Here is a 144,179-nt window from a genome sequence, read left to right on the forward strand (position 1 = left end):
AGGAAAGGGTGTGATGTGAGAAGGGGATTTCTCTGGAGGCTGCATGCGGAATCTGGCTCAGGGTGGGTAGAGAGACCCATGGATAGCTGCTGTACAGCATGGTGAGGGATGAGAGGAGGCTTTGGGAGTAGAAGGCTCCCAGCTCCTGTCCTGTCTTTGAACACGTGCAGCCCACTCATCCTAGAGAGGAACGAGGAGGCAGCTCTCAGGGAGAAAGGCCGTGAACTCCAGGTGACCATGCGTAATGTTCCCGAGAAGCATCCCCTCTCCTCACCCTGATCCCATACTAAGTTCGGGACATCCTTTTCTCAAAGGAGACTAATTGATAATCCAGGGTGATACAATGTTATCACTGTCATTCCATTGAAATGCAACAGCAATGCCCTATAAATGTTCTATAAATCACCCAGAGCTTAAAGAGGAGAGTGAAATGAGCATTGCATTATAAACCACAAAGCCCATTAATCACATGGCTACAAACCATAAATATGACAAGTACATCCATCAATCCTGCACCTTACTTTCTGGTCTGCAAATGCACGCATTAGCAACTTAATGGATTTAGAAGGCATTTTCTCCTATAGACTCGGAAACAGAGAGTATTTTATTATTAGCCTCCTGGGCTTAAAAGGAAGGAAAAAGAAGTCACCTTTCACCACAATACTCAGGGGCATTACAGGGGGGAGTCCAGGCGGTGGCTACAGCCACTGACTCTGCCTGAATTCTGGAGACATCAGAGACCTGGGAGCCTGGTCTTGGGCAGTAACAAGACTTTTTGGGGGCCATGACGTGCCCTGCTTCCTGGCTTCCACCTGCTCCTGGCTCCCACAGCTGCAGCTCCTTGACCTGAAGGTTCAGGCCTGCCCGGGGCTTCTGGGCCAATCTTTCCCTCAGATTAGAGGGATTGATGTAGCATGAGTTTATAAGAACAAAACTGCGTTTTCATTTCGTTTCTGCTACTAGAGTTACTCTGATTTTGTGTCTTAATGATAAGCTTCTTTCTTCTTTCTCAGACTGCATTTCTACCTGGCTCTGAGAAACCAACAGACACAGTCCTTGCCCTTTGGGGTTCACCATTGAAGGGGAGGTACACACCCCATGTGTGGAAATGCAGAGACAGAGAGGTCCAGAGATGGCAAGAGACCTGGTTCTCCTCCAGGTCATGGGAGTCCTTCCTTGTCACTCCCACTCTGACCTCAGGGCTGGGGCCTTGATGGATTTACAGATTTCAGCCCTTGGCTGGGCCATCCTGGCTGCAGACCTTGCTGAGGATGGCATGATGGATTCAGCTCACAGGTGTGGGAGCAGATGCCCTCTTTCCATTGCCTGATGAAGAGAGACGGTGACTCAGATGAATAGGACAAAAGTTTTGAAGTCAAACAGGTCTGAACTTGGATGCCAGCTGTGTGAACCTGGGCATGTCACCTGTGACTCTGAAGCTCGGTTTCCTTCCCCATGCATGCGACTAGTCTGTCTGTCAGAGTTTGTACTACTGGTAACTGACATGTATTAAGTCCTTCACAGTAGTTACCCAGTGCTGTGCTAAGTACATTACCAGATAAAGCTCATTCTATTCTCGAAACTGCTGTGAGCGGCTCATGGGAGCCTGGATGCGGCTGGGGCAGGGGCTGTAGTTGAGAAGCCCTAAACCTCCAGGACAGTGGTTCTCAGTTGGGGTGATTCTGCTGCCGATGGGGCATTTGCCAGTGTCTGAAGTAGTTTTTAGTTGTTTCAGTTGGGTTACCCAGTGTGTAGCGGCCAGGAATGCTGCAAACATCCTACAATGTACAGGACATCCCTCCTAGGCTGATGAAGAATTATTTGACCTAAAATGTCAGTAGAACTGCATTTAATGGTGCTCTAGGAGAAGCAGGCTGGCAGTAAAGCCAGGGGATCATAATTTCCATCTCAGCTGCGGTGCAGAATGCTAGTCTAACTGGGTTATGACCCAGACCTTTTCTGCAATAGGAAGTGTCTCTCTGAAAGCAGGCTGGTGATGCCTTGGTTCCATCCTCTGGGCTGGGTTTCCTGTCCTGCCGTTCCATCCCTTTCCCACTGCCCCACTCCCGCCCACTCCATCCCTCTCCAAACATTGGCTGAGCACCTGCTTCATCCAGAAGGATAAGACCCAGCCCCCAGCCAGGAGCAGACAGCACGCAGCCCAGGGAGGGAGAATGGCACAGAATCAGAGGTAATAAGGTAAAGAAGTCTTAACAGCCAGCATGGGGGCTCCCCTAAGGGAGGGAGGGTCTTCATTTGGGAAAGTGCCTTGGTAGGGCTCAAGCTTCAGTACTGAGATCATAGTGTTGAGCTCCCACATCCCAAAGTGGAGGTTCTGCCGGGGCTCTCGTGCTGGGCTTCACATTATAGTCATCTTATGAGATGGGCCCTGCCTCTCACCAATTAAATCAATTTCAGGGACAGCTGCTGTTTGAATGCTCCCCAGGGAATAGAATGGGCTGTCAGCTGAGAAGCACGTGGCTTCACCTGGCCGGTCTCTGAGAAAGACGCCAGGTGTGCACCACATCCCACAGGTGTCATTTAGTAGGTTCAGGAGTCTGGTCTGCTTAATGTCTGCTTCAGGTGGCTTTGATATTTTGCAGGTGCAGGATTTCAGAGGCGTAGCCACCTGGATGAGATACTGATTTTCCTGCTGAATAGGAGTTGAGATAGAATGGAGGATGGAGAGAGAGGAACCAGAAGCAGGGAAGCAAGCTGGAACCAGGTGAGGACAAGGGCCAGGGGTTTTCCCGTGGGAGGGGGCCTTGCTGCAGTGGGAACCCCTCTGATCCCCTGCCAATCTTCACAATGTGTTTCTCTGAGCAGCATTTTATGTAAGTGTGTATAAACTGAAGAGGGGGCAAAAATCTCACGTTCTGGTCGGTGGCAGGCAGAGCAAGGCACCTACAAAGAAGCAGGGAGCCCACAGGCATTGGGGATCAGAGAGCATCAGCTCGGGAACAACAGACGTCTTGGGCGAGGTGAGGGTCTTTGTTTTGAGATGGAGTTTCGCTCTTGTTGCCCAGGCTGGAGTGCAGTGGCACGCTCTCGGCTCACTGCAACCATCTGCCTCCCAGGTTCAAGCAATTCTCCTGCCTCAGCCTCCTGAGTAGCTGGAATTACAGGCACCCACCACCACCATGCCTGGCTAATTTTTTGTATTTTTAGTAGAGATGGGGTTTCACCGTGTTAGCCAGACTGGTCTTGAACTCCTGACCTCAGGTGATCCACCCACTTCAGCCTCCCAAAGTGCGAGGATTACAGATGTGAGCCACCGTGCCTGGCCAGTTGCTTAGCTTTCTCTTGCTATAAATTTGCCCAGATGCAAAGAATTAAGACAATAAACGCCAATTTCTTGTTTATGTGCGGACCTCTGTGGAGGCTCCTATTAGGCAGGTCTCTTCCCAGTGCTGACTCAGGGCTTTGGTTCCTTCCATCTGGAGCTCATACATAGCATCTGAGGAGGAGGGGGAAGAAGAAGAGCCTGGAGGAGCCCGTTTTGCCCTTGACTGCCCTGACCTGGAAGTGATCCCTCACTTTTGCTCAGATTCCATCCGTGAGAACGAGGCACAGGGTCCCACCGAGACACCAATGGGCTGTAAGCTGAAGAAGAGGTGAGTTTGTTAGCATGTGACCAGCCTCTGATGCAGACCCCCATTGTCCTCAGGTGAGCCATTCAGTAGGAGAAGTGTGCGGAGGCACAGTGGGGGCACATGGGGGAGAAGAGTTTGCTTAGTCCGGGCAAGTTTTGGAAGGCTTCCTGGAGGAGGTGCTGATGAACGTGGTCTGCAGAAAAAGCCAGAGGTAAGGGCCAAGAGGGCCAAGGAATGTGATTTCAGTCTGCGTCTTCATGCCTTTGCAGATGCATTAGTGTACGTTGCTGCTGTAACAAATCACCACAAGGTTAGCGGCTTGAAACAATACAAATGGTCTTACTTTTCTATAAGTTAGAAGTCTGGAGCATGTCTCACTGAGCTGAAAATCAAAGCGTTGGTGGGGCTGTTTTCCTTCTTGGAGGCTCTAGGGAAGAATCTGTTTCCTTATCATCACCAGCTCCAGGGGGCTGCCATGTGCCTCAGCCCTCCCTCTGTCTACAAGGCCAGCAATATCTCAGCTCTCTGGCATTCTCATGTAGCCACATCTCCCGCTGACCACAGCCAGGGGAGTCTCTGATTTTAAGGACCCACGTGATTAGATTGGGCCCACTTGGGTAATCCAGGCTAATTGCCTTAACCTTAATCACATCAGAGAAGCTCACTACCTTAAAGTGGCATATTCACAGGTTCTGGGGATTAAGACAGGAATGTTTTTGATGGGTTGGCAGGGGGCATTCTACCTACCACACACACGCAACTCCTTCTACCTGAAATTTCCTGTCTTCTCTTTATCTATCTGGCTAACCTCTATGCGTCTTTGAAGACCCATTCAAATAACTTTCCCCACTTCCCACCAAGAAACTTTCCCATCACTGGCTGGGGAGTTAGTCTCGCCATCAGCATGTTTCTTTTGTGCCATTTGTATTCTACCGTAATTACTAGTGTACTTCCCCCAACCCCCATTGCAAAGTCTTTGGGGTCAGGGTCTCTGACTTCGTTATCTTCATATCTTTAAAATCTACCATAATGTTGGACACAAATGTGCTCTGTGTTTGTGGAATAAATGGCTAATATATATATAATATGTAATATATATATATTTACAGTGTTCTATTCAGAGAGGGTGGAAGGCTTATATAATTTAGAAGGAAATATCATCTGAGCTTAATTGTTCCTGTAGGATCTCAACTTTCATCTGAAGGCTTTTTTTGTTTTTGTTTTTGTTTTTTTTTTGATATGGAGTCTTGCTGTGTTGCTCAGGCTGGTGTGCAGTGGCATGATCTTGGCTCACTGCAACCTCTGCCTCCCAGGTTCAAGTGATTCTCCTGCCTCAGCTTCCCAAGTAGCTGGAATTACAGGTGTGTGCCACCATGCCCGGGTAGTTTTTGTATTTTTAGTAGAGACGGGGTTTTGCCATATTGGCCAAGCTGCTCTCAAATTTCCTGACCTCAAGTGATCCTCCCGCCTTGGCCTCCCAAAGTGCTGGGATTACAGATGTGAGCCACCGTCCCTGGCCTGAAGGCCTTTTATATCTGAAAATTTTATTTCTTATTTATAACTCACTGTTAGTATTTAAAAATATTTATATAAAGATATATAAAATATAACATATTTTATATTTGTTTTAAATAACTGGAATATTTTAATTATTTAAATATATTTGACCAATATTTATATTAAAATATTTTTAATAAAAATTATTTTTTATAAAGTATAAATAAAAATAATATTTTTATGATTCCAGTTAAGACTGGAAGATACTTAAGGTTTACTTTTTAAGTTTGCTGAGCCAGTAACTATTATGTATCTGTACTACATTCATAGGATGCCACTGAAAAATTATTTTCATTTTTCTTGAACTCCAGATGATAAAAGGAAAAAAATGTCACATATCATCTTACCATGCAGAAATGTGTCCTAACACACACTCTGGTGTATTTAATCTCAGATTTTTTTTTGGTTTGTATGTTACATGTAAGTATACATTCTTAAAAATGAGATGATAATAAATGTATAGATTGCTTTTTAATTGCTCTAGTAACTTTATATTTTTCCATGCAAATGAGCAAAACTCTACTGATGACAGAAACTTAGACTGGGTACAAAGGCTTTATTTATTGATATTTATCAATTATCTACAAACATCAAGTTAGAAGCTAGAAGCACAAGACTCACGTGACACATGGAAAAAACATAACGTTCACAGCAAATGAGTAAAGACATATTAGGAAAATGCAAGGAAAGATAACACAATGGGACTCACAATATTAACTTCATGGAAAATGGCAGGAGTCCAGGCATAGGCAAAATTCATCATGATGGTCATGGGGATTAGAGAGCTTCCCATAAGGATACACAGACAATTCCTCAATTGTAGCTCCCTCTTCTCTCCTGATTCCTCTCATCTTCTCCATGAACATTCCCATATCATCTCCACCTCTATCCATCCCATCAGTGACCTGCCTGTTGGGTATGGCCCATTGAAAATTAGGGGCCAGTAAAAAAGAATGAGTTCATGTCCTTTGCAGGGACGTGGATGAAGGTCGGCGCCATCATTCTCAGCAAACTAACATGGGAAAAGAAAACCAAACACTGCGTGTTCTCACCCATAAGTGGGAGTTTGAACAACGAGAACACATGGACACAGCGAGTAGAACATCAAACACTGGGGACTGTTGGGGGAGTGAAGGGAAAGGGGAGGGATAGCATTAGGACAAATACCTAATGCACACAGAGCTTAAAACCTAGACGGGCCAGGAGCGGTGGCTTACACCTGTAATCCCAGCACTTTGGGAGGCCAAGATGGGCGGATCATGAGGTCAGGAGATCGAGACCATCCTGGCTAACACGATGAAACCCCCTCTCTACTAAAAATACAAAAACAAAATTAGCCAGGCGTGGTCATGGGTGCCCGCAGGCCCAGCTACTCGGGAGGCTGAGGTGGGAGAATGGTGTGAACCCGGGAGGTGGAGCTTTCAGTGAGCCGAGATGGCACCACTGCACTGCAGCCTGGGCAACAGAGCGAGACTCCGTCTCAAAAACAAAAACAAAAACAACACAACAAAAAAAACCCACCACCAACAAAAAAACCCTAAATGACAGGTTGAAAGGTGCAGCAAACCACCATGGCACAGGTATACCTATGTAACAAACCTGCACGTTCTGCGCATGTATCCCAGAAGTTAAAGAAAAAAAAGAAAATTAGGGGCAAGATGGCGAGCCTGTTTCTGTTTGTTCTTTCTTGTAGGCTGGTGGTCTTTTCCTCCTCCCAAGGGTGGTCTTCCTCTCCAATCTGAATAGGCTTCTCTGTTTCTTTGTTTTCCTGGTGGATGTTGGCCACTATGAGGTTCTTCTGCTCTGCTTTCCCCAGTCCTGATGACTGTTAGCATTTTGATGTATTTCCTTCCACCCGCCACCCCCGCTTTTTTTTTTTTTTGAGACAGGGTCTCGCTCTGTCGCCGGGCTGGAGTGCAGTGGCACGATCTCGGCTCACTGCAACCTCCGCCTCCCAGGTTCCAGTGATTCTCCTGCCTCAGCCTCCTGAGTAGCTGGGACTACAGGTGCCTGCCACCATGCCTGGCTAATTTTTTGTATTTTTAGTGGAGACGGAGTTTCACCGTGTTAGCCAGGATGGTCTCGATCTCCCGACCTCATGATCCACCCGCCTCGGCCTCCCAAAGTGCTGGGATTAAAGGCATGAGCCACCGCGCCTGGCCTCTTCCACCTTCTCTTCTATGCCCATGCTTATATATTCCAAAAGTACACATTTTTACCTATGGATATTACGACATACTCAGTTTTCTGGCTTATGAGCCAGAAAACTCAACATTAGGAGTGAAAACATTAGTTTTCACTCAACATTAGGAGAAATTCTTCATGCCATTGAAGTGGTTTTTGAAAACGTGCCTTCTAATGCCTTCATGTATTTCTTCATGTGAACGTACCTTACTTCACTTAGCCATTTCCTTGTTTGACAACCTGGTTGCTTCAATATTTCTCTACTGTAATTAATCTTGCGATGACTATTCCTATATAGGTACTGTGTTCATATCTTTAATTATTTTCTTGGGTTAAATTTCTAGGGATAGAATTACAGGGTCAAAGGATATGAACTTTTTATGACTGTTGTTACATATTTCAAAGCAGATTGGACACATTTACCCACTTATTAGCAAGTGAATCTGCTGTGGTCTGAATATTTGTGTCCTCCCAAAATTTATAGGTTGAAATCATAACCCTCAAGGTGATGGTATTAGGAGGTGGGGCCTCATGACCCCTAGGTCATGAGGGTGGGAATCTTGTACAAAGATTGGTGCCTCTACAAAAGAAACACGAGGGAGACCTCATGCCTTTTCCACTGTGTGAAGACACAGTAGTGAGAAGTCACCGTCTGTGGGGAAATGGGTCCTCAGCATCACTGCATCTTCTAGTACTCGATCTTGGACTTTCAGCCTCTAGAACCGTAACAAATAAATTTCTGTTATTTACAAACCACCCAGTTTATGGTATTTTGCTATAGCAGCCCAAGGAAACTAAGACAATATTATCTCAGCTTTTGACATGTTCTAATAATGAACATTCCTTAATAGAAAACAACTCTGTTTATGTTATGGGTAAAATTTTGTGTCTAATTGTCATTTTAATGTACATGTCTTTGTTAGTGAGGGTTTGCAGTATTTTGTTTATTAACAGAAAAGTGACTTATTTTTTCCTTTATGAACTGTCTACGTTCTTCACTCATTTATCTACTGGGGTTAATGGTTTTTTCTTCTTATCTATTTGTATGATATATTTGCATATAGTGGTATTAATCCTGGTTCTGTAATACTTGTGGCAAACCTGTTCTCTTTATTCAAAGCTTCTTTTCAAATAGGGGCAGGGAGCTAGTGTCATTCAGGTTAACCCCCAACCCTGCCAGTTTCCTTTGAGAAAGGCACTGGCCCACATCCTTCTCCGTAGAGTTAGCCCCCGACCTGCAACCCCTGGCTCGCTGAATCCTTCATTTTGTCTTCAAAAGGAGTTGAATTTTAAGCATCTTTGTTGATCCTCTGGGAGCAAAACCACTTTGCCAGCTTGAGATCATTCATTTCCCCATTTCTTTCCTGTCTTCCATTCCTCACCGATAATCCCTGGCAATTATTAAGCATTTTTGTGTTGCCTTAGACTTTTGAGTACTTAATGATCCTTTAGTGGTTCAGCAGAGAAAGGAGAATATTTCCTTCCTTCTCCCACCCCCTTTGAAAATTCTGAGCTGTAGGAATCTTTCTAATGGACTGACAGCTCTTGGAAACAGATCCTGGACATTGTCCATCACCCGCTCTAGATCTGGTAATTTCAATGTGGGGGAAAAAAGGCCAGAGTCACGTAAGATCTCACAGATGGTTGGTGATGCAGCCACGCTTCACTAAGTGAGGACTGAGGAAATAGAGAGTTCTACCCTGAAGAAGGCAGTAGACTAAGGAGATGTCACACATGGAAACAGCCCAGTAGAAGCATGTTCTTAGCAGGATGGCATGTTGTGGTTACAGCTCCACCAGAGCAGAAACGGAGACAGCACTGTCCTCCCCGGACCTGAAAGAGTCAGGAGATGAGCACAACGTGGGCACAGAATGGGACTGGAGATGGCCCAGGACGAGGGCTATGGGCAGTTGGGGGCAGAGGGGGCTGTAGAAACTTTATGATGCTCTTGTTTCAGGAAAGGCAGGGCCTAAACAACCCCACTCAGTCCTCCATCCATGGAGGCTTAGGAGAGAGAGTGGCCTGCTCTTTACCCCTGTGGGAGTGGAAGGTGTAGGGGGAGGAAAGGGCTCCGGGAGTCTTTGGAGCCCAGCTTCCCGAGGGTGCTGTACGTTGCATCTTAACCATGCAGCTCTCTGGCAATGCAGGCGGAGGAGCAGCAACTGTGCTTTACCTGCCCTGGCCGCAGGGTCGGGCCTGCTTACCCACCTTTCCACCCAGCCCACCCTTGCCCCACAGGACCCCGATCCAAGGCCCTCCTGCAGGCCCCTGCACAGCAAAGATCTCTCTTTGCATCACTTCCCCTGGAAGCTCCCCTTAACTCTCCCACTAACAGCTCCTTATCCAAAGGTGTAAGTTCTCTTTCTAGTTCTCCCTCCTCTCCCCTTGCTACTGCCTTGGGAGGCCCTAGTTCTCCCTCCTCTCCCCTTGCTACTGCCTTGGGATGCTACTGCCATGGGAATTCCCTTCTCCCTACCTTTCTCATGGGCAGGCAGTCCCAGATTTAAAAACATATTTAGGCCAGGTACGGTGGCTCATGCCTGTAATCCCAGCACTTTGGGAGGGCAAGGTGGGCGGATCACTTGAGGTCAGGAGTTTGAGACCAGCCTGGCCAACATGGTGAAACCCTATGTCTACTAAAAATACAAAAAATTAGTTGGTCATGGTGGCACGTGCCTGTAGTCCCAGCTACTCGGGAGGCTAAGGCAGGAGAATCGCTTAAACCTGGGAGGCGGAGGTTGTAGTGAGCTGAGATCGTGCCACTGCACTCCAGCCTGGGCAACAGAGTGAAACTCCATCTCAAAAACAAAAACAAAAAATTACCCTGGTGTGGTGGCACATGCCTGTAATCCCAGCTACTTGGGAGGATGAGGCATGAGAATCGCTTGAACCCGGGAGGTGGAGGTTGCAGTGAACAGAGATCGTGCTACTGCATTCCAGCCTGGGTGACAGAGCAAGACACTGTCTAAAACAACAGCAGCAGCAACAACATATTTAATATTTTCTCATATTCTTATCTTACTATTCTCTGCTAATGTCTCTATTGCTGATTCTTCATTCATTCAGAACATATTTATAAAGCACTGGGCGCGGTTTTTCACGCCTGTAATCCCAGCACTTTGGGAGGCTGAGGCAAGCGGATCACTTGAGGTCAGAAGTTCGAGACCAGCCTGGCCAACATGGTGAAACCCTGTCTCAATTAAAAATACGAAAAACAGCCAAGAGTGGTGGCACGTGCCTGTAATCCCAGCTACTCAGTAGGCTGAGGCAGGAGAATCGCCTGAACCTGGGAAGCGGAGGTTGCAGTGAGCCGAGATCGTGCCATTGCACTCCAGTCTGGGCGACAGAGTGAGACTCCATCTCAAAAAAAAAAAAAAAAAAAAAAAAAAAAAAAAAAAAGGCGCAAAACTTGCTGCTAGATGGGGATTAAAAAGACAAACCATGAAAGTAGAGAAGGGGGACTGCTTTGAGAAATACACAGGAAGTGAAGTCAATACTGAGGTGTGGGGAAGAATGGTGTTGGGACCTCTGCTAGCCCATCTTTGAGAAAATTAGAAACTTTGTTGCCATCTGCCAGGAAGTGGTTGTAATAAATAGAAAAATCTATGCTGTCATGAATGGCGGGCTGTCTCAAGCATGTCCTTCTCATGACAGCAAATGGAAGAGTGAGAACAAAATGAGCAGGTGCATTCTTATATGTCTGGACAAGGCCCCATCACTGAGCCCAGAGTCAAGGGTGTGGGGCAGTTACCTGGCAAAGGGTATGGATACTTGGAAGGAGGAAGAATTGTTCTGTTACAGAATCAGTTTGTCAGCCAGTCTGCTACAGAATATAGGTGTTATTTTATTTTATTTTATTTTGAGACAGAGTCTCTCCCTATCGCTCAGGCTGGAGTGCAGTGGTGCGATCTCAGCTCACTGCAACCTCCGCCTCCAGGGTGAAAGCAATTCTCCTGCTTCAGCCTCCCGAGTAGCTGGGACTACAGGTGTGCACCACCATGCCCAGCTAATTTTTTGTATCCTCACTAGAGACGGGGTTTCACCATATTGGCCAGGCTGATCTCAACCTCCTGACCTTGTGATCCGCCCACGTTGGCCTCCCAAAGTGCTGGGATTATAGGCATGAGCCACCGTGCCCGGCGGTGTTTTCTGTTTGTTTTTTTTAACTCTGCAAGAGTAGAGTATTTTGGATTTGGGGTCTTATGGGCATCCCACATATCCTAATCTAGGGGTGAGTGGAAGGTCATAGAGCACATTCTCAGGAGGCTTTCCATTCTTACAGAGATGAGCTGGACAGGACCCATTTGATAAGTTTGGAAAAGCTGCCTTCTAGTGAGCCATAACACAGCCCTGGACAGGGAGACAGTCACGTGAGCTGTAGAGAACATTAAGGACCAGAACTTAAATACAGCTCTGAATTTATTAGTATTACCAACTACCCCAAAAGCTCCAGCCCCAGGGACTGAGATACACAACATCACCTCAGAATCCTTACCAGAGGCTTCCAGGAGGAGCTCAGATCCCTCTGGAGGGCATAATAGAATTGTTGTTGCAGAGAGTGGAGCTGAGTCTACATTAGGCACCCTCATCTCAGCGCGGCTTCATGCAGGATCTCCACCCCTACCTTGCAGGCGCCCTGGGTCCAAGCCTAGAGGGATGTTGATTTTCCCGTGATGGCCCAACACCCCGTCCCCAGCTAGTAAGTGGCAGGGCCAGAGCTTCAACCTCTGCTCAAGCCACTGCCGGTGAAAAGTTCTGACAACTTCATACAGAGCCTGAGATATGTAAGAGCTCAGGAAATGGCGATTAATATTCTAATAATAATACTTTGTAGATAAATATGAATGAATAACTGTTGAGTATCTCCTAGGCTCCACGCACCGTATGAAGGACTTTCTTTGAGTGAGTTTAGCAGCCGGGATTGTCATTCTCATAGATGGGGAAACTGAAACCAGAGAGGTTAAGTGACTTGTCTAAATTCTCCTCTGGAGGTAAATTTAATTTTAGGAGATGGTTTTGCTAACTTTGGGAAAAATAAACCATGCATTGTCATTCAGTTTGCTCATGAGACTTTTAGGAAATGCATATTTAGAGGTGAGGGATAATTGGAAATTTTATGGAAAAAATACTAGGAATAAAATAAAATACCCTTGCCTCAAGTTTTTTACCTGTTTTTTTTTTTTTTTTTCCTGGAATGTTATATCTCTGACAAGGAGTTAGAGCTTTGGGGCCTGCCGCTGACAGGAAGGCTGGTGGAGCCAGACACGGGCCAGATGGAATGTACAAAGTGTTCTATCTGTCCCTTTAATAACTCCTTGGCCAGGATGACCTGTCACTATAAGCAAGGGGGAGGTAGAAAAATGAGCCAATTCATTTCTAAATGGCTCTGTAACTCCAGGGTGTTATCGAGCAGAGACAAAGGACATCCCATAATTCTTGGACAGGGAATCAGGATCTCTGGGAAGCAGGCACAGGCTCCATCCGGTCCGCTAAAGCCTCCTGCCAACAAGGGATCCACGCTCCATAAATACACAGAGAGATAGATCTCCTGGCCCCATTGATTTCCCCTTGCCATTATTGATTGCATTCTTAGATAAGTGGCGACTTTTCGACCAGAACTAAGCTCTGTGTATCTTTCTTGGAAGCCTTTGCAATGCCAAGGGTTCGGCCAAGGGAGGAAGTGGTGTCTGCCCTCTTCTCAGAATGCTACCCACCAGCTATGTCCTGGGTAAGAGATGATAAAGGGCTCTCCCTGGGCCCCTCAGTTTTCCAGAACAGGTCAAGTTGGGAGTTTTCCCAAGGGAAGGAGAAAGTGGCTTCAACTGACAGAGCCTCTATAGGTGTTCTGTGTAGATGACATCAACTTTGGTTATAATCCCTTGAATTATGAATGCAGAAGGGTAAGGTTGCCCTTTGCAGAATTTCTCAAACTTTAAAAGGCACAGAGGTCCCCTGGGCATCTTGTGTGAAAGCTGCCTCTGATTCAGTAAAGTCTGGGGTGGGTCCTGAACTGTGCGTTGCTGACAAGCTCCTGGGTGTGTGGGTGCGGGCTCTGGGTTCCCACTCAGGTCAACTCTGTACTCTCTCAGGCTGTGCATGTGAGCCTTTGCTGTCCTTCAGAGCTGCCTTTAATTTGTGTATTAATTCATTCATCAAGCATTTATTAGTTTCTACTATGTGCCAGGCCCTGTGCTGGGCTCTGGATAGAAGATGAAGGGAATATAGTGCTCACCCTCAAATTACTTACAGCTGGGCTGGAGACACTACTGTCCAACAAGCACTGCTAATGCAATGTGATTACATCCTGAGCAAGGACGGAAGGCCCTGCTACAGGACCCTTCTCAGGTGAGGGGCAATTAATTCTGCTGGGAGGCCTTGGGGAGGGGGATATTGAAGCTGGGTATTAAAGCATGAGGAGGAGCCTTTCAGATGAGAGAGTGGAGGCAGGGGAGATGAGTATGAAGGGCTGGAGGTTTGAAAGTTTGCCATGAACCAGGAAAACATGGATGCTGGTTGCAAATGCCTCCAACTCAGAGATGGCTGGCTGGATGTGCAGTGCTGATTTGGCTATCACCACCAGACTCGGAGTCCTTGAGGTCAAGAGCCTCATCTGGCTTATCTGTACTCCCCCAGCTCTGGCAAACAGTGCCCAGAAAATGATTAAACCAAAATGAAGTTGATTTGCTCATTTCTGGCAGAGGTGCTCATTCTTGAGTGTACATCAGAATGCCCTGGAGTGCTTGTTAAAAAGACTCATGGGACCCACCCTCAGTGCTTCTGACCCCGTAGATCTGGGCTGGAGCCTGGTGTTTGCATTTCTAACAAGTTTCCAAGTTTCCGGGCAATGCTGCTGCTGCAGAACCAGGAACCACCCTTTGTGGACCACCAATCAACATCCGACGTCATTGTTTTCAAGTGAGTAATTCCTCCTGAGGGAGTGGGTGGTTCACAGAAGGCAATGTGGATTAATGTAGAAAGTATGACCTTTAAAGCTGCCTACACTGGTTCAATGAAGTTCTGCCACCTGTGTAACCTTGTTTGGATCAGACATTCCATAATACGTATCTTCGGACTCTTTAGTCAAGTTTCAGGTGAGAGAAACCCAGCTCAATAAATAAAAAAGAAATGACTGGGCTGTATAACTCAGAAGTTTGGGTGTCTGGAGTCAGGTGTGCCTGGATCCAGGAAGTCAAATCATGCCCTCGGAACTCCGTCTCTTTCCACCCTTTGGCTAATCTTTCTTCTGTATTGATCCCATTCTCAGGCACGCACTCTTCCTGTAGCAGCTAGGATGATCAAGTAGCTCCATAATGATATTTTTTCATAGTTACTGATCCCAGAGAAAAGAGTATTTCCCTTCTCTAGGGTTTTTAGCAAAAGCCCCAGAGATTCCTTTGATTGGCCTGGGCTAGGTCATGTGCCCATTCCTGAACCAATCACTGAGCCAGGGGGATGGAGAGCTCTGATTGGCCAAACCTTGGTCACATGGCTATTCCTTGAGCGAGTGTGTGTGTGTGTGTGTGTGTGTGTGTGTGTGTGTGTGTGTGTGTGTGTGTATGTGTATGTGTTTAGGATTTAGGGTATTGCTGAGGCTGGCATGGATGGATGGGATTTTCCTGAAAATCTGCTCTGTTGTCAGGAAAATGGGGCAAGGAAAGTATGTATGCTGGACACTTTAGAACTACCTCGCTTTCAAAGTATTCCAAAAATCTAGAACCGTGACGTCACCATTTTAGAATTCCTCTCAGTCGGCATGGCTTAATGAGGTTTTCAAAGGACTGATAAGGACTTTAAGAACACCTCACCTTATAGCGTTGTGAATACTCATGGGTACTTAGGAGGACCAGGTCATGTTTTACATAGTTTACACATCAATTCACGTATTCTAAGAGACATGAAGTAGGGACTCTTCTTCTTTTTAACAGATCAGGAAACTGAGGCACAGAGCGGTTAAGTAACTTGGCCAAGGTCACAGAGCTAGCCAGTGGTAGAGACCAGCTGCAAACCCAGGCAGTCCAGCTGTCTGTGTGCCTAACCACTATGTCCACAGCCTGCCTCTTGAGAATTTTGAAATCTTATTACTGGAAAATGCCTTGGAGATGATCTCAGCCAGCACCCCAACCCCTCCTCCATGTTTATTTATTTATTTATTTATTTTTTTAACAATTGAGGACCAGAGAGGGGGATTCATTTACTTGAGGTCATGCAACCTAGTAATGGCACAACTAGGATGAGAATTTTTGTCTTTGAGTGCTATCTCCAGAGCTTTTTCTGCCCCACCATCCCTCTACTGCCTCCTACTGGCTTTTCTGGAAATAGTCGCTGTTCTTAAGCATATGCAGGAATCAACTTTCACAGTTCTCCACGACCACCAACCACCTGGAGCACCTTGTCCTTTGCATCCTGAGCACCTGGCCCTGTGTCTGGTAGCTTGTGCAGATACTGTTCCTGTGTGCAATGTTTTGGTGATACTGAAAGCTTTGCCTCATGTGTTCCTCAATCGGACTCTATTTCTTTGGGTCAGATCAAGGGGAAGCTGGGCACACTGGAACCCCTGACCACACAAAAGCAGCGTAGATGAGCCCTTGCAAGTTGGCAACTGGTCAGCACAGCTCAGAAATTCCATTTTCCTCACCCTTCAAAGTGGGGTCTGAGGATATACAGTAGCAGGATTTGCTGGGAGCTCCTCGGAAATGCAGCATCTCAGGCCCCATGCGCATCCGCTTTTTAGCAATATCCCCAGGTGATTTGTCTGCACGGTGAGAAGCCTCATTGTCAGCCTGACTCTTCACCAGTCCTGGAGAGAGAGGAGAAGGTAGCCACTAGGTGGGGGTGTTGCCTGGGCCGAGGACAAAATGGCTGGAGCAGTGGGATGCCTGCGAAGAAGAGCGAGGAGCGGCTCAGCCAGATGGCACAAATGTTTTGGATTTCAAGTAGCATCCCCTCCGCCTGCACCCATGTGTTCCCCTACTCCCAGCGGCTCTGGAATGTTTTTAAAAAAAATCAAAGTAACCTTCAGGATAAAGATGTCCCCCACAGAGAAGATTCAGAGAAGGTGCCTCAGGACCTGGAGACATCCTCAAAGCCAGGTTAACTCACCTTGTCACTGAGGAGACAGAGGGTCCAGGTGGGAGGTGACTGACTTGGAATCCTCTTTGAGGATCTTCGACTACAAAGCCCGTGTCCCTTCTGCCCCTGCACCTTGGCTCCAGAAATGTCCTGAGCATGGAGCACCTTGTTAGAGTCAGTGTTTAGTTTGTACTGGGGACTTCTGTAAAAAGTGTAGGCACAAAGGTCTGAGGCTGTAGAACTTCTCTCCTTTTGTTCAGAAAAACTCGCTACTGGGCAATGCAGGTCTAGACATCACACTCTCTCCCAAAGCTTTTTTTTTTTTTTTTAAGCCGTCTCTCTGATCAGGGACTGATACTCTTCCAGTCTCTGGCTCTGCCACTCACTGGCTGCATTTCTTGAGACAGGTCACTCAATCTCTCTGAGCCCTTGAGACGGGGATGACAGTATCTGTCTCTTGGGTTTATTATAAGCATCAAAATCAAATGTCATTATAAAGCAAAAGCACCTTCTAAGCTGCAGAGTGCCGTAAAAAATGAGGGGCGACTGGGGATTTGGCCATTACGAGGAGATAAAGGGTAATTTTTTTTTTTTTTTTTTGAGGCGGAGTCTCGCTCTGTCGCCCAGGCTGGAGTGCAGTGGCGCGATCTCGGCTCACTGCAAGCTCCGCCTCCCGGGTTCCCGCCATTCTCCTGCCTCAGCCTCCCGAGTAGCTGGGACTACAGGCGCCACCACCACGCCCGGCTAATTTTTTTTGTATTTTTAGTAGAGATGGGGTTTCATTGTGTTAGCCAGGATGGTCTCGATCTCCTGACCTCGTGATCCGCCCGTCTCGGCCTCCCAAAGTGCTGGGATTACAGGCTTGAGCCACCGCGCCCGGCCAAAGGGTAATTTTTTTTGCAGCAGGGTAGATAGCTGTTGACAACAACATTGTCTCAGCTGCAGCGGTCTCCTCTCTGTTTTCCCAGCTGCAGCTCCTGTCCCACTCTCGACACTGCAGCCAGAGTGATTTTTTTCTTTTTTTTTTTTTTTTGAGACAGAGTCTTGCTCTGTTGCCCAGGCTGGAGTACAGTGGCACGATCTCGGCTCACTGCAACCTCCGCCTCCTGGGTTCAGGCGATTCTCCTGCCTCAGCCTCCTGAGTAGCTGGGACTACAGGCATGTGCCACCATGTCCAGCTAATTTTTGTATTTTTAGTAGAGACGGGGTGTCATCATGTTGACCAGGATGGTCTCGATCTCTTGACCTCGTGATCTGCCCGCCTCGGACTCCCAAAGTGCGGGGATGACAGGTGTGAGCCACCACACCTGACCCAGAGTGATATTTTAAAGTAAAAAGTCAGTGGATGACCCCACCCACCCCTGAAATCTCTTCCGCAGTTTCCCTTTTCCCTTAAAATTAAACCTAATTCCTTATCTGAGCTGCAAGGCTCTCCTGCTGCCTGGTCCTATGCAGGGGGTCCTGCTCACCCCTCACTCATCCCATCCCCTCTTACTCTCTGTCCCTCATTCCCACCTTAGGATCTCTGCGTTTGCTGTCCCTGAGCTTGCTTTAGGAGCGCTGGCTCTTTCTTTCCATTCAGACCTCCATTTACCTGTCACCTCCCCGGTGAACCTGTGGTCTGAAGTGGCCATCTAGCCAGCCCCTCTTGGCCCAACACCTTATTGAAATTCTCTGCGCAGCACTTCTCATTGTCCAATATTCCACTTGTTTATTAGTCTAGACTTCATGACTAGAGTGTAATCAGGGTTTGAGGGGGGATTTTGTCTGCCTTGCCCACTTTGTCTCCCTAAGGCCTAGAACAAGCAATGCCTGGCATGTAGTAGTAGGCACTCCATGAATTTCTGCTGAGTGAATGAACGGCTGAATGAGCATATCTACTGCCCTGACTGCAGGGAATACTGCAAACCCAGTGGAACACCTAGACCATTCGCACAGACAGGATACCTGTAGCCACTGTGCTACACGTGCTGCTATCTTGGCCCTTTGCCTTCTGCCTTGAGAGACTGGAGGAATTAAGAGGGAAACACGTGCTTTGTTATGTGAAAGCATGCGTTTCCTCCAAAGCCCCTTCATTCCTGAGAGTCGGGAGAATAATTAAATCCCATTTAATGATTCAGCGTTATCTCACACTTTGGGTTCTGTTGTAATTATTAAGCAGGATCGAAAATAAAACGTCCAAATATCATAATTAACTTTCAGATCAGAACAAATGTCAACTTGGGGAGGACTCACACCTCTGGGGCAAGTCTCTTTTTCTTCTTCCTGCAGCCGCCTGCGTGTCCCTCACCTGTGTCTCCCCTCCCCCGTCAATTAGACTTGCATCCTAATGTGGTAGGAGTTATTAAGAAATTAGCCAGATAGAGAGGAAAAGGGGTCCTTGGAAGCTTTTCCTGTCTTTTAAAGCAGCTCCAGAAACATTTCTTGTCTAGCAGGAAAGCCCCAGCCCCCACATATCTCCATGTGTGTGAAGTTTGTGTTAAGCTTTGAAGTATAAGGAGGAGTTCTCTCTCTCCCTCTTGTTCTGCATAAAAGTCTATCACTAAGCAATGCTCAGTGAATATATGTTGACCACATGAGCAGAGAAATAGGATTAGAGACATGGCTCTGGCCCACTGGCAACCTTTGATATGCAAATGCAGGCCATTAGAAAGTGGGTCCAGGCCCGGCGCGGTGGCTCAAGCCTGTAATCCCGGCACTTTGGGAGGCCGAGACGGGCGGATCACGAGGTCAGGAGATCGAGACCATCCTGGCTAACACGGTGAAACCCCGTCTCTACTAAAAATACAAAAAACTAGCCGGGCGAGGTGGCAGGCGCCTGTAGTCCCAGCTACTCGGGAGGCTGAGGCAGGAGAATGGCGTGAACCCGGGAGGCGGAGCTTGCAGTGAGCTGAGATTCAGCTACTGCACTCCAGCGTGGGCAACAGAGCGAGACTCCATCTCAAAAAAAAAAAAAAGAAAGTGGGTCCACCCAACATGGTGATTCCCACTGTTGTCCTCTTGCCTTTGTCCCTACATGTGCCTGGCAACATGGCCGCCCCTACATATTCCTGTGTGTGTAGAACATCATGGCACCCTGTATTTGCATATTAAAAGCCAGGGTGGGAGGGCCAGTTTTTTCCCAGGGCTACATGAATGATGTGCCTGGTCAAACCAATCCCCTGAGGCCTATGCAAATCAGACACCATCTCCTCCAGCCTCCTCATATACCTGGCTGATTTCTGCGGCACTTGGGATCTTCCCTCTCGGCTTTGGAGCCCCCCTGCCATCTCTGTACAGGGGAGCTTCTTCCTTCTGTCTCCTCCTTCCTTTCTTGCCTATCAAACTCTCCGCTCCTTAAAACCACTCCATGTGTGTCCGTGTCGTTTTATCTAATTTGACTCTAGACGAAGAGCCTTGGTGTTCATCCACTCATCAGAGCCGTGTCACTAATCCTATTTCTCTGCTCATGTGGTCACCATATATTCACTGAGCATTGCTTAGTGATGGACTTTTATAGAGAACAAGAGAGAGAGAGAACTCCTCCTTACACCTCAAAGCTTAGCACAAACTTCACCTCTATTTACTGGCTTCCTGGGTTCTTTTTTCCCCACTCTGTGGGAGTTGGGTTCTGTCTTATTCCGTATGGGATTTGCACCCAGTGCTCAGTGGAAGACAGGCTGGACACCCCCCCAACCCCACCCATACCGACTGCACCTTGAGGATCATGCCTGCCTTGTGTGTCATCATAACCCAGTGCCTACAACACAGCCTGGTACTTAGTAGGTGCTCAGTAAATATTTACTGGTGAATAAAAGTTCTTACTCATTTCTCTCTCTCTAGGAACGAGTCCATCATCAGGCTCAGTAAATATCTGGAGAATAAATGAGCAAAGGGGGATCTTCAGATATGGAGAGAAAAAGAGAGTAGGGCAGGGGAGAGGGAGGGGAGAAGCAGGCCGGGAGGCCAGGAAGGAAAAGGACTAGGGGTGGACGAGTCGGCTGGAGCTGCCAAAGCAGAGTACCACACACTAGGCGGCTTAAATAATAGAAATTCACTCCTCACAGTTCTAGATCATCAGGGCAGCTTTCTTCTGAGACCTCTCGGCTGTAGAAGGCTGTCTTCTCCCCGGGTCCCCACATGGTCTCCATCCTGTGCGTGTCTGTGTTTTAATGTCTTCTAATAAGGATACCAGGCACATTGGTTAGGGTCCACTCTCATTACCTCACTCTATCTTAATTATCCCTTTGAAGGTGCTATCTTCAAATACAGTCACATTCCGAGGTACTGGGGTTTAGGGCTTCAACATACGAACTTTGACGAGGACAAAATTTAGCTGTAACTGGGCCCAAGGCTCCTTCTGTTACTATGATGGGGGTGGAAACTGGACGAAAAAACTCTGAGAGGAAAGGATGTTGACTTTTAGGCTGCATGGCTGGGGGCAGTGATGGTGGTATCTTCCTCCTCTGGTTCCTCCCTCCTCTGCTTCCTTCTGCAGTCTTTGACACTGGACAATCACGCTGAGCTCGTTTCTGATCTTGCCAGCAGGGGGAGCCAGAGCTCGTAGCACTGGCCCCAGTGCAGGAAGCCAGACCTGCTGGGGCAAGCCAGGGGCTTCCCACCCGGTCACTGGCACAAACCCAGGACCCCAGTTCAGAGGCAGCAGAGTGGCACAAGCAGCCCTGTCCTGAATGTCTAGAGTCCTGGGTTGGAGGGGACTCGGTGGGTGCAGCGGTGTCCTGGGGCTTGTCACTTGTCAGCTCTGGGCACTCCCCATCTGTGGAACGGAGATGCTCTGCCCCCTGCTCCCTAACTTCCTTCCAGTTAGCATTCTGCCAGGGGGCTGCCAAGCTACCACATCTGGACATAATCTCCAGCTGTCATAGAGGAATAAAAATAGCAGCATGACAGACGATGACAACTTGTTTGGATGCATCCCCTGTCTTTTTTGTGCATGCCAATTTCTTTTCTCCCAAGTTAGGGAAAGATTCCTTGATACAATCAGGATTATCTGATAGTGCTTAATGAAGGGCCTCCTAGCGCCTCGGCCACAGATTACTTTAAGCTCTTGCTAACCCGCTGAAAGGATGATAGAAATCGGCACAGGTACAAACCCACCCCCTCTTCGTGCAGGGCCGTCAGAGCAGGGGGTGTGAGGACTTGTTCCAGCAGCCAGCAGAGCCAGCAGGCCTGCTGCTATGGCCTGGTATGGTGAGGCAGATGTTCAAAAAGAGAAGGGAGCTGAGTTCCTGCTGCTCACTCACTCACCCAGTGAGACAGGCACTGTCAGAAAGAGTACTGGGTGTCCCATTCCAGCTCTGGGTCCCATCCCAGTTCAGTCCCATTCCAGAACTGACCGTGTGCTGGGGAATAAGCCACTCCTCTAAGCAGAGCCTCCTCTGGAAAATGAGGGAGTAGGTTTTCTCCTGCAGGTCAGTGTTGTTTGACTGGCTGCCTGAAGGTCACGCTGAGAAGGGTTTGGAGGCTACATGGGACTCTTCAAAGAATGGCTGTGCTCAATTGGGGATGTCTGCCATGGCCAAGACTGGGAGGGTGGCCATGAACATGCCACTCGACCTCTCTGGACTGTATGAACTCTAAGGCTCATGCCAACACTGATATCTTATTAAATCTTACGGATATTCATCCTATGATCAAAACAGCCATAATATTCTCCTTACTGTGGCTTCTTGCCAAGTCCTTCAAATCATCTTTTCTACATGATTGAAAAGATGTATGTATGTAGTGGACACTCTTGCGTGCTACCCAGCTCTCCCCTTTAGGATTGGGGTTCTCTCTTCTTTCCCCCAGCTGCCAGGATTGCGGGCTGCTGATGGCTTATGATCCCTTTCCTGGAATTGCACTGGGTTGAAGGGAGTGGCTTTGTCTTAGGTCCTGCTTGCCCCCGTCCGCAAGGGGATATCTGTATCCAGTGACTGGTCTATTTAGGAATACAATGTAGGAAAACTCTCCCAAGTTTGGACAGTTAAGTCTGTCCCAGCTCTATAGCAACTAGAAACTCCACACTGCACAATTTCACAGCACCAAGGACTAGGGCTGGAAGGGACTGCAGGAGGTTATGTCATCTGTCCCCTGACCTCTGATTCGATGGTGGGAAGGTGGTGACTTATGTAACAGGCGAGAAGGAACAGTGGCATGTATTGACCAGCTGCCATAGCTTCCCATAAGCAAAGTCTCTTCCCTTGGTAGAACCGAGTTTCTGTTTATTACATCATTAATTGCATCTCAGCTCATCTCTTCCCTTACCCTTTCCCCAATCCTGTATCTTTCACTCTCTTATAAATGGTATTTCTGAAAGGGTTCCCCAAGGAACTGCCTACATGCACTTCTCCACCTCAGGGTCAGTTTCTAGTGAGCCCAATCCGAGAAGCAAGCTGATTCTTGCGTGTCAATGACCTGGGTCACCTGGGTTTCCAGCCTTCTTGTTCACAGACCTATGAGAGAAGCTGATCAACTGGCTGCACAGCCAGCCAAGGGAAGAGACCTTGCTTAGGAAAAGCCACGACAGCTGGTCAGCAGACGCTGCAGCTCCTTTTCAGCAAAATTACCTAAGTTACAACCTTCCCACCATCTAATTAGAGGACAGGAGACAGATAACGTATCCTCCTGCAGTCCCTTCCAATCCTAGTCCTTGGCGCTGTGAAATTGTGCAGTATGGGGTTGTGCGCTGCAGTGCAAAGGCTGGAGACCCAGGTTCTGATTGCTGCTCTGTTACTAACTTGTATGACCAGCAGCAAGTCACTCCGTCTGTCTGAGAAAATGGAAAACCGAAGGGACCAGTTGGATATTTGGCTTGAAAACTCACCTGCACCCCCTCCACAATTGCTTCCCCCCAGTTCCCCATCGCTTGTTCTTACTTAATCTTACTTCATTTACTTCATTGCCCAGTGTGTAGAGGAGATTGTGGGGGAGCTGCTCTGCTCCACGAGGGATGGCTGGCACGGAATCTGACCTACTTGTCCCATGCACTCCTGCACTCCTGCCTGAAGATACCCCAAAAGGCCCTCTGAGGAGCAAGTTTTAAAGATTATTGACCAGGCCGGGTGTGGTGGCTCACGCCTGTAATCCCAGCACTTTGGGAGGCCAAGGTGGGTGGATCATCTGAGGTCAGGAGATCGAGACCAGCCTGGCCAACATGGCGAAACCCTGTCTCTACTAAAAATACAAAAATTAGCCGGGCGATTCTCCAGGCTGAGGCAGGAGAATCGCTTGAACCCGTGGGGTGCCGTGGGGAGGCTGCAGTGAGCCGAGATTGTACCACTTCAGCCTGTGTGAAAGAGTGAAACTCTGTCTCAAAAACAAACAAAAAGATTATTGATGAGAGGGTCTCCAAGTCCCTCCAGTATATCTTCCTGTATTAGCTTCCTATGACCCTCACAACTTGGTGGTTTAAAACAACAGAAATTTATTTTCTCATAGCTTTGCAGGCCAGAGTCTGAAATCAAGGTGCCAGCAGGGTTGCGCTCCCTCCAGAGGCTCTGGAGAGGCAGGATTCTGTGCCTCTCTTAGTTTCTGGTGGCTGCTGGCAGTCCTTGATGCTTCTGGGCTTGTGGCCGCAATATTTCAATCTCCGCCTCCATCTTCACATTGTCTTCTCTTCTGTGTGTCTGTCTGAAATCTTTATATTTAGGGCCCACCAGGATAATCCAGGTTAAGCTCCTCTTCTCAAGATCCTCTACTTAATAACATCTCCAAAACCCCCGTTTTCAAATAAGGTGCATCTACAAATTCCAGGGATTTGGTATCTTCTGGGGGCCATTTTTCAGCCTGCCACACCTAATAGGAATGGAGTGAGCCATTCTTGGGAGGCCAAGCTGCTGGCGGGAGACATGGTCTATCGTCAGGGCTTCCCAGGCCAATCCAGCATGACAGCCGGGGGCAGTCTGGGTGGAGGTCAGCTGTGTGGTCAGAGTGGGTCTTGTCTTCCTTCCCTGCCTTCATCCCTCTCCCTGCTTCTCCTGCACCCTCTGAAAAAGAGCTATGTTGTGCATCCCTCAATTTTCCTAAAATGGGATTCCAAAGACAAAATGGTCCAGAGACAGTTCTGGTAGGGAGAGGCCCAGTCTGGGTCACCATTCACCTGCCAGTCATGGTCACTTGCAAGTCTGTCCCCAAAGCTCAGCTCCCTTTTGGACACGTGTTATGAATTCAGCTCATTTCTGGATCATGGCCCTTCTGGGGAATTAATAGAACATAAAGAAACCTCTTTCTAAAGTTTCAACACTTTTCATAAATCAATAGTCTAGTCAAAAGTCAATGTTCTTTTTTAGCATTAACTTTTATATTGGTCAGAGTTTGGTCAGAAAAACAGGAACCTCTCTGCGTTCCAGGCATGAAGTTTGCAGGGGCTTATGGGACTGCCGGAAGCAGGAACTGACAGAATGGCTGGAAGATCTGCGGTGTCAGAGGTTAGAGGAGTTGCTGCCAAAATCCAGGGACACTGACGTGGCCAGGAATCTGAGCCGGAAGTATTGAAGCTGGTGGTTTTCACAAGCCTGCCACTTACATAAAACATGTCCAGGGCAGGGTGCAGTGGCTCACGCCTATAATCCCAGCACTTTGGGAGGCCAAGGCAGGCAGATCAGCTGAGGTCAGGAGTTCAAGACCAGCCTGGCCAACATGGTGAAACCCCATCTCTACAAAAATTAGCCGGGTTTGGTGGTGCACGCCTATAATCCCAGCTAGTCGGGAGGCTGAGGTGGGAGAATCGCTTGAACCCAGGAGACAGAGGTTGCAGTGAGCCAAGAACATGCCACTGCACTCTAGCCTGGGTGACACAGCAAGACTCCATCTCAAAAAAAGAAAAAAAAAAAGAAAAAGAAAAGAAAAAATATATTCAGTATTATGATCTGCATGCAAAATTGGTACAATTGATACTATTTATGTTAGGAACCCCCCAAAATTTAACATATGTGCTTAAAAGTAAATGCATGAGAAAAGACAGGATGATGTTGGCTAAATGGTCACAGTGGTTCCTGGGGGAGAGTTTGCGGGGAGGTCACAGTGATCAAAGTCACTTACAGACTTATCCATAATGTTTTACATTTTTTACTAGAAGGCTGTTGTATTATTGGTGTAATTTAATGCCACCTTAAAAACATTTAAAGTGTGAGATGAAGGGTGTCAGAATGTGGCACCCAGCAGGAGCCCGAGGTCAGTGCGTTCTTCCTCCTCCATCTTCCCTTCTGCCAGGTGGGTGCCTAGGAAGGGCAGGTGGAGCTGAGATGGATGTAGGGGTCTGCATGGCTCCCACCACTCATCTGCGTGTTTGAGCATCATGCTGGCTGGACATCATTTTCCTCAGGAAGTTCCAAGGAAGCAAAAGGCCTCCTCAAGCCCATTGAACTATCACAGCGGGCCAAGCCCTGAACAAACTGCCAGCAAAGAAGGCGTGCGCATACCCCAGGTGTCTCCAATTTTCCTGGTGACCTCTCACAGCTGAGTTATTTAACCTCCTCCGACCTGATGGCTCCATCTGCAAATCGGTGAGAAAACCATCTCCACCTTCTTGGAAGGGGAGGTCACCTCTGAGAAGAGCTGGAAAAGCTTTTGCCAGGCACTACCCAGGAGTAACCACCAGGCGAGTGCAGGTGGGAGAGTCTGCTGGGCCGAGAAGGTCGCATCACCTAGGATCGGGGCAGGAGGCATCTGGGGAGGACAGCAGACATAAACCTGTTCCGTGACTGTTTCTCCTGGTAACACCCCCCTCCACAGCGGGGGCATGAGATCCAGCCTGGACCTGTCAGAATGCTTCGTCCTCAGACAGGTATGTTAGGGGACCTGGAGCATGCTGGGGCCGCATGCTCGCCACACAGAGAAAGCTCATCTGCGGTAAGAGAAGATAAAGGTGATGGCAAAGAGACACAGACAAAGATGTATTTCAGCCCCTGAGTTGGCCTCTCTTGAGGGGATGCCCCTTCACCCCTTCCTCTATCATCATGATTCCGTTGGAAGAGCCATAAATCCCTCCACCTTTGTTTCTGCTTAGTTTCCTTCACCGTCAATGTCATTATTAGGTACTTAGATCAAACCCACCTCCTCATTTCACATAGGGGAAACTGAGGCCCAGAGAAGGGGGCTGACTGTCCCATGATTCACAGCCAGACCTGGGGCTAGACCCCAAGGACATCTGCTCATGGAATCAACCAGGCTGGCTGGCTCTGTGTGTGTCCATGGACAAGAGGAGCCCTTTCCTGGGGGGTGCTGGAACAGCCACTCGTCCATGTCCCAGCAGGGCGCACCACTCTGGAAGAAGCGACCAGCGCATTGCAGCTGGGGAGTCGTCAGACTGAGAAATTTTCTTTATTTTCTTCTGTTTCTCTTCCACCGATCGCCTCTGTGATCTCTCGGTGTCATCTGCTTGTCCTCCTCACAGCCCACAGCCCCGTGTGTGAACCTCCCATTTGGCTCTTGTCATCGTCCACCTTGGATTAGACTTATGCAGGAACACCGTTTGCCCTCTCCCTCACTTCTGAGCATCTCTCCCCCTCATATTTCTCATATCCACCCCATCCTACTATTGCCTTAACATTACCGTGTCTCACCTTGACTACTCCGACAGGTTCCATATTATATAAAATAACACTCATCAGCTGTGGTAACAATCGCCAACCTCAGTGGCTTAACACAGTAAAAGTTAATTTCTCACTCACGTAACAAGTTGATGAGGGTTGGGCAGCTCTCTTAGGCTTCCCTCCTCCAAGTGGTGACTGAGGGATCCAAGCCCCTTTCATCCATCACGAGACCATCTTGGAGTCCTTCTCTTCCAATTGTGTGCATGAGGGGAAGGCACACCAGGTACTTTACTGCCTTTCCTTGGAGGTGACTTACATACTTCCCACTCCATTGCATTGCCCTGAATCAATCACATGGCCAGCCAGCTACAAGGACGACTGGAAAATATTAGGAGTATTCCTGCATAAAATACGGAGGAGTGATAACAAATTCTACATGTCTTTCTAACTGGACTTCAGTCTCGCACAAACCTTTTAGATAGGATAGCCAGGGCTGGAGTTTCAGTACTGCAATTGACTAATTTAATGTCTTCCATCTGTGGTAGGCCCTGTAACGAAATAATAGCCAGATGGGAAATGTATAGAAGTTTTAATGCTAGGCAAATACCTGACAAATGAGCCCCAAACTTCCATCCTAAATGTAGGATTTTCTGGTAAGCCATGTGGGAGGAGAGGTTCAGGTCCCATTTCTCTCCTCTGCAGCTTGAGCAGGCTTCCATCCTGTCACCGAATCAGCCGTGTGTAGAAGGCCCTAGAGCCTGCTTTGGTGGTAGTGATGTTGAGAGATGGGAACTTTTCTAGAAGGCATAATGAGAAGGAGGAGATCCTCCTTTGCATGGGCCCAGGTAATGACAGAAGGCTGATTCTTGGGACCTACCTTTAAGGCACAGTTGCTCTGTCTGGTAGTGACTTAGGCCTGGGAAAGAGGGGTCCTGTGTTTTAAAAGGTCTTATTTGCTCTCCTCCAGCTGTGTCCCTTCTCTCAGGGAACATGGATAGCCAGAGCTGTGCTCTCTTCCCTTCTAGATCATGCTCTGGGTACTCAGAACCCTGGAATTTTCTGGCCAAAGGGCCTCAAGGCAACTTCCGGTACCTGGAGGCCTCTTTCCTGTCCTTATTCTTTACAAGGTGGACCCCACTGTTGGTGGGTACGCTCCCAGCTCCGAGGGTACCAGGGGGAAGTTGGTGGGGGGTGTGTGGAGCTTGGATGTGCAGGCAGAAGGTCCACACATGTGCAGGTAGGGACTGGGGAACACAGGATTCAGGACAGAGACACAAGGGGCTGCACGCTGGGGGCTCACACCTCAAACCCTCTCCCCACCATGTTCTAGCATGGAACACCAAGGAGTTGGAGTAGCCTAAATTTGGACCCAGGCTTCTAGGGTGCTATGAAGGTCTATTTGTCATGATAGGTGGATAGAATGCATTTTATGAACTTAGTTTGAGTGATAACTTTCAAATATTTTAATGTATTGTCAGGCTGCTTCTTGGGTGTGTAGGAGCTAGGACAAATTTTTCTAAGGTGTGTAGGAGCTGGGGCAATTTTTTTTTTTTCTTGAGACAGAGTGTCGCTCTGTCACCCAGGCTGGAATGCAGTGGGGCGATCTCGGCTCAATGCAACCTCTGCCTTCCAGGTTCAAGCAATTCTTCTGCCTCAGCCTCCAGAGTAGCTGGGATTACAGGCACCCACCACTATTCCCAGCTAATTTTTTGTATTTTTAGTAGAGACGGGGTTTGTCATGTTGGCCAGGCTGGTCTTGAACTCCTGACTTCAAGTGATCCACCTGCCTCGGCCTCCCAAAGTGCTGGGATTACAGGCATGAGCCACTGCACCTGGCCTGGGGCAAATATTTTAATGTCCCTGTTTATATAAACAATTTGTCACCCCGTATAAGTGTCAGCACCAGTCTACTGGCACAATCACAGGTCATCTCATGCAAGAAAAACCGGCCAGTGGGAGCCATCTGCTTGTTGGCTCCTTTCCGGAGCAGGAGTCTGGCCTTGGGCCAGAGGACGGAGGCTGGGGTAAGGGAGATGGTCGGAGAGTGCCCCACAGGGGAGAAATGGGGACTGCAGCCCACGTGGGACCCAGCCTGGGCCTGGATTGCACCCCTAGGTTTGCACTACTGGCCCTGGGTGGTCACAGGCCCTGGCGGAGGATGTGGAGTGTTTGCGGACGGCAGGGTACAGTGAGGGGCCCCTGGAACATGCAGTGGTCTAGGGGCAATACTGCGGATGCCATATGGGCTCTATTTAAACTCTCACTCTAGACCCCACAAATGTCAGGCATGGAGCTGATCCACCCCCTTGGGCCATGTGGCCCAAGACATCGCAGGCTTGAATTACTCAGGGGAGCAGCCGGCTCTCCCATGTGGGGGCGCTGTCTCCCCATAATCCCTCTCATTAGGAGTGAAATTTCCGTTCCCTGCAAGTCAGCCCTGAAACCCAAAGTCTCCTTTCCCAGTGAAGATCTTTTCTTCAAAGCCTCAGGTCAGAGCCAAGTCCTTAGCCTGGCATTCCCGGCCTTTCCTGAGCTGGCCCCTTGTGTCTTTCCAGACCTTCCTCCTGCTACTCTCTTCTGAGCAATTTACACGTTATTACTCATGATGATTCACAGATTCCAATTCAATTTGATTTTTTTTTGAGACAGAGTTTCGTTCTTATTGCCCAGGCTGGAGTGCGATGGTGCCATCTTGGCTCACTGCAACCTCCGCCTCCCGGGTTCAAGTGGTTCTCCTGCCTCAGCCTCCTGAGTAGCTGGGATTACAGGCATGTGCCACCACACCTGGCTAATTTTATATTTTTAGTAGAGACGGGGTTTCACTAATTTTGTCAGGCTGGTTTCGAACTCATGACCTTAGGTGATCCGCCCACCTCGGCCTCCCAAAGTGCTGGGGTTACAGGTGCGAGCCACCACGCCTGGCCTCAATTTGAATTTTAAAACACATATAATGAGCTACTGTCGAACACATGCCGAACACACTCCTCAAACAGCGGTTTCTAACCTTGGGCTCCTGTTATTTCCTCTTCTTGGAATGACCTTCCTGACAATGCTCCTTGCGCAGTTCAAATGTCATTTCCTATAGTTTTTTATTCTCGTTTGAATAACTTTGCTCCCCACTTAAAGACTTTTTATTTAAGTAGAGATGAGAGCTTGCTATGTTGCTCAGGCTGGTCTCGAACTCCTGGCCTCAAGCCATCCTCCTGTGATGGCCTCCCAAAGCACTAGGATTATAGGTGTGAGTCACTGTGCTTGGCTGGCTCCCCCCTTTTATTATGGCATCAACTCGGTTCAATCAAATTTATCACATAACAAAGCATGATACTCAGTGGATAAGACCCAGCCTTTGGGGTTTGAATTCTGACCCTGAAATATACTAGCTGTCTGACCTTGGGCAAGCCACATCCTCTCTGAGCCTCAGTCTTTTCATCTGTAGAATGGGGATAGCAATAGCACTATCTCAAATGGTTTTTGTGAGGATTCAATAAGCTAATGAGGATGATGATGATACTTACAGCCTATCCCTAAGCCTGATGTCTGGCACTAGTGCTCAGTTACTGTGAGTCATTACAGTCGTCATGACTGTTTTTCATATTAATTGTGTACCTTCTGGGTTCTATACACTGTGCTATTATAATGAAGCACAGCCCCTGCCCTCAAGGAGCTCACAGCTGAGTGCAGATGCAGACGGTTGACTCTAATACCCCCGAGTTCCGTAACAGAGGTCTTCTGGCAAACTCAGGAAAAGCTTTTGGGAGGAGGTGTCCCTTGGACTTGCCTTGAAGGGAGGGCAGGTGTTTGGCAGGTTGGGGTATGAGGCAGTTGGGCTGGGAGGTGCCCGAGGTCTAGTATAAAATATCTGGAGCCAACTGGATGATCCAGTTGGCCACTGGGCTGCTCAGGAAGGGGCCTGAGTTGGCTTGGTGGTCTGGCTGTCGCATGATATCATCGATGGTGAACCCCCTTGGCCCTCCTTATGGCAGGACTGAGGGGGGACTTATTTTCTCTCTCCTGGCCTCCCTCTCTTAGACCTGATCTGGGCCATCTCCTCTCCGTGGAATGCAGTTACCCTGGGTGGCACACTCCTATTCAACCTTCAACACTCAGCCCAGGTGTCACCTCTTCTACATCTTGGCACGCTTCCCCTGCACTCTCGTGATCCTGGCATTCCTGGTCTTCTGACACATATCGCTGTGGGCTGTGATGTTCCATTTACTTGCCTGTCTTCTTCCCCAGTAGACGAGGGCCTCATGGGACCTCTGGAGGCAAAATTTTGACTTACTTATTTATTTATTTTTGGCATTACCAGTGCCTGAAATGGAGAGTGTTTGTTGATGGTTGAGTGTTGATTACCCAGAATTCCTGGACTTTCAAGAGAGCCACATTCCTGTCTACAAATGCCCCTGTTTTAATTAGGCAGCACAGCCTGACTCCTAAGCAATCGCATTCTGGGTTTTCTGTGCATTCTGAATGTGGTGCATTCAACCTCGCCACCTGTTGGGAGATGGGAAGAGAATGAGACAAATGGCCTTACAAGGGCCAATTGCTGTGGCAGTGCACTCGTAGTCAGCTCCAGCATTGTTGATCACCACAGCTCATCAGATATGATTCGGGGGCCTGGACTAGGATGGGTTGATAACTGCAAGGTGCCCGGAGCAATGCCAGCCACCCCTTTCTGTCCCAGATTGTCTATACATGGAACCCTTCCCATAGCCTCTGAGTCAGTACAACCCCCATTTTACAGGTGAGCAAACTGAGGCTTGTAGCAGTGTGGTGGCTTGTCCGTGGTGATGCTGTCAGCAAAGACAGAGATGGAGTGGAATCCCCTAAGCTTTTCCTGCTAGAACAAATGTCCCAGCATCTCTCTGGTTCTGTAATTGGGAGAGGCCTGAGCAGTGAGCTGCCTATACCCTTGGCCAACCTTCATGTTTTAATAGGTGTTTTCTCAATATTTCCTTGGTGTTGGAGGGGGAGTCAACAGTGTGAGAGACCCTTCTTCCCCCCTCACATTCTCCTCTCCCCGTCTTCCATTCGTCCATTGCCAAGTCGTCAATATGCTGGCCCCTTCCAAACCTTTATTTTTCCCCACAGTTTTGTCTCCCAAGCCCCAGACTGCTGAATATTCCTGTTTGTGATCTGTTACTGTCTTTCTCAAAGACCCCCAGACCTATCCTGAGGAAGATGAATGAGATGTTTTTCTTGCCCTAATGGAGCTGAATTCTGGTAGATGAACAACAGATCAGAAAAAGAATATTCAGAGAGCTTAAGCGTCTCTCTCAAGTGTCACAGGGCAGAGAGCCAGCCAGGACTCACACTTGAGACTCCAGACCCCTTACCCAGTCTCCTGGTGCGCTTTTCACAGTGCCAGGCTGTAGCTGTGTTCTAGAAAGGTGGGGACTCAATAATTAAGAACTCTATAAAAGAAACACTGAAACAGAACAAAGAGAACTCAAACATGGACTCAGGAGTCCTGGATTCTAGTTCTGGCTCTGCCTCTGTCTTGCTGTGCAACCTGAGATAACTCATTTTTCCTCTCTGGGTCTCATACTCTGCCTATAAAATGACATTTGAATAAATACTTTCCACCGTCAAAGGCCCACAAGTCCCTACACACATGCCATTCCTCCATCCTCCCTGTCCACTGGCAGCAATTATTGTGGTTGCTGTCTTATTCATTCCTGACTTACTTATTGACCTTCTTTGTACCCATCGCTCTCAGTAGAACTTGGACTCCTTAAGAGGATAAACTGAGTGCCATTTGTTTCTATTTTTCCGTAATACAGAACAAAAGGCCAATTAAATGAACCGGGATTAATCCTGTAGGCAATAGAGAGCCACTGAAAGTTTGGAAGCAGGGCCCAGTGTACACAAAGCACTGTTTCAGATTTTTCTAGACGTATCCCTGTTCTTTAAATTCTAAGAGATGAAAGTCCTCTGGTGGTGAAGTCTTGAAGGCAAGACTTGATCAAGAACGAGTAACCCAGAACACAGCGGGAGAGTGTAACCAGGGACAGTACCGCTAAGTGCATCCCCATTGGCACCTTTCAGTGCCTCTCCAGCCCTAAAATTGGGTAATTACGCCCACTGAGAAAGCTGTTAGCAACTTGTGCTCAGCACAGTGGGAAACAGTCAGTGGGTGAGTTCAAGAGAGTGTGATAATTGGATAATGCCTGATGATGCTTTAAAGCATCCTTGGTGGATAGATGGAACCAGATGACCTCTCTGAGGCCTTCCAGCTTGAACATTCATGATCCATGCATAGTTTCTTTGTTTCTCAAGTGGGGAGAGGGGAGAGAAGATGCAGAAACCACTAGAGAGAGGGAGCTACCTGTTGAAAGCGCTTGGGTTCACATGCAAAAATGAAAATCCAATCCTACAATTATTGTGTGTGACACCTTCACCAGATTTCCTCCTGGTCTCGACTTTCTTGCCGTAGGGAGGCTTCATGTCTTACCCTGGTGAGCATTCTAAGATGGAAATGGAATGCTAAGGCAATAACATTGGGAGGTGAGGGCAGGTGGTAAGGGAGGTTGCCACCAGCAGATGGACTCTCAGGGAAGAATTTCCAGGCAAAGGAAGTCATTTCCAACACCAGAACACTGATGAACATTTTCCCAAGAGAAACCCAGGTAGGGAGGAGGTGGGAAGAAAACTCTTTCAACTGAGTACCTGTTATGGTTCAGGTTCTGTGCTTCATGCTGGAGATTTATTTTCTGGGCTCAGCCTCACATCATTTCTGCCAAGAAATGACAACAAGCCCAGTTTTTAATCACAACACTGAAGTTCAGGTTCTTTTGTTTTCTTTTTTTTTTTAAGACGGAATTTCACACTTTTTGCCCAGGCTGGAGTGCAATGGTGCAATCTTGGCTCACTGCAACCGTTGCCTCCTGGGTTCAAGTGATTCTCCTGCCTCAGCCTCCCTAGTAGCTGAGATTACAGGCGTCCACCACCACGCCCGACTAGTTTTGTGTTTTTAGTAGAGATGGGGTTTCACCATATTGGTCAGTCTGGTCTCGAATTCCTGACCTCAGGTGATCCACCCTCCTTGGCCTCCCAAAGTCCTGGGATTACAGGCGTGAGCCACTGCGCCCAACGAAGTTCAGATTCTTTAAATCGGCTGAGGTCATAGAGCTAGGAAGTCTCAAAACTTGGATTTAATGAGCTCCCTCTCCCTAGTGGTTTTTTCGTCTTCTCCTAAGGTCAGAGTTGCCACCAGCCTTTGTGGCACATTTGCACAGATTAGAAGAAGGTACATTTCCTCAGGTGGATGAAACCCCATACCAGCATGCACAGCTTGGTGAGCAGAGCCCAGGCTATATTGCAACCCCCCCGGTCCCCTCAGCTGAGCACTGTTGTGCAGTGTGGAACTTCAACAAACGTACATGACAGCCCTGTCCAGGTCTGTCTCCTCATCCTGTGCTCTTCAAGACACACTGGGCCATCTTGCAGCCAGATAGAATCACCTCCTCTTTTGCCTCCTTCACAGATATTCCTTCCATCCAGTGGATAAGTGGTTGGATGAGAATCATAGAATCAGAGAAGGAGGAGATAGAATTGGAATCAACAAATCCAAGCCTCTCAGTTTATAGATGAGAAAATTGACAACCATGGGGTGGAAGTTACAGCTGAGGACACATCTTGAGTCATGAAGAGAAACTGTCAGCTTACTGGCCTCCTGACCCTGTTTGCATCTCACCCTCAAAGGGTTTTGGTCCCAGTGCTTGCCCACCGGTCTCTCGAACCCTATCCAAATGGCAACAACATCTAGGCCACGACCAGGCCCTGATGTTTCATCTGGAATTCTTTTCCAGGTCAGGATGGCTGAGCGTTTGGGCTTTCACCCTTCACCTTCAGTTTGCCAGAGTCTCTTCTTAAGACACACAGAAGGAGATTTGGTAAATTACTTTCTCTTTCTTGTTACTCTCAAAGAGCAGCGCCACTTCCCTGCGGTTAGGAATAAATGAAAGAAAGCATTTGATGAAAGGCACAGTCACTCCCCAGGGGCAGGCGAAAGGGCTGTTCCTTCTTCTGTCCTCTCCCTGGCCTCCTGCTTTCAAATACAGATGGAGCCATTCTCCTCTAAGATCTTCACGCTCAGGAAATCAGGGTTGTTGGCAGGGGAGGCATTTAGAATATTTAACCACCAGCAGGACCCCGGCACTGTCCAAGCAGGGCTGATGTAGACTGTAGCTAGAGCAGAGTCCTAGAGACCCCCTGTGGCTCCTGAGGCTGAATGAAGCGGGGGATGGGGGGGGTGGGGTGGGGTGGGGAGGGGGTGGGCGGGGGAAGGTAGTGATGGTGTAGTTGGCCCTGGGGGAGGGGCAGGGTGGCAGAGGCTCAGACTTAGAACAGAAATGGTTCAATGACAAATGGTCTGCCTGTCCCTGTGCCTCCAGACTTACCCTGGCTGTTGGTGAGAAGTGGGTTAACCTCTGATGCCCACCTGCCAGGCATCTTCCCCAAATCTGGGACAAGCCCCATGGTGGAAGAAGGTACTCAGGCCGAGGGGCCTGCGGCCCTCCCCTATCAGGTCAGAATTCCAGCTGGAGGCTTTCCCTGGGACAGCACGAGGTGCCACGGCTCCTCCCTTTACCTTTTCACCCCGGTGCCCTGCTGGTGACCCGGGTTTATGGGGCAGCCTATCTTCTCCTACAGTTGCAGGGGAACCCTTATCTCGGTGCTGATTACACTCAACGAGGCAGAGACACCCGCCCTCCTCTGTTGGGAGAACAACATGGAGCTCTAATTGTTTTATGGCCTCTTCACACTCAGAAAAGAGAGGAGAAATGCCGGCCACCTCCATCTCATTTCTGAGGCTTCTATTCTACAGTTACCTCCTTGTCAACCACTCCTGAGTCCCAAAACCCAGGTGTGGTGGAGCCCACATAGGGAAGGCACCTGAGGGCTGTCTGAGAGTTTCAGGGTCGTTGCGAGAAAATATCCCAGAACTGGCTTTTCCATTTGGTGAAAGGAAGCAGTGAAAGGAATCTAGCTCCCCTAGATCCAGACAAAGCCCCCATCCTCATGGTCCTCTTGCCAGGCCCTGTAACAGGCACTGGGACTTCCCTGAGCCCAGTCAAATCAAGGGGCTGCGCAAAGCTCGCCAGGCTGAGTAGAAAAACTCACGTTTCTCAGGAACATAACGGCATTCCCCACATCAGTCAAACTCCAGAGACTGACATCTGTCATCTCCTGATGCCTAAGGCAGTCCAAGGAGTGGGTGGGACTGGGGAGGGTGGAAGGAGGGCAGGGAGAAGCAAAGATTATTATCCACACTTCATGGTTGAGGAAACTGAGACTAGGACCTTCCAGAGACAGTAGAGAGAAGAGCTGGAATTGGAACGCCAGTCTCTCATTTTCCCTCCCCTCTCCTTCAGGGCCCTCCTTTCCCCTTCTCTTTCCTTTCTTCCCCTCTCTGTCTCTCTTTCTCACCTGCACGCACACGCATGCATACACACATGCACACTCGCTCACCTCTTTCCTGGGTCTTCCTCAGGTCGCCTCTCTCCTTTCTTCTGCCCTTGTCTCCATCTCATCCTGCTCTCGCTCTCTGTTTTCTGGCCGCCCTGCTCCATCCCTCTCAGCCTCTCCCTTGCTCTCTTTCCTTACCTCTCTCCCTCTCATTTATCTTCCAGTCTCTGTCTGCCTTCTGCATCTCCCGCTGCTCTGTGGATATTATGCTTCCCCTTCTCTTCCTCCCTCCCTGCAAACTGCTTTTACATGAGGGCCCAGGTAGCCCCTGCTTCTCCCTGTTTCCTCTGCCAGTGAGCGGCACAGGGGCCCTGCTCCCAACTCAACTGCAGAAGCCCAAGCTGGCAGCGGACTCCATGGGAAGCGCATAACCTGTTCCCTGAGTGGACTGGGACCTAGCCTTGATGTCTCGGTGCCTTGGGGCCAGAGCCTCCCCTCAACTTCCTTAGCCAAACCATTAATTCCCTATACTTGTACTCAACAGTGGCCCAGTGTGTCTATGAAAACACTTTCAATTCTATTATTTTATTTGATCTTCAAAACTGTGTGGTAAGGCAGGTTGAGCAAGTTTGATGGTTCTCATATTACAGAAGGAGATATGGGAAACTAACATTTATCAAGGGCTTTCTCTGTGCCAATCACTAAACATACACCTGTGAGGCACACACCAGCACTCCTGCTGATACTGGGCATCTATGTATAAATTAGGAAAATATGCCTACTCTTTGGTACATTTTCTTGCTACCTACTTGAAGACCATAATAGTAAAATACAAATCCACGCTGCTGCTGCTATGAATGGTACCCTCTAGAGTCGTGCAGTGCACGACCTGCACACATGTACATGGTGGCTCTAAACAATAGCAAACCTGCAAAGGAGAGATTACTGCTTGAATTTTGCACACAAGGATACCGATTCTAATCCTACCATCTCAAGACAGCAGACTTCCCTTTCTCTCCAACAAGCCTCTTGGTCCCCTGGTTTGGTTTTCCTGGTTCTCAGATATCAGCTGGGTTGGGAGCCACTAGCAATCTCTGATGCTCAGACTTGATGTGTTCAGCTCAGGTGGTTCTATGATAAAACGCAAAAGGCACCAGGCTAGGGGTGAAGAGATTTGGCTCAAAGCTAAGCGCTACCACTTACTAGCTGTGAAATCCTGAATTAGTTACTTTAACTTCTTTAAGCCTCAACTTTCCCATCTATAAAATGGGAAGATTCATGTGGGTGAGGTTGTCTGAGGATTGAGTGAGATAGCGGATGTGAAAATAAATGGCATATGGTAGACATTAATACATGTTTGATGAATAAAATAATTCATGAATAAATATAGTAGAAAATATTGCTTCATAGGAGAAAGTGGACATAGGAGACTGTATGAAGAGCCAACGCTCCTGGGTGAATTCCTGGAGTCAAAAAAGGTTAACTGAAACTTTAGAGTAGGCAAGGTGCTCCTATCACACACAGACCCCCAGTCTCTCAGCACCCCAGGGACAACCATCTTGAACTTTCTGTTCTTGTCATGGCCTCCACACTTGTATCTCAAGGACCCAGAACATTCTGGAAGAGAGGAGTTAGTAGGCACTAGCTCTTTTAACACAGGGTAGCTTCTGACCCTTCAATATCTGGTCAGACCTCCTTCATGACAGATTACCTTGCTTTAAAAACCTTGGAAACATTCTTAGAATGTCAGGAGTAAATTAAAATTTTGCAAATCAAATTATATTTTCTTTTCTTTTTTTTTTTTTTTTGAGACGGAGTCTCGCTCTGTAGCCCAGGCTGGAGTGCAGTGGCCGGATCTCAGCTCACTGCAAGCTCCGCCTCACGGGTTCACGCCATTCTCCGGCCTCAGCCTCCCGAGTAGCTGGGACTACAGGCGCCCGCCACCTCGCCTGGCTAGTTTTTTGTATTTCTTAGTAGAGACGGGGTTTCACCGTGTTAGCCAGGATGGTCTCGATCTCCTGACCTCGTGATCCACCCGTCTCGGCCTCCCAAAGTGCTGGGATAACAGGCTTGAGCCACCGCGCCCGGCCTATCAAATTATATTTTCGTGGCTCTAACTCAAATCTTCTTGATGGTGTTGTTTTTAAATGGGCAAATGAATCCTCAATTATCTGGCCTTTGTCCGCTAGATGCATTGTTTGCTTTAATTGTTAGAAAGCTTAGAGTCAAATCTGTGACCACTTTGCAGCAAGTGGCTGGGACACTGAGCAAATCCCAGATCTAAGCCTCTCTTCCTTTAACTTCCCTTTCCTTATTTTACTATCTCCTTGTTTATGTTATTAGGTGCTTTATCTTGTGTCTCATGTATATCTTGGTACACTACCTCAAATCCTTTGGGGAACAAGGCAGGGCAGAGATAAATAAATTTAATTTAAATGTGTCAGGTTAGTAGAAGCAAAGTCCACCTATGAAACCGAGACAATTCCGCAGATGCAAGGCTATTGTCGGGCTTCCCTTTGCTGAGCCTCCCCAACAGCCTCAGAGGCTGCACTGAAAGCTGGAATGAACTCACAAATGAATATATGGAAATCTTGAACCAGCCCAGAGGTTTGCAAACTGTGATCCGTGCAGCTTAAGCTTTCTGTGGATCCGGGTGTTGCAGCGACCAGAGCTCAAGGCTCCTGGCTCCCAGCTTCCTCTAGAGCCATCTGTGTTTCCTGTTTTACTTATTGGGCCTCCACATGAGATTAAAGGAAGTGTTTCATAGCTAAAGACATCCTGAAAAGCCACAGAAGGAAGTGGCCTCTAGAATTCTTTCAAGTCTTAAAAGTTTGGTTATAACTTTCCTTGTCAAGCTTTTTTTTTTTTTTTGGAAAAGGGTAGCACTCTGAGAGTCACCCTTGTGCTCTGGAGCTGTCACCTCAAGGACTCCAAGATCTCAGTTCTGGGCTCTGGCCAGGGTGAAGCCAGTCAGGCTTCTAGAATGCGAAATTAAGGAGGCACATGCTCTCAGCGTTGGGCAAACGCTGGCCCTGCCTTTTAAGGAATGAGTGTCTCCTTAAGTTTTGCTACCACCCCAACCCCCTACTCGCCATGGACCTCCCTTGCCTTAGCTTAGCCTTGCTTTAGTTGCCTTTCCCCTCACCCTGCATTTTACTGTCTTGGATCTTTAAAATATGCTTAAATTCCACCTGTGTTTTGAAACAACCACCATCACAACAACCTTGGCCCCACACTCCCTTGTGGCTTCCTTCGCCTGTCTCCTCCCCTTGGCTGCCACACTTCTTCAAAGGTTGCCTGTACTCTTGATCACTGTTCCTTCTCCCCATCCTCTCCCTCCTCAACCCACCCCTATTTGGATTCTTCCCCATTGTCTCCAACAAACAGCTCTCATGGAGGGCATCATGGACATTCTCCACGTTGCCAAAGTCCTGGACACTTTCAGACCTATCTCCTTGAAACAGCTCCCTGGTGGCTTACTTGAGACAAAAATGTCCTGGCTCAACTCCTCGTTCTCTGGATGCTTGTCTTCTGTCTTCTTCATTATGGTTGAGCATCCTTTACCAGGCACTGAATGTTGATGTTCTTCAAAGCTCCATCCTGCCTCCTCTGCTCTTCCTCACTACATTCTCATCTGCTGCCATGCTTTCAGTTGCCACCTGCATCCCATGTCTTCAGCATTTATATCTGCTCCCTCTGCTGGGTTCCAGACCAACATATAAATTGTCCCTTGTCATCCCTACTTGGATGTCTCCAGTGATCACAAAATCCACATATTCAAAACTAAACCCATGATCTCCTTGTTCCCCATCTCCACACCATCCCTAAAGACCTGGTTCTGTTTAGTCTTTCTTCTAAATATTTTTGTAATCCTGAGCCAGCTGATGTGGGAGAATGTTGAGGCAATGTAGGTGGGAGGAGTCATGGAGGCTGCATGACCTTAAATCCCAAGGAGAGGGAAAAGTTATTTAGTTGTCAAAAATATGACAGGACTGTCAAAAATAAATTAGATGAGAAACAAGTTGTGAAACATGAGTCACCATTCTGTTCACTCTGAGATGCAATATTCATGGCGAACTTTTCATAAAAAAATGATAAGTGGCCGGGTGCGGTGGCTCACGCTTGTAATCCCAGCACTTTGGGAGGCCAAGGCAGGTGGATCACCTGAGGTCAGGAGTTCGAGACCAGCCTGGCCAACATGGCGAAAAATACAAAAATTCCTACTAAAATATACTACTAAAAATGTATTATAAAATATATACTATACTATATAAAAATATACTACTAAAAATACAAAAATTAGCTGGGTGTGGTGGCTCATGTCTGTAATCATAGCTACTTGGGAGGCTAAGGCATGAGAATTGCTTGAACCTGGGAGGTGGAGGTTGCAGTGAGCCAAGATTGCGCCACTGCACTCCAGCCTGGGTGACAGAGCGATACTCTGTCTTAAAAAAAAATATTATATGCACCATGGTGAAATCTACTGATGCTAGCACTTGATGGAATTGATGGAGTAAACTCCATCACCACATTTGAGAAACCACTGTGCCATCCCCTACCCTACTCCCAGCCCACCAGTGGGGAATTTCACTGAGCAGCAGGAAGGAGATCCCTAGAGGTTGCTAATGACAGCAAAGCTCTACTTTGCACAGGCTGTTCCCACTACCTGGGATTATTTTTCCTTCTCCTCTCCCTCCCCAGCTCCTCTCTATTCTTTTCCCTTGACCAAGTGTTACTCATCCTTTTTGTTGTTGTTGTTGTTGTTGCTGAGACAGAGTCTCGCTCTGTGGCCCAGGCTGGAGTGCAGTGGCGCAATCTCGGCTCACTGCAAGCTCCGCCTCCCAGGTTCACGCCATTCTCCTGCCTCAGCCTCCTGAGTAGCTGGGACTACAGGCGCCTGCCACCACGCCCAGCTAATTTTGTTTTGTAATTTTAGTAGAGATGGAGTTTCACCATGTTAGCGAGGGGTGGTCTCAATCTCCTGACCTCTCGATCCGCCTGCCTCGGCCTCCCCTCATCCTTTGGTTTTTAAGTTAAATGTTACTTCCTCTGAGAAGCCTTCCTAGAATGCCCTTCCTAAGATGGTTCTGGGGTAGAGTTGGCCAATGGAAGTGCCCATGGGAAGTAGGAGCCATGGAAGAGGAAGAAGGTTTTGCTCTCCAGAGGCATAGCAGCGAGGGAGGTGTACAGGCTTGAGCCTGGAAGCAGCTTCCAGGGGAGCTTCTTGAGAATCACCTACGTCCGGGTCGCAGGTGGAGGAGCTTCTTGGTGGCCTCTGGGCGAGCTCCTGAAAATCACTACCTTCAATGCTGCTGATAATAAATAATATCCATCTTCCCCCCCAAACCATAAGCTCCATGTAGTCAGGGTCACCATCTACATAATACATGACTGTATCCCCAGGTATTAGACTAAACTAAAATAGAGCCTATATAGTCCCATTTAACAGATGAGAAGACTGAGAGCCAGGGTAGGTCACAAGATAGTGGCAGAGCCACCATCAACCTACTTCTGAGTGCGGTCTTTCTTTGCCATGAGAACACTAGAAATGAAAGAGGGAAATGGCTTAAGTTTGAAATGGCTTTTGAGTCACGATTTCAGGTGCTAAGGCTCCAAATCGAGATGCTAGTCACACTGAAACTGAACCACGGGCTTCTCACTAATACCATTGAGTTATGATCACCACGTTCCAGTTGACAAAATTATTTATCTTTGTGTTTTACAGGTATAGCAATAAAAATTATTGTCAAGGGTATCATTACAATTTTTAACTACTAATGGAATTATAATGTTTGACGGAGTATTGGCAACGAAAATGTACTCCTCACAGCATGCAAGAACTTTTTATTTATCATTTCTGGGCTTTCCAGTTGCTATAGCAATAAAATTTGTACTCACCAGGATTATTACCATTTTCAACCACTAATGGAATTACTATTTCTGTTTGTTTGGGGTTTTAGGCCTTAGAGTAAAATGTAATTCCATCAACGGTATTGAAAATTTTAATGTCCTTAAACATTACCATGAAAGATCAACGTAATAACAGAATTCCTCTAATCCTCTGGTGATCACTGCTCTTTCAGCCGCAAGGTCTTCTCGTTTCTCTCACTATGAGATCCAAATTTGTTAAGAAAGCTTTTGGGGCATTCATTCATTATACAAGTTTTGAGTAAGCAGGCCCTGTGCTGGGGGTGGAGGCTGCGAAGACAAGTAAGAGGTCTGGCATGGTACTTAAGGATTCAGGCTTTGGGACCATCTGAACCTGAGTTCGAATCCTGGTTCTGGTGGGTGGCTCTGGGCAAGTTATCTAACTGCTTGAAGTTTCTATTTCCTTATTCCAAAAGAAACAAGGAAACAATTCCCACTGTTTGATGTTGGGGGAAGATGGAAAGGGACTATCTTTGCAATGTGCTTGGGAAGAAGCATGGTGCAGAATAGATGCTCAGTGAATAATGGTGGTTGCTGCGTTTGTGGTTGCTGATGCTGTAGTCATAGCCCAGCCCCTTCTCTCAAAGGATTTGTTTTTAAGCAGGGGACATTCCATAGTTGTGACATGCGCTACACAGGGTATCTCAGGATAGCTATCTCATCCAGCTGGGAAAGGTCAGGTGGCTTCCTGCTGGAGGTGACCTCTAAGCTGAGTCTTGAAGGATGGGTGGTATTGCTACTCAGGGAGAAAAGGAGAGGACTTTCCAGGTTAGTGCAAAGTCAAGAAAGCCAGTGAGAGCTTAGCACCGGTGGGTGGGAGAACAGTCATCAGATAGAGAGCAGTGGGCTTCTCCATGGGCTAAGCGACCCCCACCAGGCAACTCTGACTTTGAGATCTCCCCAAACTCCTTTCTTCTCAACATGTGAAAATCCATTAATCATAATACACCATGCTTGGAGAGCCTGCAGGCTGCCTTTGGATGAAAGGAAGCATTATCATATTAACTAATTACATGAATTAAAATAAATTAATTAAATAAGTGGCTTAATGAGACTAGTGCATTTATTGTTTAATTATCCATTACTACTATTGATAATAATAATGGATTCTGCCCTTACAACAGGTGACAAATCTGTCAGCAAGCAGTGGGATTTAAAACCACAAAGGGAGGTCACATATCCTCTGTCTCCTAGTGTAGACAGAGGATACTGCAACTCCCCTGGGCTTGTTCCTCGAATCCTGTGGCGATGATGGCCAGGATGTGGTCAGAGCGCTTCTTTTCATCCCTCCCTTAGGCAACCTCTCAGAGTTTCAGTTTCCTCACCTGTAAAAAGGACTGGGGCTATTTCAGCTTAGTGGGATTCAGCGATACTAAAATTAGATAATGTCCCCAGCCAGATAAATCTGGGTTTCCCCCAAAGGAAAGCCTGGGTCCAAGGATAATGAGTGAATCCCTTCATTGCCACTCAACCTTGCTATCTCAGTGAATTCATCCACTTGGCCTCTGAAGATGAGCAGCTGCCATTTGACTGGGATTCACCATGTCCACCAACACTGGACCTACCAGTTCCGCGGCAACATCTCCCACTCTATCGAAAGGATAAGAGGTCATTGTATTAGCTCCCCTTCTTTCCTGCCTTTATTCCCCCTGATCCTCATGCCTTCATTCTGGGATCACATTCCCAAATAAACTATCCACATTAACTTTTGGGGGAATCCAGGATAAACATCGGGAACTGAAAGTGTCCCTTGAAAGCAATCCTCCAGATGACATTTCATTTTGGAACTGACGCCTGCAGAGGTCAGTTCCTACACCCTTGCCTGCCTGCCTCCCTCCCGATAGCGTGTGGCTTATTGCCTCAGTGGAGGGTGGGTTTGCTCATCTCACATAATAAATCTAGCTAGCTGCCCTGCCTCCCTAAGCCTTCTGGTCCCTTTCTCAATATTGTGCCAGAGCAGTTCTAGCATCTTCACTTCATCTAATTATACTTTGGAAGGCTGAAGCAGGTGGATCATTTGAGGTTAGGAGTTCAAGACCAGCCTGGCCAACATGGTGAAACCCTGACTCCACTAAAAATACAAAAATCAGCCAGGTGGTAGTGGCATGCACCTGTAATCCCAGCTACTTGGGAGGCTGAGGCAGAATTGCTGGAGTCTGGGAGGCGGAGATTGAGGTGAGCCGAGATCACGACACTGCACTCCAGCCTGGGTGACAGAGTGAGACTCTATCTCAAACAACAAAACAAAACAAAACAAAACAAAAAACCCCAACAAATAAATCACTGTGTTCCAGCTACAAGGAGCTGTCCCAACAGAGTGTTAGGATGAGCCCCAGTATCCTTGTTAAAACAGGTCACAATCAAGTATTGTTGTGTCAATACATTCTTCCCTAACCCGTGAGTCTTTTTAGCTGGATCTTGCAACTCCTTCAGTGTGAAAACTAGCCCAACCCAGAGCCGCACTTGTATGTTATTGCTTGGGCTGTGCCTAGACTTTATTCTGTTTATCATCCTGAAGGTAATGAGGGGCTGTAGGAGTAGATCTTGAGGAGGACAAGCATCAATTTGTGAGATACCAGCCTCAGTCTCTGAAGGGTCTCTAGGCAAGGAAAAGAGCACTGCTCTGTAGAAGGGAAGAGGATGTTTCTTTCTTTTCTTTTCTTTTCCTTTTTTATTTTGAGACAGAGCCTTGCTTTGTTGCCCAGGCTGGAGTGCAATGGTGCAATCTCAGCTTACTGCAACCTCTGCCTCCTGGTTCAAGCGATTCTCCTTCCTCAGCCTACTGAGTAGCTGGGATTACAGCCATGTGCCATCATGCCCAGCTAATTTTTGTATTTTTAGTAGAGACAGGGTTTCACCGTGTTGGCCAAGCTGGTCTTGAACTCCTGACCTCAGGTGATCCACCCACCTCAGCCTCCCAAAGTGCTGGGATTACAGGTATGAGCCACCGTGCCCGGCCGGAAGAGGATGTTTCTATCGGCCTGATATGTTCACAGCATGTGGGGTCCAATATTCTCAGGCTAGTTTACCTAACTGTCCTCATTCTGGATTTCAGGGTCCCACTCATTTCCCCTGAGACCTCTGATGATCACAGGAGTCTTGTGGCTGTGCATTCAGGTTCCTCTGTAATTCTTCCACTCTTATAGTCAGATCCGGGCCTGATTCTCAGCATGGTTTGCCAGGCAGCTTCAGGAGATGAGGGTATCTTTAAATAGTGCCATAGATGCAGCACAGCTCTGCCTTGAATTGACAGTTGGCTTATCTGAGCCTGTCATTTGTTGTTTTTAATGTTTCTCAAGCAGTGAAGAAAAGCTGGCTCACTGCATAATCTTCATACTTACTCTTCCCCTTAGGCTGGTCAAGTGCCACAGTCACTACACAATTCAGAATTTCACTATCCAGCTGTACCTTATTCTGTTCAACCACAGATGGAGGCCTGAGTGGTTGTGATACTGTGGAATTTCAGGGGTTATTAATAGCTGCAGAATGTTAACTTTCAGGATTGCTTTCCAGGGCCACTCCCAGTACTCAGAGTCTTAGCCTGGGTTTCCCGGAAGGTTTATGTGAAGACAGTTTATTTGGAAATGTGATCCCAGGAAGGAGGAGTGAGGATAGGGGGGAATAAAAACAGGGAAGAAGTAAATCCAGTACAAAGACCTGCTGTCCTTCCAATGAGTTTGGCCAACCCTAAGGAAGACTACTTATTAAATTTCAGAGTTCCTTGTTTTTTTTTTTTTTGTTTTTTTTTGAGATGGAGTCTCACTCTGTCACCTAGGCTGGAGTGAAGTAGCAAAATCTCGGCTCACTGCAACCTCCACCTCCCAGGTTCAAGCGATTCTCCTGCCTCAGCCTCCAAAGTCCCTCAGCTGGGACTACAGGTATGTGCCACCACACCCAGCTAATTTTTGTATTTTAAGTAGAGATGGGATTTTACCATGTTGGCCAGGCTGGTCTCAAACTCCTGACCTCAGGTGATCTGCCCATTTTGGCCTCCCAAAGTGCTGGAATTACAGGTGTGAGCCACTGTGCCCAGCCCAGAGTTCCTTCTAAAAGCCTGGGTTAGGTTTCAGAACCATCTACTGGAGGAAAGAAAGGGGGTGTCTGTCCCCAACTGGTCAAGAGTTGTCTGAAGGGGGTCAGCTGCCTTCCACTTCCAGTTTGCATGTTAGTGAGTGCTGAGTGGATTTTTCCCAGGCACCTGGGGTCAGGAGGTAAGAAATGCATAGTAGGGGCCTGAGATAAGGCACAGGTCAGGTTTAACACTCATGAAATTGATCTAAGCCTGCACAATTCTGCTCTTCACAACAGTGGCTGGAATAAGAGACGAAGCTGATAAGATTTGATGTGATGTCCAAGGAGTGGCCAATATGTAAAGTGTTTTGCAAAGTTTCTGGTACAAAATAAGAGAACAATTTAAAAGGCAGTTATGATTTTGTATCCTTGGTTACATGCCTTCAATAAATAATGGATGAAGGAAAGAAAAGAGTAAGTGCCTGGCCTTTCCTAAGAGGGTCTCACATGTATATTTAAACGGCTTAGCTCACATGCTAATGAAATGTGAGCGTGGGACCTCTGAGAGGTGTCTGTCCACATTCTACAAAGATGTCTGTGCTGAACCAATAGGACTTTCCACTGTTATTCTTGAGAAGAGATTTTGGCCTGTGTCTCCAGAGGAGCACACCTGAAGAAACTCAGGTGGCCTGGCCAGGTCTGGGGCAGTATAGCCCAGGTTACAATCATGGGCTCTGCGGCTGCTCAGGGATGAATCCAGACTCAATCACTTATTAAAACGTGTGTGGGCGGCCGGGTGCGGTGGCTCATGCCTGTAATAATCCCAGCACTTTGGGAGGGCAAGGCGGGCGGATCACAAAGTCAGGAGATCGAGACCATCCTGGCTAACACAGTGAAACCCCGTCTCTACTAAAAATAGAAAAAATTAGCCAGGCGTAGGCGTGGTGGCGGGCACCTGTAGTCCCAGCTACTCAGGAGGCTGAGGCAGAAGAATGGCGTGAACCCGGAAGGTGGAGCTTGCAGTGAGCTGAGATGGCACCACTGCACTCCAGCCTGGGCGGCAGAGCGAGACTCTGTCTCAAAAAAATGAAATAAAATAAAATAAAATAGTGTGTGGGCAATGTCTGCTTCTGGGAAGGTAGGACAGACATACTTTTCCTTATTTCTCTTGCTACATGCCACTAAAAACCCTGGACATGAAATACAAAACAAACACAAGACTAAACGGTGGAGAAGAGGGCAGACTGGCTAGGGACTTTGGGATCTGAGGAAAAATCGAGTGATGAGTTCCTAGGAAATGTCAATCCAGATTCCTATATCCAGTGAAAATATCCTTCAGGAATGAAGGGGAAATCAAGTCATTCCCAGATCAAGGAAAATAAGAATTTGCCACCAACGGACCTATCCTAAAAGAATGGACGGAAGGGCCGGGCGCGGCGGCTTATACCTGTAATCCCAGCACTTTGGGAGCCTGGGGCGGGTGGATCACCTGAGGTCAGGAGTTCCAGACTGGCCTGGCTAACATGGTGAAACCCCATCTCCACTAAAAATACAAAAATTATCCAGACATGGTGGTAGGTGCCTGTAATCGCAGCTACTCGGGAGGCTGGGGCAGGAGAATCATTTGAACCTGGGAGACAGAGGTTGCAGTGAGCCTAGATTGTGCCATTGCACTCCATCCTGGGTGACAAAGCAAGGCTCCATCTCAAAAAAAAAAAAAAAAAAAGAATGGACAGGAGAAATTCTCTAAACAATGTTTAAGGTGCAGTAGGGATTAGAGGGAAGTGGATTGGTATAAAAGGGCAACATGCAACCACAGGGATCTTTGTGGTGTTGGAAATGTTCTGTATGTTGACTATATCAGTCAATATCCTGGCTGTGGTAGTTCTGTAAGATGTTACCACTGGGGGATTTCTCTATATTATTTCTTGTAGCTGCATATAAAGCTCCGATTATCTCAAAATAAAAAGTTTAGTTAAAAAATGCATGACTTCAGGCAAGTTACTCACCCTTAGATTTTACCATCTGTGAAATGGAGATGATACAAAGATTCGCAAATGTAAAATGGAAATGCCACAGAGTGTTGCTGTAAATAAATGAAATGAAACAAGACAGTTACTCAGAACAGCATCTGACACATGGTAACCATTTGTTATATGTTAGCAATAATACTACTAACAATAAAAAGAACTGTACTCCCAGCACTTTGGGAGGCCGAGGCAGGAGGATCACGAGGTCAGGAGATCGTGACCATCCTGGCTAACATGGTGAAACCCTGTCACTACAAAAATACAAAAAATTAGCTGGACGTGGTGGCGGGCGTCTGTAGTCCCAGCTACTTGGGAGACTGAGGCAGGAGAATTGCTTGAACCTGGGAGGCGGAGGTTGCAGTGAGCCAAGATGGCGCCACTGTACTCCAACGTGGGTGACACAGCAAGACTCCATCTCAAAAAAAAAAAAAAGAAAAAGTAGTACTTTGCATAACGGTTTACACATCAAACCCTTAACATAACTTCTCTCACTTAATCCTTATAATAGCCCTGGGAGGAAGATGCTACCAGAAAGGCCATTTTCAGATGAGAAAATGGGAGCTTCAGCAAGCTTTACAAGGTCACACAGCTAATAAGAGGCACCCGTGGGATTTGAACCCAGGCTTTCCTGCTCTCCCTGCCCAGGTTCAAAACCACTTTGTCACATTGCCCAGATATTGGTTCTTCTTCCAAGATGGATTTTGGTTGTTGTTTTTATTTGTGTCCTTTGTCTCTTTACCAGAACAATGATTACAAAGGTTTATGAAGCTGGTCTTTGACTTAGAAAGACCATGCCCCAATCCTCCCCTACCAGCCATAAAACCAAGAGATGGCATAGGAGGAGGCAGTGGGAAAGAGAGCAACACAAATAGGCAGGCTGGGGTCCTAGAGCCTACGACAAAGAGGTATAAAGAGTGGGAGAGGGCCAGGCGCTGGTGGCTCATGCGTTTAATCCCAACACTTTGGGAGGCCGAGGCAGGCAGATCTCTTGAGGTCAGGAGTTTGAGACCAGCCTGGTCAACATGGTGAAACCCCATCTCTACCCCAAAATGCTAAAATTAGCTGGGCGTGGTGGGGTGCACCTGTAGTCCCAGCTTCTCAGGAGTCTGACATGGGAGAATCGCTTGAACCCGGGAGGTGGAGGTTGTAGTGAGCCGAGATTGCGCCACTGCACTCCAGCCTGGGCAACAGAATGAGACCCTGTCTCAATAATAATAATAATGAAAAAAAGAGCGGGAGAAAGCCAAGGCCAGGAAAGGTCCCCCAGGGACCTACCCCAGTGGGAACTAGAACGACAGACAGAAGTTTAGCTCCACATTTCCCTACTTGCTGATGTAATGACCTTGAGCAAATGTCCTAACCTCTCTGAGCCCCAGTTACTTCACTGAGAAAACAGGGCTCATGTTAGCATTTCTGGATGCTCCGAAGACTAGATGAGGTCCCAGTAGTAAGCACATTGCACCATTGCAATGTGTGCCATTGGTACACAGTAAGCACTTAATAAATATTCCCTCCTCACTGGTAGCTGATTTAAGCGGGTGAGGTGATCCTCACCTTGGGGCTCACAGAGCTTAGGGGGCTCTGTTGCTACAGAAGTCAGAAATCAAAAGTCGTGGAGGTTTTTCTGTTATTTATGTATATGTTTTATTGTTATTGTTTTCTGTTATTGAAGGAAGCATCTTTTTATTAATATAATTTTGTGATAAGGGTATTGCATGTGGTAGGCATGGGACGGGGTGAGCTGAGCTGTCCGGAAATGGCCCTTTCTTCAGGTTTCAGGGAAGGAGCCTCAAGCCTAAGGTGATTTTTAAATAATAGTCCCAGCTGTGTGGCTCAGGAAATGAGGATTTCATAAGAACAACAATAATAAAAATAGCAACCACATGGCAGATACTTAGCATTAATAGCAGGCTAGTTTATCAGCAGAGCACTCAGCAGGTCTTAACTAATTAAAACTGCTTCAAGGTAAGCAGCTATTGATTTGTGAGGAAAGATTAAAATAACTCCACGTAGAGCTGCTTATGTCCAGTCAGGCTGAACAATGAGTGAGCGTAAGAGCTGAGAATGGCTTCATTCCCAGGTGCAAGGGGTAATGCCTGCGGGGGGCTTCTGGGAGGCTGGACCCCCACCAAAGGCCTTGGATCTTCTGGACCAAAAGCTTTTTTCAACCGCAGAGAGGAGACAGCCATGCTTGCCCTCCAGGGGCTGGGTCTGGGGGAAGAAGGTGCCATGGGATAAGCTACAGTGACAGTAACACTAGCTGCTGTGAATTGAGCACTTACTATGTGCCAGTGACCTAAGTGTTGACTCCCATTATCATATTTAATTTGACTAACAGCCCTGTGAAGTGAATACCATTATCCCTGTCTTACAGATTGAGAAACTGAGGTTGTGGGAGATGAAGTAATTTTCCTAAGGTCCCATAGCTAGTAAGAACGAGCCTTATCTCAGGATTTCTTGAAGGTTTTGCACAGACATGCTCTCAGTTGATCTTTAAAATGAACGCCTGGGGCTAGGGACATGTTCTCTTCTTACAGGTGGGGAAAATGAGGCCCACGAGAAGGACATCCCTTATCAGTGGTGGGACCAGGACACACAAGCCCAGGGCTGTCTGACTCCAAGATCACTTCTCTTTCTCCTCCTGGATTCTGAGACAGATGGAAAGAGGGACCCTCCAGGCTCTACCTTGAAGAGGAAGTTTCTGATGTCAAACCTGCTGCTGAGAGTTTGTGACCTTTGCTCAGCACACTGGTGGTGGGGATCAGAGCCACAGATTAGATTCTCCAGCCACTCTGGTCTCTTTCCAGCCTTGGTCTGTGCCTCTGCAAAAGTATTCCATATCTACAAAGTGCTTTCGTATCCCTTTTCTCAATGCTGCTCAGCAGGCAGGACTGGAAAATGAGTCAAATGCCCAGGTCCGGTCACGGGGCAGACTCACTACTGAGCTTAGGCCACCTGACACTGAAGGCCAGGGCTAGGGGGAGCCCCAAGTGCTTCCTGGACCAGAGGATCCTTGTCACCAACATAGCTGGCATCCTGGGACCACTGCTGCAGAAAAAGGAAACGGAAAGGAAACACGCACTGAAAACCTACGGTAGCTTCATATTGTGTTAGACACTTTCACTTACTCCTTAATGTAACCCTGCCAGAAAGCTAACACTATCATCAGTTTTGCTATAGCGCAGAGGAGAGAGCTGGCAGACCCAAGGACACACAGCTAGCCGGTGAGTGAGGCAGAGCTTGATTCCGGTATGACAACTCCAGAGTCCATCTGCTTAACGGTAATGCATGCCCACCTGCCCTGGAAATGGGGCATGCGCAGTGCATTCTTAATGAGAAAGCTCCCCTTTCTGAATGGGTGCTATATGCCATGCACTGGCCCCTTTAAAAATGTAATCGCTAGGACAGTCATAGGCAGAAGGTGTTATTGTGCTCATTTTATAGTTAAAACATTCAAAATCAGGAGGTGTGTAGCAAACTATTCCATGTCTACAAAGGGCTTTCATATCCCTTTTCTCAATGCTGCAAAGCAGGTAGGACTAAAAAATGAGTCAAGTACCTAGACCCAGTCACGGGGCAGATTCACTACTGAGCTTAGGCCACCTGACACTGAAGGCTCTTGGCCCTCTATAGGGATCTCTGTCCATGGATGGATTCAGGGAAGGGCGGGAGGCTGTGCCCCCTCAGCCAGTGCCCCCTCAGCCAGTGCCCTGGGTGGGCTGTCAGACTCTGGCCTTCAGATTTAAGTCCCATTCTCTATGCCAGGTGCTATCGGTAATGAAGGTGTAGCTTTCCTGGGTGGCCTTTCTTGGTGAGTAAGGAAGCAGGACTTGGTACTCAAGTCTGTCTGACTCCAAAACCCAGCTCTCACCTACTATGCTGATATTTATTTCATCTTTGTTTCTTACGCTTGGACATCTCCTGGTATCACCTCTTCATAGTCCTTCCAGCTTCTGTTCTTGGCTTTAAAGTCAACATATCCCAGTTTGAGGTTGGACATCATTATAGCACGGTAGTCAGAAGACCTGGGCATCGGTGTTGATGAAAGCTTCCCCACGAGGCTCTAGCGTGTGGCCTGGACTGAGAGTCACAGCTGAAGGAAAAGGTGCAGAATCCTAGCTCTAGAACAATCTCCTGAGATCTTCTCGTTCCGTGCCCTGTCTTCGCCCATTTCACAGGTGAGTCAAGAACCTGAGGCCCAGGAAGCTGAGGTGGCGCGTGAAGGGCGTGTTGAGCGTGGGTGGGGCCTAGAAGCGGATCTCCCGGCTCTGGTGTGGGGCTTTTTCTCGTACCACTCTGCTCTGCAGCCATGGCCTTGAATGTGAGCCTTGCCATCCCTTTCCTGGGCAGCTCTGGTTTCTCCCTGGGCCCCCCTCTTATGGCCTTGTCCTCCCACAGGCCACTTTCTTCTGGCCAGCCTTGATTATATCACAAGTCAGGGCCTCCAAACACCCCAGGACCAAGGAATTGTGAAAGTTATGGCAGAAGGAGTACTGAGAGGGACTGTCGTTATGGTGAGAGAGAGGGTCTTCGCTTCTGTTGGATCTGACCATCATCTAGACACACTAGCACTTTCCATCTTTCAGCTTCGGCCTGCATCTGGAAGTAAGATGATGGAGAAAGGCAGCCCAAATAGCACCTTCATTACCGATAGTGCCTAGCATGGCGAATGGGGCTTAAATCCGGAGGCCAGGGTTTCATAGCCCACCCGGGGTACTGGCTGGGTGGGCACAGTACCCCGCCCTTCCCTGAATCTATCTATGGACAGGGATCCCTATAGAGGACCAAGGGTTTAGGTCCTCTATCTGAGCATCTGGCTCCTAAGAGAGAGGGAAGAAAAAAGGGCATCGTTGCAGGGGACCCGCTTCTCTTCCCCATCAATCCACAGGTACGAGGGCAGCAGGGCCAGGAGTGGGGTGCTGAGGGCAGGCAGAGGATGCTTCGTAAACACCTGTGTAGTAAGAGGGTCTGCAAAGTGGGGAGGGTGATACTCATGCTCCCAGGATGGATGAGGATTCAATGAGGCTGAAGCAATTCTGTTGAGATGAGTTGTCTTGTAGACACTCGAGGGTTTATTCTGAGAGAGCAGGTGGTGAAGGAGCTCTGGGTCTGAGTTCTCATCCTGGCTGTGTGGTCCTGTACACGCCACCTCTCCCAGCCTCAGCCCCCTCACTTGTAGAGTGAAGGTAGCCATAGCACGTGGCCTGTTTCTCAGGGTTGCCTCGAGGATGCAGTGAACAAAGGCATGCTGCCATCCTTGGTAAGGGTGGGAACTGCTGCCCGGCTTCCAGGGCTCTGCAGCGTACCTGGCTCGGTGCCCTGGCAGAGTCTGGTCAGCCTGCCCTTCCTGGATGCCAGGAGTGAGCCCCAGGATGCACTGCCTTGGCCGGCTGAGCTGCACCCCTTCTCTGTGCTATGACAGCACCACTTTATAAACCAGGTGCTCTCCTTGAAAGCTATGCCTGGGGCACACGTTTTTATCCTGCAGCTGTAATGTGGGATCAGGAAAGAATTTACAATCAAGGCTATAAAGTAATAACAGGAAAGAGGCCATTTTGCTGGGTTCAGGTGGAGGTGAGAGAGGAGTTCAGAAGTTCAAGACCTCCAGGCATTTCCTGGGTGACTGATAATCCTCCTCGTGCTGAACCCGGCTGCGCCCCAGTCCTGGGGCTTCTCAGCGTCTGAATGAAGGGGGCCATTGTTGATGGTTCTCAACTTGGACTGATGAACACCTGTAGGCTTGAGTGGTGTTCCCAAGTCAGGGCACTGGGCCTGGGGTACACCTTTTTGGGCTCTCACTTCTATGCCACCTGGGGAGGAAGTTTCCCCGGGCTCCTGTCTCATTCTGGGCACATAAAGGGAGGGGTGGAGTGTGGCCAGGGAAGTCAGCTGAGCTTGGCCATATGGGGTTCCTTGGCCTGGGTTCATGTCCTGACTCACCACTTACTGGCTCTGTGGCCTTGGGCAAGGCCCTCTTCCTCTCTGGGCCTGTTTCCACACCTTTTCCTGGGGGAGGATAATACCTCCCATAACTGAGCTTCTATCCTGGCACACAGTTGGTGGATAGCAAAGGCGGCTCCCTGGTCTTCCTCTACCATCCCCATGCTCTCTCCTGCTGGACTTTGCACCTTCCCAGCACTCAGAGACATGGACCCGATGGGGCCTTGGAGTCATCCTAGCCTGAGAGGGGCAGAGGTAGGAGCTCTGGCCTCTGGAGCCCAAAGCACTAGGTTCTAGTTCCCTGACGAACACTTCTTAGCTCTGTGATCTCAGGCAAGTTGCTTAACCTCTCTGAGTCCCAATTTCTACCTCCATAGAAGGCGGATTTTGGTGCCAATGTTCTGGGACTGTTCTCTGGATACCCTGCTGTACCTGGCCACTGAGCCTGGTCCTAGGGGAGGCTTTCAATAAGTGCATTTACCGAGGGGAGAATGAGGCTTAGAGAGGTGGGAGGACTTTCCCAACGTCACCCAGCTGGGAGCTTGGTCTGAAGAAGGAAGGCGCTGTTGCATCTTCTAACTGGGATTTCTCAGAATCCAGTTGAGTGTCACTGGCAAGGCAGATTTTGTGGGGTGGTGAGAAAAATGGCCAGTCACAGCAACTTTGTATTCAAATCCTCTTTAACACCACCGGAGGCCAGCAATATTTTGGGATTACCAAGGGCCAATGATGGCCTGTGGGACAAATCCAATCCACAGACTGATTTTGTAAATAAAGTTTTATTAGAACACAGCCATGCCATTCACCGATGTGTTGTCTCTGGCTACGTTTGAGCTACAGCTCCAGAGTTAAGTAATTGCGACAGGGATCCTAAGGCCCATAAAGCCTAAACTATTTACTATCTGGCTGTTCGTAGAAAACATTTGCACCCTTCCCTAGCAGCTATGGGATCTGGGGCTGGGATCTGTGCTCGAATCCAGTGTCCACCTTCCTTTTCTTTCTTTCTTTCTTTTTTTTTTTTTTTTTGGGACAGAGTCTCGCTCTGTCGCCCAGGCTAGAGTGCAGTGGCACCATCTCGGCACACTGCAAGCTCTGCCTCCCAGGTTCACGCCATTCTCCTGCCTCAGCCTCCTGAGTAACTGGGGCTACAGGCACCTGCCACCATGCCCGGCTATTTTTTTTGTATTTTGTTTAGTAGAGAGGGGGTTTTACCATGCTGGCCAGGATGGTCTTGATCTCCTGACCTCGTGATACGCCCGCCTCAGCCTCCCAAAGTGCTGGGATTACAGGTGTGAGCCACTGTGCCCGGCCACCACCTTCCTTTTCTAGAAGCCGAGGGGCAGCTGCCTGCCCACTGCCTCATTGTGTGGCAGAGAGTGGCCTCTGCCACACCCGCAGGACACCCTGATAGCTTCTAGCATCAGGTTACAGTGTGGCTCATTTGTACTGTCCTCACCCAGGGTTGCACCAGAGAGGGGAGGTGGGAATGTTCCGTGGGTCCCCACAGCTCTCCCTCCCACGCATGAAATGCTCTGCAGTTGAAGCCTCTTCCAATCCCCTTCGTGTTTTCTCAGTTCTCACAGCAACCTTCCTAGGCACATATTTGTCAATGAACGCTGAATGGATAACACAGAAGGGAATCCCAGTTGTGTATTTTAGAGGAATTGTTGAAAGTCCCATGGCTTCTCCATCAGGCTCAGAGCCTTCCCTGTGGTGCTGCTGAGCACATCTTGGGTGGAGGAGGGCAGTGCTCTGGATCCTAGCCTGTCTCTGATTCCTCACGTGGGACTCTCTGCCTGTGATTCTTCCACGTGTTCTCTATGCCCAGCACACCACATTCACTTTCTCCACTCACTGGTCGCGCACTGAAAAGCAGAGTTTTAGAGAACTCTTTAAAGACACTTGAGTGAGCCCCTTGAGAGCGTGTGTCTTCCTGTTGTCAAAGATGTTGCGCAGTGAGAGCCGGCTGCCTGCATGTGGAGCTCCAGCTGGCGGATTCTTTCTCTCCTCCGTTCATGGTCGCCAAACCCAGGAAGTTCCTCTTCCTAAAGGTTCCTTGGAGACCTCTGGATACCTTTTCCAGAGAGCCTGGCTCAAGGTCAACAAAGGAGTCCAAGACACAGCTGGAGTGAGGATCCGTTTCTTTGGACTCCGAATGTGGACCAAGCATTGTAATATGGGGGTGGAAGAAAGAGTAAAAATGAGGGAGCCAGGAGGAGCTGGCTTTGAATCCTGAATTTGTCATAGCTTTGTGATGTTGAGCCTGTTCTAAGATCTTCTAAGATCTTCAGGACATCTCTTTCCTTATCTGTAAAATGAAGAAAGTGAGGACTGCCTGAGTTCATTCAACGAATGTGTCCTGGGGCTTCTTCCAGATGTCAGCAGCTGCCATATGAGTTAAATGAGATAATTCCCCCCAAAGAGTCTGGGCTCAGCAAGTCCCCACTGGAGAGATACTTTGACTCCTATCCATGTTCTTGTCCTCAGTCCTGGGTTCCTGACTTTTTTCCTCCCTGGGGCCATAGAAATGGCCTGGCTATTTGCACAGAATCCTGGGATGGGCCCACAGGACAGAGGCAAGGATAGAGAGGGGTTAGAGACCGTGGCTTATGAGGAAGCACAGAAGGACCAGGGAACATGGAGCTGGGAAAGATGAGGCTCACAGGGGACACAGTCCCTTCAGCCAGAGCATGGGTGGGCACACGGACAAGGCTGTAGACACAGTGAGGGGGCAGGCACAGTGGTGGCTAAATGGTGGGCTCTGGAGCCGGATGGCTTGGGCACCAAGGATCTGCCACCTGGGATTCAGGGCGGGTCATTGGTCAGCGTCTCCCCTGGGTACTGAGAATAATCACCGACCCCACCTCACAGGCTGCTGTAAGACTCAGATGTGTTAGTTCGTGAGAATGAAGTCTGGCATGTGGGGAGGGCCACAGATGTGGGTGTTTGCATTCTACAGGGCTCCAGAGGGAGGAACTTTGTGAGGAAGGGCAGGAGAGTGGAGTAGTTAGGTACATCCAAGTCCTTGGCCTTTGGGTCAGACTTGAGTCATCCATCTACTTCTTGTTAGCTGGGTGAGCTAGGAGAGTAATGGAACTTCTCCAAACCTCCGATTCCTCAGCTGTAGGAGAGGCACACTCTGACCTCATAGAGTACTTGAAGAGTTTCACTGAGATCATGCATGAAAAATACTCAGCACAGTATGTGGCCTATAAAAGATGTTAAATAAAGGGTAGTAGGATAAACATTACTGTTATTGATGATGAAAGAATCAGGGAGGTGAATTTCAGCTCAGCCCAAGGAAGGGCTCCAGATGGAATCTCACCTTCAACAGTGGGAGTGGGCTTCCTTGACAGGTCATGAGTGTCTTGTGGCTGGAGGCATTCAAGCAGGGGCCCAGGGATTGCTTCTCAGGAATGGAATGGAGGAAATCCATCACTGATGCAAAGCTGTATTATTTACATTCAGCGTACCTTCCAGTTTGAAAATAGGGGCCAGGTGCAGTGGCTCATGCCTGTAATCCCAGCACTTTGGGAGGGCGAGGTGTGTGGATCACTTGAGGTCAGGAGTTCGAGACCAGCCTGACCAACATGGCGAAACCCCGTCTCTACTAGAACTAGAAAAATTAGCCAGGCATGGTGGTGGATGCCTGTAATCCCAGCACTTGGGAGGCCCAGGTGGGTGAATCACCTGAGGTCAGGAGTTCGAGACCAGCCTGGCCAGAATGGTGAAACCCCATCTCTACTAAAAATACAAAAATTATTTCGGCATGGTGGCAGGTGACTGTAATTCCAAGTGCTTGGGAGGCTGAGGCAGGTGAATCGCTTGAACATGGGGGGCGGAGGTTGCAGTGAGCTGAGATCTTGCTACTGCACTCCAGGCTAGGTGACAGAGTGAGACTCCGTCTCAAAAAAAAAAAAAAAAAAAGGCCTCTTTTCAGGGCTCATTGGCTTGTCCAGCCAGGAGATTAACCCTAAGGGGGTGATTTTCTATTTGTGTAGGGAAAAATATTAATATGAATCCCTAGAAAAAAATGTTCTAGGTCAAATAAGATTGGAAAGTGTTGGTCCATCTCAGGAAGCCACAATGCATATCAGCACATTTAAGGCTCTGAGAAGTCCTGCAAAAAAAAAAAAAATCTGAAGAAATTTGTTTTGTTTTTAAATGCAACCCCTATCCAGGTGCAAGGCAGTTCTGTGTTCAACAGAACATACTCTAGAAACATCTATCTACAAAAGATCCCACCTCTTGGAACTTGCTTAACGTGATGACCCACCTCACCCTGAAACCTAGACCCTCTCAGAGACTTCTGGAACAGTGAGCTTTCCTCTCCAATATCCTGTCATTGCCAAGGGAGCCTGAATTTGTAAACTGTACAGTCATCCCAGTCCCTGCCTTTTGTCACTGGTTTCTCTGACAGATGATGGCCCACGGATATATGAAGACTGTCTTACAGGCTTCTCTTTGCCCCTTAAAAATGTTGGTGCGCCAGGCATTCGGCAACTTCGGATGTAAGTGGGTTCCTGGCTGTGACTTCTGCCCTGGTTTTGCCAGAGGCTTCACACCCCATCCTATTTCCCTGAGCCCCAGGACATATCAGTCACCTCATCACATACTAACTTTTGTGCGCACAGCACCATGACAGCTGAGGAATTAATAGAATCTTGTAGGAAGCTGCTTACTCTCCAACTCCCCTCCTCGGAAGCAAGCTTGGAGATCACAGCAGGTGTGTCTGTCATGTTTGCTGGTGAATTCTTAGCACCAGGGCAGTGCCTGGCACACAGTAGGTTCTCAGTGAATGCTGCCAAAAGGATCAACACTCAGTCCTGAGGGTCATTTGAAAGTAGAAACTGAACTTTGCTTTAGGGCCGTTAATGCGATTTCAGAGATCACAAGCTGGATAAGAAAACAACTTTGTCCTGAGCTTGATTGCATCATTATGAAAAACTCGAGGAAGGATCCCAGGATGGAGAATCAGGTTTCTCGGGCTCTTACACCCTGGTCCTCCCTGACTCTGTTCCAGTTAAGACCTATTGCTCCCTTCCCACCAGCCTTCTCTTCCTGTCTCTGGGGTTTTGCTCGTGCTTTTCCTGTACTGAAAAACCAGCCCTCCATTTCTCCCCTCCCCTCCCCTCCCCTCCCCTTCCCTTCCCTTCCCTTCCCCGAAGTCTCACTCTGTCACCAAGGTTGGACTGGAGTGCAGTGGCATGACCTTGGCTCACTGCAACCTCTGCCTCCCAGGTTCAAGCAGTTCTCCTGTCTCAGCCTCCTGAGTAGCTGGGATTACAGGCATACACCACCATGCCTGGCTAATTTATTTGTATTTTTAATAGAGACGGGGTTTCACCATGTTGACCAGGCCGGGCTCAAACTCCTGACCTTAAGTGATCTGCCCACTTTGGCCTCCCAAATTGCTGGGATTACAGGAGTGAGCCACTGCACCCAGCCTGTGTGTGGTTCTTTCTTCTTACTTTTTTAGGGGTTAGAAATCTACCACATTTTCATGACACTTTTTCAGACCCTTCAAAGCAATTACTTTTGCCACATCTTTGGGCTCTTCTCTTGAGGTTTCACCATTTTTAATTGCTCATTTCCCCAGCCAGATGCCACATTTTCTAAAGGCCATGTGCCACGTCTTCTAATCTCAGCATGTGGCGTAGGATTGGACATGCTGGAGCTTAGCACAGCGACTCTCAGTACCATTAATTGAACGTTTGCCATGTGCCAGTGCTATGATAAGTTGCTTAAAGGATGAACATCTCATTCTTTGGGCTGAGGTACACAGTGCTCTTGTCAATCCCATTTTACAGATGGAAACATTGGGGTTGATAGCTCAAGCTTGCATAGCTGGGCAGTGGTGGCAGAGTTGGAACACAAGCCCAGGACTTCCAGAGCCTGGACACTCAACTCATCACACTCAGTGGGCTCAAACCCTACAGGGACTGGTGAGATGAGGCACCCCCCTACCCACCGCCATTGGTTTATTCATTTCTTGAACTAAGGGCCTGTATAGGAATGTATATATTGGAAAGAGTGAGAGCCTTGGAGACAGATGGTCCTCGTTCTAGGCATGGCTTCAAAGTTTACTGTCCTTTGACCTTGAGTGCAATTGACAGTAGCAACCCTCTAGGGCCATTGAGAGGACTGGGGGGGATGTTATATGTGAGGCGGTGCCCGCAGTCCCTGGCTGCCCAAGAATGGCTAATACATGTTGTACTCCTTCCCATCCCCCCATTTAATGCTTTAAGCTCCTCTAAAATCTTTATCTGATTTTGATTGTAACCTTTATATATGTTGGGATTCAAAAAAATCTTCAACTCCCAGAATATGGTGGATGTCCCATAATTTTTGTGAATTGATCCAAGTTAGGCCCAGGAGGAGTGTCTTGTGGAATTCCACGTGACATGGGGTGATGGAGGCAGAGATATCTGCATTTGACTTTTGCCCTACATTCACCTTACATCGACTGCAACCACGAGTGATTTATACAACCTCATGGAACCTTGGTCTGTTTATTTGTGCCATGGAGATAACAGAACTCATCGCATTGGGGTATTTTTAGAATTAAATAAGATAATGAAGATAAAGCAATTTGCACAGTGCCTGGCACATACTAATTGCTGAAAATATTTAGTTTTGGTAATAATAGTTTTTCCCATTTTCCTGCTCATTAGTCAACATGGAAGAAACTGATGTCAGTTCAGGTTATTTTTCCAAGGTCACCAAGAAAGTCTAGGAAGATTTGGCATACAGTGCAGTTTTCCTCATTTGTATGCTGTGCACTGCCCGAGGGCAGAAGGGAATCCTGCGGTGAATATCATTCATTCATTCAGCAAACATTCATCAAGTACCTACCATGCATCAGACACTGTGCTGTGAGCTGGAGGCAAAGTCAACCAGGACTTCATCCTTCTTTCAAGAAGCTGATCGTTTGGAGCGTGAGACAGGCAAAAAGAAGATACCCCTGTCTGATCACTACTGTGGTCCACGCACAGCAGATGCTGTGGGTCACCTAACCAGTCTGTGGGGCTGGCGACAGCTTCCTGGTAGAGAGGAGGGATTATTCTTGACAGAAGGAACAGCATACGCAAAGGTGCAAAGATGTGAAAAGCATAATCTAGACGTCTCCTTCTGGGAAGATAGAGTAGATGTACTTTCCCAGAATCCTCCGCTAAGAGCAACTAAAAACCATGGACATCGGATAGGAAATAAACAAAGGAAGACTCTAAGAGGTGGAGAGAAGACATAGACTGGCTAGGGAACTTGGGATCCAAGGAATGGCATGGTGGTGAGTTCCCTGTTTTTCTGTTTGTTTATTTGTTTGTTTTTCCTTACATTTCCCTGAATTGGAGTTGAAGAAGCTGGTAACCTGGAAATGGACCATTTTGTCCCCCTAAAGCTTGCTTTCTTTAGCCAAAGGGCCAGAAAAGTGGCATCCTAGCAAGACAGACATCTTTTGATTAATAACTGCTCTATTCCACTCAAACACTGTAGGAAAAAATATAGCCCAATTCCCACCCAGGCTAGCAGAGGCTGAGTGGGGACTGGCCTCTACTTCCACACTAATGAGGTTATAATGAGGCTCTCCAAATCCCTTGCTGGGGTGGTGTCTCAGGAGGGTGAGTAAGAAGCCAAGGATTTTATCCCCACTGGCCAGAGACAAGCCTCCACCCTGTGGCATCAGAGGAGGCCTTGTAGAGAGTCAGGACTTTCATTATTGCCCATAGTTAATGAGGCCACCTACTCATTGCAATGCCAATGAAGATCAGATGGAGAGCTAACCCCATCCCCTCCAGTGGTAATGAGAAGCCCTTCCCTCTACCTTGGGTGTCAGTGTGGGGAATCTGGACTTCTACCTCTATGTGACAGTAATGAGCTGGTACCCTTCTTTCCTCGACCAGAATGGAATGGTGTCAGAGACATATGGCAAAAACAGAAGGTTCAAAATAAGATTTAATCTCAAAATATAATATAAAAATGTTCATGTTTCACTAGAAAATCACCCATCATAAGAACCAAGAGGCTGTCAAAGTGAATGAAAAAGATTGTTAATAGATGCCAATGCTAAGATGACAGAGATGTCAGGATTATCTCAAATATTTTAAAGAAGTTGCAATAAAAATGCTCCAACAAGCAATAAAGAATACACTTGAAACAAATGAAAACATAGAAAGTCTCAGGAAAGAAATAGAAGAGATAAAGAAAAAACAAATGAAAATTTTGGAACTGGGAAATACAATAATTGAAAAAAATAAAACCTCCATGGTTAGGCTCAACATCAGAATGGAGGAGACAGAGGAAAGATTTGGTGAACCTGAAGATAGAATAACAGATATCTGAACAATAGAGAGAAAATAGATTGGAAAAAAAATGAACAGAGCCTCAGGGCCCTGGGGCACTATAACAAAAGTTCAAACATGCATGTCATCGGAGTCCCAGAAGAAAAGGAGGAAAAAGATAGGACTGAAAAAGCACTTTCTTTCTCCTTGTGAGCTTTATAAATTGCTTGATCGCTAAAGCAAAAATTATAACACTGCCTGTCATGGTTCTAAATGTAGACAGAGGAAATATTTAAGACATATTATAAATGGGAGAGAGTAAAGGAACATATAGGGAAGCAAGCTTCCATATTTTACTTGAACTGATAAAATGATGACACCAGTGGACTATGGTAAGTCATAGGTATATATAATGTAATACCTAGAGCAACCAATAAAAAGATATACACTCAGAAATACTATAGATAATTAAAAATGGAAAATATGTTCCAATATGCCACAAAAAATAAAACAGAGAAACCAAAACACAGAGAACAAACAGAAAAAAAATTAGATGATAGACTCAAGCCTTAACATATTAATAATTACATTAATTAAAACATACCAATTAAAAACAGAGACGGGTAGAGTGGATTTAAAAGATAGTACAAAAAAGTAAATTACAAACCAATTTTTCTTGTGAATACAGATGCAAAAGTCTTTAACAAAATATGAGCAAATAGAATGCAGTAATATATAAAAATAATTATACACTATGATCAAATGGAGTTTATTCCAGGTATGCAAAGTTAGTTTAACATTTGAAAAATCAATCAGTGTAACTTACCATATTAACAGCTTGAAAAAGAAAAATTACATGATCATATCATTTAATTCAGAAAAAAGCATTTTAAAAATTCAATACCCATTCATGCAAAAATTCTCAGAAAAATAGAAATGGGGAGAACTTCCTCAGCTTGATAAAGAACATCTTCAAAAAAAAAAAAAAATCTAAAGCTAACATTACACTTTATGGTGAAAGAATGAATGCTTTTCCCCTAAGATCAAGAATAAGGTGAGAATGTCTGCACTCACCATTCTTATCACTTTTATTCAACCTTGTGCTGGAAATTCTGACCAATGCAATAAGGCAAGAAAAGAAAAGTCACTGGATTAAGAAAATGTGGCACACATACACCATGGAATACTATGCAGCCATTAAAAAGGATGAGTTCGTGTCCTTTGTAGGGACATGGATGCAGCTGGAAACCATCATTCTCAGCAAACTGTCGCAAGAACAGAAAACGAAACACCGCATGTTCTCACTCATAGGTGGGAACTGAACAATGAGATCACTTGGACTTGGGAAGGGGAACATCACACACCAGGGCCTATTATGGAGAGGGGGGAGGGGGGAAGGATTGCATTGGGAATTATACCTGGTATAAATGACGAGTTGATGGGTGCTGACGAGTTGATGGGTGCAGCACACCAACATGGCACAAGTATACATATGTAACAAACCTGCACATTATGCACATGTACCCTAGAACTTATAATAATAATAAAAAAAAGAAAAGGCATGTAAATCATGAAGAAATAAAACTGTCCCTATTTGTGGATTACATAATTATCTATATAAAAAATTCCTACTGAGCACGGTGGCTCACGCCTGTAATCCCAGCACTTTAGGAGGCCGAGGTGGATGGATCACCAGGTCAGGAGTTCAAGATCATCCTGGCTAATATGGTGAAACCCTGTCTCTACTAAAAATACAAAAAATTAGCCGGGCATGGTGGCGGGCACCTGTAGTCCCAGCTACTTGGGAGGCTGAGGCAGGAGAATGGCGTGAATCCGGGAGGTGGAGCTGGCAGTGAGCCAAGATCACACCACTGCACTCTAGCCTGGGTGACAGAGCGAGACTCCATCTCAAAAAACAAAACAAAACAAAATCCAAGGAATCCATGAAAAACTCCTAGAATTAACACGTGAATTAGTAAGTTCACAAGACACAAAAAGAACTTACCAAAATCAGTTGTATTTGTATGTACCAGCAAGAAACATATGGTCACCAACATTAAAAGTGCAATATCATGTGCATTTCTCAACAAAAAAGAGAAACACATAGGTGTCAACCTAATAAAACTTGTAAAGGATTTGTATGCTAAAAACGACACAACGTTGATGAAAGCAATAGAAGAGCTGGATAAATGGAGAGACGTGCTGTGTTATGGATCAGAAGACTCAACGTAGTACATCTGTCAGTCCTTCTCAAATTGATATACATATTTAACACAATTCCTACCAAAATACCAACAAGATTGTTTTTGTAGATACAGACAAGATTATTCTAAACTTTATGTGCAAAGACAAAGGAACTAGAAGGTAAGGTAAAATCATTTTGAAAAACAAGAATGTCATTTCACAAGAATAAAATCATTTTGAAAAACAAGAATAATAACTCAGTTTCAAGACTTACTGTACAGCTACAGTAATGAAGACTCTGTAGTGTTGCTGGTTTACATTCTCTTTCACCTATGGTGGAAGAGAATGTAGAACCCAGAAAGAACGGAACACAAATATATTCAACCTGTTTTCAATAAAAGTGCAAAAGCAATCGAATTGATGAAAGATAGCCTTTTTAATGAGTGGTGCTAGAACAATTGGGCACCCATAGGCAAAATAGAAACCCCAACCTACATCTCACACCTTAGATAAAAATTAACTTCCAATGAATCATAGACTTAAATGTAAAAAGCAAAATGATGAAACTTCTAGAAAAAAATAGAACATCTTTGGGCTCTCTCGCTAGGCAAAGAATCTTAGACTTGCCACTTAAAGCAAGATCTACAAGGGAACAACAATAAATCGGGCTTTATCAAAATTAATAACTATTTCTCTGTGAAAACCCTGTTAGGGGGATAAAAGGACAAGCTGCTATGTAGGAGAAAATCCTTCTGATCTGCATATCAGTAAAATGATAGTACTTATAATATTTAAATGACTGTCAAAATTCAGTACTAAAAAGCAAACCATTCAGTGAGAACACAGTCAAAAGATATGAAAAAATTTTCACTGAAGAAGATAAACAGGTGGCAAATAAGCATGTGAAATGATATTCAATGTCATTAGCCACTAGAGAAATGCAAATTAAAACCACAATGAGATATCACTATACATCCATCATCGTGGCTAAACTTAAAAGTAAAGTTAACATTGATAAGGATGCAGAGAAACTAGATCACTCATGGTTGCTGGTGGGAATTTAAGATGGTACAGCTACTCTGGCAAACAGCTTGGCAGTTTCTTTAAAAACTAAACATGCAATGTGGCCATGGCATTCCCAATCATTCAGAGAAATGAAGATGCGTTCACATGAAAACCTGTATTCAAATATTTAAGGCATCATTATTCACAATAGCCACACACTGGAAGGAACTCAGGTGTTTTTCAGGGGGTGAATAATGATAAAACAAACTGTGGTGCATCCACACCATGGCGTAGTGCTCAGTGGTAAAAAGCGATGGACCATTGGCACACGAAGCAACTTGAATGGATCTAGGGAGAGTTATGCTGAGTAAACAAAGCTAATCACTAAAGGTTACAAACTGCATGATTCCACTTGTATAAACGATTGAAAGGACAAAACGATAGAAAAGCAGAACGGATTAGTGTCTGCCAGGGATTAAAGACAAAGTGAAGGTGGGAGGGGTGTGAGTATGGTTATAAAGGGCAACATGAGGAATCTTGTGTTTTTGGAAATTTTATGTATCTTAACTGTGTCCATGTCAATATCCTAGTTGTGATAGTGTTTTGCCAGATCTTACCGTTGGAGAAAACTGGGTAAAAGATATTTGAGATCTCTGTATGTTATTTCTACCACCCCCCTTATCTTCCAAAAGTACCCCCAGAAGGCTGACTGCCCACTGTTTTGGGTGCAAATACCTGCCCCAACCAAGGGCGTGTGTTGTCATTGAACAGAAAGCCACTCAGTCTAGCTTCAGCCCCACAGTGGGAAGGAAACGAGAGATGCAGGTGCAGATTTCCTGAGCTTTGTTGTGTTATTAACAGATTTCGGTGGGGGTTAAAAAGCTTGGTGGTCAAAGTCTGAGACACACTGGGTTCCACACAGTTACGCTTTCCTGTGGAACCTGGTTTCTTTCCTGTAGATCTTCCCAGAACCTTGGACACGCAATGAGCTCTGATATTCTGTACGAGGGCGCCACACTTTACAAATTTCCCAAATCCATTTGTCCTAGGAAACGTTTAATCAAATACCTACAAACATCTCAAGAATCACAAGATATCCAGGGTTTCTATTTGGGAAACGTTGGACTAGATGTTTCTTGAGGCTTTCTAGCTCTGATATTTTGCGGTTCTGGAGAGGAAACTTAGAGGGATGGGACATGTTTCTCCCACTAAATCCACAGCAAGGGGTGTGTCCCACCCACATCTGCCGTAGAGAGCAGCCCGCCATAGAGCTTTAAAAAGCCTCCTCTTCTCCCATTGCCATGAGCAGCCATCTTTCCTTCTCTCGTCTTCCCTGTCTACTCCCCACCCCCAACCAGGTTCCCAGTTTATGGCCCCCTTCAAATAACATCTTGGGATTCTTGGGGCGATAAGAACCACCCTGTAATTGTTTGAGAGCTGTAAATGACTTAAATTGGTTAGGATTCTAATTACCACGAAATGACTTTATTGCCTCCTGGCTGTAGCCTTCCTCCCTGGGGAGTACAGGTCCCCATTCCCAGGGGTCACACAGCGGTCAGGGCCCAGGCTGCTGGGGAAGAGGTAAGAGGCAAGAGGCCTTCTTTTCCCAAACCCTGAGAGTGCCTGGGAGCAGCCCGGGCTGGCGAAAGTGACCGCAACGGAGGCCCCCTCAACCCCTCTCCTCCCTCCAGCCCTCCATCGGCCTCCTGGTGACCTTGGCAGACCCCTGCCACTCTCTGTCTGAGTCTTGACACTCATCTTCCGGACTGCTGCTCTATCCCAGATGGAATCCTGGAGCCTAAATCCATTTATTTATTCCAGCATTCACAAGTTTATAGTAGTGGGGGTTATTGTAGGGAGAGGCACAAAGCTAAGTAGTCAGAATGCAGGATTTATTCATTCATCTAATATTTATTGAGCATTTACCATATGCTAGACACTGCTAGAAAAGAGAACAGACACAGGGCGGAAGGGGAGGCTGTGTGTATATACACAGTGTATACACGCACGAGCTAGGCATACGTACATGCACACATCATGTGCACATTTATAGAGGCTTTGACATTATGCAAGCCTGAATTCAAATAACTGCTGTGTAACACTGAGTAAGTTGCCTCCCCTCTCTGACGCTTATGATGCCTGTGTCATGGGATTGGTACGAGAATTAAAGCATTTGGCACGTGGTAGGACCTCAGTACATGGGGCCTCTATAATCTCAATAAAGGTATATCATGTTGTGGGAGTGAAAAGGAAGAATCACTATAAAAGATAATATATAACTAATCTATGATATCTATCTATAAAGATAATATAACGCTTTTTCTAAGCTGCAAAGTCATATGCATGTAATAACCCCCAGCACATTCTAAGCAGTTGTGTTATACGAAGGGTGTTCTTATTTTAAAGGAGGGAGTGAGGACTGTGAGGGGTGGGAGGAGGGCAGCTGTTTGAATAGGGCCTTGAAGTTTGAGTAGAGTTACAATAGCTGAAGAGAGGAGAGGATATTCCCGACCAAGGACAGCGCAGGGAAAGAGTGTGCGCTAGGAATGTACCTGAGAGCTGGGAATGTTCCTGGAGCCTCAGATGATTCAGAGTGGTTGGGAGGCAGGGTCCTGCAGGGCTGTGGTGGAGGAGGGGTTGCAGAGGTGGAGGGAGAAGGGGAGTTCGGGAAACTTCCTCTTCTGGTTTTCATATTAAACGTAAACTTGCCTTTCTAGATTTTGCATTTTGGTCCCAGTTTTGCCTGGTGGGGCAGTGCAGAGCAAGTCTTCCCTCTTACACCAGACAAGCTGTTCAAATATTTGATCATTGGGGTGTATCTCAGAGGCCCCTAGCTGCCTCCCAAGCACCCTAGTTCTTTCGTGTGACCCTCAGGAGACCTGATTTGGAGAACCTGTGCCTTCCAGATAACTTTTTTCTGTTCTTCTCTTCCTTTTATTAAAAAATAAATAAATAATATCTGGATTAAAATTTTTTATTACGGAACATTTCTAGCATATACAAAGGTAGAGAAGATAGCTTAATGAAACCCCATATGGCAGCAAGTTGCAACATCTAGTGACGTTTTGCTAGTCATTTTTTAAACTCTCTCCAACCCTTTTGTGTGTGTGTGTGTGTGTGTGTGTTTGTTTTCTGTAGTATTTTAAAGCAGGGCCCAAATATTATGTCTTTTTACTCATAACATTTTCACGTGCATCAGAGGAACATCAAAAAATCAAATTATGGGTTAAGCAAGCTTGTCCAATCCATGACCCGCTGGCCACATGCGGCCCAGGATGGCTTTGAATACCCCCAAACACAAATTCATAAACTTTGTTAAAAAATTATTATTTTTGGCTGTAATCTCAGCACTTTGGGAGGCTGAGGCAGTTGGATCACGAGGTCAGGAGTCCAAGACCAGCCTGACCAAGATGGTGAAACCCCGTCTCTACTAAAGATACAAAAACTAGCTAGGCATGGTGGTGTGTGCCTCTAATCCCAGCTACTCAGCAGGCTGAGGCGGGAGAATCACTTGAACCCAGGAGGCAGAGGTTGCCGTGAGCTGAGATTGCGCCACTGCACACCATCCTAGGTGACAGAATGAGGATGTGAAAAACAAACAAAAACCAAAATAGTATGATTTTTTTTTGCAATTTTTTTAAAAGCTCATCAGCTATTGTTAGTGTTAGTGTATTTTATGTGTTGCTCAAGACAATTCTTTCATCCAATATGGCCCAGAGAAGCCAAAATATTGAACACCCCTTGGTTAAAGGGTGCAATCATATGGTAATATAAGAGGAATATATTCAGTGTTTGATAGCAGAATTGTACTTGGAGGATGGATATCTTAAATACCCTGACTCGATCACTATGCATTATATACATGCAACACAATTCGCATGTATCCCATACATTTGTACAAGTAAAAACACATTATTATGACAATCAACAGAATTAACAGAAAATTTTAATATCTTCTATTACTCAGTCCATATTCAGAGTACCTTGATTGTATCTAAGGTTTTTCTTAGTGTTTTTTTTTTTTTTTTTCAAAATCAGAGTTTAGAAAAGAATTACATAGTGTGTTTTCTTGCTATGTACCTGAAGTTTCTTTTAATCTGGAATAGTTCCTCTCCCATTTTTTCCACGCTGTAGTTTTGTTTTTGTTTGTTTGTTTGTTTTTTGAGACAGAGTCTCTCTCTGTTGCCCAGGCGGCAGTGCAGAGGCACAATCTCGGCTGACTGCAAACCTCCACCTCCCAGGTTCAAGCAATTCTCCTGCCTCAGCCTCCTCAGTAGTTGGGATTACAGGCTTGTGCCACCACACCTGGCTACTTTTTGTATTTTTAGTAGAGACGAGGTTTCACCATGTGGGCCAGGTTAGTCTTAAACTCCTGACCTCAAGTGATCCTCCTGCCTCGGCCTCCCAAAGTGCTGGGATTACAGGCGTGAGCCACCATGCCCGGTCCATGCCATGGATTTGCTGGAGAAATGGAAACATTTGTCCTGCTGACTGTTCTATATTCTGAACATGGCTGACTACTTCTGCATGGTGTTTAATTTTTTTTTTTCTATCCTCTGTGCTTGCTATAAATAGGTACTTAAGTCTAGAGAAGAACTGGAGTCAAGTTCAATTGTTTAGGTGAGAACACCTCACAGGTGGCACTGTCTACTCCCTATCGCCTTAGGTCAGGATTCACGCAATGTGGTCTATTCCAGTCTTAGAGAGACTAAGACTGATTGTGGGTTCAGATGGTGCCAGCCTGATGTCTCGGCAAGTCATTTCTCTTGTGCTTGGTCCACTTTGTCTACATTTCTCTCTTACGAGGAAGCACCGAGAATGAAATGCATCACTCCAGTTAGGGCTGGATTACAGAGGAGTATCACTTCTCTTAGTCTTCACCTAATGCTCCCATTTATGCAGCTGAAGGTCCCATTAACTCATTAGGGGGGCTGTAACACATTGCTAACTTCCACTGAGCTCACCTAGGAATAAACCTTTTTCTCGTAGACGATTACTAACCCACCTCTTTTTCTTCATGAACTTTTCCGGTTGGTTTTCTGGTCTCAAGGTCAGGTCTTTATATTTGTTGACATGAAGTTTCATCTTGTTTCAGCCAGCTCTTCCAGGTTTTGTTCCATTGTGATTTTTCCATTGTAAGAAGGCTTGTAGGAGAAGGGACCTCAGAGAGCAATGATGTTCATGCTTTCACTTTACAGATGAGGAAAATGGAGTGCAGAGTGATTGTTTTGAATTAAGTTGTTCAAGGTCATGCACCATGGGGTAGACTGTTAGACTGATGGCCCCCCCAGTGAATCACACTTCCAGATCTTCACATGCTTGTGTAGTCTCCTCCCACATGGACCCTGGGTGTGGTCTTGTGACATCAGCAAGCAACGTAAGCAAAAGCTCAATCAGCACTTGCACACTGGGGCTTGTCTCCTTGGAATGCTAGCCCTGGGAAGCCAGCCACCTCACTGTAAAAAAGATCAGACTTAACTACACGGTCAGGAGGCCTGGAGGGTGAGAGGCCTCAGCCTGCATGTTCTAGCCCCAGTGGCATGAGGGACCTCACCCTGTGCTATGTGAGCAGAATAACCATCAGCTGAGCCTGGTCAACCCACAGAATCATAAGAAATGATCAATTGTGGCCAAAAGCCTCTACTTTTGGGGTGGTTTGTTATACAGTAATAGATATGGAAACAGAGCTGTCTATGGAAGCTGGGATAAGAACCCACTTCTGACTCAGAGTGCCAATCCCTCTCCACAGGGCCAGCTTGTCTCCTCGGGCCATTTGTCTTTAAGGTGGGCATTCACTCTTAAACCTTTGCTCAAGTCAAATCTTCTTGTAGAGGCTTCCCTTCATTACTGCAACCTGCAGCCCACCTGCAGTGCTCCTCTTCCCGTTAACCCTGCCACATCTTTGCTTTTATTCTATGTCACTTATTATGTTTTGGTATCCTATACAGTTTACTTGTTTATTGTGTTTATTTTGTTTCTTTCTTTCTCTGCTAGAGGGTAAGCCCCTTATAAGGCTACTGAACACACACACACACACACACACACACACATATGGGTAATCTCTACCAGGGCGGGGCTTTGGTCTGTCTTGTTCACCACTGAATCCTAGCACTTGGAACAGGGCCTGGCACATAGCGACTTGATATTATTGGTTGTATGGATGAATGAATCTACTCTTTCGCTAAGATTCTGGTTCTCCTCCAATGTTCTAATCATAACGTCTGTATCATTATCCAAGCAGTTAGTGGAAGTGTTGAATATTTCTTAGGGTGATAGCAATCTGGTAATTAATGCCGTCATTTCACAAATATTTATTGAGTCTTTACTGTGTGCCAGGCACTGTTCTAGACACTTAGGACCCACCAGTGCACGAAGCAGTCAGGAGTCTGAAGCTTGCATGCTATAGGGGAGATAGGGAGCAAACTAAAAGAAAAGTAAATCATAGGGTATACCAGGTGCTATAGAGGACAAGAAAGCAGAGAAAGGGCTATGGTTATGAGGAGGTGGGAGTGGGAGAGTTTTCATGGTAAGCCGTCTGGTCAGGGAAGGCCTCCCTGGGAAGGTGGTGTTGGAATAAAGGCTTAAGGAAGGTGCGGGAGGGGTCATGTGGGATTGTGGGGAAAGAGGGTTCCAGGCAGTGGGAACAGCTAGTGCCAAGACCCTGAGGCAGGAGTGTGCCTTTCGTATATATCCTTTAGTCTCTTTAACTTTTCCACTTGGACTTGCATCAAGCCAGTATTTCTCCAAGTTTTCCATGAAAGTAAAAGTCTTCGTCAAATGCTTCGACAACACCCATTTGTCTGTTGCAGTCGGTGTGACCAAGGTCCCAGTTTGTTTGGTACAGTCCTGGTTTATACCTAGTTGTCCTACTATGACTATTAACAGCCTTTCCTTTTCATTCTCAAGGGTGTCCTGGTTGGGATGCTAAATTATCTGGCCATCCTGGTTATGACTATCTGAACTTGTTTCCCCTGTTAAAGGATCATTTTCAAAATTAAAATTGTAACTCTCTTAGAAACATAAAACGAACACCTGGCAGAGATTTCATTTAACTCATTAATTAATGAGGGAGCCAGTAAGATGTTACAAGTGGTTCAGTGAAAATTGGACTTCAGGGAGAGCTATATTCTCTATTGGACAAAATTCATTTGTGCTACCATGGACAGGAACCCCATGCAGCGCTATGAATGGGAAACATCTGGATCTTTGGGAGTCCTCTGCAAGTTAACTTCTGTCTATACAGAGCTGCAGAAGAGTCCAGCCAAGACAGCCCTAGGTGCAGACTCTGCAGAGTCCACTTGCCCCTGGGGTCCACTAGGCAATGCCCGACTCTCCATGGGAAGGACACCCAACAGGGCCAGCCTCAATATGTGACCTGTGTTGTTACCCAGGGCTCTCTTCTTAAGAGGAGCACACACTTAGTTTAATGCTCTGCTGTTGCAGTCTTGTAATTCTTAATCCTCTTTTTTTTTTTTTTTTTAAATTATACTTTAAGTTCTAGGGTACGTGTGCACAACCTGCAGGTTTGTTACATATGTATACATGTGCCTTGTTGGTGTGCTGCACCCATTAACTCGTCATTTACATTAGGTCTATCTCCTAATGCTATCCCTCCCCACTACCCCCTCCCCACAATAGACCCTGGTATGTGATGTTCCCCTTTTTGTGTCCTAATCCTCTTTTAAAATGGGGCCCTTGATTTCATTTGCACTGGGTCCTGTGAAGCTTGCAGCTGGTCCTGACACCCAATCTTCTATTTTGCCAGTGGTTCACAGTTTTCCCTGACCTCCCCCATGACTCCAGCCCCTTCTGCTCTTGCTTTGTGTTTAGTTCCAGATAGATGTTTGAGGTGATGGATATGTTAATTACCCTGATTTGATCAGTACACCATGTATGCATGTATTGAAACATCATATTGTATCCCATTATTATGTATAATTATTATGTGTCAATCATAAAAAAAGAAACCAAACAATTAATTTGAGTGACTCGGCCCACAGGGGACCATTTTGTTAGCCATGGCCCCAGAGAAAGATTAGTAATAACTTCCATTTGGAACCTTTCTCTGCAGACCCTGAGGCTCATGGCAAACCATGCTTATTAGTCCTGGCCTTCACCTTTCGGGGAGAAAGGAGCTAGTGCTATTTGAGCCAGTTTCTTTTTTTTTTTTTTTTTTTAATTTTTTTAAATTTATTTATTATTATTATACTTTAAGTTGTAGGGTACATGTGCATAACGTGCAGGTTTGTTACATATGTATACTTGTGCCATGTTGCTGTGCTGCACCCATCAACTCGTCATTTACATCAGGTATAACTCCCAATGCAATCCCTCCCCCCTCCCCCCTCCCCTATTTGAGCCAGTTTCTGACTGGGATCCTGGGACATAGAGAGGAAGTGACTCATCTCCTGGGAACTCAGGCAAGGAGTCTAGGCTCAGAATCTGGCTTTCTGCAAACTGGAGAGCGTTTTCCAGAATATCAGAACTGGAAGGTACCTCAGAAGTCATATTGATCAGTCTTATTGGACAGATGAGGAAACTGAGCTGCTTAGAGTGGGTGGCAAATCGGTCACTGCCTGCTGTGCGGGATGGGGATGTGACCAGAACTCAGGATTCCCAAATCCCAGGCCAGAAGTTTACATTATATCATGAATGTCTGAATGAAGAAAGAGTTCCTAAAGACCCATGTGGAAGAGGTTAAGTCTGACCAGGGCCCTGGGAGAGGGGAAGCAGGAAATGGGGCTGGAACGGGAGGTGGGCTCTGATTTGTGTAGGTGGAGATAAGATGGACTTGGTGTGAACAGCAGAAACAAAGACTAGAGGGCAGGAGAGTCACTCATGGGGGCCAGATGGTGAGGGCCCTGGTGTATTTCAACATGGTGTGGTATAAAGTACTATGTGTACGGCCCGAGGGGTAAGAGTCTAGGCTTTGGAGCCACACGGAGCTAGGTTTGAATCTCAAATGGAGATACGTTGCTAGATCCTGGGCAACATAGTGAGACTCTACCTCTACAAAAAATAAAAAAAGTTAGCTAGGTGTGGTGGCACATTCCTGTAGTCCCAGCTACCTGGGAAGCTGAGGTGGGAAGATGGCTTGAACCCAGGAGTTCAAAGCTGCAGTGAGCCATGATTGCACCACTGCACTCCAGCGAGGGCAACAGAATGAGACCCTGTCCAAAAAAACTGTTGCTGGGAGCAATAAACAAAAAATACATGTTAAGTGCCTGGCATTAAGTGCTCAATAAACATTTGCTGGGCTGGGCATGGTGGCTCATGCCTGTTATCCCAGCACTTTGGGAGGCTGAGGCAGGTGGCTCACCTGAGGTCAGGAGGTCGATACCAGGCTGGCCAACAGGATGAAACCCCATCTCTACCAAAAATACAAAAATTTGCCGGGCATGGTGGCAGGCGCCTGTAATCCCAGCTACTCAGGAGGCTGAGGCAAGAGAATCGCTTGAACTCAGGAGGCGGAAGTTGCAGTGAGCTGAGATCATGCCATTGCACTCCAGCCTGGGCAACAAGAGTGAAACTCTGTCTCAAAATAAATAAATAAATAAACAAACATTTGCTGTCATTATTGCTGTTATTGTCATTATTGCTAATGTAATGAACATTATGGCTGGTCTTCCAACATTCATTTGCTCTGTGAGAATGTGTCTAAGTTAATCATGCCATCCTCTTCTCTTTGCTAGTAATTGATTAGGATTGGGTTGTAACACTGTTTTGACCAATAATGTGAGGGGAAGTCCACCAAGGGGCTTTTTGGGAAGGTTTCTTCATTTTCAGATCAGTTATTGCTCTCTCCCCGTCTGGACATTGCATGCCTGGACATGCCTAAAACTGCTGAGGATGAGGCCAGCCCTGAGGCTGGCAGAGCAGCCTAACCGTAAGCCATGAGTTTCTGGTGATATTGTGGAGCTTCCGAATCCACCAACCCTGCAGCTTACTCTAAATCTGGACTTCAGTGAAATAATGGTTTCCCTTGCCATTTAAACCAACTTGAGTTGTGTTTTTTGTTATCTACATCTCAAAGCATAAGACATATAGGATCCATGCAAGAAAGGACATCTTTTCTCTTACTTTTCTATCACTGGCAGCCCTTAGTAGCATGTCTGGTGATATTCAGGGTGCTTAACAGATGTGAATTGAATGAATATTGGTAGTTCACAATATCTGTTTCTTGTGTTCTCCAAGAGTCCATTAGATATCCAAGGTCCAGAGAGGTAAAGCGACTGTCCAAAGTCAAACACCTTGTGGTTTGGCTCAGATTAGAACTCAGCAATTCTGGCTCCCAGTCCAGTGACTTTTCCACTGTGCCACACTCTACCCGTAAGGTCATCAAAGGGCCCAGAGAGTGTGGCAGACACAGTTGTTTTGGATTACCCGATATCCATTCCCAACCTCCTTCTCCATTGCCAGCATCTACTATAGAGGTTTGGGAAATCTAAGTACTTGCTTTCTCAGCTTCCCTTGCATCTAGGTGTGGTTTTGTGACCAAGTCCTGGATAAAGAATCCTAAGTGGAAATCTGCTGGGGGATTTTTAGGAGAGCTTTGTTCTTCCTGATAGAAGAGACAGATGTAGCTACACTCCCTTTCTTGCTTCTTCCTAACTTGAATGCAGATGTGATGGCTGGAGATGAAGCAATTACTATGTGACCATGAGGGACAGGCCAAGAGAATCATGGATAGGCTGACCCTACTTCTAGTTACTTGTTATTTGAGAAATTTAAAGCTATATTTGTGTAAGCCACTGTTGGTTTAGTCTTCTGTTTCCTGCAGCTGAAAGCACTCTAAGTCGTACAAATAGGTAACGTTTTGAGTTCTGTAATAAAAGCCTATTGGTCATCAACCCAGCATCCATTTCCCTGTCTTCAATATCAGCATCATCGTTTTCCCAGGGATTCGTATTTCTCCACTCTCAATCCACATGGTTTTGGCGGAGCTGACTCTACCTCTTCCTGTACCCCAGGAGGGATGTGCAACCCAGCCTTAGTCAGAACTTAGCTCCCTCCTGCCTCCCCAGTCTTAGGGATAGATACATTGAGGGATGGTGTGTACCTCAGGGATGGCCAATGGCACACAATCCAGGACGTTTGTGGTGACCCTTGGAAACAGTCTCTTTCCTTTGGCATGAGGCTGGGAAGATGTGAGCCTGAGCGGCTGGCTGGTGGAAGGAAAAGCAGAGTGGAGAGATGGGGACTGAGCCTAGAGACATGACTGAGCCTCAGACCCTGCCCTAACTGGACTTTTCAGTTACTTGAACTTACAATGTCTGGCTGAAGTCAGAACTTAAGCCAGTTTTTGTCACAACCATAAAAGAGTCTCTTTCCTTTCAGGAGTCTAGACTCGGTGATTAAGAGGGGCCAGATAGGGCCGGGCGCGGTGGCTCATGCCTGTAATCCCAGCCCTTTGGGAGGCCGAGGCAGGTGGATTGCCTGAGGTCGGGAGTTCAAGACCAGCCTGGCCAACATGGTGAAACTCCGTCTCTACTAAAAATACAAAAATTAGCCGGGCATTGTGGTAGGCGCCTCTAATCCCAGCTACTCCAGAAGCTGAGGCAGGAGAATCGCTTGAACCTGGGAGGCGGCGGTTGCAGTGAGCCAAGATCATGCCATTGCACTCCAGCCTGGGTGACATTAAGACTCTATCTCAAAAAAAAAAAAAAAAAAAAAAAAAAAAAAAAAGGTGGGGGCCAGAAAGGTTTAAGTAAAAGTTCTGAGCACAGAGCAGGGACTCAAAACCTTGTCAAGTGAATCCTGTGTTTTGCCGAATTCTGCGGATGACTTGCTTATAAAAAGGACACTAGAACCCAGTCCTCTCCCCACCCCGCCACTGCCGTTCCCCCTGTAACATCTTGCTTAGATATTGATTAGAGGCCTCAGCTCAGGCATTGCCATCATCTGTATGTGTATCTGTCCGAGAAGCTGTGAACCAGCTCCCCGGCCTAATCTCCACAGCAGGTGGGTTTTTGTTTGTTTGTTCATTTATTTATTTCTTTTGAGACAGAGTCTTGCTCTGTTGCCCAGGCTGGAGTGCAATGGTGCCTTCTTGGCTCACCGGAACCTCCGCCTCCCAGGTTCAAGCAATTCTTCTGCCTCAGCTTCCGGAGTAGCTGGGATTAGAGGTGCCTACCACGATGCCCAGCTAATTTTTGTATTTTTAGTAGAGACGGGGTTTCACCATGTTGGCCAGGCTGGTCTTGAACTCCCAACCTCAGGCAATCCACCTGCCTCAGCCTCCCAAAGTGCTGGAATTATAGGCATGAGCCACATGCCTGCCTGGCTGGAGGTGTTTTTTTTTTTTTTTTTTTTTTTTTACCTGCTCATCTTCTGCCTTGATGCCCCTGAGATTACTTTACAAACCCATCTTATGTGTAAGAGCTGTTGCTTGGGCGGGGGGGCTTCTTTTCTCTAATTCTAGGCCTGCCATTTTTCTCCATGATGGACCTGATCTCCTTTTGCTTTGGGTCCCAGAGTTCCCTGTTAACTTCTCCTTGTCCCCTGAGTCCTGCTCTCCCTCCTCTGGATAACCCCTTCCAGCCCTTCACTTCTCCCTCCTGTTATTTGCAGGAATGGCTCATTGGCTGACCCCCCAGTCCCCATGGGAGACCCCTCCAGCACCAGAAGAGGCAGAGTAACAGTTTCTTTGGTAGCAGAATGTAAAATTGTAAAATGTGAAAGATAGGAGAAACACCATTAATTGTTCTGTTATTTATTGACATTTTATTTATAGAATTATAGACTTACAGCAAAAATTCAAACACTGAGGGTCATCAGTGAAAATAAACATTTCTGTCTCTATTGCATGATACTTCAGCTCACTCTTTGGATATAATTGCTGTCATGCTTTTTTGTGTATTCATCTAGAAATTTTCTATGCATAGACACATGCACATGTGTGTGCACGCTGTGTGTGCATAAAACAAATATTGAGTGCCTATGATGTGCCAGGCCCTGTTTTGTTTCCTTGAAATAAACCAGCATTCTACTGTTGGGAGATAGACAATAAGTAAGTAAATAAATGTATAACATGTGAGGTGTTGATGTGCGTTATAAAAACAATAAAGTGGGGTGTAGGGCTAGAGAATGAGAGTGTGTGGGGGTGGATCTGTAGGTGGTATTTGAGGGAAGACAAGGAGAAAGGGAGTGAGCCGTGCAAATACCTAGAGAAGGATGCTTCAGACAGAATGAGTAAATGGTAAGTAAAAAGCCTTGGGGCAGGACGATTTGTGTCTTGGATCAGCAGGTGGGCAGGAGGCCAGCATGGCTGGGGCAGAGAGCACCGGGGAAGTGATAGGAGACCCAGGGCCTTCCAAGCTGGCCGTGCGAAGGACTTTGACTTTATTTCTGTTGAGACATAAAAGAACTTAGGGTTCTGAGAGGTGTGATCTCACTCGCATTTTGCCAAGAGTTCTTGGGCTGCTTAGTGAGGAATAGAGCCCAGTGGGCAAGGTGAGAGCAGGGAGACTAGGGAGTGTCTGTGGGCATTAGGGCACACACACTGGCGTCTGGTGTCAGGGAGGTGGGGTTGAATGCTGCGTTTGCCAGTTGATTAGAAAAGAAAGTTACTGAGGATGCTGTTGGGATTTTAGCCTGAGCAACTAGAAGAAAGTCATTGCCATTTGCTGGGAGGGGGAAGGCCGAGGAAGAAGCAGGTTTGGGGAGGGTAGTTCATAGAGTTTGTACATAGACGTGTTAAGCTTGAATGCCTATTTGACAGACATACAAGTGTAGCTGTCAGGAGAGTTCAGGGAAGAGGTCTGGATGAGATGGGCCTTGGGAGTCATGGTGGGTGGTAAACAAGGCATGTGATATGGTTAGGCTTTGTGTCCCCACCCAAATCTCATCTTGAATTATAATCCCCATAATCCCCACGTGTCAAAGGAGAGAACAGGTGGAGGTAATTGGATCGTGGGTCGTTTCCCCCATGCTGTTCTCATGATAGTGAGGGAATTCTCATGAGATCTCATGGTTTTATAAGCGGCTCTTCCCCTTCACTCAGCACTTCTCCTTCCTGCTGCCATGTGAAGGAGGTGCCTTGCTTCTCCTTCCCCTTCTGCCATAATTGTACATTTCCTGAGGCCTCCCCAGCCATGTTGAGCTGTGAATCAATTAAACTTCTTTCCTTTATAAATTACCCAGTTTGGGGTAGTTCTTTATAGCAGTGTGAAAACATGCTAATACAGAATGGCACTTGGCAGCACTTCCCACAAAGAGGAGGAATCTACTTTCCCATGCCTTCACTCTGGGCTGGTTTTGTGACTTGCTTTAACCAATAGAATGAAACAGGAGTGATGTATGAATTCTGAGCCTTAAGCTTCAGGAGCCTTCCTTAGCTTCTGCTTTTGTGCTGTTGGAATCCAGTGACCCCTAAATGAAGAAGCTGATGAGAGCCATGTGGCCCACTCACTTTCACCTCAGCTAACAGCCTGCCAACCCAGACCTGTGAGTGAGGACATTCTAGATCACCCAGTGGCCATAGACTGACCAGCTGAGATTAGTTGAGTCAGCCCACACCAGATGAAGAACCTAGTCAAGCCACAGAACTATGAACCACAGAAGTGACTGCTGTTTCAGGTCACTAAATTTTGGGGTAGCTTGATATGGAGCAGAAACTGACTTATGCAAAAACCGTTGGCATATAAAGGATGTAGATTAGTACAAGCATGGAGCACGGCATGAAGACTTCTCAAAAAACTCAACATAGAGCTACCGTTTAATCCTGCAGTCCCACTACTTGGTATCTACCCAAAGGAAAATAAATCAATATATCAAAAAGATACCTGCACTCATACATTTCTTGTAGCACTATTCACTATAGCAAAAATATGGAATTAACCTAAGTGTCTGTCAATGGAGGACTGGACGAAGAAAATGTAATGTTCAAACACAATGGAATACTATTCAGGCATAAAAAAGAATGAAATTACGTCTTTTGCAGCAACATGGATGGAACTGGAGCTCATTATCTAAGTGGAGTAAATCAGTCACAGTTAGACAAATGTTGCATTTATCACTCATAAGTGGGAGCTAAAAGATATGTACACATAGACATAGCAAATGGAATGATAGACAATTGAAAGGATGAGGGAGTGAGCGGGGGATAGATGATGAGAAATTACTTAATGGGTACAATGGACATTATTTGAAGGATGGATACCCTAAAAGCTTTGATGATCACTATACAATCTATGCATGTAACAAAATGGCACTTTTATCTCATACATTTATACAAAAGCTTGTTTTTATAAAGATATCATGTTTTTCTTAAGTGAGATCATAATACTGTTCTGCAACTTGATATTTCTATTTAATGATATATCTGATGATAATTTCTCATGAGGTATATTACAATCTATTATTTTTAACAGCCAGATGAATATATTACAATAAAGTCAACCAGCATCCTATTTAGATGGTTTCTAGTTTTTGCTATTATAAAGCCTTGGTGAACATTCTTATATACAGTATTTATATACATGTATATTTATTGGATAAATTCTTGCAAATCCAATTACCAGGTCAAGAGATTTGCATTTAGAATATATTAATAGTTGATGCCAAATTGTCTTCAAAAATGATTTACTAATTCACACTTTCTTATATATGAGAGTGCCTGTTTCATCAATTCCTCACCAACATTTTAAATATTTGCCAATCTGAAGGGTTAAAAATATATTTCATTACTAACTTACTTACATTTTTAATTATGAATGAGGTTGAGAATATTTTCATATGTTTAGTACCTATTTGTATGTTTTTCCTGTGAATTTCTTATTTTTGATTTTTGCCCATTTTCTATTGTTTGGTTAGCCTTCTTTTTTTCTCTTTTCTTTTTTTTTTTTTTTTGAGACAGAGTCTCACTCTGTCACCCAGGCTGGAGTTTCAGTGGCACGATCTCAGCACACTGCAAGCTCCGCCTTCTGGGTTCATGCCATTCTTCTGCCTCAGCCTCCAGAGTAGCTGAGACTGCAGGCGCCCACCACCACGTCCGGCTAACTTCTTATATTTTTAGTAGAGATGGGGTTTCACCATGTTAGCCAGGATGATCTCAATCTCCTGACCTAATGATCCACCTGCCTCGGCCTCCTGGTTAGCCTTTCAAGAAATTGAACTATAAAAGGTCAATGGATATTAAAGAAATGTTACTATAGTTCAAAACACTTTACAGATATGGGCTTTTAAACTTGAGTTCTAGAGGAGCTTGAAAAGTAATAAAGATTTCCTACACTCCTGAAGTGTTTTATAAGCACAAAACTATACACACATCATCTAATATAATCTTCACAGCAGTCTTCTGAGGCAGGTCTTATCATCCCCATTTAATGGATGAGGAAAGTGAGATTCAGATAGACAAAGTAACTTTATGATAGTAAAAAGTTTTGAAAGATTTTGAAAAGGGCCTATAAAGATTACAGGGTATATTGTCTAGCACACTCTTTCAGAACATCTGCATCTTTATTATCTTTGAGCTACTTTTCAACTTAAATGAGTAGAAAATGGTTAGAAATGCAAAGGATTCTTGTCACGAGAGATGCAAACAAGTCATGTTTAGTGGAGATGAAATTGATTATTTCCCTATGGCTATTGACTCTTGTTTTTCTTTATTTGTAATTCATTTCAGCATTCCTGATTGCCTGTATGCTTGTCTGGTCTTTGAATATGTGTGTGTGTTCACCTGCACCCCTGACCCACCTAGGAGTTGGACCGGGAGTTGGGAAGCCTAGGTCTTAGTCCTACACTCCTTCTAATTTGCTGTGTAACCTTACCATTAATCTCTCTGGACCTCAGTTTTCTCATCTGTTTTGGAGGTAGCAAGGCTAGCTCTGCCTTCAGGCATGCAATATGCCAGAACTACAGACAACAGCCCACAGGATCCAATATGTTGAGCTGGTTATAACATCTTAGTAGTTCTCTCATTAATTAATAAGCTGAATAAAACTTGGGTATTTGTTCATTTTCTATTGACCTTAGTTCATATTGTGCTGCTATTATAGCATACCACAGCCTGGGTAATTAATATATGAACAGAAATTTATTGGCTCATGGTTCTGAAGGCTGGGAAGTCCAAGAACAATGGACTGGCATCTGGTGAGGGCCTTCTTGCTGTCAAGGCATGTCATCCCATGGTGGAAGGAAAAAGGTGGGGGAGTGGAGGAGAGAAGGGGAGAGAAGGTGCCAGGGGTTGGGGGGTGGAGAGAGAGAGAGAGAGAGACTGAACTTATCCTTTTATGAAGAACACATTCTGGTAATAACAACATTAATCCATTCACAAGGACAGAGCCTCATGGCCTAATCACCTCTTAAAAGTTCTATCTCTTAACACTGTTACAATGGTGATTAAGTTTCTGACACACACTTTTTGGGGGGCACATTCAAACCATAGCAATATTTTTTTATTTTACCTTTCTAAAATAGTTATCCTTGATCTTCTCTCAAGTCTGTAGTCCTCATAGCTAGAATATGAAGCTGTCAAGATCTGACTCAGATACGTCTGACAGGGATTCTTTATTATTATTGTTTTTAAGCCCCAGAGCTCTTTGAAAAACTGATAAAAGCAATGAACCCTTTCCTTAGAAAAGATAAACACACAGATACACACAATTTTGCATAGTCTCTTGGGAGCTCCTTGACTTCCTGGAGACTGGTTTAAGAACTCCCGGAATAGAGCCTGAGATCAGAATGGATGTTCAAGCTCAGAAGTAGAAAGAGGTAGAAGGTGTATCTGGGAAAATGAGTTTTTCTTAATATGGCTTGAGTGCCCACCATGTGCCAAAATGTATTAACTCATTTAATTGTCACAGAAACACTAAGAGGCAAGAAATTGTTGTTATCCAGGGAACAGGTACAGAGAGGGGACATGCCACTTGCCCAAGGTCACACAGCTGGCAAGAGTTCTAAAGTGATTCCTTTATCCCACACACATAAGGTAAAGGGAATAAAAATAGTTATTGGGGAGAAAATTCCTAGGGGGAAAGAAATGGCCTCACAAAATCAATGTTTACCTCAATAGTGAAGCTGAGACATCTGGTCATCTGAATCTCTATGGCTGGGAAAATCCTGTTTCAAAAGGAGCCTGGGGAAGAAGAGTATGTTGCTGAGAAGGGGGAGTGGGACCCCAGAGAAGAGAGGACCTGCATCTTTTCCACTCTTCTTACAAGTTTGGAGATCTGCAAATCTCATCCATGACCTGCCTATCACCAGGGCAAGAGAAATGGCTGTGGGAGGTCTAGAATGAGTGAGACCTGCTGCCTGGCCCAGGGCTCCCATGACCCTAGAAGTGTGTGGGAGAGTTGTCAGCTTTTCCTCTTGCTCATGAAAGAGAGACGAAGCCAGCGAGGATTCACAACTATGGTGAAAGGCTACAGCGGAGGATGTGGAGTGAACCCCCAAAAGGCAGTTGAATGGGGTGATGAGTCCTTAGGGCAGAGGGTTCATGCCCAAGACCAGGCTAGATAAGACACTAGCAGGAGACTGAGAAAGCTGAGAAGCAAACATACGCTCTGGGAGTCTAGAGGTGGCATTTGCATAAACACTTCTCTAACCCTCCCCCTCAGCCTAGCAAAGACCCCTGTGGGAAGAAGGGGAACAGAGGCTAGAAGTTACCGGAATACATTTCCTGCAAAACAACATAGAAAGTAAATCCAGTTATAGCAAAATGATAGAAATTTTATTTTGCACATTTAGGTTTAGGATCATAAAATGGGTACCTGCTACCCAAGTGATGAGCTACTGCCTTTGTTTGTTAACTGCTCTTTCCTCCCTCAGCCTCTAGCTGCCTCCTTTCATCCAGCGGTGCTAGAGACCTGGTGTTGATATCCACATTCATAGGCTCTGGGTGATCTGGCACTTTTAAGATGGCAAAGCACTTTTGCATCCTGTGGGCTGTTGTCTGTAGTTCTGGCATATTGCATGCCTGAAGGCAGAGCTAGCCTTGCTACCTCCAAAACAGATGAGAAAACTGAGGCCCAGAGAGATTAATGGTAAGGTTACACAGCAAATTAGAAGGAGTGTAGGACTAAGACCTGGGCTTCCCAACTCCCGGTCCAACTCCTGGGTGGGTCAGGGGTGCAGGTAGATTGCAGAGGATCTGGGATTTGGGGAAGATTCCTGGAGTTTACTTTAGGCTTGTGCAAGAGGTCATTCCAGGCTTCCCAGCTTAGGGGAGCAGGGCCCTGTCCTTCATCTGCAAGGACAAGAATCAGAGACACCTGTGCAGAAGGGACACTCAGCGGATGACCTCCCTGAGAGCAGGAACTACTCATCCTGGGCTGGGATCCAAAGCAGCCACTTTTGCAGTGGAATCTTGGAATAACGATATCACTCCACACTGGGCCTCGCCCTCACTTTGCAAAGTACACTCATGTCCTCTCGGAGCCTCCTGAATGCTCTTTGAGGCAGGCCAGGCTACCTTCATTTTACAGATAGGAAAACTGAGGCTCAGACAGAACATGTGGTTTGCCCAGGGTCTTTGCATGGAAATAGGGAGTTGAATGAAAGCTTAGACTTTCAAGGACAGAGTGAGGCTGGTCTTCCAGCTGGTCCCTTTTCATATATCCTAGAAAGATAAACTAAATGAAAAGAGCTTACCGTTCTACTTTTCATCTGTGCCAGAAATGACAACATCCCTTCCCCATCCAACGAGATAACTAAAGACACTAAATCCTGTTCAGAATTTTAAAAACTTTCTGCATTTTTCTCTCCCTCTGAGATGCTCACAGTCATAAAGAATGTGTTAGATCTGGGCTAACAATAAGGTTGTTGAGCAAGTATTCTGCTTTCAGAGGTGGGCCAGAACCACCCTTTGACAACCGTGGACAGAACCCAAATTGTTTATCTCTACATCCTGTTCTGTTTATGGAGTCCTCAGTAGGTACTCCTGTGTCATGGATGAACACATGCATGAACAAACAACCTCTCCTTGGCCTCCTCTGTGCCTCGGTGCCCACCATGGAAGGGTCTTCAGCAATCATCTTATCCAGCTGGCTCCTCTTACAGATGAGGTCCAGAGAGGGTGAGTGCCCGGCTGGAGGTCACACAGCAAGTTAGAGGAAGCACAGGTGCTTTTGGAGGATTACCTCCCTATTTCGGAGCTCAGCCTGAGATCTCATCCAGCCTGTCTTCTGAACCAGGAGAGCAGCTTTAGCCAGGACAGACGAAAGCTGTCCTTTATTGTTTACTTTGCTTTCGAGTCTGGTGCAGCCTTCCAACTGGCATGTTCAGGGTAGCTTCCTGGGCTGTGGACCATTTTTGGATTGTGAGATCGATTCCCCCAGAGGCCCAGGGCACATCTGCTACCTGCCTTCACCTAGATAGGAAAATGGCTCATTTTGGAGAGGATGTCTAATCTCTATGTTGAAGTAGCACAGATGCTGCCCCATTTGGGGTGTGGAGGTGGAAGGATGCATAACACAGGGATGCAAGTTTGATGGATGGGAGGACTTGGGACAGGCTGTGTGTCCCATGGGTGCCCTGGGAGGAGGGTGATCCAGGCAGGAAACCAGGCAGAGGCCAGCTGATCTTGAGCCGATGGACAACAGCTTGTGGGAGGAGCCAGCCTGTGCAGAGCAGTGGATGTCCACATGGGCCCCTGTCACAAGGAGAGGTCAGGAGAGAGAAGTGAGTCCTCAGCTGTCTCTGCAGCTTCTCAGCCTTTTCCTCCCTGGCTTGGGCAGCTAAGGGTGGGTAATGTGATCCACTTGTTCTGGTTTGCTTAGGACCTTCTGGGTTTAGCTCTGAAAGTCGTGTGTGGACCCATGCAAACCTGGGCGGTTGGTTACTGTAGGTGGGGAGAAGTGCATGGTCTGGGGATTTAAAACCTGGCTTGAATCCTGGTACTTACAATTGTTTGACATGGAAAAGTCACTCTGCCTCTCAGGGCCCAGCTTCTGCATTTGCAAAGAATGAATAAATGAAAAATCCCAGGCATTGCCGTGGGTATGTAAAAACCTTTAACTCTAGGGCGGAGAAGCAGTGTCTATTTTGTTTATTGCTCTATCCCCAGTGTTTAGCACCTGGTGCCGACTCGAAAATATGTGCTGTCTCCATGGATGGCTCCCTAAATACTTAGGGAGCACTTCCTAGGTGCTAAGCATCCTCTATGTCTCGGTTATTTCATCCTCATCAAAAAACTTGATTACACTCTCTGAGGGATTAGGTGGCTCTTCCAAGCCACACCTCAGGCAATTCAGAGCTGGGATTCGAACTCAGGCACTCTGACTCCAGCGTCTGTGTACTGCACTTCCCTCTGTGATCCTGTTTTGTAAACTGAGAATTTTTGCACGGGAAGGACAGGCACCATGATGATCACTAAGGGAGGAGGACATGAGGACAGAGAGGCAGCCACTTGTCCCAGGCCTCACAGTCTTCCAGATTTCTCCTTGACCCATGCTGTTTCTAAAAGATTTTTCCTCGCACCTTTTCCTGTAGACAGAGCCCCCGAGGTGCTTCTTCACATCTGGGTCTGACTGGGATATTCCCAGACAATGGCTCCCTCCACCCTACCTTGAGTCCTCAGCCACTTACAGCCACATCCAGATTTGTGGGCAGGGCCACGCTGGCTTCACTCAGCTGCTGTGGAGCCCCCAGGCTGCCAATCCTCTCCTGCTTCCGCCGCTTGGCTCGCTGATTCTGGAACCAGATCTGTAATTAGGGAGACAGGAAGGGGATAAGCAAGAGTTTTCCTCCATCTAATACCACCTCCCCCAAATTCATAATAACTATGCCTTCCAAGGGACTTCACTTTACAGTTTGTAAAGCTCTGTGGCATCCAGGATGTCTTTGGATCTGGAGGTCAGCTTTCTGAGAGGGAACCAGGGTTTCCACCTTCAATGCCTACAGGGCCAGGGGACCATGCATGAATGAAGCAGCTGGTGCTGCACAATTGGGAGTGTTGGGGTCTGTGGTGAATAGAGCCAAAATGGGGCAGCTTCTCAGCTCCTGTCAACAGTCACCACGTGGAAATGTGAGTCCGGTGTTGCAGGTTCATGCAGTCTCCAAAGTGGAATCTTGATTTTTATGTGAAAGCTTCTGAGTTTTAAACTACTGTGCAGACCAAATGGAAATCATGTGTGGGTCACCAGTGGGCCACCCGTTTTCAACCCCTGGGGCCCCTTGGCAGGCTGAACATTGGCAGCTCCCTGCATTCCTGAGCAGGTGCTGATGGTCCCTGACTTGTGGCCATTTATCCTTGGTAATTCTGCACAGGCAGGTGTTGAATTCTGGGCTTCGTGGCTGATACAGGGGGCTTCCCATTTAGCCAGTGCCTGATTCTAGATGGGAAGAAAAAGGAGAGAAGTCTAAGACAGGAGTGGTCCTCAGCCAGAAGGATAGAATAAAGAACCAAATGTTGGCCTGATTTTGAATTAGAATGAGTCCATCGCATTTGTGGAAAGAAAAAAAGGAGAGCGACTTACAAAACTATTTTAGAGAGAATGCTAATGGTGCCACAGTCGGATCTGGTGGAATGTCATGTGCTAGAGTGGCACTTGCAAAGCTGGGTGCATGTGAAGAGGGCAGGAAATACCTCTGGTGAGTGACAATGGGCTACTGTATTTCTAACCCTGCTAGGAAGCAATACATAACTGGGGTGAAGAGATCACAGATGAGAGATTAGCCTGTTGGTGCTTGAACCAGGTCTCCAACTAAGACCATGAATTCAAGACTTTTTCCACTTTGCTACACTGCCTCCAAAGGAATCCCCATGTGTTCTAGATCAGGGGTTGACAAACTGCAGCCTACAGGCTAAATCTGTACTTCCACCTGTTTTTGAATGGCTCATGAACTAAGAATAGTTTTCACATTTTTAAATGGCTAGAAGAAAAAAAGAAGGGTAATATTTTATGACACGAGCAAATTACACAATATTCAAATTTCATGTTCATAAATAAAGTGTGTTTACATATTTTCTGAGCCTGTTTTTGTGCTACCTTGGCCTGTTTGAACAGTTGCTCTGACACTGACAATATACCCTGCAAAGCCTAACGTCATTACCATCTGGCTCTTTGCAGAAAGGTTGTTGACCCCCGGTCTAGATGGCTAAGACCTATTTTGTGAATGAGGCTTCATGGTGAACGACATTTTGGAAGTGTCGCCAAGTGGGGAGGAAGGGTATGGAGCAGAGATCCGTGGTGATCACTGATGCCACTTCACTCCCTTTCCATTCCCAGAGGAGAGAAACCATTTTGGAACTAGAGTGACCTCATTTCACAGAAAATAGTATTTGGCCAAAATGACTGTACTCATAGGATAAAGCCGACAGAAACTTTTAGATGGGGCAACCCCAAAGGGCCCAGGATATATTGTGTCTCACACATGGTCCCAAGGGCATGGAGGCTGGGGGCTGAGGAAGGGATGGCTGTACCTGCACCCGAGCTTCTGGGAGGTTGATCCTGGCTGCCAGCTGGCTGCGGATGTGAACGTCTGGGTAGTGGGTAAAGTGGAAGATCTTCTCCAACTCATGCAGCTGCTCAGTGGTGAAGGTGGTTCGAACCCTCCGCTTGCTCTTCCTCCCTTCTGCATGGGAGAGGGTCCAAGTTGGGTCAGTGGCCTTGATGTCAGCACCTAGGCGAGGTTTTTGTGTTGCCTTGTCCTACCCTTCCACCCCACTGCTGCTCCCGAGCCTTGGCCTCTGGCTCCTCAAGCTTGGAGCTTCACAGTATTCTCTTTCCTAAAATCCTCTGCCTCTACACCGACCCTCACCCACCATGGACAGTGAGGCCAAGTTAACCTTCTAGAAAATCTTCTCTGATTGTGCCTTTCTGCTACTCAGTTGCCTTCAATGACTCTCTTTTGTCTACAGCAGGAGATGGCCAACTATGGCCACCAGGCCAAACCTGGCCCACTGTCTGTCTTTAAATAAAGTTTTATTAGAACACAGCTTCTCCCTTTGGTTTACATATTGTCTCTGACAGTTTTTGCACTATAACAGCAGAGTTGAATCATTGCAACAGAGACCATGTGGCCTGCAAAGACTAAAGTAATTACCACCTGGTTCTTCATAGAAAAAGTGTGTCAGTCTTGGTCTGCAAAGTAAAGGCTGAGCTCGGTAGCAGTCAAAGCTGTTGATGGTCTGTCTCCAGCCCACCCGTCCAGCTTCCATTTTATTCAGGGCTGGCTGCATCATTTGTGGGGCCCAGTGCAAGATGAAAATGTGAGGCCTATTGCTCAAAAAGCCAAAGAATAGCTTTTTATTTTTTCCATCGTCTCTTAAACTGTCATAGTGGGTTTTTATTTGCTATTTCATGTCATGCATCCCTCAGAGAGCACAAGGATACTCACAGGGTGAGAATAGACCTCACAGGGACCTGGAGACCCACCCTAAGACTTGCAGTCATGGATACCCCATGAAGAAACTTGGTTCCACTCTGCAACTCAGTGCTTGACCTCAACCCTCCGTGAACCCCTGCCCAGTCCCCTTCCCCACCAAGATGGAGGGAACAGCAGTTGCTGGGTAGGAGCAGAGAAACAGTTGACCAAGAGCCCGTCCTAGAGAAGCTGGGAGGTTATGAGAAGGCATTGATCGCTTCTGGTGCATTCACCACTGTTCCACTGGATTTCACTAATCAGATATTCAAATGTGCAGTTATTAAGATTTCAAGATGGTGACAATATGCATTCAATCCCACTCTCAGGGCCTCCTTCTAAGCACAGGGTCCTGAGCATCTGCATTGGTCACACACATGCCCATGAAGCCATTCCTGCCTCCAGTGCTTTGTCGACTCACATACCTTGCTTCATTCAAGTTGGGCTGCTTACCATATCCATAACACATCACGTGTGTGCTTATCACTTTGTTTTTTCTAAGGCAATCCCCTCTGTCTGGGATCACCGCTTCTCTCTCGTCTGCAATTCTAATGTCTGCTGATTCTTTAGCACCTGCATTCATTCTTACAATCTCCAAAAATTATGTCCTAATCTTTCTAACCCTGGGTGATCTTCCTTACTGGCAATATCTTCATTCTACTTGCTAGCTTTGTCATTCATTCATCCACCTTTTTTGTTAAGCACATACTTCTTTGTGCCAGGCACAACAGTAGGCAGTGAGGTGTAGAAAAGCTGAAGGCTTGGTCCTTGATTGGAAGCACTCATCATATGGTGAGATAGGGGGTACAGATAGGCTTGCTCATGACCTAGAATACATGGTGGTCACTGAGCTAACAGAGGGAAGTGGACACCTGTTGGGATTTATCTGCCCAGAAATGCCTCTTTTCTGGGACCTGCCCTACCCTCCTTTTGGAAACTATTCTTCACATACACCAACCAAGTAGTTGTAGTGGGAACTGGATTGGTTCAAGTGTGGGAAGCTGAACTGGACCTTTTGGAATCAATCCCTGGAAAATTTTTGTTACACGACTAGGAAAGAGAATCAAATCCCTCTAGTGGTTCAGCGGTGGTGGATGTGAGACGTAGGATGAGATCCATCAACTACCATCTCTCTTGTCATGCTGCTGAAGTTGTTTGCAGGGAGGTATAGAGCTAATTATGGGATATATTTTGGAGAGAGGCTGTCAGGTGAGGTTGGTGGATTATCTTTTGGCTGAGATAAATCAGGGACAACAGTTTGGTTTTGGCTCGAGCAAAAGATGTGTGTGTGTGTGTGTTCGTGTGTGTGTGTTCATGTGTTTGTCTTATGGGGAAATTGGGTGTTCATTTTGGACATGTTAAGTGTGTGATGTCTATTGGCTAGCCATAGGAAGCTATGGAATAGGAAGATGCATTGATAAGTTTGGAGCTCAAAGTGGAACTGAGGATGGAGGTTCGAATTAGGGAATTGTCAGCATCTATTTGGCCTTTGTAGTCATGGGAATGGGTATCACACAGGCAGAAAGTGTAGGTGGGGAAAAGGAGAGGGCCTGGGAGCAAGTCTGTGGTGCCTTCACCATGTAGAGGTTCAGCAATGGGGAAGGCAACAAAAAGACCAAGAAGGGAGGCCTCTGAAGGAGGAGGAAAGTGAGGACTGTTTCAAGAAAGAAGGCACAGTCAGCTGGATCCATGCTGCAAACAGACCAATTACAATGAGGACAGAAAAGTGGTCCTTGAACCTGGCCACACAATGGAGAGTAAGGAAGATTGCCCCATCGGCAGAATGGGAGACTCAGCCAGCATTGCCTGTAGCTCCTGGTTGGAGCCAGGTGACAGACGACGCTGGAGGAAGGACCAAACCAGGTGGCAGTGGGTTTGTTTACCTGACCATGGACTTCTGAGGACAGAATTAAAATCCTTGTCTTAATTGGACTACAGATTGTCCCTGTGATGTGATTTTAGGGATTGTAGAAAAGGCACAAACCGTCTCCCCAGATCACCTTCATTTTTGGGACCCAGGGGAATTCGTACCATTCTAGCTGACACCTTGCCTCTCCTGACTTTTTCCTCATTCCTTGTAAGAAAAGTCGCTCTCAGGAATTAATTGAGAACCTAGGTACTTCCTGTCCCAGGGTCACTCATACTCATGCTCAGAGAACGCTAAGCCTCCCAGGGAAGGAAGCCTCATGTGTCTTCTGTCATCCTTCTCTAGGCTGTGAGCCCCTGGAGGTCAGGGACTGTATCTGAGTAGGGACTGTATCTGACTGTATCTGAGACCAGCTGAGGAACTGGCTCCCCGTGAGAGCTCAACAAATATGTGCCTTGAATGGATAAAAGTAGAATTCAGGCTCTGCTCTCAGTCCTGTTGGACAGAAAAGACTTCCACAGGATTTGTCTGAAACTCTGTACTATGTCAGATGTCACACATCAGAAAGGATGGCTGATGTGAGCCAAAGCTGCTACAAAGGAGGGGTGGGAGTCTGAGCTCCAGCTGAGGTCCCTGGACTCCCACCCAGCCCACTTGTTTTTTACCCCAAATAAAAGTGGTAAAGTCATCACACACTAAGAATTGGAGTAGACACTCAGTGAAAAATAGATTTCACTTCTGAGGGTTTAACACCTGAAAAAATCAACTAACTTGTTTTCTTTCTTGGTGCTTATGATTGATCCTGCTGTCATTGGATAGTAGAAAACCCAGTGAGCTGGACATCAGAAAATCCGAGCTCTGTTCCTGGTTCCACTATGCAACTTGTGCCACATTCTAGATTCATTCTCTGGGCCTCAGTCTCCCCATCAGTAGAATGGAGGGGGAGAGAGACATTGAATGATCAGGTCACTAAGGCAAAATCCACCCTGATATTTATAATCCTCCTTCTCTGGGATGGAGGATGAATGGCTCAAAAGTCCTTGCCTCAGGCTTGCCTGCAGGACCCGTTTACTTGGTGAAAGGGCCAGGGCCAGTGAGATTTCTCTCCGGGAAGCCACCAGGCCCGGTTGCCTCAGTTGTAGAAATGGGATTTCAGGTTTGCTTTTGTTCTCAATCCTTTCTACCACCCCTCACTTTTGTTGTTAATCCATTTTTATCCTTTCAAAGTACTTTTGCTCACTTTTGTGGATTCTTGGAAGCTTCTTGGGAGTTGCAGGCAGTGAGGCTTTGAACATTACTCCCCACTAGAGTAAGCTATTGGCCTGTGACCCACCTCTATAGGAGAGCCTCATCTCTGCCTCTCCCTCTCGACCCCTTTCCCTCCCCAAGTCCACACTGCCTTTTTAACTTCGTGGTTCTTTAAAAAGATATTTATTCCATGTTTAGAGCTGGTGTTGTGTTTAAGGGATACAGCTGAAATCAGTCAGAATTAATGTAGAGAGAAATGGCAGGTGTTAATTCATTCCAAGAGCTCAGTGAATGTTGTCTCTGTAACCAGCAGCTAATAGGCACTGAGGGCCTGTCTGCAGGTGTACAAAATGAACAAGCCATGCCTGACAGTATTGGATTTACTCCTTCATTCATTCACTCAGTCAGTCAGCATATTAGATGATAGTAAATGATATGGTACAGTTCTGCAGGAAGCTGCAAAAAAAAAAAAAAAAAATTACAAAAGGGAAGATTCCAGGTTGACCTGGAAAACTGAGGTGTCAAGGACAGCAGGGAGTTGAGGTCTTCCTGGGACTATAGAAGTGTGAGAGAGAATGTGGGATGTGGAACCAGAATACAGAAAATGAAACAACGTGGAGAACACAGGATTAGAAACAGAAGACGGGTCGTAATGAAAATAAGCCATCTCCTCCATTTACCCCAGAAAGAAACGCAGGTGAACAAGGATTTATGGCTAAGAATAGAATCCATAATAAAATAAATATTTCAAAGCTTCCATTTGTGTAACTAAAGGAGCAGCTTTTAAGACATGATGGCTTTTTTCCTGTTCCCAAGAGTACTGGAAGAAGGTAATTTAGAGGTGGGGTGAAGAAGGAAAGGATCTAAACTCTGCTCTGCAAAACAGCCTCACTGCTGACTTCATGGAGGAGGGGCTGCCTGCCAAGTCATAGGCTGGTGAGAAAAATATGTTTTCTCATCAGCTTTGAACTACACATTCTCAGGATAAATGTTTGTCTTTGAGAGGTGATGATTATGGTGATGATGATGTTGTCCCTGTGTCTCACAGTTTTAGTGGCCTCTCTCGGAGTAAGGAGGGGTGCCTAAAATTCATACTGGTGAGGAAGTATGACTGGAAAGACCCAACCAGAAGGCCAAGAGCAGTTTTGGGAGAGACAAATAAACTTCAACCTGGAGTCAGGTTGAAATGAGGTTAGGATCTGAGGCTGTACCTTGTGAAGGGTTAAACTCCTTTGAACCGCACTCTCCAATATGATAGCCCCTAGCTATATGTGACTATTTAACTTAAATAGAGTACAAAAATTCAGTTTCTTAGTCATACCCTCCATCGCTCGATAGCCACATGTGGCTAGTGGCTACGATATTGGACAGTGCAGATATAGGACATTGTTATCATCACAGAAAGTTCTGTTGGACAGTGCTACCTTAGAGGGTTTCCCACTGGATTTTTGGAAAAGTCATATTCTGGGTCTAATTTTAAGTTTCTCCCTGCATTGCAAGTTCCTCTAATTGCCACATAGTAGAATGCTAGTTACATTTCTTTTACCTTTTTATCTGTATTTTCTATTTTTCTGTAATATACAGGAATTTCTTGTGTAAATAAACAATCAAATAAAACAGCAGGGTGGAAAGAGATGAGAATAAAGAAATCACTGAAACAATTAGGAAAGATCACTGAAATCTCCCACCTGGAAGGAGAACTGGATCAGGAGTGAGAAAACCCTTGGGTTCCCATCCAGCCCAGCATCTCCCTACCAGGTTCTGGGCAGAGAAGCCAAGAAGCAGGTGGTCACAGCCCGGCCTACCTGGGGAGTGGGCATGTGGGGACAACAGTGGAGGGGGATGGAGACAGCAGGAAAGAAAGAAAGTATCTGACAGGTATACTAGGAAAGAAAGTATAGTGTCAGCTTTGATGGCTTTGGGGAAACCGGAAGTATAGGGAAGGCGAGAGGAAGAGAGGACTGCCCCACACTCACATCTCCGCTGGTGCCTGGGGAGAAGGAGGATGACCAGGGGAGGGGATGGTGCCCAGGAGCTCTGGGCGATGAGTCAGAGCAGAGTCCCCTAATTATGGCCCACAAAGCAGTGTGGGAGTGTAAAGAGCAGTGTCCAAGGGGGCAGCTCAGGAATGATGAAGGTCAGCACTTCAACTTTCCTGCAGGAAAAGAGGAGACTGTGAGGGCACCAGGAAGGCTGATGCTTGGGTTACAGACCACAGAGGGTTACAAATAAGGGAATAAGGTGGGAGAAGGCAGAACAGCATAATATGGAACAGAGAAGGTAGAATGCAGTTCAGCGTGTAGAATTTTGGAAACTCGTTAGGCAAGAGGCTGGAAAATACAAGCTCATTGATGGCCCTGGCCCATGCATAGGATAGGATTCTCAATCACCAGGAGAAACCAGGGTGTTCTGGGTCCCTGCTAAGAGGGGACACTTCTGAGGCAGCATGGATCATCCTGGAAGGAGCACTGGATCAGGAGTGAGAAAATCCTTCGGTTCCCATCCAGCCCAGCATCTCCCTACCAGGTTCTGGGCAGAGAAGCCGAGAAGCAGGTGGTCACAGCCCAGCCTACCTGGGGAGTGGGCACATGGGGACAACAGTGGAGGGGGTGGAGGCAGGAGGGAACTGCCACCCTTTTCAAGTTGCTCCTCTCCCCATTGTTAATAGTACAAGCTGTGACTTACACTTTAATAGGTCTTCGAAGAGAATGAGTCAGCAGAACTTAATTAAACCTGAGCTGTTTAGCACATCGATCATAAGAAATACAAAATTTACACAGGTGAGTAGGCCACCTAATTATAAACTGATGTTTCTCCGTGCTCAGCGCCCTCCCCTGATTGCTTCTTCTCTGGGGTCTGCTAATTGGTCCTGGTTGTGCAGCTAAAGGCCCCGGGGACGTTGCCGCTGGGCAGTCTCTGGAAACGGGCCTCATCCTTGTCTTCTGAAAACAGTGGGTTCACCATGGAGGACACCCAGGGCCCTCTTTGCTGCCCTCCTATAGGGGACACCTCCTGACACACGAAGGTGGGGTGCAGGGCAGGAGTCTCCCCATGGCTGACCTGTGCTGGCCTCATTTCCCTAGTCAGGCCACAGACTTTCTTTGGCTCCCTGTGCCCAAAGGGAACAAGGCAAGCTTCTTAGCATGGCATTGAAGGCCTTTCCCATTCCATCTTTCTAGCATCATCTGCTTTCCCTCAATTGTCATTTCCATAATTTTAGTCCCACCTGACCATTTCCACATTCCCCAAATCAGCTATGCACTTTTATTTTCCAGGCCCTTGTTCTGTGCTCCCTGAGTCTGGAATGCCTTGTCCTCCTCCTTTGCCTAGCGAACTCCTACTCATCCGTCAAAGCTCAAATAAATCAAATATTTCTTTCCAAGGTCTGTTGTGAATCTCCTAGTTAAAACACAATAATTTTTTTTTTTTTAATTTAAGAGTGTGAAATTTCAGCTTATAACAAACTAGCTTCCATATTTGTAAAATTTTTTTTTCTATGAGTCTCTATGAGTCAATCAGTCAAAATATCTGTAGTGATTATTACTGGATGGTGAGATGGTAGAATTTATAGTTACATTTCTTTTACCTTTTAATCTGTATTTTCTATTTTTCTGTAATACACAGGAACTTCTTGTGTAAATAAATAACGAAATAAAACAGCAAGGTGGAAAGAGATGAGAATAAAGAAATCACTGGAACAATTAGGAGGAGACCCTTGCGAAACTCACCAGAAAGGGAGTGCCACTCCCAGGGGTGACTGGCTTAGTACTCTCTAGGCAGTGTGAGGCTTGCATCTTCCACACCTGTGGTCTCACTTTCATAATATTTTGTATGTATGAATTTTAGCATATGTACTCCCCCCACCACACACCCACCCACACACACACTCACCCATACTTTTTACTTATGTATTTAAAAATTTTTTTCTTTCTTCCTTTTTTATTTTAAAGCAGCTGTACCCTTTGTTTAAATGAAATTATAAGGAAACCCTACAAAACAAACAGCAGTAGAGCTCCTTTATTGTAGTGTATGTGGGGCCTACTCCATCTTCCCTTCATCCAAGGCGGCTCTGGTCATGCATCTCAATGAAAGCCTGAAGTTCCCAAAACATTTTAAAATCTAATGCTTAAAAAATGCGGATGTACATACATAAAGGCCAAAGTTCTTGGCTTGACACACTTGACCTTCCATCTGCCTTACTTCTTTCATCTCTTGTGACTGTGTTCCATGAATTTTAGACTCCAGCCACTCGATTTTGTTGTTTCTCAAGGATTATTCCTTTTTATACCTCTTGGGTGCTGCTTCACAGGCTTTCCTCTTCCTGGAATGTCCTGTCCCTTTCTCTGCCTGACTCCATCTCAAAAGCCACTTCTTCTTCGAAGGGCTGTCTCTGATGGTGTTATGCAGGGTTCATTATCTCCTATTCTGTGTTCTAAAGCACTTTGTTAGGTTTGTATATCATATTTGTGCTATGACAATGTGACTAATGACAATGTGCTTAGGTCTGGTGAGACTAAAACATGAAGCATGGGCACAGATTATTGGGACAGGGTAGCAATGGGTTGATTTCATGTGCTATAATATTTCAACAGTTCTAACTCTCTTCCTTGTTGGGAAGTTGTGTGCATGTGTGCATGTGTTGCATGTGTGCATGTGTGTGTGTACACGTGTGTGTTTATGTTTCAGACCCTCTCCACTTCCTCTCCAATCTATACTGTGTTGATGCAGGGGAATAATCAGACAACACAAGCTGTGCAGTCAGGAGATGTTTCAAGGTGTGACACAGGAAGTGTCCTAGAACTTATTCCTGTTCAATGGGGGAAATCCATATTTAGTTACCCTTCTTGCCAAGAACTGAGGAGGAATTTAATTGTTCTCTTGCTTAAATACCTACAGAAGGCCGACCAAGGTGGCAAATGTGCCGAGTGCCCAGATTAGAGATATACAAAGCCACAGGGCTTTCAAACAGGAGGAAGAGACATTTCTGGCCAACAAATTATTAACAACTGCCACCTTACAAGGAGTGGGGAGGAAACCTCTTTAGCAACACACCATTGATAAAGAAACTTGAAGGTTCCATATATGGAATCTAAAATGATGTACAAAGGGTTCCAAGGGTCCTGAAATAAGGAACCATCATCCCTGCATGGAACAGTGAAGTAGAAGAAGGAGAAGAGCAAGATGAAGACTCCAGACAAGGCCCAAGCACACACAGCTCCTCCAGCCACACCCTCTGGTCTCAGTTGACTGGTTTGGAGGTGGACATCTCACTCAAGCTCGGCCAATGGGTGTCCCTCCTCTGGGGCTTTTGAACGTGGGATTTTAGAGGGCTTGAGGACATCACTGGAGACTGATCTAACTCTTGGAACTCTTGGAAGCTATTAGGAGAATGCCAATTAGCAGCAAGAAAGAGGTGAGCTCGCATGCAGAGAGAAACAGCTGCAGAGACTTGATGACATTATTGGGTCTGGATCCCATCACAGCTGAAGGTTACTTATCATTCCGCCCTTCACCTGGCTTAGTCTGGAAACTGATTTCTTAATTTCCTCCAAGGCAATACGTGTCCCTCTCCATTTTAGCTAACCTAAGATAATTTTTGTCAATTGTAACCAAATAGCTCTCATTAATACTGATCATTGTACACGTTTTTGCCTGAAATCTGAAAATGATTCTTCATTCCCTGAGGAATACAAAGCAAAAATAAAAATCTCTACTGTAGCCTACAAGGCTGCGTGGGTTGGCTCCTTTCTGGCTCCTAGACCTCAAATTGTATCCTTGGGCATCATCTATTAATAGGCTGTTGCCCTTGGGGCTCCCTCCATGTGGAATGCCCTCCCTTCCACCCTACTCAGTCTTCAGATTACAGACCAACCATAACTTCTCTGGGAAGCATTTTCTGACCTCCCTGACAGACCAACCTCCCGTGGAATAGTCCCTTGGAGTACCATGTCACCATCTCCCCAGCACTTGTCACAATTGTAATTGTACTTTCATTTGTGATTATTTGGTGGTTATTTGTCTCACCTGCTGTCAGATCAGTGGCAGCATTAGATTCTCATAGGAAAAATAAACTCAGGGCTCCCATTGATTCTACATTATGGTGAGTATGTAATAATAATAGAAATAAAGTGCATAATAAATGTTATGTGCTGGAATCATCCTGAAACCATTCCCCCACCCACTGTCCATGGAAAAATCATCTTCCACAAAACCAGCCAAAAAGGTTTTGTGATGCTCTACACCATCTCCAGTGCCCAGTTCAGTACTGTAGTGGCTGTCAGAGGGGTTTGCAACTTCATGGACACTTCTTTCAAATTCTCCCAACTTGGCGACTCATTTCTAATGAATGAAATGCAGTGAAAGTGATGCGATGTGATTTCTCAGGCTGAGTCCTAAAAGGAAGCTGCTTCCACTTGGCTGTCCCTCTAGGATTGTTTACTTTGAGAAAGGTTCTCTGCCATTTTGTGAGGACACTCAAGCAGCATGTGGAGGTTCCTATATAGGGAAGAACTGGGTCCTCCCACCAGTGGCTGTTACCAACTCACCAGCCATGTGAGTGAACCACTGTGGACATAAATCTTTTATTCCAGTTCAGCCTCCAGATGACTGCAACCCCAAATAACATCTTTACTGCAATCTTATGAGGGACCCTGAGCCAGAACCACCCAGTTAAGTTACTCCCAAATTCCTGATCCACAAAACTGAGTGAGATAATAAATATTTATTATTTTAAGCCACTAAGTTTTGGGATGATTTGTTGTGCAATAGGTATGCCTCGCACTGAGTAGATATTCAGTGGCTATTTGTTGCGTGTCTGGATAAACAATACAATGGATAAATCAAACTTAAATTATAGCCAATGTTTTAAGTCTCCTCCTCTGCCTATTTGGATTTCTCCTAGCTCTGACATTCTGGGCCTTATAATTATAGTTAATGTTGTCAATGGCTGGCTTGTATCACCCAGGCCTTTCTGTGCTCCATATCTGCTTCTTACTGCCAGCGTTTGTCTTTAGGGATCAAATCCTTGGATAATTCTGGGGAGTATGTTTGCTCCATTTCCCAAAGGATTTGAGCTTCAATTACCCATAGGGGCCACTGGCTTAATGACATACCCTTTATTCATTGCCTCCCCTTCCTTGTATTATTTCACTACTTCCTTGCGTGTCCCATATCAACTACTTGTGCTCAGATCCTTTCCTTAGGGTCTGCTTTTTTGGGAGACCCCACACTAATACAGCGCTCTTTTTTGCAGGTAGGGGCCATGCCTTGCACTTTCTTGTGCCCCCTCAGGGCTTGAGACTGAGCCAGGTTCTCAATTCTAGAGCCAGTCTCCCGGTATCCCTGTAGGAAGGTCCCCATAGCTCTGGTGTCAGGAACTGAGAGATGGAGTCCATTGGAGCAAGACCAAAGCACACTTCTCTCGGGGAAGTGCCCATTTTTAACTCCACGTCCTTTTGCCCTGTTCTTGTCTGCTCTGATGGGAGCTCTTGGATCTACCTGGGTAAGAGCCAGAGCTGTTAATCACCAGGTGATGAGATACACACAGGCCTTAGTCACAGCCTCAAACCAGGGCTGCCTCTCCCAGTTCCCATAGCAGAGCAGCTGTCTTTGATTTCAGGTAGTTCAGGGGAGGAGGAGGGCTAGGGAAAAGAGGGAGAGGAGAAGGAGGAGGAGAGGAGAAAGTGGTGAGGGACAGGGAAGGGAAAGGAGAAAGAGGAATATGAGGGGACAAAGAAGTGATGGAAAGTGTAATGGGCAGAATGGGTAGAATAGTGACCCCCAAAAGGATATGTCTAAGTCCTAAACCCTGGGAATTGCTAATTTTTTTTTTTTTTTGTAAATAGAGTCTTTGTAGATATAATTAAGGCTCCGGGCATAAGATCATCGTAGATTTAGGTGGGCCCTAAATCCAATGACAGGTGTCCTTATAAGAGAAAGGGACATTCTCTCTCTCTCACACACACACATACACACACACACACACACACGGCAAGGCTGTGAGAAGATGGAGGCAAAGTGGAGTGATGCGTCTACAAGTCAAAGAAGGATAAGGGTTGCTGGAACCCCCGGAAACTACGAGAGAGGCATGGATCAGATTTTCCCTTGGAGCCTCCAGAAGGAGCTATCTCTGCCAACACCTGAATTTCAGACTTCTGGCTTTCTGAATGGTAAGAGAATATATTTCTGTGTTTTAAGTCACTCAGGTTGTGGTAATTTGTTACATCAGCCTTAGAAAATTAATACAGACAGGGAGGAAGAGGGGAAAGAAGAGGAAGAGGTGGCAGGAGGAGCAGTGGCTTCTAAATGGCAAAGACACCAAAGCATTTCAAGGGCAAGAAAGGTTTGGAATTTGAAGAGGAGTTGCCTGCACCTCGAGGGTAGACAGGGCCGGGGAGGGTGTGATGGGAGGTGAGCCTGGGATGAACAAGGCCAGTCCGGGAAGGACTTTGAGTGCCACACTAATGTGTCAGGGGCAGGCCCTTGATGAACTGCAGCATGACGGCCAAATCTGGCCCGACCGACCCCATGTTTTTGTATATAAAGTTTTATTGGAAATAAGCCTACCCATTTATTTACACATTGTCTACAGATGAGTTTCAGCTGTGACGGAAGAGTTGCATAATTGTGATAGAGACCATCTGACCATCAAAGCTTAAAATTACCATCTGTTCCTTTGCAGAAAGTGTTGCCATCCCTTGCCACAGGATGCTTCTCAAATGCCAAGAATTCTACCATGCCCCTAGCCAGCTCCACCAGACAAGGTGGGCAGAAGTCAGCACTGTCCCAGGGTGGCACTGCCAGGGACTTCCATCCCCCTCCAGGTGAGTAGTCACTGCATCTTGTTTTATTCACCTTCACCTTCCCCAGCCCCCAGCCTGGCCCAGAGTAAGCATTCAGTGGTTATTCACTGAATGAATAGCTGGTGAGCAGGCAAGGGAAGATCCCTGGGTTCCCCAGAGGCCAGGCAGTCCATACTGGTTTACCCACTGGGGTGGTCTCTCTTCCTTGTCAATTTTCCATCACCTTTCCCCTGGGGCCTATGATTTCCCCACAGAGGATTATCAGTGGTAGAGGTGCAAAGATGGTCTCTCTCTCTCTCTTCCCAGGGTCTGAGCTTTCAGTATAAAGAGGCTTCCTCCTGAATGGGTCTCCCTTAACTTTGGAGGGTCCTGGGTTTTGGAGGGCTTCCCTCTCCTTGGAGGAGAGAGAGCAGGAGGCTCGGTGTGGAATCTTTTCAGATAGAGAGGCCCTCTTGGATTTTCCCATTGACTTTTAAGACCTGGGAGGGTCCAACCTATAGATCATGAAGGTCCCTGCAGGAGTGGGAAGATGTCAGGGGGGACCTTTGTCCCTGCCATGAGAAATGAGGACAGTAGAGCACTACACTAGCCTTGGAGCCCAGATACCTAGCCTGATCCCATCTCTCGCATGTACTGGCTCTGTAGCTTGGAACAAACCACTTTACCTTTTTGAGTCTCAGCTTCCTCAAAGGACCACTTCCTTGGGCCACCAACATCAGAATCATTTGGGAGAGTTTGTTAGAATGCAGATTCCTGGGCCTTTTGACTTAGAGTCAGAGTCTTGGGTGCTGGGCCTGACAGGTTGCATTTTAATAGCTCCCTAGGTGAGATGGCAAAGGTTGTCTGTGAGCCAGTCTAGGAAGCCTTTTAAACGTTAAGTGGAGACAAAGAGGAACTTATTCCTCTACCATTATTCTTGGGGAAGGAGAGGGCGTTGCTCTTTCTGGTCCTGTTGTTCTCTGCTGAGGGGTCCTGCACAAGAGGAGGCACATAAAACAGGGAAGTAGAGAAGCATCAGCCAGCAGCAATAAGCACAGGGCTGGGCATGAGGGCTCCTGTGAGCGTAGGGAGAGGCCTTCCAGCCTCTCTGCTCCTGCCCTGCCTGGGATCATGACCATCCCTTCCATGGGGAGAAAGATTGTACGGTGGAAAATCACCACAAGGGAATCCTCCAAGGTTTTTCAGCAACTAATTTGCTGTGAAATTGGTCATGGCATGTCAGAGCTGGGAGAGACCTTATGAATATTCTAGCCCTGCCCTTTCATGTTACAGGTGGGGAGATTGAGGCTAGAGAGGGCAGTGACTGGCCTGAGGTCCTCTTGTGCACTGGGGCCAGATCTGGGCTTAGAGGGCAGGTTTCCTGAATCCCTGCCCTCCTCACCCAGTGTGTTTCACAGACTCCAGCTCATTTGCAATTTCTGCATTTCTTTTGTATAGTTTCTGGCATGTTCGGATCCCATCTGTATTATTTGTTTAGCATTTTCCCAAATAGGCCTTTTTGTTTGACTCAAATGATAAATGTATTTTAAAATAATATCTTATATCATGACCATACATGGATAGCAGTGTCTTTCACCATAAATACAAGGTTAGTGTAGAAGTAATTACAGGACTATTGAGCTAGATCATCTTTATCTATATACCCACCAAGGTCATCTTGAGAGCTGCCAGTGGGACCCTCTCCAAGCTTTCAGAAATGCTGAATTTCAGCATAGTGGGAGATGGATGGATTTAAACTATGTTCAGGGATAATCTAGAGTAGATGGTCTCAGGCCACCAGGGTTCAATTCTAGTGTTCATTACTCATATGGTTTTTGTGGGGGATTTATCTTCTCTTCTTGGTTTCATCATCTGTAAGATGGGCTCCCAAGTGTGACAATGAGGTGGGAAAATGGCCACAAAGGTGCTGTGGAAGTCATAAAACACCATCCGATGTCACCACTGCTAGTCTGGTCGGCACTTACTGGGATCTGTTCTGGGACCAGATGGATAGCTGACACGGAACATGCCAGAATCTTCCGTGGAGGCCTAGAAAGAGTGGCTTCCTTTCTGAAGCCTGCCGTCATCGGGCTAGGGGAAGGGAAGCTGCTCTGGTAGGAAAGGCGAGACCTCTCTCTCACGACACAGGGTGATCATAGATTTGTACAACTGCAGCAGGAGAGACTCAGGACCCCAACTGGAAATGTGTCTATGAATCTTTAATGGACTGGAAGATATTAATGAACTTCCAAAAATTAAGCTAGGGACCCTTTCCCTTTGGAAAACTCAGCCACGGGGAAACACAGCAGCCTCCTGCCTGTGGACACACAACCCTCCTGGTCTTCCTCAACCCTGCAGCTGAGTGCGATCCCTCATCAGCTCCCTCCATGGGAGACTTGCCTGGTCGGGGGGATGTGGAGCTCTATTTATGGCAGGTAATGACATTAAGGGCTCCCTGAGCTTCCTTTCCAGCATTTTCTTGGATTAAAAGGGGGGAAAAGGGGAGAGAACTGAGAACCTCATGTGAGATATTCCAGGCTCGGTGACTGTCAGACTCAGAAGGCCCTTGAGACATCACCAGCTTCACCATTTCTTATTCCCTCACCCAAGTGTTTTGCCGAGAATAAACCTGAGGCTGCAGTGGACAGGGACTTTCCTGAGGTCACACAGCAGGCCACGGCAGAGCCAAGGCTCACACCCTGGGTTCCTAACTCTTAGCAGGTGTGTGCGTCCACCTCAGTGCCCCAGTGCGGCTTTCCTCCTTTCCTCAAGCCGGCTCTTGATCTACCTGGTCACTGTTATCTGGCGACAGGCCTTGAGATGGCCACTGGCTTGGGGAAGGTGATTAGGGTGGACTTTTCCCAAGCCAAAGCTTCAGCCCCTGGAAGTTTTGCAGACTGAACTCGGCTTAGGAGGAGGAGATTGTGCTGGACCCAGCAGGGATTTGGGGGAGTCAGAGCCGGGTCCTGATAGCGGGGCTTCTGTTTACCAGCTACGTAACTTGGGGACATTATCCTCCTCTTCTCTTTCACAGATGAGTTTTCTTATCTGTCCAGTTATGATAATCGTGCTTTTCTACTGAAATTAAAAGAGAATGCCTATGACATTGTCAATGCTGAATAAATGGTAACTAGCATTGTTAGCTGGGGCCTGGTTACAGTAACAAGCCCTAGGTTCTTGCATTCTGCAACTAACTGAGCTTTGGTGTCTGCAGCTGAAAAACCACAGTTTTGGGTTAGATTGAAAGGTGTGTCAGGAAACCAGCCCAGAGCCAGGTCTTGCTCTGAATTTTAGAGTCCTCTATCCAGTTGATATGGACGGAAAAGCGTTTTCTCTGCCTGAGCCCAGCTGGGTCTTGGAGACCAGGAAACAGAAAGAAATGATCAGGAGACACTTACCCTGGGGCTGGTCCTGTGGAGGCTTTTCTAGCCCAGAGCCTGAGGCCACAGCTTCTCCGGGGCCCTCTCCGCCTGGCCCTTCTGGTCTGTCCACGTCATTTCTCCTGGCAGGCCTCTTTAGGATCGCCTCGATGGAGAACGACAGGCCCAGCTTCTTCGGGGCCTCAGAGCACCCCAAGCTGTTTCTCTCCATATCCCTGCAGAGAGCAGGGCCCACCTCAGCACACATTGAGGGGCTCAGGGGTGACTCTGTAGGCCAAGGAGGGTGCCAGTGGAGACTGGCGTACTTCCTCCCCTGAACCTCCTGGGGTCAAGAGGGCGCGTGGAGGTGAAGAGCAGAGAGTCTCCAGTTAGATGATCCAAGCAGGATTTCGCGTCTGCAGAGACTTCCATGGGCAGATGACAACAGAAGAGCTGGAAGGAGGGGTATCCTGTGCCTACAGCTCACAGCCCTTACCAGTTTGATGTCAAAGGAGTCACCATGGCTGAATTGGGGTTCAACCTTCCAGAGAAGGGTCTTCTCGGATGCATTGCCTGCACAGTCACCAGCTTAGACCAGGATCCCTGAGGTCACTGCCCAGTGGCGAACAAAGAGAAGAGGGAGAAACAATAAGGCACAGGAAAGAGGAGGTCAGTCTCCAGAGGAGGTATGGAGGCAGGGTGTCCACCTTTGCCCTTTCTCTGGCTTCTGGCCCTTTCCTGTGGCTCTAGCCAGCCTCTGGGAGGCTGGAGTGCCACCCTTGGCCTCAGGCGGCCAATTCAGTCCTGGGCTTTACTGCAGCTTGAGCCGTCTTCCCAGACACCCATCTTTACTTCCTTCAGTTCTGCTGCGTCCAGACTCCAGAACATACCTTCAGTGCGTCAGTGCTCCTGCTGTCCTGCAGGTGGAGGCTGAGGAAAGGGGGTCCCCGGGTGCTGCCAGGCCTGTCTCTTCTCTGTGCCAGGGCTGGGCTGAGCTGTGAGTCTGATTCTTCTCAGGTGTCTCTGGGCTGGCCCTGGCTTTGTTCTGTTCTATTTTTCCTGACCTCACTTCACACGTGAGGCCCTCTCTCCACAGGCACCTGACCCAGGGTACCTCTCTCTTCCTTGTGGCGTCCTTTCTGCTGCTTCTCCCAGTCTCCTGAGACAGAACTGAAGAGGTCCTTTCTCTCCGACTGGGAGCTGACAGTTGTTGATCTGTCCTTACCAGGAATTTTGCTCCAAATTACTGTGTAACCAAGGAGGAGGGGGTAGTAAAACAGGCTGATAAGAGAAGAAACTCTCCACGCCTCTTAAGGCTGGGGATGCAGGTGTCAGGGTAGGAAGGTGGCAGGAGGCAGTGGGGATCTGAAGGACAGGTATTGGCGGCCCCAGGGAGGGGCTGTGCTGGGGAACTGGCCAGAGCAGGGGAAGGGAAGGTGGGAGCAGAATGGCCAGGAAGTGTACCCAGGCCCAATAAAACATGTTTACTCAGCCAGGAGAGCCTATGGTCGTGTGTGGGGGAGGCTGGGCTGGGGTGCAGTCTGCTGCCTGTCAGCCTCAGGCATTCATTTGCTCTCAGATGTGCTTTCCACGGCTTGCAAATATCAGATCAGGAAAAGCATTCCGGGGCTTTCTGATGTAGGGAAACTGAGGTCCAGAAACAAGATGGTGCAGAAAATATGATGGCAGGGCCTGATCACAGCCCTCCCCTGGGGAGCTCCACGATGCCTTGCTGGCCACGAGGAAACAATTTTCACAAGAGGGATGGATACCCTGGAAGAGACTGTGAATGTGAATTTGGATGTTAGAATACAGATCTTTCATAGAGGGCAGGGGTGGGAGGTTGGGGGTAGGGAAAGCTGGTCTCTACCCCCTGAGAAGAGTGAGTCAGGAGAGGGAGGGATTCACCCCGAGAGAAGGAACAGGTAAAGATGCCCCATTTTAGGAGCTGTGCTCCTTGGAGGTGTCAGGCTGTCTGATTTAGTTAGGGTGGACTAGGCTGTGCTGCAGTAACAAGTAAACCCTATCGTCTGGGGAACGTATACTATCTCACCCACATCACATTCTAACGTAGTCATTTAGGGACCCAGATTCCTTTCAAACAGTGATGCCACCATTCTCCAATCATTGGCTCCAAGTTTTCTGGGGAAAGGGAGATAGGAAAGAAGAAATTATTATTTTTTTAAATTTTACTTTAAGTTCTGGGATACATGCACAGAATGTGCAAATTTGTTACATAGGTATACATGTGCCTTGGTGCTTTGCTGTACCTATCACCCCATCATCTAGGTTTAAGTCCTACATGCATTAGGTATTTGTCCTAATGCTGTCCCTCCCCTTGCCCCCAACCCCCTGACCGGCCCCAGTGTGTGTTGTTCCCTTCCCTGTGTTCTTGTGTTCACATTGTTCAACTCCCGCCTATAAGTGAGAACATGCAGTATTTGGTTTTCTGTTCAAAGGAGAAATTTTGATGAATCAGAAGTAGAAGGGGTTGATAGACCTTCTGCTCACATTCTGTGGCCAGAGGGTGTCACATGACCCTGCTTAGACCTATCCCTCTCCTAGGGCTGGACAGGAGAATTTTCCTGTGCCAGGAGAAAAATGAACTAGTTTGCAGTGAAGAGGCCAGAGTCCCCTAGAAGTCAGGTCCAGCATTGGTCCCTGGAAGGGGTTGTTGGATGGGAAGACGAGGTTCCTTACACTCAGGGCAGAGGAAGCTCTGACGGGTACTTGAGATGCTTGGTCAAGGGCAAGGACAGGATCTTTGGGGGTGGAAGTGGCAGAGGTGAAAAGAGAGAGTCGATGGAGCCCTTTCTCTCTGCTGGGCCTCAGGCCTGCAGCTGTGTGCTCACCATTTCACTGAATCCATTCAACAGCCTTATCAATTAGGTGTCATTAATGCCATTGAACAGCTGAGGAGATACGCCCAGAGAAGGGGAGTGATGAGTGTAGGGCTACACAGCTAGCCACCAGAGGCAGCAAGATTCAAACCCAGGTGAGTCTGGCTCTGCACCTCACACTCCTCCCACTTTGCTGTAATCCCCAGAGACCATCTGGCTCAGCCCTCTCATTTCACAGGTGAAGAACTGAGCAGCAGAGAGAAAAGCTGCCAGAGTTACACCTGTTGTTTTCAGCGCCTTGCTTGATTTTCTTTCATTTTGCCTGTTTCCACTGTGTGATTGGCCCCTGGACAGGTTAACAGAACACCCTTCTGTGGTGTGGACCTGGACACTTGCTCCCGTCTCTCCCATGGTTAGCCATAACCCTGATGTTACTGACTTCAGTTATTTTATTACTCACATGTGTGCTCATTCCACGAATACTTCTTGAGTATCTACTATGTGCCAAACACTCTGGAGATGTAGATGAAGGAGACGTGGCCCCTGCCCTGAGGGACTTACATTCTGGGGTGGGGGGTGGGTTGGGGTGGGGGGAAGGGGGACATGGCTGCAGAAGTACAGTGACACAAAGCAGGAAGTATCAGTGGTCAGCGATGGAATCTTGTGGGTGGTCAGAGAGAAGTCAGAGATTGTGTGGCTGTTGGATTAATGAAAGTTTTGAAGAGGAAGAACAACAAAGGAAGGAGAGGGGCCGTCATATATAGGTCCCTTTTCTAAACTGTCTTATTGAATCTACTGTAAAATTCACAAGCAAATAAACTCTGCTAAGGTGGATATCTTAGCCTTGTTTTACAGCGAAGCAACTAAATTTCAGAGGCTTTAAGTAATGTGCCCAGGGTCCCACAGCTATGTAGTGGCACAGCTAGGATTCCAAGCTGAGTCAATTACCTTGGTCTTTCTAGTGTCCCTTACTGACCCTCAGAAGCAGAATTTGAATTGGACATCAAAGAATGAGTAGGTCATATGGTGACCTACTCTGTAGGAACAAAGACTTGGAGCGGGGACACATTGAGGCATGCATAGTTGATATGGTTTGGATCTGTGTCCCCGTTCAAATCTCATGTTGAATTCTAATTCTCAATGTTGGAGGGTCGGAGGTGGGGCCTGGTGGGAGGTGATTAGATCATGGGGGTATTTTCTAATGGTTTAGCACCATCCCCCTAGTGCTGTATTGTGAAAGAGTTCTCGTGAGATCTGTTTGTGTATAACACCTCCCCGTTCTATCTCTCTCTCCTGCTCTGCAATGTGAAGATGTGCCTGCTTCCCCTTTGCCTTCTGCCGTGATTGTAAGTTTCCTGAGGCCTCCCCAACTGTGCTTTCTGTACAGTCTCTGGAACTGTGAGTCAAGTAAACCTCTTTTCTTCATAAATTACCCAGTCTCAGGTAGTTCCTTATAGCAATGTGAGAACAGACTAATACAATGATGCACTGTTACTGTTTCATGGATGAGAGAGGGGTTTCATTTTATGAAGAAGTATTTAGGAAGAGCATGTGGGAAAGGTAGATTGTGGTCAGCCAATCATTTATGCATCCATAAAATAATTTTGAAGCATCCACTATGATGTGCTAGGCCGTGATCTTTATGCTGAGGAGACAGTTGTGGTTAAAAGAGGCAAGGTCTATATTCTCATGGAACTTACATTGAAAATAGATAATAAACAGGTAATAAATTCATAGCACATAAATGCCCAATGTAATTTCCATTTGCGATGTTGAAAAATAAACTGCAGCACAATACAATTTTAAAGTGTTTATTTGAGCAATAGCAATTCATGAATCAGGCAGCTCCAAAGCAGAAGTGGTTCAGAAGGTCTGTTGAAGACATAGGCTTTTATAGAGAGAGGAAGAAGTGATACAAGGAAAATATTTGATTGGTTACAGTGATAAAGTTGCCTTATTTCATCAATTCCACTGAAAAGTCCCTTGTTGTGTAAGTTTGTTGGCAGCTTTTTTTGGTTGGACTTCAGTTCTGTTTTTCATTAACATAGGCATTCACAAGAAGTAGCTTAAGTTTAGTTTTACTTGTGTTTGTAAATCAAGCAATGATAAGGTCACTTATGAGGCCTAACTGGCTTTGTCGGCTCAGGTATTATCCACTTTAATTTACTTTTGCAATGACAATGTTATAAGTAAAACAAAATAATAAGCTACAGAGAGGCCAGGTGAGGGAACACAGTTTGATTTTTCCAGATATGAATTTTATCCCCCAGGCAGTAAAAGAGCCATGGGCATTTTTGTGAGTGATGTCTCTACTATCAACCAAACAGAAGGTTAAGGAGGCATTGGGAACCCAAGTAAAGTGGAGGCAAGTTATAGGCTGTGTGTGTTGGAGTCTGGGAGGGAGTGTGGATCAGAATGATCTTAGCTGCAAGTGATTGAATACCCAACTTAAAGAGGCTTAAACAATGAGGGTTTGTTAATTCACATAACCATGTGTGTAGGTAGGAGGATGCAGAGTGGCTTAGTTCAGGCACGAAAACAATGTAAAGAACCAGGCACTTCAGTCTTTCTTCTCTGCCATCCCCAGTGCATTGGTTTAACATATCCTGTTTTCATTTTCTTATTATTTTTAAAAAATTATTTATTTTAAATGACAAAAATTTTATATATTTATCATGTACAACATGATGGTTTGAAATATGTATTCATTGTGGAGAGGTCAAATCAAGCTACTTCACATATACATTACCTCACAGAGTTATTGTGTTTTTTGTTTTTTTTTTTTAATAGTGAGAACACTTACAATTTATTCTTAGCAATTTTTTTTTTTTTTGAGATAGTCTCACTCTTGTTGCCCAGGCTGGAGTGCAATGGCGCAATCTCGGCTCACCGCAACCTCTGCCTCCTGGGTTCAAGTGATTCTCCTTCCTCAGCCTCCTGAGTAGCTGGGATTACAGGCATGCACCGCCACGCCTGGCTAATTTTGTATTTTTAGTAGAGATGGGGTTTCTCCATGTTGGTCAGGCTGGTCTCAAACTCTCAACCTCAGGTGATCCACCCTCCTCGGCCTCCCAAAGATTACAGGCATGAGCCACTGCACCCAGCCAGCAATTTTTAAGAATACAACACGTGGTTATTAACTATAGTCACCATGTGGTACAATAGATCTCTTGAATTCATTCCTCCTGTCTAACTGAAATTTTATATCCTTTGACCAACATCTCTCCAGTCCCCCCTCCAGCCATATCCCCAACCCCTGGCAATCACCATTCTTCACTCTCCTGTAAGCTTGACTTTCTTAGACTCCACATATAAGTGAGATCATGAGGTATTTGTCATTTTGTGCTTGGCTTATTTCACTTGACATAACGTCATCCAGGTTCATCCTTGTTGTTGCAGATGATAGATTTCCTTTTTTAAAAATGTGAATTTTAATTAATTAATTAATTTTTATTGATACATAATAGTTGTATATATTTACAGCATGCATGTGGTATTTTGATACACGCATACAGTGCATAATAATAAAATCAGGGTAATTGGAATATCCATCACCTCAAACATTTATCATTTCTTTGTGCTGAAAATATTCGAAATCTTCTTTTCTAGGTATTTTGAAATATGTAATAAATTCTTGTTAACTGTCATTGTCCTACTGGATTTCCTTCTTTTCAAGGCTGAATAGTATTCTGTTGTGTATATATGCACCACATTTTCTTTGTCTATCATCCATTGATGGACACCTGGTTGCTTGCAGATCTTAGCTATTGTGAATTGTGCTGCATCCATTGCACTGGTTTTATCTTTAAGTTTGTCTGACATGGCTGGTAGATGGTTGCTGCAGGTCCAGGCCTCACACAAACCTTTCCAAGATGGGAGGATAAGACTTGTCTTTTTCATTCTTTTTATTTATTTTTAATTTTTTAAACTTTTATCCTAGGTTTGGGGGTACATGTACAGGTTTGTTATTAATAATAAATTAGTAAATTGTGTTTCATGGGGTTTGGTGTTCAGATTATTGTGTCACCCAGGTAATAAGCATAGTACCCAATAGATAATTTTTTCCTTCCTCTCCCTCATCCTTTCCTCCACTCTCAAGCAGGCCCTGGTGTCTGTTGTTCTCTTCTTTGTGTCCATGTGTGCTCAATGTTTAGCTCCCACTCATAAGTGAGAACATGAGATAGTAGGTTTTCTGTTCCTGTGTTACTTTGCTTAGGATTATGGCCTTCAGCTCTATCCATGTTGCTGCCAAAGGACAAGCTCTATCCACGTTGCTGCCAAAGGACAAGATTTTTTATGGCTGCATAGTATTCTATGGTGTGTATGCACCATATTTTCTTTATCCAGTTTACTGTTGATGGGCATTTAGGTAGATTCCATGATGCTGCTATTGTGAATAGTACTGTGATGAACATATGTGTGCATGTGTCTTCATGGTAGAATGATTTATATTCCTTTGGATATATACCCAATAATAGAATTGCTCAATTGAATGTTACTTCTGTTTTAAGTTCTCTGGGAAGTCTCCAAACTGCTCTCCACAATGGCTGAACTAATTTACATTCCCACCAGCAGTGTATAAGCATTCCCTCTTCTTGGCAACCATGACAGCATCCGTTTTTTTAAATGTTTTTTATACCAGCCATTCTCACTGTGTGAGATGGTATCTCATTGTGGTTTTGATTTCCATTTCTCTAACGATTAGTGATGTTAAGCATTTTTTATATGTTTGTTGGCCATACGTATGTCTTCTTTTGAAACGCGTCTATTCATGTCCTTTGCCCATTTTTTAATGGGGTTTTTTGTTTTTTGCTTGTTAATTTGTTTAAGTTCCTTATAGATGCTGGATGTTAGACCTTTGTGAGATGTATAGTTTGCAAATATTTTCTTCAATTCTGTAGGTTTTCTGTTTACTCTCTTGATAGCCTCTTTTACTGTGGAGAAGCACTTTAGTTTAATTAGGTCCTATTTGTTAATTTTTGTTTTCCTTGCAATTGCTATTGGTGTCTTTGTCATGAAATCTTTGGCAGGGCTTATGTACAGAATGGTATTTCCTAGGTTACCTTCCAGGGTTTTTATAGTTTTAGGTTTTACATTTAAGTCTTTAATCTATCTTAAGTTGATTTTTGTATATGGTGTAAGGAAGGGGTCCAGTTTCAATCTTCTACATATAGCTAATCAGGTATCCCAGTGGGAGAGGTGCGGCCAGGGCTTTACACTCCATGGAACCAGTGGGATTGGAAACAGGGAGCAGCCCCTTCCCCTTTCTGAGTTGGTGTGGTGGGAGCTTCGCATTCCCTGGGCACAGCTGTGGCCACTCAGCTGCAGCTGAAGACCCGGGCCTCCCTGTACTTTTAGCGGGCAGGAGCAGGCAGGAGCCCCACCCTCCCAGGCACAGCTGCAGTGACCCAAACCGTGGCTGCGGACTCAGGCATCTATGCATTCTCAGGTCCCCTTGCCCCTGCAGGCTCAGAAATGCCTGCTTCCACTGCCTGGCCTCTCCCTGTTCCTGGTTCCTGCTCTAATCTCAGAGAAAAGTTCAGGACAAGCCAGGGTGCTGTCGCAACCTGGCTGGGTATGTGCATGCTGGGGACAATGCTGACATGCCAGCCCCCTGCCGCCTTGGCCTGCTCTGGATTTTGAATGCTAATGAGCATGGGAGGGAAGCCGAGGAGGGGCTTAGGATAGCTCAGTGCTGGCCTGCAGGCACCCCTCAGCACCAACAGCATGAGTGCAATGAACAGCAGCAGGAGGCAAACAGACTTCTGAGCAGAAAGGGGTGAGTCTCTGGTGAAGCCTCACCTTCAAGCTGGGGAAGCCCTGAAGCCTAGGGGCTGGGCTGCCAGCCCTGTTAACCAGATTGGGAACTTGTATTTTTTCTGGGCCCACTCATGAACCAATCAACACGAACTCCCTCCCCTTTGAAGTCCATAAAACCCCCAGACTAAGTCAGATTTACAGAGAAAATGGGACAACCAGCTGCAGAGAGAAGCTACCCACTCCAGGGTCTCCTCTCTGCTGACAGCTGAACACTCATCAGAACATCCTGGCTGCAGAGAGGAGCTACCAACTGCAAGTCTCCTCTGAGCTACTCTACTGGTCGGTAAAGCTCCTCTTCACATTGCTCACCCTCCACTTGTGCACATGCCTCATTCTTTCTGGGAATGGGACAAGAACTCCGGACCTGGTGAATGGTGGGACTGAAAGAACTGTAACACAAATGGGTTGAAACATGCCCCTTGCTCACCACGTTGCAGGTGACGAGGAGAGAAGAGCTGTGAACATTTGGGGAGCCTGGACCTAGGAGCTCCCTGAGCCAGGGCTGTGACACCCTCTTTGGGGCTCTGAGGTTCCTGGTGTCTCCAAGCTTCTGGGTGCCACCACATTACCTGGTGCCAGCTGTGAAAGCTACTTGCAGGACACCTCGTCCAGCCACAGCCTTACAGGGAGCTGGCACCCATGCCAGCACCTAGAGCTGCCTGCCTCGCCACAGCCGGTGTGCCTGGCTGTGCATATGGGACAGAGACCATGCTTGCTTGCTCACACAGCCCTTACTGCTCCGCTTGCCCTTGACAAGCATAGAATCCAGGCCAGTAGTGCAAGCTGAGCACAGCCTGCCAGGCCAAGTGGGCCCAGCAGTTTCCAACTGGCAAAGTGACACCCTAAGGATCCCATAACATCATTTATTGAATAGGAAGTCCTTTACCCACTGGCTGTTTTGTTGGCTTTGTTGAAGATCAGATGGCTCTAGGTGTACAGTTTTATTTCTAGGCTCTCTATTCTATTTCACTGGTCTATGGGTCTGTATTGGTACCAGTACCATGCTGTTTTAGCTACTGTAGCCTTGTAGTATAGTTTGAAGTTGGGTAGTGTGATGCCTCCAGTTTTGTTATTTTTGCTTAGAATTGCCCTGGCTATTTGAGCTCTCTTTTGATTCCATATGAATTTTAAAATAGTTTTTTCTAATTCTGTGAAAAATGTCATTGGTAGTTTGATAGAAATAGCATTGAATCTGTAAATTGCTTTGGGTAGTATGGCCATTTTAATAATATTGATTCTTCCTATCCATGAGCATTCACGGTTTTTCATTTGTGTTATCTCTCAATTTTTTGAGCGGTGGTTTTTAATTCTCTTTGTAGGGATCTTTAACCTCCATGGTTAGCTGTATTCCTAGGTATTTTATTCATTTTGTTCTCACTGTTTCTAATCATAGAGAAAAACCTTTCCTAGAAGTCTTCTAGCAAATTCCCTTTCTTTCCCATTGGCTAGGATTGTGTCACATGTCCCCACTTAAACCAGTAGCTGGCAGATATAATGCAATTACCATTACAAGTTGAGTTACTCAGTCTTTGCTCCCTTGGACTACGCAGTGGGACAACTTTCCTTACCACTCTCTGGAGCTTAGTTCCTGGGAAAAATTGGGGTTTGTCAGCCAGAAGAAGACAGGTAATTGCTGTTTGGGGGTGTGTGACCAATTGTATCTGTTTCAAGGTGTGTGTGACAGACAAAATGGTTTTTCTTTTCAGAAGATGGTGCCAGAAAAGGCTGCATGTGTGGGGCATTAGCACTCCCTGAGCAATGGGAGACATGGACTAATTACCCTCCTCAAGTTCATGGGAGAAGGTAGAAAGGAAGAAGAGAAGGAAGGAAAATCCCCTTCTTGAGTGTCTCCCCTCTATTTATTCTACAGCATGCCTTCACATTTGTTTACAGTTGGACTATGTCCTAAGCCCATTGTATTATGGCATTTGGCACTCACAGCTTCTGTTGGAAGTGGGAGTTATAATCCCTCTTGCACAGTTAAAGAAACTGAAGCCCAGTGAGGCAAGTGACTCCCTCAAAGTCTCTCCATTATCTCCTAGCAGGAGGGAGAGTCCCAGCTTTAACCCGATCTTTCTATCGCCCAATCTCAAGCTCTTTCCACCACTCCACACCTCTTTTCTGAATTATTTTTCCATCCTAAGTTTTAAGAAAGAGCTTTCAAAGAGGCATGTCTATGAAGATCTCAGCGGGTTGGTTGTTGAGAGATTTGAGGCCTTTAGGGTTCCTACTCTCTATTACTTCCCTCTAGAACATTTTTTCCAGGGATTAACCCTCTGTGTGTATCTGAGATTATGTGATACAGCTTCCCGAGCAGGAGAGGGCTAGATCCTATGTGCTGAGGGATCAGGGACAATGAAAGGAAGATAGCCTATCATGACGATGGTCTGGTGAGAGGATCAGTAGTTCTCAGTGGACCCTTAGTCCTTGTATTATTTATTTGCCCTTGAGACCTGCATTTGACATGGCTTCCTAGGGAAACTAAGATACTTTAGTCTGCCATTCTGAGCTCATGTTTGACTGATTCTTTTTCATCCCAGATTTTGTTGAGAACATTTGAAGCCCTCTCATAGCCTGCTGAGTTCTAAGCCCCCTTGCTTGGGAATGAGATCTGGTTCCTCCCCGCAGGCTGGGCAGATCCTGGAGAGAGGTGCAGTGCTCAGAGCACAACATAGAATGTAGAACAAAACCCTTTCAGGGTTTAGTAACCAGAGAATCTGGACTTGACTCAAAGTGGACTCACATCCCTCTGGGTGGCTATGTTCAGCCTGCTTGGACCTTGAGTTGTGTAAGATGGTTAAAAGCCTCCATTTATATCACATATTTCAAGTTAGTCATAATAATGTCTGAAGAACAGAATGTCAGGGTTGGTGTAGGATTTTCAGGGTTCCACTTAAACTGCTCCGGAGTAGAACTAATTTACCATAGATCATCTCCTTATGAACAGATGTGTCAAGCTGAGCAGACAAACTTTCACCAATGGATTTATAAAGCACTAAGCATTAGTATATGGCATGAATCCGGGGAAATTATCCACTCAATCCTTCATTCAGCAAACATTCATTTGGCGCCTACTATGTGTCAGACACTACACTAAGTAGGAGAGATATATTGAACCAGACGGACATGGCTCCTGCCCTGATGTGGTCATAGATCAGAGAGGACACTAATGATAAACAAATAGAGAAGTGATAAAATAGTTACAAATTATGGTAAGTAGTTTGAAGGAGTCAGTGTTGTAAATTGTATTACAGTTAGCCTTTCTTATTTATTACTAAATTTAGGTTGCTGATTTTCACCCAGAGACAAAGTAATAATATGTCTCCCTTCTTAACCCTTGGTATTGCCGTGCTTAAGGCTATTAATTCATGGTTGCATCTCAAAAGATGGGGCTGTTGAGAAAAGGGGAATGGAACTTGCAAATTGCTGGAAATTGCTTTTCTGAGAATCTCTTGAAATGCTGAGAGACACCTTGGGGATACTCCATTACTACTGTTGATGGGGTTGTCGGAAAATTAAAACTGGCTTTTAGTTCATTTTGATTTGATTAAATGTGGATTTTGTCCTTCATTCTTGGTTTGATAAATAATGTCAGAGAAAAACCCAAAACAAATGAACAAACAAGTAAAACAATTCTTAAACTGTGGCCACTGTTAGCTGTGTGAAAAGGAGTTTGGAAGTGGCACAATAATCAATATAAAACCTAAATCTTGCCATATAGTCATATTGCATCTTGTTGGAGATTCATTTTCAAGGATGTGACTCAAGGTTATGAACGTTAGAATTACAATACTCCAGGAAGTCCCTTAGGTAAGTACCTTACTGAGATGTGTGCATTGGCTCTGGGGAAATCCCAGCTGGCAAGTTTTTCTTCTCTAGAGTTGGAAGAAATTGCTGTTTCTTCAGATAAGTCCTAGATGGGACATAGGGTTCATGTGTAATCTGTTGACTTAGACTCATGGTGGCGAGATGAGAGACCCAGAGAAAGGACTGATGGAGGGCATGTGTCTCCCATCTCATGCTCACTCAGGGTGGTGGCTCCCAAGGCCGCAGCTAGGTGATTCTGCAGCTTAGAATCACCCAGGGAGAATGTTCACAAACCTGGGCGCAGTGGCTCATCCCTGTAATCCCAGCACTTTGGGAGGCCAAGGTGGGAGGATCACTTGAGCCCAGGAGTTCAACAGCAGCCTGGGCAACATAGTGAGACCCCACTTCTAAAAAAAAATAGAGAAAAATTAGCCAGGCATGGTGGCACGCTTCTGTAGTTCTAGCTACTGGGGAGGTTGAGGCAGGAGGATGGGTTGAGTTCGGGAAGTTGAGGCTGCAGTGAGCCGTGATTGTGCCACTGTACGCCAGCCTAGGTGACAGAGTGAGACCATGTCTCAAAAAAAAACCCCCCACAAACCCCCACAATTCTCTGTGGCTGGGCCCCACCCACACTAATTATGTCCGAATCCTCTGGGGAGAGAACTCACACACAACTTCAAGCTAATACATCTTTCAGGGAGAACATATTCTGGGGATGGTTACCCTTAGCAGGAATTTGGAGGGTGAGATTTCTGAGGTCCAGTTTCAAAGTGATACCCTAAATCCCTGCTTCTGAAACTTCAGTGTGCATTGAAATTTTCCAGAGTCTTATTGAAAGTGCGGACTCTGATTCTGTACAGTTGGTTGGTTAGGCCTGGCATATCTAACAAGCGGTCAGAGAATTTGCATGCACCAGTTGAGTGGCAAAGCCCTAGGTGATGTGTAGAATTAAGTACCGTGACATTTGAGAAGTGTTTCCTTAGAGTGTGACCCCAACCCTGGCTGCACATTAATATCACCTGGGTAACTTAAAAAAAAAATACCAGTGTGAGGCCTCTCCCCCTGGGGTCCTCCTGATTCAGTTGGTTTGGGGTGGTTCCCGGCGGCAGTAATTTAAAGAAAGTTCTCTAGGTGATTCTAATGTGCAGTTAGGGTTAAGAACGTCTGCTCTAGAGGCTCGCTGGGTTTTTTTGTTTGTTTGTTTGTTTTTAGCTTGAGATCAATGCTGCTCAGTAGAAATATAATGCATGTGAATTACTTCCCTATTACTCTGTGATTAATAACCCAGGGCTTAATTATTTCACACAGTTTCTGAGGATCAGGAATCTAAGAGCAGCTTAGCTGGGTGGTTCCAACTCAAGATCCTGGATGACACCGTGGTCAGGATGTAGGCTGGGCTGTGATTACCAGAGACTGGACTGGGGCCAGTGAATCTGCTTCCCAGAAGTTTTCCTAACATGGCTGTGGATAGAGACTCAGACCTCACCACATCGGCCTCTATATAGGGCTGCTCATAACATTGCATTTAACTTCTCCTGGAATAAGTGAAAAGAGAGAGAGAGAGTGAGCGAGCAAGACAGACAGCAGTTGCAGTCTTTTATAGTCTAATAGTGGAATGACATACTGTATTAGTTAAGGTTCCCAGGAGAAACAGAACCAATAAGATACAGGTATATAAGGGGAGACTTCTTATGGGAGTTGGCTCATGTGATTTGGGAGGCCATCTGCAAGCTGGAGAATCAGGAAAGCTGGAGGCAGAATAATTCAGTCCAGGTTTGAAGCTGAAGCCTGAGAACTGGCTGGGGATTGGGATGATGGATGGGGTACTGGGGTAAGTCCCAGAATCTGAAGACACAAGAACCAGGAGCTCCAATATCCAAGGAAGGGCAGGAGATGATGGGTTTTCCATCTCAAAGAGGGAGGGAGGGAGGGAAAGGGACGGGGCAGGGTAGGGGTGGGGTGGAGAGAGAGAGAGAGAAAGAAAGAGAGAGAGAGAGAGAGAGAAAACAAGTTTGCCATTCTTTTATCTTTTTGGTCTATTTGGGCACTCAGTGGATTGGATGATGCCTGCCCTTATTGGTGAAGGCCATCTTCTTTCCTCAGTCTACTGATTCAAATGCTAACCTCTTCTGGAAACACCCTCAAAGACATACTCAGAAATAATGTTTTGCCAGTTTTCTGGGTATTCCTTAGCCCAGTCAAGCTGACACATACAACTGGACCATCACCCATGTCATCACTTCAGAAGTATTCTATGTGTCATGTAGACCAACCCTGATAGCTCTGAGGCAATGTGGGAGGGACTACACAAGGCTGTGAAGACCAGGAGGAAGAGATCACTGGGGGTCATCTCGAAAGTGGTTACCATGAGGCATGAAAGTAATTTCAAATTCTCTAGTGGTCATAATAAAAAAGTAAAAAAAGATGGCATTAATTTTACTAATATATAGTATACTATTTACCCCAAATATTCAAACATTATCATCTCAACATGTGATCAACATAAAATTATGATAATGATGATAAAATCATTATGAATGAGTTGTTTTGCATTCTTTCTTTGTATTACCTTGAACTCCTGTGTATTTTACACTTATGGAACACCTCGCTTTGGATTTGCCACATTTCAAGTGTGCAGTGGCCAAGTTTGTTTCCTCTTCTTAACTCCGTATGTACCTCTTGTCTGGGTGGATCCAAAGGGTAGATTATCCTACTTTGTAAAAGAATCACCTTCCATTTCTCTCTAAATGATAGACCCATTGGTTTACTTCACATTCCAGCTAAATTATCTGCCAACTTCCCTCTTACGAATTGCAAGTTGCATTTCTCAAGCTATATTTTGTATGAGGAGTCCCTGAGTTTTTCAACACATTTATCCCACATTATTGCCCTTTCTATACCACTTGTGCAAAAATTTGTCAGGCACGATATAAGAATTACAATAGCAATGACTGATTTTGGCCTTTGACTCAGTGGAGAGAAACTAATTATATGGAGAGAAACCAATTATGGGCTAAACTACAGGAGCTCAAGATCGATCCCCACCCTGCCACAGGTGCTTATATAGAACTTGCGCCTCAACACAGCATGAGGGCCAGGTCAGCAGAAACAGTGTCCTGATGAGTCAAATAGCAATTCCAGCTACAGCACAAGAGCAATGTACTTCCCTCTCTGCTTCCTTTAACGGGTATTTTATGACTTGAAAGATTTTTGGATGAGCTGAATGCATTACTCTTTGCTATAGGGAACAGAAAGTTACAAGTCTTTTCTATGCAGATGACATGGTTTTATTGTCATGAACCAGCACTAGCCTCATTACTGTCAGAAAAAAATGGCTCAGGATGAACTACTGCCACCCCCCAATTGTCATTTTTGGCAGATGTCCTCCAACATTGAGTTGGCTTTTATTCAACAACTTGTGAATTGCATTCGCTCATTTAGTCACTTAGGGCTCCATTTTCCCACTAAGCCATTTGAGGGACTAACCAGGAGGTTGTATTTGCTTAACATTAGGCATCTTATGGGTGCAGTATTAGGAATTTTCTAAGTCCTTCTTGGGAGATTAGTAAAATGTACTTTGAAAAACATTTAAGCTAAAATGATTATGGCTTAGCTTGATGGGCTAGGACATTGTTTCTTGTGTGGGAGCAGATCCATAGCCATTTTCTCTAGGAAAACAGCTTTCCACAGGTGTCCCACAGGTATTGCCACAGGCATTCCCATGGTATTCTCACAGGTATACCCAGAGGTGTTCTCACAGGCATTCTCACAGGTATTCTCACTGGTATCCCCACATGCATTCTCACAGGTATTCTCACTGGTAATCACATGGGCATTCTCACAGGCATTCTCTCAGGTGTTCCTACAGGCATTCTCACTGGTATCCCCACAGGCATTCTCACTGGTATCCCCACAGGCATTCTCACTGGTATTCACACAGGCATTCTCATTGGTATTCACACAGGCATTCTCACTGGTATCCACACAGGCATTCTCACAGGTATTCACACAGGCGTTCTCACTGGTATCCCCACAGGCATTCTCACTGGTATTCACACAGGTATTCTCACGGGCATCCCTACTGATATTTCCACAGGTATTCCTACAGATATTTCCAAAGGTATTTCTTTTTTTTTTTTTTTGAGACGGAGTCTCGCTTTGTAGCCCAGGCTGGAGTGCAGTGGCCGGAACTCAGCTCACTGCAAGCTCCGCCTCCCGGGTTTACGCCATTCTCCTGTCTCAGCCTCCTGAGTAGCTGGGACTACAGGCGCCCGCCACCTCGCCCGGCTGGGTTTTTTTTTTTTGTATTTTTTAGTAGAGACAAGGTTTCACCGTGTTAGGCAGGATGGTCTCGATCTCCTGACCTAGTGATCCGCCCGTCTCGGCCTCCCAAAGTGCTGGGATTACAGGCTTGAGCCACCGCGCCCGGCCTCCAAAGGGATTTCTATAGGCTTTCCCACAAATATCCCCACAGGTATTCCCACAGGTATTCCCACAGGCATTCTCACATGCACTCCCATAGGCATTCCCATAGATATTTCCAGAGGTATTCCCATAGGTAATTCCAAACTTATTTCTACAGGCATTTCCATAGGCATTCCCAAAGGTATTCTCAAAGGCATTCTCACTGGTATTCACACACGCATTCTCATAGGTATCCCACAAGTATTCTCATGGGTTTTCTCACTGGTATCCCAATGGGTATTTGCACAGGTATTCTCACTGGTATCTCCACAGGTATTCCTTCAGCCTCTCTTTGTTCAGAGGTTGGTCCATTAATTGATTAACACACTTGGATCCTCCCTCGGCTGGTAACATGGAATGTCTGTGTGACAGGCGGTCCTTTCTGTAGACTACAACTTCAAACTGTTTGCTCTCCACATCGTATCTCTAATTAGATGGAGGGAAATGCACTCCCCAGAATTCCTTTTAGAAGGTGAATAAGATCTTGAGGTTCTCATGATGTTCCTTTTATGAGGGTCCACGGTTAAATTCTCCTAAAACTACCATGCCAGGGAAAGCCCACTTCAGGAGCAGCTGGGCCATTTTCCGTCTTTTAGAATCACCCATCCTGACTGCTTGTAGGTGGCTGTGTTTCTGTTCCCTCCAACCCCCGTGGCTACCAGAAAGTAAGCTGAAAAATTCATCTGGCCAGCCAGACATGGTGGTTTACGTCTGTAATCCCAGCATTTCGGGGGGCCTAGGTGGGTAGACTGCTTGAGGATGGGAGTTTGAGACCAGACTGGCCAACATGGCGAAACTCTGTCTCTATTTAAAAATATACAAAACTTAACCAGGCAAAGGTGGCATGTGCCTGTAATCCCAGCTACTCAGGAGGCTGAGGCACAAGAATCGTTTGAACCCAGGAGGCAGAGGTCACAGTGAGCCGAGACTGTGCCACTGCACTGCAGCCTGGGCAACAGAGTGAGACCCAGTCTCAAAAAATAAATAAAATTCATCTGGCTTCCTGGATCTTAGAATGTGCTGGGGCATCTTGCTGCCTCCCCCTTCCTTTTCCTCACGCTGGTTTCTTTATTCCTTCCTTTAAAAGATGGGCTGGGTTGCATGTATTCAAATCAACCTCTTCAAGTCTTTTCCAGGATGAGGCAGAGGTGCAAATAAATACTAATAAGAATGGAGCAAGTCATTAATCATCTTAAACAACTAAGGCATATAGAGGGGACTGGGACCCAGGTATCCTTCCTGCCTTGCCAGTGCTTTCCTGTCAGACCATGATCCAGGCACACGGGTGTCACAGAAGACTTTAGCTGTCTTGGAGGCAACACATTCCTGCCCCAAAAGATAGGAGTCGTGGATAAATTGTAAACCCAGAATCTTTGATCCATGGGGAAGTTCCAAACACAGACTGCCGAATGCTGAGGGACTTCAGCAGAGGCAAAGAAGAAATTGCCTCTGACACACGTGTGTGTGTGTTTGTGGTGTGCGTGAGTGTACTCAAGTGTGGACAAGGAGAACTCGAGTCTTTCAGCCTGGCACACAAACTTATCACTATCCACTCCCTGCCTCTGTTTATTTCTCTGCACCAAGTCTACTCGAGTGACTCCTTGTCCTGTGACAGGCAGTGCATCGTCTGGGTGACTTTTTCTATCCTTCCTGGCTGGGTCAGCTTCCCTCCTCTGTTCAGCCCCACTTCTCTGTATCCCTCAGCTCTCTGAGCTTTCTACTATTATGGTTTCCATAAGCTGGCATGCTGTTTACTTGTGGAATCCCTCTGCACCATGAGACCCTTGAAAGCACACGGCTTACTCGTCTTTACTGCTCCACACCTAACACAGTAGCTTGCACGTAGTAGGTGCTCAGTGAGGGTCCGCTGAATAAAAACACATGTGTTAGCACATTAGTTTGCATTATTTTTGGCTGCATGTCACAGAATACAGAAATAAATGTCTTAAAAATAGGAATTTAGTTTTTGTCATGTAAATGGAGTCCCAGTATTGTCAGGCCAGGGCTGGGTTGGCAGATCCACTGTCATCAAGGTCTGCCTACCTCAGCGTCAGCTTCCAGCCTCATGGTTGTCTCATAGTCCAAAATAGCTGCTGGAGCTCCAGACATCAGGTTTACATTCCAGGTAGAAAGGAAAAAGGACCAATCCTTCAGCTGGGTGAGCCTCTGCCAAGAGCCCTTCTGGAGGGAACCCCATTCGATAACTTTCTCTTTCAACTCATTGGTTCCCCTCCTTGCTTAGGTGAAAGCAAGGCTGAAAAATGTGGTTTTTCACCTGTGAACATTGCTGCTCTAAATAAATTGGGGTACTATTGATTAAAAGCAGACACATGAATATTGGATGCACAGCCAGCAGCCTGTACTGCTGCTCGTAGTTGGGAATTATAATGAGCAAGTCCTCCAGAAACCTGGAGAAAGGAGGTTTGGTAATCCTTTCAGTGACAAAGTAATAATGAACACATAATACACTGAAGCAGAGATGGCTAAAGGCAACTTAGTGAGCCACAAAGCCTGTCACCTCTCAAGAATATGTCAATATGAAAGGGATTGTCAGCTGGGACATAGAGATCCTGGGGCACAGAGAAAGCCCACAAAGGAGCATTGGTAGGCAGTGCTTCTTCCCTACCCCTGGGGTCAGGGACTACAGCCAAGGGGAGAACGTTAGCAAGTAGACGTTAGTTATTTTGATTCCACTGGGGATGTGCGTGTAACCAATTGTATATGAATTCAAGTCTGCTTCGCCATTTTGGAGTACAAATGGCTGTAAAAGGAAACAGCTCAAACCCTCAGCTCACTCATGTGAGCGTGCTGACACTCAAACAACAATATAGAACACAGCAGGCAACAGTGTTATGAAGGAATAAAAAAGCAGAGTAAGGAGATGAGAATGGGAGGAGAAGGTGCCAGATGGGGAATGGCAGTATCAGGGAAGCAGCCCAGAAAGAACTCAAAGATAGAAACCAAGATGCCGAATCCTTGCCCCAGCTCTGCTGTTGACTTGCTTGTGTGTGGGTAGACCATTGGGTTTCAGTTTCCACCGTGGTGGAATGGGTCAATGGACCCGGTCAATGGACCCGGTGACCAGAAGGGTGCAGTGATTCATAATAGCATGGACAGTCGAATGCGTGTTTCCTGCGTTTGAATTCCAGCTCAACAGTTACTGGCAATAACTGAGCAAGAAACAAATCTCTCTGAGCCTTGTCTGTAAAATGCGGATGAGAGCAGTTACCACGCAGGTGTGTTTTGAGGTAGCTTAAACGAGGCCATGCAAATAAAGTGCCTGCACGAAGTTGGTGCACAATTAATAGCAGTTTCTTCCTCTGCAAACTCCGACTTCACCCAGGAAAAGCTGTCCTTTCGGGACAATCTGCTTCCAGCTGTCATCGCCGCTGACTCCGGGCTCCCTTTTGCAGCCCATCTCCCTGGTGACAGTTGCTCTGATTATCTCAAAAGTTCAGCGCTACTACCCTTTTCATGGAGGGCCGGATGTGCTGCTGTCTGGAGTCCTTTAAACCCATGATTTATTAGATTGTTGTCCCTGATGATTTCTCAAATGAACCCGTAAATTAGAAATGTTAGTAAAGCATCCCTGGGGTCTTCAACTGATAACTTGCGTTATGGGGTCCGTTTATGAACCAATTATGGTCAATTGACACTTCCATCTGCATCCGCATCCATCAGGATGCAAATGGCTCTTGGACTCGTGCTCTGAGGGTTGAAAGGCAATGGCAGCTGGATTATGTGGTTCCAATGATGTGGGTCTTCCTTTCTTTTGCACCTGCAGGCTCCCTCTATTGTCAGATCTATGACTGAAATATACTTGACATTCCTTTACTCCCCATCTGCACTTCAGAGCTTTCGCTTGGTGGATGATGCATGCATGGATTTATTCATTCACTTACTCATTCCTTCCTTCTTGCCCTCTTTCCTTCCCTCCTTTGTTGAAGGTTTACTGAGGTACCTCTTACCTTTTTGGGCGAGTCTATAATTGTATAAATAATAAAGATGAAGGTCGTGATGAGTTTTAAATATCATATCTGTTTTTCAATATTAATACATGTCAGAAACTCCCTTTTCCAGAGGAGGAAACTGGGGCATACAAGCAATAATATAACTTGTTCAAGATCAGAGAGGTTCAGTGACTTGCCCAAAGGCACACAGTGAATAAGTAGGGAAGCCAGGGAACTTTGGGCAAATTATTTTAACACTGTGTGCTTCAGTCTCTTCTTCTGTAAAATGGGTCTATCGATGGAACCTGTGTCGCAGGGCTGCTGTGAGGCTTGAACATAAAGGGCATAGAACAGTGGCTGGTCTGCAGAAAGCCCTCAGGATGCCGTAGCAGCTGCTATCAGCGCTATACCTAAAATTGACCGTTTAAGTTAAAATCTCCCAAAAGCCTAATGAGGAAAAGGAGGTCCAGAGAGGTGAGTAACTTGCCCAAGGCCACACAGTTAAGAAACAGTGAAGGTGGAATTTGAACCCAGGTCTGTCCTGCTCTAGAGCCTATACACTTAAAAACCACTTTATCTTCCAGTGCTCATTGAAAAAATCAAAGCTAAAAGTGACTATTAGAAACTGCCTTGGGGTTTTCGATGGAAGGTTAAGTTCCTTCCCTTGGGGCATCAGGGAAGACTTCCTGGAGGAAGGGGCACTTGTGCAGTCTCTGAGATGACGGGATGGAGAATGTGCTGTGGAGATGGGGATGGCAACCTAGGGGGAAGGCCTCACCTGGAGAAGAGCTGCCGTGAATTTGCTGGCATTGGAGGGAGGCTGAATGTTCTTGCCAAGGACTCTGGACTCTGGGCCTGGCCACTGGGAGGGCCAAACCTGGCCCATCCTCTTGTGCTGCTCTCAACTCACCTATGTCCAGCTTTTCATGACCTAATAGAGGTGGGGATAAAACAATGTCTCCGTCTCGGCTGTCAAGAGCTTAAGATGAGATGAGGCCACTGAACATCACACGTGCGCAGTGGATGGCGACCTAGTGACTTGCATGATAGACCTCATTGTGGTTGAAAACAGAACCCTGCCTTTGGAGCAGCTCTTTGTCTGATGAAGGGAAAGAGGAACAGGGAAGGGGAGCACAGGTGGAGCTCTGAGGGACATTGGCTGAGGAGCTGAGTGGCTGCGTCTATCATTGCCACAGAGGGGTGGTCAGCTAGTGTGGGTTCACCAGCAGAGGGACAGACCAGAGAACAGGCAGCATGACAGAGCTTCAGAGGGCAGTGCAACCCATCTCTCACTCTGGAAGGGTCTGCTGGTGCTGCTAGAACTTTCTGGAAATGGCAGTATTTACACAGTGGATTTTTTTAGTAGGAAAGGCCTGGAGGGCCCATTTAACCCAGATGGGGAATTGCAGCCCTGGAGGAGAGGCCATTTCCCAAAGCCCACAAGGTCAGTTGGTGGAAAAGCCAAGAACTGTGGCAACTGGGTCTCTTGATTCCTGATTTTGTAGCATAGAATATTCCAGAGCTGGGGGACCCCTTGAGGAGGTTGACGGCAGTGTCACCCTGTGGCTAAGGCTCCAGGCTGCCAAGGTCAGACCATCTCAGCTTCACCTCTTCATTCTGCTGCTTGCTGGCCGTGTGAGCTTTGTCTGGTTACTTCTTGGGACTCAATTTCCCTCATGTCTTCAGTGCGACTAACAATGCCCACATCACAGGCCTGCTGTGAGCATTAAATGAGATCATATGAGGCCAGCACAGTGGATGCTGTGGCCGTTTCCATGCGCCCTTGCCTTGGGTTGGGGCAACTGACTAGGCTCCAGGCCTGGCTCCAGATTGACCTAAACCAGGAACCTACCAGTGATCCCTGCCTACTTTTCCTCACACCCCACACCCACTCCATCAGCAAATCCTGCTGGTTAGAACTTTCAGATATATCCTGAATCCCACAACTTCCCGCACCACCTTGGCGGCCCCTGGAGTGAGCCAGGTGCGTTCCTCCTGGACAACTGCACATAGCCTCCCTGCCTTCTTCTTTCTCTTCAGTCTGTGCTGCATCCAGCTGCTGTATCTGTCTCCATATCTGTCCATTCCTGGTCAAAAGCCTTCCCTGGCCCCACATAAAGTCAGATGGCCCATGAGACTCTGTAAAATCTGATCTTCATGGGCTCTCTGTCTTCCAGTTACACAGACCTCCTGGCTCTTCCTCAGAACACATCAGACACACTTGCATCTTTGCACTTGCTGTTCCCTCTGCCAGGAATGCTTTTCCTTACATAGCCTCATGGCTCATTCTTTCATTCCTTCCAGTCTGCCCAGACACCATCTTCTCAACCAGGCCCACCTTGCTCACTCCTGCTCTGGCATTCCTGATCCTCCTTTTCTTTTTTTTTTTTTTGAGATGGAGTCTCATTTTGTTGCCCAGGCTGGAGTGCGGTGGTGCGATCTCAGCTCACTGCACACTCTGCCTCCCAGGTTCAAGCAATTCTCCTGCCTCAGCCTCCCGAGTAGCTGGGATTACAGGCATGTGCCACCATGCCCAGCGAATTTGTGTATTTTTAGCGGAGATGGGTTTTTACCATGTTGGCCAGGCTGGTCTCGAACTCCTGACCTCAGGTGACTCTCCCACCTTGGCCTCCCAGAGTGCGGGGATTACGGGAGTAAGCCAAGGCGCATGGCCTCCTTTTCGTTTTTTTATAACACTAGTCCCCTTCCAACATGCTATTTAATTTACTTACTGAATATGTTCATGGTTTAGGTCTTATCCCCCTGTCCCTTCCATCAAGCTGAATTAGGGGCCATGAGAATCAGGATTTTTAATCTCTTTGTTCACAGCTGTATTCCAAGCATCTAGCATGGTATTTGGCACAACAGATATTTATTGATCAAAAGAAGGAAAGAAAGGCTCTTGATTCAATTTTTCCTGGCCTGGGTCACCTCTCTGGCCATACAAGTATGAATGTATTTCTTTCATAAGCTTCCAGTTACCCATTGGAATATCAGTTCCATCTCTGTATAATGCAACCCTTATGAGTCCCTCATCCTCTTGGCTACTACCAACCTGTCACTGAAATATACAGCTAAATATAATGAAAGTAAGTTAATTGCATCTTGTGTTTAACACTGTTTTATTAGGATTTAAATTGTGCACTAATTTTTAGAGTGAACACAGAATGAATCATTCTCTTTTTGGTAGAATTTTTCTGACAAGATGGCATAACGGTGTGTTAGGACAACCTTCACTTCTTATTATATTTTCATAAGACAACTATAAAGAGGGTCATTTTTTTTTCTTGCAAAAATGCTTGAGGGTTTCGTAAGTTTTCCTAAGGGTTTTTCGTAGTACTTTGATATTGAAATTATTCTCTTTTGAGGTACTTATTCATTATCCTCATTGATTTTTCTCTTTGTTAATTATTAACAGGCCTAACCCTTCTACATAGCTACTAATAACTAGCAGTTTTTGAGAGCTCACCCTGTGCCAGGCTTTTCATACGTGTTCATGGATTTATTTTTACTGCGACTCAACGTGATAGGTCATATTGTGGTGCACATGTTTTTTGTTTTGGTTTGTTTTTTTTTTTCTTTTTGAGATGAAGTCTCACTCTATCACCCAGGTTGGAGTGCAGTGGCGTGATCTCAGCTCACTGTAACCTCCGTCTCCCAGATTCAAGCAATCCTCCTGCCTCAGCCTCCTGAGTAGCTGGGATTACAGCCATGTACCACCACACTAGGCTAATTTTTCTATTTTTAGTAGAGACAGGGTTTCTCCATGTTGGCCAGGCTGGTCGTGAACACCTGACCTCAGGTGATCGCCTGTCTCGGCCTCCCAAAGTGCTGGGATTACAGGCGTGAGTCACCGCACCTGGCCTGTGGTGCACATGGTCTAAGGAAATTGAGGCATAGAGAAGTTAAGTACGTTGTTCATAGATGTGCAGCTAGTAAGTGGGGAGCAGGGACTTGGAACCACACCGTCTGCTGCTTAACCACTCATTTGTCAGAGACTTTGTGTATGTCGTGAGCCATACGCTAATATCACTTTCACTGACCTCATGTGAGATTTGCATTTACAAATGACATTAATCTGCATTTCTTGTGTACACCATTATGGGATGTTAAAGTCCCACAGTCTGTAAGACTGACTGATGATTGACCCAAGGGTGTGATGAGCCATGATAGAGATGCATAAGTGTTAAATAGGATGGGACATTTGAGCAAGCTGGCCACTTCATTATTAAGTTTGGCCATGAAAGGAATTGATGTTTGGCCCTGGAAGGAATTTACTAGGGATGCCTAGAACATGAGAACTGCTCTAGGCAGCCCTAGTAAATTCACAGCTCTGCGTTTAAAGTGAAAGCCTGGGCCTCACCCCAGGCTGTATCCTGTATTCATTCTTTGCCATCATGAAAAGCCAATCACGACAGTTTGATGGGGCAGGGCCAGGGCTGGGGACCAAGAGTGTAGGTGGAGGCGTCAAATTAACATTTGTCGAGTACAAACTCTGTGCTAGGCCTTCTGGGAGATTTAATTAGTCTTTACTGTAAGCCAAGGAGAAAGGTATTGTCATAACCATTTTACAGATGAAGAAACTGAGGTATGGGGGGATGAAGTCACTTGGCCTAGGCGCTCAGATCTAGGTTCAAATTTGGGTTGGTGGGTCTCCAAAACCTAGGCATTTTGCACTGTCCTGCACTACTTCCTTAAGAATTCAGATTCCGGGCGCGGTGACTCATGCCTGTAATTCCAGCACTTTGGGAGGCGGAGGCGGGCAGATCATGAGGTCAGGAGATGGAGACCATCCTGGCTAAGATGGTGAAACCCCATCTCTACTACTACTACTACTAATAAAAAAAGTTAGCCGGGAGTGGCAGTGTGCACCTGTAGTCCCAGTCACCCGGGAGGCTGAGGCAGGAGAATGGCATGAACCCGGGAGGCGAAGCTTGCAGTGAGCCGAGATCGCGCCACTGCACTCCAGCCTGGGCGACAGAGCGAGAGTCCGTCTCAAAAACAAACAAACAAACAAACAAACAACAGAATGTAGAAAGATTAGCTGAAGGGGGACCATGGAGAAGGATGGCAGAGTTTGGCTGGGAGGCGGCCAGAGTGGTGGTGGAGGCAGGAAGTGAGATCACCCTGGACACAGTCTACCAGCATCTGTTCCCATTGGCTGCTGCCTGGGTTCTCCAATTCCTTACAGTTGGAAACAGGCTTGTTTTCTAGGAGTGAAAAGGAACGATGGCTATCTGATGATTTGATCACTGCTACTTACGAAAACTCCAGGATATGTCATTCCCCAATTTAGGAGCTGCAGCAGAGTAGCTTCTTCACCATCTCAGAAATGTCAGGTTGACCAGATGGAGAGGAGCCAGATTGAGGCAGAGAACACAGTGAGTTTTCCAGCAGAGCCCTGCAGAATGTAGAGGGAGTGTGTCTCTTGATTCATGTACCAATTACACACAGTGTATTACATTACAAAGCTAATAGGAAATAAACCAGAGCAGCATCTGTCTGCGCCGCGGCCCACGCACGCCTCTGGATTGCTCAACCCTGGCTGGCCACCTCCTGGCCTGGCCCCTGGAAGTTGAGTAAGTGGATTATGTTTTTGGCTTATCCAGGAATCATTTTCAAGGGTGTCACGCGCATTGAACAGCCAGTCTGTGTTGGTCAGGAGACCCCTTTTCTTTCCCTATGGCTTCCCTAGATGGTTTGGGGTTCAGGTTCATGTGTAGGGTCTTGGCTAAAGAAATAGAAAATGGGCCAGGTGCAGTGACTCACACCTGTAATCCCAGGATTTTGGGAGGCCGAGGCAGGCAGATCACTTGAGGTCAGGAGTTGGAGATCAGCCTGATGAACATGGTGAAACCTTGTCTCTACTAAAGATACAAAAATTAGCTGGGAATGGTGGCATACGCCTGTAATCCCAGCTACTGGGGAGACTGAGGAGAATTGCTTGAGCTTGGGAGGCGGAGGTCTCAGTGAGCCGAGATTGTGCCATTGCACTCTGGCCTGGGTAACAGAGCTAGACTCCATCTCAAAAACAACAACCACCAAAAAAAATCCATGAATATGGGCCCCCTGCATCATTCCCTCTTGTGCTTCCAGAACTGCTGCTGGCTACAGTGCAGAGCCTGTGACTAGTCAGAAAAAGGCTCCCCTCAGAGCAGATGTAGCCCTGAGGGTGCAGCGCTTGATAAACAGAGTGAGAGAGGGTTTAGCTGGCTCATTCAGCTGGTGCTCCGGTGCAGAGCACAACCTGCCTGATCGTGGACAATCTGGGGGAGATGAGAGGGGGCAGAGCAGGGTGTGGGGAGGAGAGGGAATAAACCTGGAGGAAGAGGTGCAGCCAGACTCAGAGACTGAGGAATGGGCCTGTGCCTCTGCCTCTGCCTTGGCTCCATTCCCATCCCCCAGTTCCCCTACTATGCCTTTTTCCTACTTGTCTTAACATCTCCTTCCAATCTCCCCACTCTGTGCAAGATGACTCCGTGTGGACTTCGGGAGACAGTCTTGGGGTTCAAATGGACTCTGGAGGAAATGAAAATGATTAATAGCATAAGAAAATATGCTCAACCTCATCAGTAACCCAGGAAATGGGAATTTAAGTGACAACAGGATGCCTGGGAATTTTATACGAGAGAGGGATGTGGTCAGAATGCTTTCTGAGGCAGTTACCTTTGCTCATTTTGAATTTTTTATTTGGCATATAACTCCCTGGGTATGTCTCAAGATGTGATTCAAATTTTATATTTTAAAAAATTCTGCAAAACCATAATACTGAAAATGGGCCTTGTGATCACTGGTAGATGGTCCCCAAACCCCTGCTGTTCTGGAACTGGAAGGCAGAGTTAAAGAAGAGCCATCCCATGGTCTGGGGTTAGAATAAACATAGGAATGAGTGTGATTTAGGGTGGTAGAACTCTGCAGGCTAGCACACCTGGGCTGAATCCAGGTGTGACACTCCCTGCCACATGACCTTGGCTAGGACAAGGTGGACACCAAGTTCTGCCACAGGATGGTATCCCTGAGCCCCTGGGAGGGGCATGAGGGGAAGAGTGCTTGAATTCCAGCTCCATCCTTTATTTGCTGAGTGATCTTGTGATACGGTTTGGCTGTGTCCCCACCCAAATCTCATCTTGAATTGTAACTCACACAATTCCCATGTGTCATGGGAGGAACCCAGTGGGAGGTGATTGAATCGTGGGAGTGCATCTTTCCTGTGTTGTTCTCTTGATAGTGAATGAGTCTCATGAGATCTGATGGTTTAAAAATGGGGGTTTCCCTGCGCAAGCTCTCTTTTTACCTGCTGCCATCCATGTAAGACGTGACTTGCTCCTCCTTGCCTTTCGCCATGATTGTGAGGCCTCCCTGGCCATGTGGAACTGTATGTCCAATTAAACCTCTTTCTTTTGTAAATTGCCCAGTTTCAGGTATGTCTTTATCAACAGCATGGAAACAGACTAATACGTCTTGTTTCATTTACCCTGAACTTCTGAACCTCAGTTTCCTGGCCTGTGAAGTGGGGCTGCGTGCACTTCCTCAACAGGGTCAGCACACGAGATTAAATGAGATAATGTATAAAGGAGTCTCAGTATAGTGACTGGAACATCATAGGTATTCAAAAGGTGCCTTTAGATATGATGGAGGTTGACTGGGAGGAGGGGGTAAGGCATCCCAGGGAGTGGGTACTGCTTGCGTTGGGAAAAGCATCGAGCAGCTTGCCTTGTTGGGGGAATTGTAAGTTGCTCATGGAGCCTGCCGTGTACAAAAGGGTGTGGTGAGAGATGGAACTGAAGAGGTGACAGGCAGTTAATCATGGAGGGTGTTGAATATGCTGTGGAACTGTCTGTTTCCTCTGATCTGGAGGTGTGCCAGGCATTACCTGATTGTGTTTTGGCCCCAATTCATCCTCCTTTGCCCTGCTGTGTGACACTGGAGTGGGACCCTGTGAACTGTTCTCCTTTGCCAGCTAGCACAATGCTAGGCCTTGGCAGTAGGGGGCGCTGGAGGAAAAGGCTTCTTTTCGTGGTTCCTGTGCTTTCCTGTCTTCTGGCTCCTAGGGCATGGCTGTGAGCAAGTGGCTTCCACACCGGCAGAGCCCTTCCCTGCTGGTGATATGTAGGAGACTTATAAATGAACAGCCTCTGGTGAGAAGCCAACCAGCGGGTGGTTTCCTGTCTGTTATGATCTGAATGTGTCCTCTCAAACGTATAAGTTGAAACATAATCACCAAGGTGTATAGGATTAAGAGGTGGGGCTTTTAGGAGGTGATTAGGAATGAGAGCTCTGCCTTTATGGATGAGATTGGTGACATCATGAAAGGACTGGAGAGAGCTAGCTAGGCCCTCCTGCCCTTCCATCTCTTCTACCATGTGAGGACATAGCATTCATCCTTTTTGGAGAATGTGGTATTTAAAGCAACATCTTAGAAGCAGAGACTGAGCCCTCACCAGATACTGAAACTGCTGATGTCTTGATCTTGGCCTTCCAAGCCTTCAGGGCTGTGAGAAATACATTTCTATTATTTATAAATTACCCAGTCTGTGGTATTTTGTTACAGCAGCAGGAATGGACTAAGATACTGCCCATTAGCCCTGGCCTGTGGCACCTTAAAAAACACTACCAAGTCCCCAGCTGTCCTTGGTCACACCCTCCTAGGGCTGCTGAAACAGATGGCTACCAACAAAGTGACTTAAAACAACAAAAATTAATTCTCTCTAAAACAACAAAAATTAATTTCCCGAGGCTGAAAGTCCAAAATCAAGGTGTTGCCAGGGCCATGCTCTTTATGGAGGCTGATTTTAGTCCATTTTGTGCTGTTATAACTGGATACCACAGACTTGGTTATTTTTTGAAGAACAGAAATGTATTTCTCACAGTTGTGGAGCCTGGGAAATCCAAGATCAAGGTACTGGTGTCTGGTGAAGACCTTCTTGTTGCATCCTCACGCGGTGGAAGGTAGAAGGGGCAATAGAGGATAAACCCTGAGTCTTCACATGGCAGGAGAGAGAGAGAGAGAGACAGAGAGAAATTCCCTCCTGAAAGCCCTTTTTATAGAAGCATGAATCCATGAGGCTTCTGCCCTCATGATCTAAACAGCATCCATTAGTTCCCACCTCCCAATGCAGTTGCATTGGGGATTAAGTTTCCACCTGAGTTTTAGAGGAGATAAAAACATTCAAACCATAGCAAGACTATAGGTGGGGATCTACTCTGTGCCTTTCTCTTATCTCCTGGTGTTCCCAGCAATCCTTGACATTCATACGCTTGCAGCTGCATCACTCCAATCTCTGCCTCTGTTGTTATATGGCCTTTCCTCTGTGTGTTTGCCTCTGTGTCTCTTCTCCTCTTCTAAGGACACCAGTCATATTGGATTAAGGCTCATCCTAATGACCTCATTTTAACTTGGTTGCATCTGCAAGAATCCTATTTCCAAATAAGGTCACACTCACGGGTTCTGGAGGTTAGAACTTCAACGCTCTTTTTTTTTTGGAGGATGTGACTGAACTCATCACTGTAAGTAAAGCCCTTAGCTTGGTGCCAGAGCCTTGTAAGTACTCGATAAATATTAGCTATTATTAATACTTCTGAGGCTCAAAGGAGAGACAAAGTAAATAAAGTCCCTTTGCAAATCATAAACAGTGGGCGGTGCTATTGGTATTTTCTTTGTTTGTACTAATAAGAGGTGCCTTCTGATAGATGGGAGACGCAGACATCCTCAAGGAAAGAGCTAGCATGGCGATAATGCGTAACTTCACATGCGAGTGGTAGACACAGAAGGCAGGGAGAAAGGACAAACCATGCCAGGGCAGGAATCTCCCATCCACGATTGATGACCAGCTGTGGGACAAGCTGTAGACATTCCTGGAGCAGGGCTCAGGGTGTGGGTGCTCAGCCAGGGCCAACCCAGGGCAAAGCTGGAAAGAAAATAGCCCCGTCTTCGGTCTCCCAGTTAAGACCATCTGACTACCCCTGTATGCTCTCTCAGCTCCTGCTGTTCCCAGCAGTCCTTGATGTTGGTTGGCTTGTAGCTGCATCACTCCCATCTCTGCCTTTCTCATCACATGGCCTTCTCTCTGTGTGTCTGTCTCTGTGTCTCTTCTCCTCTTCTTATTGGGACACTAGCCATATTGGATTGGGGCCCATCCTAAAGACGTCATGTTAACTTGCATCTGCAGGAATCCTATTTCCAAATAAGGTCACAAGGTCCTGTGGACTCTACTTCCAAAATATGTTCCAGTCCCAGTTCCCTCCATGGCTTTTGTCCAAACCATCACCATCTTCCACCTGGAGGGTCATGACAGCATCCTCTCTGGACTCCCTCTTCTCCCTTTGGCCCCTGCCTTCCACCTTCCTACCATCCTTTCCTCTTGTTGCCCAAGCTCAACCTCCCTGGCTTCTTTTTGTGTCTCTAACACATCAGGCTTGATCCTGCCTCCGGACCATTGCACTGGGCCTGTTCCCTCTCTGCTGAAAGTCCTGTTTCAGGTCGTGGCCTGGCTTCCTTCCCTCTCATCATTCATGCCAATTTCTGTTCAAATGTCTTCCCTGACTACCCTGTTTAAAGGAGCTCCTTGCCCCAATCCCTCTCTCACTGCATTCATGTCTTACCTTCTCAATACCTTTCTTGGAGATTATCTCGTACTTTATGTATTTCCTTGTGTGTCTGTTTCTGCCACCAGAACGTAACAAGTTCTAAGAGATCAGGAATTATGATTATCTTGTTCGGTGCTGCATCTTTATGCCAAGAACAGAGTGTGGAATACAGTAGGAGCTTAGTAACATTTGTTGCGTGAATGGAAATCACCTCTGAGACCAATACAACCTGGAGTGTGCAGGAAAAGAAATCAGGAAATTCAGCACCAGGTCCTGCCCACCACTCGTCCGTTGGTCCTTGGTTTTGGTAAATAAGCCTCTGCCTTGTTCCTGGAACCCAGTCCCTGCTTTCTCAGTTTGTTTATTCAACAATTGTTGAGTACCTACAAGGTGCCATGTACCGTAACAGGTGTTGGAGAGGCAGATTTTAAAAGCACGGTAGATGGAAGCACAGAGAAGACATCTACCTAGACCTGCAGTGGGAGGACAGCTGGGAAGACTTCCTGGAGGAGAGGGTACCCCAGCTTGCACCTGAAAGTCAGACAGACAGGGTGTGGCAACCAGGCAGCAGTACAGGGCAACAGATAAGGCTGAGTCATATTCATAGTTGTCACCTACTCAACATCGCCAAGTCTTGTGCAAAGCACCTGGAAAGGATGATCTCATCTGTCCACGTGGCAACCCTAGAGGCAGGTCCTTTTACTGTCCATATGTGGCAGAGGAAGGCACTGATTTAGAGAGAGGTGTGGGCTTGCCTAAGGGGACACAGCTAGTATGTGCAGGTCCTCAGGCTCCACGTGGACTTCTGTGCTCTCTGGCTGGTACCCTTGCCTCTTGTCATGCTGCACACTAGGAAATGGCCTGAGATCCTGAGTCCTTTCTCTGCACTCGTACAGGGCCCTGCCCTCCTTCCATGAGGGCTGCCTGACTCAGGGATTGTCAAGGTCATCCTGGTGGTGAGAGCCTGGCTCCTGGGCCTCTTTGGTGTTCGATTGTCCAAATCTTGGCTTTCCCCACATTCTTGGCTGTTCTGCCCTGGACCTTGTGCCCAGCAGACCCTCCTTGTGATTCGCTTAGGATGCTTTTGGCTGCAAGTCAGGGAAACCCGAATCCAACCTGCCTCCCACGAGGAATGTAATTATCTCTGGAGACAGGTGTGGGGTCCTGCATCTACCCTGCCTCCAGCAGCCACCTGCTGCATCCTGGGAACTGTCTATCTTCATCCTCATTAGACAGAGACAGGAGCTGCTGAGGCTGCCCACTGAGGCCCTCGGGCCCAAGGAACCATCTCTCTGTTGCCTCAACACAGTCTCCAGAGTGACTGAGGACCATGGAGATTCAGAGCCCCAGGAAACACTGCCCACCTGGGATTTCACAGCGAGAGACCACCAGGATGAACCCCCCCACCCCACAGCTGCCGCCAGGAACCACAGCCCTGGGTCAGGACAGTGAATTTAGATAAGATGCTCTGGAAGAAACACCTGCCCAGTAACAACACCTCTACCATTGAACTGACTCCAATGCTGGCTTTGAGTCTCCAAAACCAGTAAACTCTGTTTCCCAGCAGCTTATGTGAATGTCTCCTTTTGCCAATAAAAGTTTCCCTTCAGATGCATATGGGCTGATCATAGCTGTGTTGTGTGTAGTGGGCGGTGGCAGGGGGGCGGTTAGAATTCTCTTTTCTAATTCCCTAATAATTGCAACATATCTAGAGATATTTTTTCTCTGACTTGTTTTTGGTTGACAATACCCCATCTCAATAGTGCCTTCCCATCATTCTCTTCTTCTCTTTCTTCTTCTCCTCCTTTCCTCCCCTCTTCATTCTTTTCTCTTCCTACCCCCTCTCCTTCTCCAGTTTCTTCCCCAACTCTTCCTGCTCCATCCTCCTCTCTGTCCTCTTCATCCTTCTCCTCTCCTCCTTCCCCTCCTCCCCTTCCTCTTTCTCCCACTCTGCTTATTTTACTTTGACACACTCATCGCCCACTCATCACCCACTGATACAACCCTTATTTGTTTATTATCTTCCTAAATCATTAGCCTTGCATCTCCTCGAGGACAGAACTTTTATCTGTTTTGTTCTTTGTTATCTGGCAGCCAGATGACAATGGTTCTAATTTCAAATACGTTTATTATTCATGTCATTTCCCCTCCACATTTTAACACCTCTGAAATTGGGATATTTGTTAAAATCGCCACTGGCCTGGCAGCGGTCATAAGGTAGTTGTCACAGCATGTGCATTAAAATCAGAACTTCCAGAACAGGTACTAGCAGCTGGAAAGAAAATCCCAAGACAATAGCAAAGCATTCTTTTAAGGAATGCTGCATTACATCGAGGCACTGAGGACAGCATTGTGTGTAAAACAAGGACAAACGTGATTTTGAATCAGAAAGTGATTCAGAAGATTTAGTTGCTGAATAGGAAGATGCTTAAGGAATATCCTAACCCAGTTGTTTTGCATATATTTTTTCTTTGATGTATTCACAAGTGAGATAGGTGATACAGCTCTACATTTAAAGAACCTAAATAACTTTTATAAATATAAAGTTAAGAAAAATCTAAGTATGATGAAAGCATTGAGGTCTAGTTTAATTTGGGAGGGTTTTTTTCTTTACTTGTTCTTTACTTGTATATAGAAATCATGCGTCTTACAAACGATGATGGATGAAATTGGGGGTCAGCAATCTTCTTACATAAAAGATCAAATAGTAAATATTTTTGGCTTCCCAGGCCATCGAGTCTCTATTGCAACTACTTAACTCTGCTGCTGTGCAACCGTAGATATTGCTTAAATAAACACGCGTGGCTATGTTCTAATAACATTTTATTGATGGAATTTTAATTTCATAATTTTCATGTGGCATGACATGTTATTCTTCTTTTGATTTTTTTTTACCATTTAAAAATGTGAGGAAATATTCTTAGCACATGGGCCGTGCAAAAATGGGCCTTTCGGCTGATGTTTGTCGAATCCTGTGTTGAATTCAATGAAAGGTGGTAAACCTGTTTTACAGAGAAGAAAGTTGAGCCCAGAAGAGTCGTTGAAATGTTGTGCTCAAGAGAAAAGAATCATGGATCTGGGAGCTCTCTTAGACATTATCTCTTTCAATTAATTATAGGAGTCTGTGCCCACTCTGCAGATGGAGAGGCCAGGAGCATTGTATGGTTCGATGTCACAAAGTGAGCTGCTGGCATTGCTGGGAGGATGCTTGGTGTCTCAGACTGTGTTTTAAAGATACCGTAATGAGTGTAAAAGTGCTGAACACAATTCAAGGCACGTGTTAAAATTTTACTAAGTTGGTGGCTGGCAAGATGGCCGAATAGGAACAGCTCTGGTCTGAGACTCCCAGCGAAATCAGTGCAGAAGGCAGGTGATTTCTGCATTTCCAACTGAGGTACCCAGTTAATCTCACTGGAACTGGTTAGACAGTGGGTGTAGCCCATGGAAGGTGAGCTGAAGCAGGGTGGGACGTCGCCTACCCTGGGAAGCACAAGGGGTCAGGGAACTCCCTCCACTAGCCAAGGGAAGCCGTGAGGGACTGTGCCATGAGGAATGGTGCATTCCAGCCCACATACTATGCTTTTCCCACAGTCTTTGCAACTTACAGACCAGGAGATTCCCTTGGGTGCCTACACCACCAGGGCCCTGGGTTTCAAGCACAAAACTGGGTGGCCCTTTGGGCAGATACCGAGCTAGCTGCAGGAGTTTTTTTTCATACCCCAGTGGCACCTGGAATGCCAGCGAGACAGAACCATTCACTGCCCTGGAAAGGAGGCTGAAGCCAGGGAGCCAAGTGGTCTACCTCAGCAGTTCCCACCGCGAGGGAGCGCAGCAAGCTAAGATCCACTGGCTTGAAATTCTCACTGCCAGCACAGCAGGCTGAAGTTGACCTGGGACACTCAAGATTCATGGGGGGAGGGGTGTCTGCCATTACTGAGGCTTGAGTAGGTGGTTTTCCCCTCACAGTGTAAACAACGCCAACGCAAAGTTCGAACTGGCTGGAGCCCACCGCAACTTGGCAAACCACTGTAGCCAGACTGCCTCTCTAGATTCTTCCTTTCTAGGCAGGGTATCTCTGAAAGAAAGGCAGCAGCTCCAGTCAGGGGCTTATAGATAAAAAGCCCATTTCGCTGGGACAGAACACCTGGGGAAAGGGGTGGTTGTGGATACAACTTCAGCAGACTTAAAATTTCCTGCCTGGAGGCTCTGAAGAGAGCACCGGTCCCAGCACAGGGCTTGAGCTCTGCTAAGGGACAGACTGCCTCCTCAAGTGGGTCCCTGACCCCCATGCCTCCTGACTGGGAGTCACCTCCCAGCAGTGGTCGATAGACACCTCATACAGGAGAGCTCTGGGTGGCATCTGGTGGGTGCCCCTCTGAGATGAAGCTTCCAGAAGAAGGAACAGGCAGTAATCTTTGCTGTTCTGCAGCCTCTGCTGGTGATACCCAGGCAAACAGGGTCTGGAGTGGACTTCCAGCAAATTCCAGCAGACCTGCAGCAGAGGGGACTGACTGTTAGAAGGAAAACTAACAAACAGAAAGAAATTGCATCAACATCAACAAAAAGGATGTCCACACAAAAACCCCACCTGAAAGTCACCAACATCAAAAACCAAAGGTAGATAAATCCACAAAGATGAGGAAAAACCAGCGCAAAAAGTCTGAAAATTCCAAAAACCAGAATGCCTCTTCTCCTCCAAAGGATCACAACTCCTCCCCAGCAAGAGAACAAAACTGGACGGAGAATGAGTTTGACAACTTGACAGAAGTAGGCTTCAGAAGATGGGTAATAACACACTCCTCTGAGCTAAAGGAGCATGTTGAAACCAAATGCAAGGAAGTGAAGAACCCTGATAAAAGGTTAGAGGAATTGCTAACTAGAATAACCAGTTTAGAGAAGAACACAAATGACCTGATGGAACTGAAAAACACAGCAGGAGAAGTTCGTGAAGCATACACAAGTATCAGTAACTGAATTGGTCAAATGGAAGAAAGAAAGGATATCAGAGATTGAAGATCAACTTAATGAAATAAAGCATGAAGACAAGATTAGAGAAAAAAGAATATAAAGGAATGAACAAAGCCTCCAAGAAATATGGGACTATGTGAAAAGACCAAACCTATGTTTGATTGGTATACCCGAAAGTGACGGGGAAAATGGAAACAAGTTGGAAAACACTCTTCAGGATATTATCCAGGAGAACTTCCCCAACCTAGCAAGACAGGTCAATGCTCAAATTCAGGAAATACAGAGAACACCACAAAGATACTCCTCGAGAAGAGCAACCCCAAGACACATAATTGTCAGATTCACCAAGGTTAAAATGAAGGAAAAAATGTTAAGGTCAGCCAGAGAGAAAGGTCGGGTTACCCATAAAGGGAAGCCCATCAGACTAACAGCAGATCTCTCTACAGAAACTCTACAAGCCTGAAGAGACTGGGGGCCAATATTCAACATTTTTAAAGAAAAGAACTTTCAACCTAGAATTTCATATCCAGCCAAACTAAGCTTCATAAGTGAAGGATAAATAAAATCCTTTACATAAAAGCAAATGCTGAGAGATTTTGTTACCACCAGGCCTGCCTTACAGGAGCTCCTGAAGGAAGCACTAAATATGGAAAGGAAAAACTGGTACCAGCCACTGCAAAAACATACCAAATTGTAAAGACCCTTGGCACTATGAAGAAACTGCATCAATGAACGGGCAAAATCACCAGGTAGCATCATAATGACAGGATCAAATTCACATATAACAATATTAACCTTAAATGTAAATGGGCTAAATGCCCCAAGTAAAAGACCCAGACTGGCAAATTGGATAAAGAGTCAAGATCCTCCTTGTGCTGTATTCAGGAGACCCATCTCATGTGAAAAGACACAGATAGGCTTAAAATAAAGGAATGGAGGAATATTTACCAAGCAAATGGAAAGCAAAAAAAAAAAAAAAAAAAAAAAAAAAGGTTGCAATCCTTATTCTCTGATAACACAGACTTTTAAACAACAAAGATCAAATAAGACAAAGAAGGGCATTACATAATGGAAAAGGGATCAATGCAACAAGAAGTTTAACTATCCTAAATATTTATGCACCCAATATAGCAGCGCCCAGATTCATAAAGCAAGTTCTTAGAGACCTACAAAGAGACTTAGACTTTCACACAATAATAGTGGGAGACTTTAACACCCCACTGTCAATATTAGACAGATCAACGAGACAGAAAATTAACAAGGATGTTCAGTATCTGAACTCAGTTCTGGACCAAGCAGACCTAAAAGACACCTACAGAACTCTCCACCCCAAATCAACAGAATATACATTCTTCTCAGCACCAAATAGCACTTATTCTAAAATTGATCACATAATTGGAAGTAAAACACTGCTCAGCAAATGCAAACAATGGAAATCATAACAAACAGTCTCTCAGACCACAGTGCAATCAAATTAGAACTCAGGATTAAGAAACTCACTCAAATCCGCACAACTACTTGGAAACTCAACAACCTGCTTCTGAATGACAACTGGGCAAATAACAAAATGAAGGCAGAAATAAAGATGTTCTTTGAAACCAATGAGAACAAAGACACAACGTACTAAAATCTCTGGGACACATTTAAAGCTGTGCGTAGAGGGAAATTTATAGCACTAAATGCCCACAGGAGAAAGAAAAGATCCAAAATTGACACCCTAACATCACAATCAAAAGCAATGGTGAAGCAAGAGCAAACACATTCAAAAGCTAGCGGAAGACAAGAAATAACTAAGATCAGAGCAGAACTGAAGGGATAGAGACATAAAAACGCCTTCAAAAAAATCAAATAATCCATGAGCTGGTTTTTTGAAAAAATTAACAAAATAGATAGACCCCCTAGACAGACTAATAACGAGGAAAAGAGAGAAGAATCAAATGGACATAATACAAACTGTAAAGGAGATAACACCAATGATCTCACAGAAATACAAACTACCATCAGAGAATACTACAAACATCTCTACACAAATAAACTAGAAAATTTAGAAGAAATGGATAAATTCTTGGACACATACACCCTCCAAAGACTAAACCAGGAAGTCGAATCTCTGAATAGACCAATAACAAGTTCTGAAATTGAAGCAGTAATTAATAGTTTACCAACCAAAACAAAACAAAAAAAACAAAAAAAAACAACAGCCCAGGACCAGACGGATTCACAGCCCAGTTCTACCAGAGGTACAAAGAGGAGCTGGTACCATTTCTTCTGAAACTATTCCAAACAATAGAAAAGAGGGACTCCTCTGTAACTCATTTTATGGGCCAGCATCATCCTGATACCAAAATGTGGCAGACACACAACAAAAAAATAAAATTTCAGGCCAATATCTCTGATAAACATCGATGTGAAAATCCTCAATAAAATACTGGCAAACCGAATCCAGCAGCACATCAAAAAGCTTATCCACCACAATCAAGT

At 46.3% G+C, this 144,179-nt stretch overlaps 1 protein-coding gene, 1 long non-coding RNA gene and 1 pseudogene across 2 annotated transcripts; 1 reads left to right on the forward strand and 2 right to left on the reverse strand.

The window, feature by feature from the left end:
* Positions 1-2,640: 2,640 nt before the first annotated feature.
* LOC135965306 (uncharacterized) lies at positions 2,641-51,530 on the forward strand. The gene is made up of 4 exons (XR_010578213.1): positions 2,641-2,725; positions 3,444-3,614; positions 50,672-50,726; positions 50,835-51,530. It is a non-coding gene; the product is annotated as an uncharacterized lncRNA (long non-coding RNA).
* LOC135965692 (protein BEX3-like) lies at positions 5,870-9,629 on the reverse strand (annotated as a pseudogene).
* A 32,760-nt stretch (positions 51,531-84,290) lies between the features above and the next one.
* ISX (intestine specific homeobox) lies at positions 84,291-106,457 on the reverse strand. The gene is made up of 4 exons (XM_045363737.2): positions 105,302-106,457; positions 89,068-89,219; positions 87,231-87,347; positions 84,291-86,295 (listed from the first exon to the last, which is right to left on the reverse strand). The coding sequence occupies exons 1-4, from the start codon at positions 105,528-105,530 to the stop codon at positions 86,056-86,058; spliced, it is 738 nt and encodes a 245-aa protein (XP_045219672.2). The 5' UTR covers positions 105,531-106,457; the 3' UTR covers positions 84,291-86,055.
* Positions 106,458-144,179: the final 37,722 nt, after the last annotated feature.

This window comes from Macaca fascicularis, chromosome 10 (assembly GCF_037993035.2).
Source record: "Macaca fascicularis isolate 582-1 chromosome 10, T2T-MFA8v1.1".
Lineage (NCBI taxonomy): Eukaryota > Metazoa > Chordata > Mammalia > Primates > Cercopithecidae > Macaca > Macaca fascicularis.

Coding starts and splice junctions, on each gene's coding strand:
- ISX (XM_045363737.2), bottom strand. CDS start 105,530: ATGTGTGCTGAGGTGGGCCCTGCTCTCTGCAGGGATATGGAGAGAAAC. Junction 87,348..89,067: donor TCCCAGAAGCTCGGGTGCAG/GTACAGCCATCC, acceptor CCCTAATTACAG/ATCTGGTTCCAGAATCAGCG. Junction 86,296..87,230: donor CCACAAATCTGGATGTGGCT/GTAAGTGGCTGA, acceptor TCCTTGTGACAG/GGGCCCATGTGGACATCCAC.